Source organism: Anthonomus grandis, chromosome 5 (genome assembly GCF_022605725.1).
Source record: "Anthonomus grandis grandis chromosome 5, icAntGran1.3, whole genome shotgun sequence".
Taxonomy (NCBI): domain Eukaryota; kingdom Metazoa; phylum Arthropoda; class Insecta; order Coleoptera; family Curculionidae; genus Anthonomus; species Anthonomus grandis.
Window position 1 is genome coordinate 14,532,217 of NC_065550.1, and position 144,179 is coordinate 14,676,395.

General features: G+C 32.5%; 3 protein-coding genes and 1 long non-coding RNA gene across 10 annotated transcripts in view; 3 read left to right on the top strand and 1 right to left on the bottom strand.

Annotated features, from left to right (window-relative positions):
• Nucleotides 1-13,920: 13,920 nt before the first annotated feature.
• Nucleotides 13,921-24,239, top strand: LOC126736604 (ER membrane protein complex subunit 10). The gene is made up of 6 exons (XM_050441044.1): nt 13,921-14,181; nt 23,246-23,416; nt 23,477-23,569; nt 23,655-23,839; nt 23,897-23,993; nt 24,046-24,239. Exons 1-6 carry the CDS (start codon nt 14,128-14,130, stop codon nt 24,145-24,147), a joined length of 702 nt encoding a protein of 233 aa, XP_050297001.1. The 5' UTR covers nt 13,921-14,127; the 3' UTR covers nt 24,148-24,239.
• Nucleotides 24,240-38,825: 14,586 nt separating this feature from the next.
• Nucleotides 38,826-102,197, top strand: LOC126736589 (moesin/ezrin/radixin homolog 1-like). 4 transcript variants are annotated; one of them, XM_050441016.1, is made up of 8 exons: nt 38,826-38,963; nt 76,546-76,733; nt 83,890-84,155; nt 98,133-98,363; nt 98,413-98,811; nt 98,898-99,081; nt 99,140-99,400; nt 101,719-102,197. In XM_050441016.1, the coding sequence occupies exons 2-8, from the start codon at nt 76,554-76,556 to the stop codon at nt 101,878-101,880; spliced, it is 1,683 nt and encodes a 560-aa protein (XP_050296973.1). In that variant the 5' UTR covers nt 38,826-38,963; nt 76,546-76,553; the 3' UTR covers nt 101,881-102,197. The 4 variants fall into 4 exon arrangements, with proteins under 4 accessions (XP_050296973.1, XP_050296971.1, XP_050296972.1 ...); XM_050441014.1 differs by lacking the exon at nt 38,826-38,963 and adding an exon at nt 38,993-39,259; XM_050441015.1 differs by lacking the exon at nt 38,826-38,963 and adding an exon at nt 45,774-45,933.
• A 1,126-nt stretch (nt 102,198-103,323) lies between these two features.
• LOC126736613 (uncharacterized) lies at nt 103,324-104,340 on the top strand. The gene is made up of 3 exons (XR_007660704.1): nt 103,324-103,470; nt 103,550-103,680; nt 103,739-104,340. It is a non-coding gene; the product is annotated as an uncharacterized LOC126736613 (long non-coding RNA).
• Nucleotides 104,341-134,651: 30,311 nt separating this feature from the next.
• The window catches only part of LOC126736598 (odorant receptor 67c-like), a 25,141-nt gene continuing 15,613 nt past the window's right edge, over nt 134,652-144,179 (bottom strand). The window contains exons 2-6 of one of the 4 annotated variants that reach the window (XM_050441027.1): nt 136,984-137,562; nt 136,816-136,915; nt 136,661-136,762; nt 136,453-136,608; nt 134,652-134,771 (exon numbers count right to left, since the gene is read on the bottom strand). In XM_050441027.1, the coding sequence (XP_050296984.1) occupies nt 134,718-134,771; nt 136,453-136,608; nt 136,661-136,762; nt 136,816-136,915; nt 136,984-137,562 (991 nt within the window). In that variant the 3' untranslated portion in view covers nt 134,652-134,717. The remainder of the gene's footprint in view (nt 134,772-136,452; nt 136,609-136,660; nt 136,763-136,815; nt 136,916-136,983; nt 137,563-144,179) is intronic. The other 3 variants (XM_050441029.1, XM_050441028.1, XM_050441031.1) reach the window with 3 other exon arrangements.

The window sequence follows — 144,179 nt, forward strand, 5'->3', positions numbered from 1 at the left end:
TTTGTAAATGTATGTGAAGAATATGAAAATAGGCTTTATTATTGTCTTCAAATTAGTGGCAATCATTTTCAACATTTAATTTAATAATAATTAAAATTACGAAATAGTGTCTTTATTTATGGATTTCCTTGATAAACAGAGAGGAATTTTCTGAAAAATGACTTTCTATGGTATCATTAGAAAGCATTTCTCAAGAGCTTCAAGATGATATGTCACTCAACTCTCCTTTCTATTTATGATTGTCCAAGAGGTTGCAGATAAGGGTGAGATATGCTTGCTTTTTCCCCATTCGTTTTATAGCGCTTTTTTATTTAGTTTTTCGTTCCTAATACATGGCAATTTAAACTTTTTAAATTGTCATCCTGTATGTTAAAACTTGATTACTTAGTTGACATATCTCACATACAAAAATCTCATCCATTATTCTCAAAGACCAACACATAAAATTGATGAAAACACAAAGTCACGGTCTCCCAACACATCTAGATGCTACACGTGTTTCGCTCTAGCTAGAGCCACATCAGGCCTTAAATAAAGTATTAGCCAAAACAAAACTAAAAATTTAAATAAAAACACTTTTTACCCAATTTTCGTTAAAAGTTAGTCTTGAAAATCGTTTTACAAGTCGTGTTCGATTTTACTTTTAATATTGCCTATTTTAGGTATCCTAATGTAATAATAATTATATATACATAATTAATATTGTTAAATATTCAATTATTAGGTACTTTTTATATATAATTTTTGAAATATTTTTTTTTTAAAACAAGAAATATAATAAACTCTTCTTAGTCAACAATTCATACTTTTTTTGGGTCATACAAAATTAGCAGATTTCAAAAAAATAGTTATATTTAATATTGGACCTAAAAGTATATTTTATTGTCCAGCAAGAACCAGCGCGGAGGTGAGAGTTAAGTCTTACCAGGAATAGGAAGGGATAAGGAAATAGGGATATGGTTTATGAAATAAACAAAAATAAGGTATACATTATATGGGACTAGAAAAATAGGATAATAAATAAAAAGAAGAATTCTATCATCAACTGAAACCATATAATGGTTTTATATACAAAAATAAAACAAAACGTAACAATATTTGCCTTGGTAAAAACTTTGGTTAGTTGCTTATATTGCAGATAGCAGAATATGCTCTAAAAGTTTATAAAAAATAATATTTACATATTTACAAAATTATTCTATAAATAAAAAAAAACTCGACTCTAGCAAAACCATGTAATGGTTTTATATACAAAATATAACAAAAACGTTAAAATATTTTCCTCGTTAAAAACTTTGGTTAAGTAGCTTAAATGTAAATAGTATAAATAAGCTTTAAAATAATATATTATATACATGTACAAAAAATATTTTATAAATAAAAAACTCTGTTCTAGCCAAAACCATGTTATGGTTTAATATGCTGAATAGAACAAAAGAAAAACATATTTTCTTTTGAAAAACTTTGGTTATTATTGCTTTATATCACAAACAAATACTTAGTAGGAATAGGTTTTAAAACTCTAAAATAAAAATATAATATACATGTTTATGTCCAAGCGAATAAGATAATACTTTATTATGTACGTACAATGTACATACATATATGTATACATTATAGTCATTATACATCAATTTTTTTTGTTGTTTTTTTTTTAATTTTTTCTGTGGACTCTACTCTGGTTTGAAAATTAAGGGAATTCTTCGGTTTTTCATATTAGCAAAGAAGTCTATAACTTCGTCATAAAATTTGTCATTTTTGTCATTTATTTTATATACTCTTCTTCGATTGAAAGAAGAGATATATTACTTAGTCGCATTTGGTTCACGGAATTACGGCTATAACTTTTAATTCTTTTGAGTGCTGAAAAATATCTTTCTACAGATGCCGATGTTATGGGTATAGTCACAGCAATGTTAATAAATTTATACAGCTCTGGCATGCACTCATTTAAATTATTTTTAAACATAAAACTTAATAATTCAGATGGAGACTTAAAACTCTGAAACATCTAAGGGTCACTGTAGGTTACAATTAATTCATTTTTTAATTGAATGCGATCAAAAAACGGATACTGGTTTACTAAATTATCCAGTAATTTTTGGGGAAAATCTTTGGAGGAGGATGGAAATTTTTCAAACATTAATAGATCAAAGTAATTTAATTTACTAAGATCGCTGAATCTAACCCTAATTTGTTCAGTTATTGTGTCTATTATTTCAATATAGATTTGTCTATAATTTTGTCGCAAATCGGGTAAGTCAAAATTAGATTTTCGTTTTTTTACTGGCGGCTCAACATTAACATCAAGTTTTTCAAAAATGCTATTAAAATACTGCTCATCATTTCTAAACTTTTTCAAAAATTCAGTCAAATTATTTAATCGATTTTTTGAAAAATTAATGTCTGAAGATTTATTTTGAAGAATTGAGAAAACCACGTCAGTTTGCTCAAAAACTAGTTTAAATGTTTCAAGCAAAAAAGAAAATTTATGGTCTGTTAAAATATACTTGAAACCCTTTGCCTCCCTAATACTTTGGTCGTCATTTTTAAAATCCTCACTGGTTAGAATAAAATCAAAAACATCTATTAATTTTTCCTTATGTGTATGCACTGAAAACACAGATCTTGATGTAGAATTCCACCGTGTAGCAGCAAAAGTAGGCATTCGGCTACCGCAAATTTCATTTAGGATGTGACTTCTCTTGGTGGACTTGGAGAAAAAGGCAGAAAATCCTGACAAGTTGGAGAAAAAAATACGACAGTCTTTAATATTATTGCATGCCTTGCTTAAAACTAAGTTTACTGCATGGGCATGGCAATGCGTAAAAAGTGCATAGGGCGCTATCGATTTAATTTTAGCTTTCAAGCCATTTAAATGTCCCGCCATCACGTTTATGACTGTCGCCCCATCATATGTTTGCGCAATTAGCTTACGCCTGAAATCAAATTTGTCGCATTTATTAACCAGGAGATTAAATAAATCGTCTGCAGTCCGCCCAGATGAAACATCATGAAACCCCATAAACTGTTCTACTACCTTGCCGTCTTTGACATAACTAAAAACAATCGAAAGTTGGGAATTACAAGTAATATCCGTAGTCTCGTCTATTTCTTATGCAAAAAAAGGGACTGCTTGAATTTCTTGGAAAATATGCTCATCGACGACATGTGACAAACTTTCAATGATTTCATTTTGAATCGTTTTTGATGTGCCCGAAAAAATATTACCTTTTAAAAATTCGTCAAATTTTGAATCGTATTTACCCCACAACGTCAAAAGTTCTTTATAGTTGCCACGATTAATCGACTCTTCGGTCTCATCATGTCCGCGGAAAGCTAGTTCTTGTGAAGCTAAATAAAGAATAATGTTAACAAGCCGCTTTAAATTTGACCGGTTTTCACGTACTTGATTGTTAAAAGAAATAATGGCTTCTTTTTGAGCATTATCTAAAGCAGAAGCAATATTTTGCTTTCCAAAAAGCCTTAATTTACAAGACGAAGAAATGTGCTCCTTTGATTTTAAATGTCTTTCAATGGACCGAGGCAAATTTTTTAAATCAGAATATCCAGTTTTCGACCACGTAGAATATTCAGTTTGGACAGAAAATAACAGACAAGCCCAGCAAAAAAGCTTTTCTCTTTTAACCGATCCGGTCAACCAATCATATTTGCTGTACCAAGTCAAATTAAACCCGCGATTTTGTCGATTTTCTGCAGATCGCAATGAAATTAAATGGGGCTGAGGCCTGCCCAAAGTCTTAATACCATAATATTTGGCATCAAAGCTTAATAAACTAAAATTGTTTAATAGCAGCCAGTCTATTAAATCTTCAGCTTGTTTGATTTCATTTAATTTGTCCATCTTTCAGCAAACAAACATTAGAAATGATATGATGATTAATAAAAGAAGCCATTAAATAAAAATATCTTACCTTGCATCACTCAAATACACATAATAATAAATTATTAAACACGATAAATACCTTAAATTAAGTATAAAACACTAACATAGAGGGGAATCCGGCCGCACAATTAAATCGATGAATCGAAAAAATCAAAACTAATCAATAAAACCGTTAGCCAAAACCACCTACCTTGTCAAAATTCGCGGGCAAAAGACACGACAATCACCGAAATCAAAACGACTGAAAACTGCTGAAAATTCAAAACAAAACAAAAATCAAGTTAATCAGATGATCGGAGGCTAGCCTTCCTTGGCGCCTTATTTCTAAAACGGCGTTTGTCGGTGCCAAATCGAGTGCACGGCCCGTTGGATTTTGGCCGCTTGCCTCCCTTGCTACGTATGGCTTTTCTTATTTCGTAATGTATCGCGTTCTCGCACACGTTCTGTGTCGATGTGGATGAAGCCGGTTAGCTTTCTCTCTTTTCTTACAACTGTTTAAAAAAGGATGCGAGTCGCGGCGAATTAACAGTATGACGTATGGCTGGTTCGCGTTATATTGGTGTATTAGAAGTTGTAGAGTCGGTACTTATTATTTGGAAAAAAAAAAATTTTCTGTTTTTATTTTTGTTAAATATTTTTATTATTTCATTACAATTTGATGGGGAAGCTAAGCCTCCATTGCCTCCCCTGACGAGTTAAATTATTAACAATTAAATTTGGTTCGAAAGTAAAAACATCGTTCACTCACACGAGAACAGGACTCTCTTTTGCTTTTATAATTTCCATTTTCTCTAAAAGGTTCTCCAAGCTTCTTACCTTATTTCAGCATTTCAGTTCCTACCCCTGAAGAAAAGTTATGTGTAGAGGCCAGTAAATGGTTAGCAAATGCTGATTTGGTATCACTGACGTTGGTGCGACGCGTGATGACATGCGTGTTGAAATTTTTCTACCAGATTGGCCAATGTATACTACGTTGCAATCCCCGAACCCCTGAAGGAGTAAACTTCTGATTTTGAAAGAATGCTTGCCTTGTCAACTACACTGACCAATTAGTTCTTTAAATTATTGACCGTCTTAACAGCAATTTTGACAATTATAGATGTTAAGAATCTAGCTAAATTTAAGGAGATTGAACCAAAAAAGGACAGGGATCTAAAGAAACTGTTTGTATCCTTATTATGGACTATATTGTAGGTCAATTTATATTTTTTTAAAAATTTGTAATAATTTTTTTCTATTAAATAAAGGGGAAATCCGTTGTTAAGAGCAGTATGTTTAATAATATTAAGTTCTTTAGCGAAAGCTTATTTTTAAGAGAATTTGAAGAGTACTGAATAACATTATCGATAGTTTACGATTTATTTAAAAAAATTAGTTTACTATTGCATTTCTGAATTAGAAGGTCTAGAAAAGGCAAAGTACCATCTCTTTTTTCTTTGATGGTGAATGGAATGTTTGGATGTAAAGAATTTATAATATTATTCCTTAGTTTTGTATTTCATCTGGTGGAACCATGAAAATGCTAGGTTAACAGTTTACTGTGTGGACACTTTGTCAGGACATAAAGACCAGTTAAAACGAAAATTAAAGTGATTATAAAAATTGTGAAGAATGATGTTTCTCGATCAATCGTTTTCCCATCATTTGCTCTCGTTCTTCTGAATACTGGTCTGGCTTATGCTGAGCTATACTAAGGTCTTCTAGGACTGAGTTATTTAAGTTTATCGGTTTCAGATCTGAAATCTTTATTTTCAAAGGAATATTTTGACAGCATTTGTAAAGAACCATAACTTGGTGGATAAAATCCATTCATAAGTGACATTTTGATATATGATTCGTTTTGCTTGAATTTTTATAGCTTCTATAAAACCATTGCAGTGAGATTGAAGTTTCAAGAGCGAGTTGAATTGGATTATAGTAGTCTTTTCCTTTACTGGACTGGAAACTGTGATTAGCCAAAGCAAAAAAAAATTCTTTCAGGTTATGTCCTTGTGCCAAAAGTAGAGAAACAGGCAGGTTTTTGGGAGGTGGCTTTGGCTTGGAGCAGCTGCGCTTTACAAATGGCTTCGTTATCTATTAGATAAGGCAGAACATCGGAACAGATTTTTTGATGAATGGCTAGCGGTTTGGAGTTTTCCATATTTGACATTAAGATTTAGATATTATCAAAAACGGGGGTAGTATAAAGATGATATAAAGTAAAGATATAAAGTTTCTGGTCCAATCAGAGATCTTTAGGATTAAAACTACTCGTGTATCAGTTTAATACAAAGGCGTACCCAGGATTTCAGCTAGGGGAGGGCAGCTCATACTTGTTTCGAGAAGATGGTCGGTTGTATATTAAAACAAAAAATCATGAAAATTGACTTTTATTAATTAAGGTAAAATAAGAATTTTGCAGTCCCCCTCCACTTATTTATTAAACATTAAGTGATTTAAAATTCCGTACATGTTTCGGACACAGTGGTATCTATCATCAGGGGGTACTAAAAGGAAATAGTTCCGAACAAATGACAGACACAGAAAAAACTTAAAAAATTAATAATAGGTACACTTACAAAGGTTTAAAATTGGTATTAGACATACGCTTCAGGGTTTAATTCCATATTAAAAAATCGTCTATTTATTATTATTGTTTTTTTAATATTTATTTTATTTATTTTGTTATTTACATTCTGTTGTTGACAAGTACCGAACAATATGCTAAAAATATATATTCTAAACTCAAATGTAGGTGACATCTATAAGAGAAGTTCTAAAAGTACCATGTTACCTGACGGTGTGTTACTACAATTTTTTGGTGAAAGCAAGAGGAAAGCAGAAGGTTCATAGAGAACATACATAGATAGCGCGGTTAACATAATGATTCGTACGTTGTGAAGAAGGAAAGCAACGGATAAGTACTATATAAAAAGAAATTGTAAAGGGTAAGAACGATGTATTAAGAGACTATGAAGAGTTAAGATGCAGTGAGTTGAAAAAGTGAGTACAAGAATGATGTACTTGATCATTAACACAGTAATGGTGGTTGTTTTGTATAGCTTCTTCGTAGACCTCTTTTCCCCAGAAGCCGCAGATACTGGTTAAGTTAAGTAGGTATTCTGAAGGAAATTATAATATTTGGCAGAGATGAGGTTAAATTGTGTTCAAATGTATATTGCAATATATCCAAAAGATTTGAAGAATGAGGAATTGAAAATAACTTTAAAGCTTTAATCTATTTAAAAAAACATCTGCCTCAATATCAGCCTCCATCTTTATCGCATCAGTAAGCTTGTGTTGCTTGGCAGTTCTTTAGGAGATTATCGTCACATAATGTAAAAATATTACTAAAAAAACCAAAAACATTGTCATAATTAGAGATCATATTAAATCTACTATTTAAAGAATTTAGTACTTGATCAATTATTCTCAAAAAAAAATTAACTTTAAACGCGGTTTTGGGATTTTGAAGTGCTTTATCTCTATGTTCACAATTAAAAAACTTTGGTTTATATTTTCGTCTAGTAGTATTGATTCCGGGAAAATCTTGCTCCATCTCAAGATTAGCAATTATCCGCTTGAGCAATTATTGCCTCAAAGAAATTATCATTTCTATAATTTTTGAAATGATCGACTAAATTCTTTAAATAATTTTGACATACTTACAATGTCAATTGTTACATTTTGCATCATTTTGCTTACAATATTAATCTGAAATAAAACATCATACCAAATAATTACATTACAAATAAATTTAAATGTTTGGATATTTAATAATAAAGAACTTGCTTTATGCCTACTTTTTATGTTAAAAGTATCGTTATCCGCTATTTCTAGAAGACTCTTACAAATTTTAATGGCTTTATAGCATCTACCCTACGTGACCATTTAGTATCACTTAGATAAAACCTCTAAGTGATACTAAATGGTTTAATTACAGGTACATTTTTTAAAATAATATCCCATCTTTTTGTAGAGGAAGAGAAAAAAACGTAGCATTCTTGTACTATATTAAAATAGTTTACTGTTTCATTTGATACTTTAGCAGCATCATTTACTACTAAATTTAAGCTATGTGCAGCGCATAGCATAAAAAGCTCTAGGATTAACGTCCAGTATACGTCTTTGTAAGCCAATATGCTTTCCACGCATATTGGCGCCGTTATCATACCCTTGACCTCTCATGTCTTTAATATCCAAATTTAAATTTTGTAAAATTTCAACTACAAAATTAAATAGTCCATTTCCTGTAGAATCGAATATTGGGCTAAAAGCTAAAAAACTCTCTTGTATCTGAAATTTTTTACAATCTTGATGTAATACCACATAACGCAAAACAAAGCTTGTTTGTTCTGTCTGCCTTGTATCCGGGGTACAGTATATAATTATTGAATAATATTTGCAATTGCGTATCATATTTTTCTAATATTATTTTTTACTTTAGAAGATATTAATTCTACAATTTCCTTTTGAATTTGATAGCCTAAATAATAAGTTTTTTTAAAGAACTTTCCTGAGTATACATATAGAGTGCATATGAGTTATGCACTCTATATGTTCTCTCATCACAGGGTCAAATGAAGAAAGCATTGCGACAGCCTTAATAAAATTTCCGTTGTCAGGTTAAAAAGTATTTTAGAAGAACCCTGAAATGCTAGACATTGTCGGGACAAAAAATTTACGACTGCAAGAATTCTTTCTAGAAGATCATGCTAATGTTTTTATTCGCTTTTAAAAACCGGTAAATGATGATCGTTTACAGTAATAGATAATTAAAACATTTTTTTCAAACTCATCTATGTATTCATATGAAAATTATGAACAATTGATGTTTCATGTCTTTTTATAGCCAACGATAAGTGTTGCCAATCAGAAAAACCATTTGAATCAGAAAAAGTATTGATAGTTTTACTAAAAACTTTATAACAAAAGCAAAATATAGAATTTTTTGAAACTGAATAAATAAGGCCAAATTCTCTCTGTTGGTTCACCATTCTTCAGTTTTCTAGTACGTTTTTCAGTACATACTTGAAAATTTTCTCTTGTCTTGATTTGTAGGAAATTGATAATTGCGTCCTATCAAAGGAGGTCCTCGCTTAACCAACTTTCTGACTTCCTCGTTGTTAATGGTTCTAGGCCACATACCAGGATTCTCTGATAGAAGAATGGTACTTCACACTCAGCATCTCAGGGCCTATTTCAGTCAAGGCTTCGGTTTCATCTTCACTGTAGCCTCTATTGTTGAGTCGGTGGGTTTGACCGATTCTACGTTTTCACTGAGAGTTGATGTACTCGTAGATGGTTTCAGTGCAGGTGAAGCAGCGACTGCTTCAGAACACTGACTCTTCAAAGTTTCTGTTTCTGTATTGCAAACTGGAGTTTTCGCCAAGAAATCTTTTATTTTGCCAGTCATCTTTTTTTTGTTCTTGGGCTCTAACTTGTTTTTGCCTCCGAAATTTTGCGCCAGGAGGTCGTTTTCTCTTCTGTTGTTCCTAGAATTAAGCAAGTGGAGCTAATATAAGCTAATATTCTAGATCAATATAAAATGTATTAAGATGTACGAGGCTCAAAAAACATTTAAAAAAGAAACGTGGTGAGATCGTTGGATGATAGATTAATAAAATATTTTGACAGTTTTGGCACTACCGGCTACGCCGAAAAGAGATGTCGACTTCGGTAATTTGAATGAAACACCCTGTATATTTATTACCTTACATAAAATACCACGTAAAAGTCTAATTACTTGGATTTTTGTATATTTAATATCCTTTATTACCCTTAAAGATAGTTAAAAGCTATATTATTTGAAATAATCAAAATTAACACCGCAAGAGCCAATAAATCTTTTTTTTTATGGTAAACACAAGCACAAGAGGAAAGTCCTATGTCACTCTTGGAGTGGTGCTTGCGCGAAGATGTTTGTGGGCATTTATCTTGAATCGCTGTAGGTTGTATGCGTCGGGAAATATGTGAGGTGGAAGCCCGTTCCACAAAGAAGATGTTCTCCAGATGAATGAGTCCCGATACAGCGACGTCCTTGGGGTAGGCAGGTGGACTTAATGTTGATGAGCCGCAACTGCTAGACGCGTCCTTCTTGCCGGAACAGCCCTGGGTGAAATCAGGCCTGCCAGCTCAGAGGAGCACTTACCGTGATAATAATGGTAGAATAAACAGAGATCAGCCACCTTTCTCCTGTGCTCCAGACTCTTTGTCAGTTCTGGTTTGTCGATAAGACGAATAGCTCTCTTCTGTATAGAATCCAGCAGGTTTAAACTATGCTTGGGTGTAGAGCTTCAGACATGCGAGCAATACTCGAGGGAAGGGCGTATTTGAGCCTTATAAAGAGTCAGCAGCTGTTCTGGTGTATACAGTTTTTTCGTTTTGAAAAGCACTCCGAGTTTTTTGGAAGCCGCTCTGACGACCTCGGCAACGTGGTCATGCCAGGACACACTGTTGGTGACCTCGACTCCTAGAAGATGTAAAGATGATTTCATTGGCAATGTTTTCCCTGCCATAACCAGCTCCGGGCCACCAAGGTTAGTCTTCATCGTAAATACTGCAGCCTGCGTTTTTTTAGCGTTAAAATTGACCAAATTTTTATCGCCCCACTCCAAGATTGTTCTAATATCGTTGTTAGTTAAAGCTACTTGTTGCTGCCTAAGATTCTGAGAACTTGCGGCTGTCGTTGGTTTGGCGGACTTAAATGTGGAAATAAGTGTGCTATTGTCCGCAAAGCTGTAGATTGGATTGACAGTGGTTCCTAGCAAATCGTTGATATATATCAAGAAAAGGGTGGGGGATAGAATGCATCCTTGAGGGACTCCAGCGTTAATGTTAAATTTGTCGGAGAGGTATCCATCGACGGCTACTTGGATTGTTCGTTGTTCAAGAAAACTTTTGATCCAATTCAATAATGAGTTTTGTATGCCGATTGAGGAGAGCTTGGTTAGTAGTCCCTCATGCCACACTTTGTCAAATGCCTTGGAAATGTCAAGAGCGACTGAGCGGGACTTGTCGTGCTTCTCCATGGCCTCCGTCCACAAGTGTGTGACGTAGGCCAGAAGATCACCGGTGGATCTAAGCTTTCGGAAGCCGTATTGATGATCGCTGATCCAGATGATTCCAGATATCTTAACAGTTGTTGGTTGACTGCTTTCTCCATAATCTTCGATATTACTGGAACTAGTGCAATCGGGCGGTAATTGGAGGGCATCCTCTTCTTACCCTTTTTGGGTTCAGCTTGCACTCGAGCAGTTTTCCAGCTTGTTGGAAATTGGCCCTGCTTATACGATGCCGTGAAAAGTCTACATAAGGGAGGAGTCAATTCGTCTGCACAACGTTTTAGTATTAGGGCTGGAATTCCATCGGGTCCAGAAGCTTTGTTGGTGTCTACGCTTTTAAGAATTTTATTTATAATTCGTTGGGTAAACGAAATTTCTCCCATCGATGAATTCACCCTTGGCAAATATGGCGGTGTTTTGCCTTGCGAGTGCAGAGTAGAATTAGACGCGAAGAGTTTACCCAGTAAGTTGGCTTTTTCCCTTGCTGTTACCGCGATAGAACCATCATCTGCTGTTAAGCGTGGTAAGGCCGACTTAGCAAATCCTTGACTAACGGCTTTCGATACCGACCAGAAAGATCTTGTTCCATTTGGGCAGTTTAGCAGTTTGTTTTTGATCCTGTTGTTGTGACTCTCTTTGCATTCATCAATAATTCGCTTGCAGCTATTTCTGGAGGCTAAAAAGTTCCTCCGATTTTCTATGAAAGAATGTTGACGCCATTTGCGATATGCTGCGTTTTTAGTGTTTACTGCCTTTTTGCAATTCAGGTTGAACCATTGCTTGTACTGATACAGTGTACGAGTCAGGGTCTGAAGCCAAGACCAGATCTAGGAGACTCGCGAACTCGCCGTCTCGATCGGGGATTCTGGTAGGTTCCTCCACAAGCTGCGTAAGCCCGATTATGGTGGCAAATAGCTCAGCTTCTCGTCCTTCATCGTCGTTCTTGTTGCAGAAGCGCAGCCAGTTGATATTGTGAACGTTAAAATCACCCATGACGATGATTTCTGCGCTTGGGTAGTCAATTTGCAGATGGTTAATGCAATCAAGCAGGTTCAAAAAGAGCCATCTATATTGGGTGTCGCTTGGTGGTCTGTAGATATAGCAGATAAATTTCGTGACACCACTGGCTATTATTTTAAACCACATGACGTCGAAGTCCGCAGGTTCAAGCATTTCCTCCCGCTGGTAACTCAAATCGTTCTTGACAAATACTGCCAATCCAAAGTTTAGTCGAAATCGGATGTGTAGATCGTATCCAGGATAAATGAGGTGGACATTTGTTGTTGAAGGTTTCACCATTGTTTCTGTGAATGCCAGAATGTGAGACTTATTTGATTACAGGTGTTGGTGTACTGCATTAATATTGGTGTTTATGCCTCTGATGTTGCAGAAATTGATTTTTAGGCTTTTTGATCCGCCTGATGGATCCCCCCGACCAGCCTCCGCCCGGGTTCCGAATGGGAGGCAAGTTTACCTCCGGAAAGTTTTGGTCGTGAGGGCGCCATCATGCATTTACTTTTCTTCTTCATTTCCCCTTTGGAAATCGGACACATCGACATGGCGGCAAAACGTGAGTTCCATGGAACCACTTCACGCCGCCTAAGTCCTATGTGGTGGTATTGAACCGGGCGATGCAAATGGACAACATCTACCACCAAAACAACATCTACCACCAAAAATCTTAAGAGATTATCCTCGAGTTTTACGTAGGATCTAACTATTGTAATACTGTAAACTAATTGTAATATTGTAAACTAATTTTGGATTTTATTATTGGAATATGTTCAAATATAAAGATTATTTTTTGTATGATATAATATAATACTTACCATTATTTACCCTTAATTTAATTTCCAGACCAAACACATTAACAAAAAATATAAAACACTTTATCGAATGGAATATTTTCTTTCTACGACTTTAAAACACGTCTAATTTTCGCTTTTTTGTGTGAATACCAAGAACTAATTAGCGAACGCCTGTCATTGTTTTAATTTATACCCCGTGAACCTTACGAGTCCGAATTGGAAAAGTCAACCAAAATATGCAAGTCTGGATCAAGCCTGTTAATAAACGATTTTATTTAATACCACTCGATCTGTATAGTTGTTTATTGTTCGTTTTTAATCTTGCAATAGTTTTTTAAACTACTTCTACTCAACCGATTCTTACAAAACTTTTCGCACATAGTTTAGTAGGTTTCCGTGGAAATATTAAATTATCATATTTTATGATTAACCCCACAGTATCAACCGCTGAGCGAGGGTGAGAGCTGTCTTTAAATTTTTAAATTAGAAGGAGATCATGTGATTACTCGTTTTAAAGATCTTTTTAACCTGAATTTAATGTTGTAGTCGTAGACTAAAGTAAATTCTAGTCAAGCGAAAAACTCAGAACCAAAAAATAAAAAGTATAGGTACAAATATTTTTGAGATATCCTGACCTCTGAAACATTTAACAATTAAAAATAAAAATGTGGGGGCGCAAAATTAAATTAATTGTTAATTTTTCAAGAAGTTAGACTCTTTAGAAAGTCTCATAATGTATCCTAATAATTATTTTCACGTTTTTAGTGCATCAGATTTTATTTAAAGTAGTAGTTTAATTAATTTAAAAATAATTAATTTAATCTACTCTGTTTCGGAAGCATCAAATTCGAGTATTAAATTTTACTGCACTGCCATTTACACAGAAAAAATAGTCCTCATGACATCATTTGATCAAAGTATTAAATATTTGGTACACGCGTTGTAAACGTAGCTACAGTAAAATATACGCGCCGCAATGAATGGGATTATATATTTGAATTTAAATGTATGTGAAATCCGAAATTATATATTATTAAATCAATTAAATTCTATTTAATAGACTCGGAAATATTTAACTATATTTGACTAGTTGCGGTAATTTCGCTTATAGTGTAGACTAGCCCTCAGTTAACAGTAGTAGTAGTAGTAGTTGCCAGAACAGGAAGCCTCTAAACCGAAACCGAAAGAAATTTCAGTGAAGTGAAGAATCTTGAGCGATCTAACCTAAAAATGTTGTTTAATTTTAACCTAATTCTAATATTCACTAGATATTTAGAATAACATACATTTTATTAATATTGTAATTGAAGTATCTCTTACGGACGAAATTTCAAATTAGGCCTTTATCGCAACACAATAAAAAGCTGTAATGCTTTTAATAGTAGGCCTATTCTGTGTATTATTTCCTAGGCATATATTGTCGGTGAGTATAATTTCTTTATATATAACTTATTGTTATGAACACTTGCTGTAATATATTACCCTATTTGCTCATTTAGTAAATGCTTGTGCATATGAATTTCCTTAAGAAGCATTTCTAAATTAAAATTTAACAAGTCATCCCAATTTGTACAGTTCAAGACTGTCCACATGAGTGTGTTTTAGTTAGAATATGCTATAATGCCAGGTGTATGAGTTTTCTTTTGAGTTTACTACTTTTCTTAATGCATAATTTTTCTATATTGAACCTTGAACACATTGATACTAAACATACCTATTTATACCTCATCTATGATTTGAATTTATTTGATAAATATTGTTAGAAATTAAACGACAAAAACTCTTAGAGAAAGAAAGAAAGAAAATGTGCTATATTACGTAAGACAACAAAATCCTGTGTACACTCATCCTAAAAACTAAAAAATTCCAAATTCACTTTAAATTTCAAATTTCAAACAAACATAACATCTAAAACACTTTACCATAAAATTTACACACATTACCAAAATTAATCATAACAAAACAGATTGAGTACAACCATAATGTAATTTATAATAGCAATAAGGCTGTCTATAGAATATTTCACGCAAATAATATTAATCTAAATAGAATTTTAGAGTCTAATCATGCAAACAACTTTGGATGAGATTTGGCATCATTACTGTAAACCCATATTTTAAAATATTTCAAAAGTAGCATTTCATCAAAAAATGTGTCCACAATAAAACCAAGTAATCAACCTGGACTTCTAGAGACTGACTGTGATAGGGATTCTTTTTTATAGATAAATACACAGAAGATGAAGCTCACTCACATTCTATAAATAACATTGAAAATAAGCATGCGAAAAGTTTCAGTAGTTTTATTTTAAATATACAGTCTCTAAGAAATAAAATGGACGAGCTTCATCTTTTACTTGATTCATGTGATTTTCCTGATATTGTATTACTAACTGAGCACTGGTTAAAGCCTAACGAATGTTTCTTAATATCTGATTATATTCCTATATCAATTTTTTGTTGGCAACACTCCATACATGGAGGAACAGCTATTTTAGTTAAACAAACAATTGAAGCTTTTTTCTGTAAAATTAATAAGTATGATAGCTTTCTGTTGGAGAAGGTTTTTGAATTCTCCCTTTGTTTTTGTAAGCGATTTAATTTATATGTTCTTTGTGTTTATAGACCACCCATAGGAGATATTGGTATGTTCCTGGACAAACTTGATTCTCTATTATCCCAATTGTCTCTACACTCCATAGTTATATTGGCTGGTGACTTTAATATTAGAAAGAAAGAAAGAAGGAAAGATTCACCCACACATATAACATCCTCATCTGCAACTACTATTGATTATTTGTGTACAAATTTAAATGATGTGTCATGTAGAGTACTCTCATCTGGTAATTCTGACCATGAAGCCATTCTCGCTAGGATTCCATGCAACACTGTATTTCCTTCATCTCATTATATAGGAAGAATTTTCAGCAGTGCAAATTTTAATGCTTTTTCTTCTACTACAGCTTTGGTTAATTGGAATACAGTTGAAATGGCTCCTGACCCGTCTACTTTGTTATTTCATGTGCTATATGCTGCTATATGCTGTATAATACTGCTGTCTAAGCTCAATAATTATGGCTTCAGAGGTGTGGCATTGCAATGGCTGGAATCCTATCTGTCTAATCATAACCAAAGAGTTACAGTATCTGGATGTTTATCCGATTCCAGATCCCTTAAAACTGGAGTACCTCAGGGTTCACTGTTAGGACCACTATTATTTTTGCTCTATGTAAATGATTTGGGTTCATTAAAACTGCAGGGCAAAGTGGTTCAGTTTGCTGATGATACCACCATTTTATGGAATCATAGAGATTCTGATAATGTTAGAGCCCAGGTTTTTAAGGATCTTAAGATTTTATCGGAGTGGTATGCTGCAAACAGGCTTGTATTTAATGTGGGCAAAACCTTTATTATGGGTTTAAGTGTGACGTTTGGGGCCTTATGTTTAGTGAAAACTCCCCCTTGCAAAACAAAGAAAGCTGTAAGTTCCTTGGTATTACCATTGATGGTCGCCTTCGCTTCGAAGATCATATTCTAAATCTTGCATCAAAATTATCCTCTGGATGCTTTGCAGTAAGAATGGCGGGGCATGAGCTGGGAGGGGTAGTTAACAGCACATAGTAGTTAGTAGCACATTCAGTGTACTTTTCTCTTATTGAGCCCCATCTTCGTTATGGCTTTCCTTTTTGGGGTTTAAGCAACAAGGGATTATTAAACATAATTTTTGTGATTCAAAAAAAGGCAGTTAGATACCTATGTTCCACTGGGTTAAGAGATTCTTGTAAACCTCTCTTTATATCTCAAAAAATCCTAACTCTTTTTTCTCTTTTTATCTTGGAAACAGCTACTCTTATTCATAAATGTCCTAAACCTCCCTCTAACACTGGTCATATGACTCGCCAGGTTAACGATTTTCCCTTACCACTTCCTACATCCTCCCTCATCAAGAACTCACTTATATACCTTAGCAAAAAAATTTACAACCATGTTCCTCTCATGTATCAGATAAATTTTACAAGTTAAGAAATTCAAAAAGGAATTAAAATAACTTTTATTATCCAGGGCATATTATAGCCTTGACGATTTTTTTAATGATACCTTTTAACCTGTGCTCTGACATCATTTTAGTGTTTTAGTTTTGTTTCCTATTAAATAATTTAATTTACTTGCTCTAAATTCTGTTTTATTGACAGCTTTACTTATTTTTTAATGAAATTTATCATCTTAAGTTCAATAACATCTAAATACAATTATTTACTTGAGGTATAATATGTGTGAGATTGTATTTTCTAATTGATTTTTGCTATAAGTTTCATAATGCCCAATAAAATAAGTGACTCATTATGAATTTGTCACAACAATACAGATTTTGCTTAACTTAAGCCTACTAACACATCCCAGATGTACAGTATTGAGAGGAGAAAAAAAAAGTTATCATCTGTTGCAAAAACTTGGTGTATTGATTTTTAAACGAATGATGATCTTTAATGAATGATGAATTTTAAAGAAATAATTTGCATTGAGAAATTCCACTGCATGGTAGGCAAAGCAGATTGTTGTGCAATGAAAGGGAATATCAGAATTAGCCACATTTCTAAGGTTAAGGTTGTAATGTAATGTAATGTAAAGTGCCCCTTGCAGTTAAGTATTCTGTAAGATAAGATGGAGAGAGATAAGATGGAGAGTTGTGTTTTATAATTCGATATACAAACATAGCAAAGTGGAGGTCAACATGAAAATTGTATTTTAAATGTTTATTATTGTCATATAATGGAGTGATGTGGTTAAACTTACTACCTCCATATGCAAAACCCATACACATATTTTGAGTTAATTGTACTTTAGTTTTATACTCTTCTGTGAGGTAACTGTAGTAGACAGAGTTACAGTAGTTTAGCTGGGACAGGATTAAGGATTCCACCAAGAGGTATTTAATATGGTTAGGAAGAACATATTTAAAGGAATAAAAGCTGTTCAATTTTAAGTAAACAGAGCACAGCTTTTTCAAAATATGCTGCTGAAAATTCATTGCAACATCCATTACAAAGCCCAGATTTCTAGCATATTCAACAGATGGGATAATTACTCCTTTTATATGAATAGTTGTAAAATTGAACCTAATGAAATTAGACCAGGCAGAGATATTGTCCAGTTCAATATTGACACCAGCAAGTCCCCCGCAAGAATCTTCAGGATAATGATGATAGAAGCAGCATATAGGTAAGTCAGCAGTAAACAGGCAAAAAGTATAGGACCAAGACTGGATCCCTGAGGCACTCCATGCTGAAGATATTGAGTGTTAGATCAGGTCCACAACCTGCCTTCTATGGTTTGATATGATGAGAACCAGCCACAAGCTCGATAGAAAACTCAAAAAAGGGCAGCTTAGCAACCAGCATATCATGGTTAATAAGGTCAAATGCCTTACTATAATCTAAAAGTACCAGACAGGAGGCCTTTGATTCATCCATGTTTTTAGATATGTAACTAGTAACCCTATTAAGTGCTCTAAATCTAGACTGAATATCTGGTAGTATGTGCTGGGAGTGAACAAAGTTGTTCATCATGTTGGCAACTAGTCATTCAAGCATTTTGCCAAGGATCAAAAGGTCAAGAAACTAGTTGGTCGTAATTCGTCCAGACTACTGATATGTGTAGTCCTGGGCAGTGGCTTTACTAATGCTGTTTTCCACATAATAGGATATTCACCATTCTGTAAATAGTTATTGTAAAGTCATTATAACCTGAAAAATCAATGCTAAATGGAAACATATCATGACTAATCTCATCAATACCCATACATTTTGATTTAATCTATGAAAATGATTTATCAACATCATATTTTGTAATGATTGATAATTTGAAGGTATTATTCAATGAAAGCAATATAGTGTTGGACAAATAATATTGGACCAGCTCTGGGTCCACTGCGATGGCCCTATCACCTATGCTGGCAAAGTAATTGCCAATTTTGTGACATCTTTCAGGTTTTCAGGGATTTCAAATGAAGCCCTAGAATGAACATTACAACTATTAAACTTTGACCAAATCCTTTTAGAATTATTTTTAAGCTTATTCAATTGAAAAGTCAGGTAAGCCTTTTTTCATTTTTTATTGCAGTCCATGTTATTTTCTAAAAAAATGTGTATACACCTTAGCTATATCTCTAAATTTAATATTCAACAAGTCCATGTCATTGGGAATTTTCCCAAGCTTCTGAAATGTAAGCCATATAAGACCTGTTTAAATATAACCTGGAAATAAATCTTCTGTAGAAAATTATAGAGGAGTATGCATTCAAAGTGAATTACCTAAACTATTTGACTATCTCTTTACTCAAAAATTGACCAGTGATTTCCTTGGGATACTCAATGGGGAACAGCATTGGTTTATTAGCAATTATTATGGGCAGGTCTACTAATAGAAATCTTTTAATATTTACAAATTTTATTTTAACAAATATGGAGGCAGGTGGCCAAGTCGACTCGGTACATACTGATTTCTCCAAGGCCTTTGACAGAGTGGACCACAATCTTTTGGTGGCAAAGTTAAGGTTTTTGGGCGTCAGTGGTGGAGTGGCTGATTGGCTGCTTAGTTTTTTTTCTAATAGAACACAAAGGGTTAAAGATGGTAATTTTCTGTCTAAATGAAATGATATATCATCAGGCATGCCACAAGGGTCCCATTGTGGATCTCCCTTATTTAATTTATTTTTGTCAGATTTACCTAAATATATGAAAAAAACAGTTCAATACTTATGTTTGCAGATAATGTAAAGATTTTCAGGCCTGTAACAACAATTAAGCTTCTTCAAGAAGACATAAATTATTTTAATGCATGGTGTAAAATAAATCATATGGACCTCAATATAAACCAATGTTCTCAAATATCATTTTCCAAAGTAAAAGAACCAATATTTTTCAATTATTCCATTAATCAAATTAATGTGAAAGTTGTTAGTGAAATAAAATCCTTGTTGTTGCACTGGATAATAACCTGTCATTTAAAGGACATATGTCAAACATGATTTCTTGCTCTCTTAGGATGCTAGGTTTTCTAGTTAGATCTGCAAAGGACTTTTCGATTTTTACAATAAAAAAACTCTATTGTGTTCTTGTTCTGAGTATTCTTGAGTACTGTTCAAATATCTGGAACCCTAGTTATATAACTCATGTTAATGCGATAGAACGTGTCGAAAACAAGTTTCTAAGATTTATTGGTTATAAATGTGCTATAACAGAGATGAATATTGTTATGGAGAATTAAGAACATTACTCAATATTGACACTTTGGAAAGGAGAAGAATAATTCAAAATATTCATCCAATATTCTCAAAGAGACTTAAATATATGACCAAAGGGGGAGAAAGTAAAGTCTCACAAATTTTTTGACTTAACTTGATTTGTGAGACTTTGACTTTGAGTTTACTTTCTCTCCCTTTGGAGAAGAATAAACCTCGAGACAACTTTTTTGCATAAAATTATAAATGGAACAATTGATTGCTCTGATTTTTTAAATCTTATATGTCTAAATGTACCTAATAGAAGAAGCCAATACATAAATGTTTTTCATATTTCTTATCATTCAACAAATTATGGCAAAAATATTTCTATTTCCAGAATGTTAAGAAATGCAAATACTATGCAACAAACTATATTTTTTTAATAATTTAGAGGCTAGTTTTAAGAGGTCAGTAAAGCAGGTTGTAATGTGATATTTGTTTTATATAAATTATTTTGATATAAATTTTAATATTGTAGGTACTTTAAACTTTAGTAGTGGTTGTGTGATCTTTATCTGTTATTTTATTACCATATATGTATGTATGCTATAATTAGTCTATTTATTGTAAAATGGTAATGCCGTAAATAAATAAATAAGTAAGTAATGCTAAACATCAAAGTAGTAATTTTTATTATACGGAGCAAGTGAGTGCTTGTATCTATTGTAAGCTTTTTTCTTTAGTTTTATAATTTCTTTGATTGTGTCACTTATATATGGTTTAGGTCGTGTTCTAAGCTTTATAGTTTTTAAAGGCGCAAAGTAATCAAAGATTTCAATTAATTGCTTGTTCAGCATTTCAACGGAGTTGTCAGTAGAGCCTTGGGTCAATATTTGACCAAAATCAGAATTACTCATGAAAGCATTAAACAAACTTTTTATCCAAATGTCTAAAATTTCGCTTCACCGTAACAGCCAACCACAGATATTCAAATCAAAAAAAGTTGTGTCAACAGTTGTACAAGATAGGCCGTTAGCAATATAAGCACACAGTCCACCGGCACGCGACACGCGGTCTTTACAAAATAGCTGATAACCTGGTATACTTATTATACTCTCCGGGTAAATCTTGGGTAGCCGCGTTGTAGTTACTGCAAGTATGTGATATTTCTTGGCATCGACCAATTCTCTAAGATCACTAAAGGAAGGAAAAAGAGACCGAATATTAACATGAGGAATACTAAAATGCTGCGACTGAATTTCAGCTGGCATATGTCTTGATATCTTAAAATTTTTATTTTTTATGTTGCTAAGGACTTTGCGCTAAGGAAGTATGATTAACCGTAGAGATATTACCTGAGCATGGAATAATTGTGTTATTATGATCACTTAATAAACTTTGCGAGAAAACATCATTATCATCCAAAATGACATTAAGTGGCGCAGAAGACCGGATAGGTCTTCTGCAATCAATAGTTGCAATCTGAAAATTAGTGGCTATGATGTTAATAAAAGTTAAACGTTTTCTAGAGCTACAGTCATTCATTACCCTTTAATTTTACCATACAAACCAATTCACCCACAAAATTTGAGTTATTAAAATCAACATATGAGATTTGACCAGGAATAACCCTGTTTAGCCGAAAAGCATATATGTAGTCACAATAAGTCATTTAAACCTGCGCTAAAGACCATTTGAAGTACTAGGCAAACATTCTGTGATTTGAGTACATAGGGCGAGTATTTGAGTACAATAAATGATCCTATTCTTGAATCTATAAATAAATTGGTCACCTACCGTTACAATTTGTCTTTTTTTTTTGTTTTTCGGTTTTTTACTTCCGTGGTAGTGACGTACACTGAGATCGTAGTCCTCTTCACTCATTTCCATATATATACTCCTAGCATTCGACAAGTAATCAGTAGATGTAGTGGTGCCAAGCCAGTTTCTCTTGGAGATTCAGAGAGACAAGCCCTAGGAGTAGACTGTTTGTTTTTAAAACTGTATGTTTGCAAGTCCTGTGTTTCTTTGTTGGTAGTGTACCATGTTGCATAGACGTTGATATGTCGTTTTTAATAGGGCAACCTGGTTCAAGTATGAGTGGTTATCAACCTCCAGCAGGCGGATAGTTGACACCATATTTCTGTTCAACTCATTTAAATCAGCAAGTTCCTTTTTGATGTTCAGGATTATATCGGATTTTAATTTCCTGTTCCAAAAGATTTTGTCTTAAATCCAAGGCTTCTTGGGTTTTCTGTTTGAGTGACTCTACCAATTTCTTCTCATTCTCCTCTATTTCGTCTTCTATGTGAGTAGTCAATTGTCTCTGTCTTTGACATGCATCTTTCAAGTTTTTCATTTTTAGCGGTTTTGACTGAAAAAATAAATGCTAATAGAATATATACACATTTGTTATTTATTTTACATGTTTTATGTGGAGTTGCTGACGTTTAGTGGTTTTTTTTGCCAAAAAAAATGTAATCCTTTTTTAGTAATTCACTCATCGTACTTTGAAACTGTTTAGCTGACAAAAAATACATTTAGAATATACTTTTATCTCCGGTTATAATCAAAGTCTTTAAACTAATGGGTGATAGATATGATATTCTTATAGATGAAATTCTTTACATTTTTGGTGTATAAATAGAAATGTGCTATTATTACCTATTAAGGTACAATATTGTATATACAAAATCCTTAAATATATCCCAGAAGGCATTAATGAAATTTAAAAACAGACCGATCATAGAACAAAGGTAAAATGTATGAGTAAAACATTTCAAAAAGCAAAAATTGCACATTTTGCTTTTTAAAAATTTAAGTATAGAGAGTGTTCTAAACAAAGAAATAAATTTGACATAGAATAAACCGCAGTAAACAAGAAACCAGATAAGTATTATTAAGTTAAATATGTCGTTAAAATATTCTTTCACGCTATATTATCCTCTAGGCAATGGCAATCATTTGAATTTACATTTAAATTGCATGGCCAATGCTACAGAGAGGTTTGCACATATATGTATAACACATAACGATAGTGCTGTTGTTTCTCTAGGGCAAGAAAAACAATCTATTAGGTAGATAAAAACTATGAGGCACTGAAAAAATTCCAAACAAAGATACTATAAAGAAATTTAATTTAAAGCATATATCCACGCAAAACTTGTCATGATAAATCATTTAATCTTTTTATTTTAAACTAAACTCAACTTGTTTCTATTTTCATATTAACTAAAGCCATTCTAAATTTGTTTTACATATTATAGAGTAGTTTGGAACATGACGGCTCAGTATCCATTCGTCTACTTCATGCGTTAAATAGAGAATCAGAACCAATCTTTACTGATCGTGGGAATATTACCATACACAGCTTACGCGTAGGTCAGGCGATAGTAGATCAGAAACCACTTCCTGAGGAAGAAAAACTAAAAATTCAGGTATATTGTTTTATGATAATATTATGATACAATGAATTTATTAATTTTTTCTTTTGTCAGATTTTAGCTAGAAATAATGATTTTTACAGGATAAAGGCTATTGTTGTTGCAAATGATGGGTCAGAAAGGTCATTTATTTCCACTTCAAAAGCTGTAAGTATATTAGTAATTAGCAAGTTAATGGTTTCATAAAAATCTTCGTATCGTTATGACTTTAAATAAACTCTTTCTTTTCTAGTGTATGTTAGCAGAATCCGAATTAGATGACAAACTGATAGTCTCTTTAGACTATATGGGTAGAGTAGTTGGTATTACTTCTGTGATAGCTTCAAAAGCGGCTTGTGAGGGAGCTGATGTGCCACTTGAAAAGTTAAAGGAATTCACCACCACTGTTTATGTTCGGCATACTGAAGCTGGAGCAATGTGCGTTTTATCCTGTAGGGGATAAATATAGTAAATTTATATTTTCATATTTTTTAGACCGGACACCGCTTCTTTCGTACAAAAATTGGAAAGGGAAAAGGAAGCACAGGAAAAGGGAGAAGTCAAAGATAACAGATCATTTTTGGCCAAATATGTAAGATTTTGTTGAGAAAATTAAAACAAAATATGATTTAAAAACATTTTAGTGGATGTATATACTTCCGGTGGTAGTGGTGATGGTGATATCTTCAGCTACCAACCCAGAAGCCCAAGGTGGGGGTGGTGGTGGTGGTAGAGGAGGACAATAAATTATTTGGAGTGTATAAGTTAGAATAGAGGTAAAGATATGTGTAGATTCAATTATTGTTTAAATAAATTATGGATAATATAATAAAATAAAGGACAGTTATGTGGCTTAATTATTTAGCAAATTTAATTTCTTTATTATTAAAATAAAAGAGTACAACTAATTTTAATATTACTGTAGTAAGAATTAATTACAGAAAGCAATTTTTAAATAAGTGAAATTTGCAAACTAGTAGATTTTTTTTCTCTTGATTTAAAAGGTAAAACAGAAAAAACGATGAACATCGTGTTTTTCGTTTTTCAGAAAATGTGAAAAATGTACATTTGTTAAATAAATGTTCTATGTAATGTTACATAAATCAAAAGATAATAACTTTCTTATTTATTATATTTAGTTATTTTTATATTTCAAAGCCAACTTGCCTAAATTTGGTAAAATTATTATTATCTCTATAACTTTTTGTCATTTCTAGGTTTAGGCTATTAGTGTAAATAAACCTTATTATTAAGAACATTATTTTCTTTTTATTTATGTAAAAATATACAGGGAGTTCTATTTAACAAAAATACATTTTCTCGAAAACGCGATGTTCAATTAATGGTTAAAGTTCAGTTCAGAGATCTATTAGAATCCACAGAACACAAATATACATATAGAGTGGTGGTTGCATACAAACTGATACAAATTCTTCTGACAAGTCAGCTAGCGTCCTCTCGCTTGGCAATGGAAACTGTTGTAACTAACTTGACAGTTTGACGTCCCTAATTGGACCAATCAAAATGGTAGAAAGGCGTGGCCAAATTGAGGCGGGAAATCAAATTTCATTTAATCTGACAATCTTATCATTTAATCGTAATATCTAAAGCAAACGCCTAATCAAAAAGGTTACTTATAGAGAAAATAGTCTTTTTGATTAGGTGTTAGCATCAGATATTGATCTGAATAAAAATAAAACTTTTCAGCTTTATTTTACATACATATCTAAATGGGTTAATTTACTGCAATAAATTGACAATAGTGTACGACATATCACCAATTGGACAAATGAAAATAAAACAATGTTTTTCTTTAATACATTCATTATTTAATTTTCCTGAAAAAATTTCTTAAAATGATATACACAATATACAATAATTTATTATAACAGACATTATATAAATTAGAATTAATCTAAAAATGTTTTAAAGTATTTTGTTAACACTGAACTACCCTAATTTTAAACAGATTAGAAAAGGTTGTCAACAGTTTTGTGCTATTTTCTCATAATACATCTAAAGGCATTCCCGTTAGATTAATAATATTCTCATTTTATTTAAACATAGATTCAATAGAGGATGAATTATCCTTATTTAATATGTACTTGTATCAGTTTCCCAAAGAAAAATTAAACAGATTTTCAAATTTAATTAAAAATTCTATAGCAGAGTATTATCTAAAGAAACAATACAGAGTGTCCCGAAATTACATCGCAATATTTTACCAGCCGCATCAAAAATTGTTTTTCGAGTTCAATTGTTTTTTTTAATGTAATTGAATAGGTAAAAAAAAGGAACAATTAATTTATTACATAAAAAAAAAACATAAAAACACCAAACAAAAAAGCACAAATTACAACAAATGTTCAAAGTGGTTTCCATTTTGGTGAAGACACAATGCCTACGCGTTATTGCACGAGTAGCCCTTAAAACAAAAAATGGATTTATCTTTATTTCATTAACAGCCCAATTAATCCTTTGCATCAGGTGTTCACGGGTATTTATCTCTACGGCATATACCAACTCATTTAAATGTCCCCATAAATAATAATCTAACGAAGTTAGATCTGGAGATCGAGGAGGCCAATATAGGACCACCTCGACCAATCCAACGTTCAGGAAAATGGTTATTTATCCACTCACGCACAATTGAACCAAAATGAGCAGGCGATCCGTCTTGTTGAAAAATCATGTTTTGGCGTAAGATAAGAGAAACTTCTTCCAGAAGCTCCACAAGATTATTTTCCAGCATATGAAGATAATTCTCCGAAGTTAGCCGATTGGGTAATTCTATCGTGCCAATAAGTTGGTCCCCGATTAATCCCGCCCACAAATTTACCGAAAACCTTCTTTGAAAATTACTACGCCTTATGGCTCTTGGATTTTGATCTGCCCAAAAATGCATATTATGCATGTTAAATGAACCATTTCGTGTGAAAGTGGCTTCGTCCGTCCATAAAATGAAAGAAATTAAGTTTGGATTATTAATTACCCATTGACAAAATTGGATCCTCAACGGAAAATCGTCTGGCTCTAAATCTTGGACCCGCTGGTAATGAAACGGATCGTAACAATAAGTAATTTTTTTATTACTTACTATAGAGCGAGGGATATGTGTGGCTCTTGACACATTTCTTATACTTGCCCCCGGATTTTCCTCAAAAACATTTAAAACATTTTCTAAATTATAATCTTCTTGTGGTCTGCCTTGTCCACGAGCTCTTTGAAAACTTCCGTTATTGCATAAATTTCGGTGAGTGTTTATATAAACTTGACGATCTGGAACATGTCTTGAGGGAAATCTTCGGCGATACTCACGGACAGCCGCTAAAGAACTGCCATTACACAAACCATAAACAAAATGCATGTCAGCTAACTCTTGATTTGTAAATCTATCCATAATTTTTGAAAAATGAATCACAAAAAAGAACTAATTTACTTTGCCAAAGCAAATTTAAAAAATGTGAAATGTCAACAAAACGTTAAACAAAATTTAACAAATAAACTAATTCTCAACAAACACAGCCAACTATTATTTTACAAGATGTTATTTGTAGTTACTTTTTGAAATACCAATTCATGATTTATTAATAATTGATTTTTTCAAAAACGGAAGCTCCTATCGAAATTAGACAAGAGCACCTTTTTTATGTAAAAATGTTTGTTCTTTTCAATTCTAATACCAAAATTATCACGGAGTTGCTAGAAAAAAAGTTTTAACAATTTAAACTTTACCGACCACTTATTTTACACGACCCTGTCTGTATACATTTTGGCAAAAATGGTTGCAATATCAGTTTTTAATAAAACCAATAGTAAATGTTGAAAATTTCAAAAGATTACAACTAGGCGTTCCGGATATATTAACAAAAAACCATCTTTAACATGATTCATAAAACACCCTGTAACTTAAAAACGATGCACTTTTGAACCATACTGTATCTGGACTTTTTGTCTTATTTTTAGACAAAGATGCGGCTGGTAAAATATTGCGATGTAATTTCGGGACACCCTGTATATCCATCTACAAAACAAAATAAACTCTTTGAAAATTAAAACAACGTATTAGTATAAACATATATCACCTACATAATATTATATATATATATATATATATATATATATATATATATATATATATAGTTTTTTAGAGTATATATATATATGTATATATAGTATATGTATATATATATATATATATAGTATATGTATATATATATATATATTTGTTGATCTCTTATAATACTAACATCATATCTTCAAACTATAATATTAATAAAAACTTAATTGAAGGATAGATGTTTACATAAAATAAAAAAAAAACTCTTAAAAAAACACAAGTTGTAAGAAAAATATTAATTCTGATCCATTCCGGGTGCTCAGGTCCCTTAGTCTCTATACCTATGTCTTGTCTCGATGAACACAGGAAGTGGTATGATACGAGCATGAAATAAAATAAAAAAATAGGCAGTGCAAACCTATAAATCAATTTACTAAATGATTCATGTGAAAAAAAGACAAAATAAATGTTTAAATAAATATGTATTGTAGTGTAAAGCCAGCAGTATCAGCATTATTAAAATTTGTGGAGAGAACTGATCAGAAGAAATTCTATAGCTCAAAGTCTTAATAAAATTTACAATTTTTTAAATATTTTATTACTATGTTTCTCAGAACCATTTAAAATATAGACGCTCTTATATCAAAGAAATTTTCAGAAAAAATTTAATCAATTTTTAATTGTGGAATAGAAAATGAGAGGCCGGACATTTTGTAATATGTATTTATCATAATCAAGTTAAAAATTAAATACTTGAAGAGTGAAACGTCTTCATTGAAATCAACTGAATTTGATTTTATTAAAGACTAAAGATTGACAATACAAAAACATAATAGTAATAAATAAAATCAGATTTTCTTTGAAATTGCTTGCTGCAAATCAATTAAAATATTACTCCCAATATTGAAAGAGAAGTTTTTAGAAAAAAAGTCATGAATTTAAAATAACATCCTTAAAACAAATAGCAAACTCAACCCACGCTTCCATTCATTAAATTGAAATGAAAAACAAACTCAAATCACAGCTTAACTACTTTTGTAGTTAAGCTGTGCTCAAATAGTTTGACAATGACAAATGATGTTCTATCAGTCAATGTCAACAACTGTCTGTCAGCTGCCTGTCAATTTTGCCAAGCAAGATGGCCGAAAGACGATTCCGATTTTCACTATACAAGCTTCATATTCATACACGTGTTAGAATCTTTGATGTGTCGCAGATGCCGCACTAACTAGTCCGTGTGCCTATGTCGTATTTATTGTCGCATGATATACATGTTTAAATGGCAAAATTTTATATAATTTATCTATAAAATCATTTTAAATATACGTAAAACCCAATGTTTTATACAATTTTTTATTTTTCTATCGAAAATGTCCATTTTTAGAAAGAAAATAATATCACAAGAAAATAATAATAAAAAATTGACCGCGGACTAAAATCCAAGCATCTTACAAAATATTTTAAACACATCCAGCACTCACAGACTTGTCACCTCTTTTTAGGCAATATATTAAACAAAGATAAAACACCTGCATTCTGGCGATTCTTACTTTAGGCTGTGCAAGTGATTGTGTATCTCTCTCTATCCCACTGATTTTGAGAATTACGGGGCCGTATCCAAATAAATTTTTGGGCTGTTTTTGTATTACTTTCGACGTGTTTTTAAAGAGATCTTTAAGGATATGTCTGTGGCCTTTCAAATAGTTGGGAGGGGGGTCATGTGAGGTTATTATTATTTGATGGGTTTTGCCGGTTTTGCTTTTTACACGTTTATGAAAGTGGAGAATTTAGAATTTGTCCTGTATTCGTCTAAATTTTTTGCAGTTTTTAGTGTGAGGAAGTGTATTTTGAGTAACTGTTTCCTTCCTTTATGGAAGAAACTGCTAAAGAACAAAGGCAAAAAAACAGAATTTAGAAAATTGTATAACTCTTTGGGTCAGATTCAAAAGAGTGGTTAAATTTATAAAAGTATTTAGTATCCTCACTGTAGTTTTAGGATCCAGTATACTTAAAATGTAGTGTTTTGTATAAGATTTTTAGTTTTTAGTATAAGCATTTATTTTTGTTAATTTTCATCTAATCTCTCTTAATATGCACAATAACTAAATATGAGGCAAACAAATTAATAAATATTACATTCAGGATCTAAAGTGTGTTTTTTTATAAGTAAAACTTGTGTCTTTTATAGGCATTAGATATAGACAGCTAGATGATTTTTAATGTAAAAGTTTATTTTAAAAAATATACTTCCACTTTTCTGACTACATAATTACTTTTTATCAAAAGAAGTACAGTCAAAAGTGGTACTAAATATAGAGATGGGGGTTTTCACGAGTATATTATTATAATAATATATCATAATATGTATTAATTAAAAAAAAAACAATAATAAAAGACATTGAATATGGCAGCCAAAATCCCCATTAACAATCAATACCAAGTAAAAATAAATCTCAATACCCAAAAAAAGGAAATGTATAAAATTTGAAGACAAACCAAGACATTTTACCCTTTTGTGTCAAAAAGTAAATATTTAATGCCTTAATCCACAGAATAAATGGGCCTAAGTAATTCGTATCACCTATTCTCTCATCACTTGTTATAAACACCACCCCACTGATGGCGCTGAAAACTAAACATATTAAATTAACATTTTTGGTTAAACTCATTTTACGTACTTAAATCTTTTATTTAAATTAAATATTATCTTGCCATCAACTATCCTGAATTTCTAACTTGATAAAACTAAACCCAAAAATCCCGAATAATAAAGTTTTAAATACAAATAAATTTTAAGGCTGGACCTGTGCAACTTTTCACGCTTGAATGGCTGTGACTGAGGTCAGACGTCTAACAAAATAGTACGAGGGCGCATGTAGTCAAATTTTCTGAATCAAATGTATAAATTCTTAAAAAAATGCTTAAAACATTTATTTATTTAATGGAATGATAAATATAAAATATATTAAAAATAAATATCGCTTAGGATATTACTTTATGACTTTTTCCACATAAAATTTTCCGATTTAAACATGCATGTCATGTGACAATACAAGCAACACCGGCACACGGACTATTCGCGGCACATCAAAGATTCTAATAGCAAAGTATATAGATTTCAACAAATGTTAGACTGTGCTAATAGATCTCTGAACTGAACCACAGATGTAAATAGCTCCGCACGGAGTTACCGCGGAGCTATTTACATCTGTGACTGAACTATATTAGAATATTGCTCAACAGGATTGTGTGACTTTAGGTAAGGTAAAGTCACTCAGAATGCAGACCATTTGGTTATAAATGTGCTCAGCAGTTTAACCGAATAATTAAACTGTCTGAAACTGAAGACTAACAAAACTAAGAACTGAGTTCTATAGCTGCCTTGTGATGGCATTATAGACATGGGAACTGCTATTAAAAGTCCCCTAAGGTTTTCAGCATTACCTGCAGCGGTTATCCGCTGACAGCGGTATACATGTTAATAGGGGAATTATATTATCGTAGGAGGATGATGAATTCCATTTTAGGAGCAACTGCTTGGTCCTAAGACTATGGATATTTTAATAATAAATAGTTAAGCATTGTGGAGATTTCAACTCTGTAAAATGTTTTATTTTTTTCAATCTGGTAGCCTCTTGACCTATTTCATAGTAATATAATTCTCATGTGTGTTTTTTTAATTTGGGTCAAATAAAAAGTTATAATTTTTTATTTGACCTTAGGTAAATTAGGCTCAGAAATGTTAAAGAGCAATAGATTAGTGTCTCTGATCGTTCACTTTATTAAGCAGTCCAACATTAGAAGAGGACCTATTGTTATTTATGACCTATTGAATAAGAATGTGATGATGAAAAAGTGTTTATGACACGATTTGTAGTTTAAGAAGAGTTTATTTTTTGTTTTTAAAAGTTCGTATTTTTATCCGGATTTCTAAAAATATTTACATAGATAAATAGTGAAGAAGCTGATAATAGAGTAATCAGGAAAACGTCTTGAATAGTAAATATATTTGAAATAATTGCGGATTCAAAAATTAATCAATATTATATAAATATAAACATAGCTATTATTGTTACTTCGTCTGTCTGTGCTACCATAGTAAAATACAAAATATCTAAATATTGTAAGGTTACAATGATATTGTAAAAAATGGCCCTTTAAAGATTTTCACAAGGGCCAATTCTAAGAATATTATATCTCTTAGATTTCCCATAAGAGGTTTTATTTATATGAACTCTGTAAATATTTATAAGAACCAAGACTTTTTTAATAAATATATAATTTATATGTATGGTCAAACTGAGATCAAATGGTTGAAACGAATGGTAATAACCATATCTTCTTTTTCCTTCCAGAACGTGATAGACTTTCTAGCATATCTTTTAGTTATTTTATCGATTTCTGTTAATCATCTCAGCTGTTAATTCAAGTCACTGTTTTGGTTTTGATTTTCTCCTTTATTCTATTACTTCTACAAAGAATAAACGAAGCATGGAACCAAAGGAAATGATAATGAGCCATCTGCTGCCGATGTGGTTGGAATAATTGGTTATATCTGAGAGTTTGTTATGTTAGTTTCACTTTTAAAGATATTGATACTGAGAATGAATTATTTAGCTGATTTATAAAAATATTTTAATATATATATTTTTTTAAAACAAAGAAAGGCTGCCTCTGCAACTGTAGTCGCTCTTTAAGTTGGTCACAACGTAAATTGTTGTATTTATATATGTATATTTTATTCCTATATGTTATACTTATTATTAGGTTTGTGGCTTCTTGGTTTAAATTTTGTATAATGTAGAATTTCTTTTTTGTGAGAGGTTTAACTATACCAAGATCTACTTGAAAACTAAATAGATATATTTCTCACCATTTGGAATATTGCTTATCTTTGCAGAGCATGATAACAGTCAGACCTTGTATGCGTTAGTTGAGATAAATAGTCCTATAAAAACCTGTATAGTTTTCAGTCTATACAAAAAATATTAATAAAATTCTTCATATTCATTTTAAGCTGAAAAATGGTGGTCAGATAACCCAAGTAACAATTTAGGTTCTAAAAAGGTTATAAATAACTCCTAGAACCTGTTTAAGAAAAATTATTGATTATGCCATTAAGCACAAACAACGTTATTTATTAGCCCGCATAACCTCCTGTAGTAAAAAAAGGCCCAGCCCTAAAGAGGTTGTCGTTGCCAATAGGCCCTGGCCAATTTGAAACCAGATCGCATATCACAGAACCTATATAGCTAATAGAAATAACCTTTATCGAACCCGAAGATGCCTAAAAGTAACATGTGTAGAACCTGAAAGCTTTTACGCCTACCTGTTTACAACCCTTTAGCAAAGTCCTTTTAGACTTTTGGGTGGTTATATAGTTTGGCCTGTTCGCCGGCTTTTGGCCTTTCAGATACATATTGAAGTATTAAAATTTTGTCATTTAGTTTTAAATATGGTATTTCAGAGATGCCAAAGTATAAAAATCTGACCTTTTAGTTTTAAATATGATACAGCCAGGGTAAAAATAAGACAACGCCAAAATAAAAAGCAATGGCGACATTTTCAGTAAGTATGACTTTATTTTAGAAAAAAATATATTATACTGGAATAGATAACCGATTTTCATTGCGCACACCAGTTTCTTGAAAAAGTTGGGTATAATTTAACTGTAAAACACGCGCGCCTTTGATATCTTACAAATTAAACATTATTCAGTGCCAATAAAAAATTAATATATTTTTATTTCTGAGATGCTTTAGTGATAATATGTACTTAAATGCTCCAGTGTCTTTATATATTATCTAAATTGTTTACATATTACATTATTTTTGCCTGTATTTGAATAGCTTATAAAAATGGAAGAATTACATTTTTTCTTCAAAATGGACGCCTAGCAGGGTATGCTTTTAAGCTGCTATAATAACTTAAGTAAGTATCAAAAGCTATGTCGTAGGACAAAAGGCTTAAAAAAATGCCAGTGGGTTTTAAAAAAAGCTAAAACTAGCATCTTCCAGGACTTATAGGCCACTTTTAATAACCAATTAGCTGGCAAAGTCTGGGCGAATTTCAATAAATGGCTTTTAGGCATTTAGTAGGATCTATTGGCATTATTTATTACTACGCGGGATTTCTTGAGTCTTCTTTATTGCAATTCAGTTTGCGTTTGGTTTTGGTGGTTCCAGTTACTGTGAAAATAAAAGTGTGTTTTTTTATCGTTCAAATTGCATACAGGGCTGTATTTAGGTACATAAAAAGGTAAGTTCATGTTAGTTCATATAATAAAGATAGGCAAAGCGATTTTGATAAAGATAAATACAGATTTAGAAAAAGAGAGTTTAGAGGTTATGAGTACCAAATCATTTTTCTCTTAACACACCCATGCAATATTTCAATTCAAAGTATATTAGCACCACAAAAAATCCCAAATCCCAATCTTTTAAATCAAGTGCCCAATCTTTTAAATCTTGACTAAAATCAAATTTCTTAAAGTCATCAAGTTCATCATCTTCATTCCAATCCATCGATGAACTTGGTTGTTCTGAAGCCAGTTTTTCAGCCACTGGTACTGGCATCGTGAATATCTGATTCTAGAGGTGAGAGATATCTACCAAAATTGTCAATATTTTATTTGTCATATTTACTTGACCAGTTGTAATTCGTTGGAAATTTCGCTTCACTTTTCTTTTAAAATTACCACTTCTTACAATTTTGTGCCAAGACATCCCTGTATTCTAAGAATAAATGACGTAGGATTTAATAGTCGCGACCGTCCGCAAACTGTGTTTTATTGTGACTAGTTGGTTAAACCTTATCCTATAAAGTTATCTTATTATCCATATGACTTTTAGCAAGTCCTTTAGGTGTTAAAAAATGCTATATTTTCCGGAATAGGGCGTATAAAGTGCCAAATAGTTAGGCAATTGATTCAAGACCATATGGTTCTGAATAGGTAATTTTAATGCTAAAATCGTTCTACATTGGAATTTTGATTGCCAAATTAATGCTGAAATATAACCTCTCCAAAACCTTATTATCTCAAAACCATCAAGCCCTCGTTTATGGCCATAACAACGTTATTGTTGACACTTGACTAGAACTAATTAGATTTTTAATTTACCTAAGGTTCCTAGGAACCTATTAGCACAAAAGTTCCTATTAGCACAAAATTTAACCTAAATAGTTCCATCAAGCAAGCCAATGACTATTGCAGAACCTTGGTGCGGCTAAAAGGCAACTTTAAAAACCAACTGGTTGAGAAAATGTTACTTGGGAATTTAACCTTAAAATTGTGTAAGAAGTTTTACCATAGAAAGAAAATGTTACCATATTAGTTAAAGCTATTTAGTTTCCAATATATCAATCGTTATAATTCCAAGGCCTTTATAAAATGAAGATTATGCCTATAATACTTTTTTTAATCTTTGCTGGCTATTATATATAGACTGAAAGGAGGGATAGGATATGGTATGATTTTGCAAAAAAAAGTTATATGATGAATATACGAGGGCGGGTCAATAAGTTCGTGACTTTTTGAATTTCCCGCCCTTTAATGGAAATGGCAACTCGGCTCCTGTCAACAGAGAACTGTCAGTTAACGCCTGTCAAAATTTGAACAAGTTGCGTCATTTAGTTTGTGTTTGACAGCTGTTAATAGCAGACTACCACTCGTTTTGAGAAGAAAATGGAAAAAAGTGAAATGGCTCGGCGGAAAGAGATTTGACTCCAACGACGAAATCATCTCTCAAACAAATGCCTATTTTGATGACCTCGACAAATCATATTTTTCCGAAGGGATAAAAAAATTGGAGAAACGTTGGACTAAGTGTATAGAACTCAAAGGAGACTATGTTGAAAAATAAAATAACTTTTTATATAAAAACCTATCTTTTATCCAAAAAGTCACGGACTTATTGACCCGCCCTCGTACCATGAAATATTTTTTATACTTTTGGCTCTTTACCGGTCTGGTATTTCGGCTTTATTATCCTCAGCTATCTCTCTAATGGTAATAATTAAAGTTATTAATATTTTAATTTATTACCTAAAAAATATATATTTAATTTGCAATTTTTAAAGACCAAAGGTTTAAAAATGTGATATTCTAATAATAAAAAATGGAATTAAAAAACATTAGGTTAATCATAATTTTTATGCTTAGCTGCATGAAAATGATTTGACAATGAGGTAGGGCAAAGTCAGAATTAGACATTTTCCTAGTTGCTAATTAATTATTGAACTTGCTATTTATTATTGAACTATTTCATTAGTACCAAGTGTTATATTGTGTGTGCTATTTAAAATCGTTATCCACCGGCCATCTTTTGATAATTTATGAACTCAATCACATATCAATAGGCTTCGTGGCTTTACTTATTTATCCAAAATGACCGATTCATTATTAACAAGTGTCATATATGCGATTCAGGGTAAATAAAAGATATGTAAGTATTTTCATTTTTACAGATTTTAATTTTTTTAGCAATTGAGTGCATTAATACATTGCCCACGTGTCCCCTTAAAACTAAGTTTAAATAGTCTATTTTAACTAAGTTCAACCAGTTTATTTTAAGTATTAAACTATTTCACAGTTTAGATAGTTTCAAACATTTATCGTGTTATAGGATTTAAAAACAAGATAGCTAGATTAACTACTTTTGTTTAATTGGATGCAATGCGCATGAATAGCATGTGAAATATGATCAACCAGATAAATTTACCGGTGATGATTTTATACGATGATGATTTTACCTATTAATTATGATTGAAGATGAAGTTAAAGTAATTTAATTTTGACACTCTAGACTATACAGCTATCTTCAAAATTCAAATACATAATCGTGATAATCACTGTATTACTAAGCAAAGTAAGTCAAACAATGTGCTGGGCTTATCTTTATTTGTTGGCCTTTTTAGTGCAACTATTGATTTGATCTTGCAAATGGTTTTTAATATTTGATATTTTAAAGATGCAATGTGCAATTTTATTTAATATATGCTACGAAATTTTAAAGTCAAACTCCTGAAAAATCTTGTCAACAAATCTAGAAATCTAATATTTTGTCAGTTTATAATATCAATGCCAATACCCAACTTTCCCCTATCAGCTAATTCTCAAACATTTAAAAAACTTTCAATCACAAATTCACTTAGGATTTTCAATAATATTTCCGGTAACCCACATCAATCAAACAAAAACCAACCCAACACAATTATTTCTCTCACAATACGAAGGGATGGACAATATTTTTTCAGTGCTCTTTTCAAAACGGTGCAAATTTGTAGCATTCTATAAACTTGAATGGCTGGAGTTTCAATGCGGGCTAAATATACAGTATCGGACAAAATTAAAGCAACTTTTGAAATATTTGCATAAATTGTTTATATTGAATTCCCTACAAAATATTTTATTAAAGTGTGTTTGCCAGACAAGAATATTGTTTGTTTGCTGTACAGTTTTTTTTTGCGTTTCAAAGTCGAGCTAAAAAAGAATCATAAAAACAATCTGCGAAAAAATTAGAGCAACCTAAAAACAAACTGGTTTTAGTATTGTATATGAGATGTGCAGTTGTGAGGTTTTTATTTGAAATATGCCGCGTGATGTCCATTATTCCATTGAAACTAAAACCGTTGATTGAAAAGGGAACTCTTCAATCAACGCTAAAACAAAAAATGATTGATTTATCTAGGAAAAAGCAAGTATGGATATTAACTACATTTGGGGTTCGAAAGACGTTGTATCAAAAACTATTAAAAATGACCGAATCCGAGATAGGGTAATTTGATGGTGATTGATTTGATGGATTGCTGCCTTATGCGGAATGGGAAATGCCCCTAAAATACATTCCAATATGACAACGACCCAAAACATACCGCTAAAATTGTAAAAGAGTGGTTTACTAAGTAAAAAATTAATATTTTAAAGTGGCAACCGCAATCGCCAAACCTAAATCCTATAGAAAATTTATGGGAAATAGTGGAAAAACGTGTTCGTCGATCACAAATACATAACGCGGATCATTTATTCGAAGAAGTCCGTTTAGAGTGGAATTCCATAGATGACGTAATAAACAATGTGGTAGCTTCAATGCCTAAAAAGATGCGATGAAGTTATTAGGAACAATGGGTACTGGATAAAATATTGATTTTTGTAGTTCTTTGTACAGTTTAATTTAGAAAAAATATTAAGTTATTCTAATTTTGTCCAATACTTACATTCCATTCTAACAACATGGAATATAAAAAACTCGCAGATGGAATATGGAATATAAAAATTCGCAGAGAAAAAACGATAAATATATCTAACCCTTTACTTTCTAATATAATATCGTAGAATATCCCTTTAAAATCATAAACTTATATTTACTAATTCAATTCTCCTGATTAACTTCTATCAAAAATTGTTGTCAAAATTAACTCAAAATTAAAGGAGACAAATTGATGAACTGTAAAAAAAACATTTTTGATATTAATTTTTCATTTAATGTAGGCACGAAAAAATATTACAGCTCAATATAAAAGTAATTAAGTAGGGTTCGTTTAATTCGTATGCACAGGGCACCTAAAGAAGATGACCATTAGTAGTGTCTCGAAAACTGTTAGATACAAGATCGATTAAATTGATGCAAAGTTGCGTGATGAAATGCTTATTAAAATATCGTTCAAAAATAAAAAAAACGATTATTTCGTAGAGCAAAATAAATGACTTTTTTATGGCTACTTGGAAACGTCGTACTTATCATCCGTTTTGAATCACCATCATCTAGGATAAAAAAGTTACCTTTAAATAACGTAAGAAAAATTAAACTGACTTTGAATTTTTGATTTTTTTACTAAAATCTTCGGATTTTTCAAAATTTTTGAACGGCATTTTAATAAACATAAAATTAGGCAACTTTTAGTCATATATATTGTATTATTCTAATTTTAACCCTCGAATTTATAAAAATAATATTTTTTTTATTCATAGAAAAGTTATTAAACATTGTCTTAAATAAAATCAAATATCTTAAATAAAAAGTAAACTTAGTCTTCGGTTTCACTTAAAAATGCAACATCGTTTTGCTAGCTTTAGATAAGATTAGTGAATCAAATCATGAAATCTCAATGAAGACAAAATATAAGCCCTAAATTGGTCATGCCATGAGACTTCTTACATATAGACTCATAAAGCCTCATTATAAGATTTAAAAAAACTCATCTTGTCGCCAGAATACTTATTTCTGTTACGCAACGTACGCAAGTGGGTAGCTTCCGGTGTGATGCATCCAATTAGAGAATTAAAAAAACCATACTACTAATGCTAAATGCTAGCAACGTTCAGTCAACCATCCATATTTAACAATACCCCACACCATTATGTTAAACGGCTAAAGGTAAATAGAATGTGTTGTCTTTTCATGGCTGCGATAAAAACCGGTAAAAAATAGTCAACGCAAGCAACGATACCAGAATGTAATGCATACCTGTACATGCACGTAATTGTAAACTATCTGTGCCAAGGTAGGGATCAAACTGCATTTAATTGCATCCAAGTTGTGTTTACGTATATGTTTGCCCAATTCTTTTAGATATATTATCTCGATGCAAAGTGTTGTATATTGCAATAAAATTTACGGTTGTTAAACAAGTTTTCTATATTATGTAGGTGATAGTAATAACCCTGGTATGTTTGTTATTTCAAATTGGTGGTTTTTGAAGAAATCACTTATTTTGATGGTTTGTTGATATTTAGACATATTGCTGTGTTTTAGTGAAAGTAAAGTGCAAAAAAATGGAATCTAACTGTTATGACTTAGGTAAGTTTGAAATTCCGATAAATAAATATGAAACTTGTCTGTAGGTGCTCATTTATTTGGTAATATAGCAACAATTTGAAAATTATTTATTAAGATTTTTTGCACTATTTACAGGTAATAGAAAAAAATAGGTTTCCAAAATATTAGTGAAATGGTACTTTTTATAAAATATATAATTCTGTGTATTAAATACTGTGTTAAAAGTTACTATTACACAAATAGAAAAAATACACAAATATAATGTTTACGTAAAACTTAACAAACCTTTGATGAACATCCTGAATTACCGAGTTCTTTGTATTTAGGGTATAAATTATGACAGTAACTTAAATATTTCTGAAACTTAGCACTGTTGCCTATTCTATATTAACATCTGTATGCATAGACTCCGTCAAACCGCGTCCTCCATGTCCTTTGCTGAAAAAGCTATCTGAAGAGTGAGAGTTAGAGGCAATATCGAAGTGAAATTAGGTAACATATCATTTACATCACCGTGAGTAATATAAATCTTTAATAAATAACTATATTTTTGTCCTCGAACTAATACTCATTAAATTCTATTTTGATTTAAAAAATTAAAAAAAGGTAGGTTCTTATGAAATCTTGGTAACATCCATCTGAAAGATGGAACAAATCCTTTGTAGATTCAAGAAATTCCAAGCTTCGTCTTTGAGTAGTTCGGACCTAGAACTTTGGCTTTAATAAGAAGCATTGTCGTCTCGTCTACCGCTTAGTTGCAACTTAGTTGAAAATAATGTTCATAAGATCATAAGAGATAATATCTCCTATGGAATACAAGTTCAATAAAGCTATTAAGATATTATTTTGTACTATACTATTTATTACTTGAACATATTAAAACGTTAATTCACAAAATATTAAAATATATGAACTTTCAAAGATGTAAACGCTATTGGATATTCCTCTTAGGCCAATCGTCAGCACCAGGATTACCTTGAGCAATTGACAGCTAGCAATTGACAGACTTTTTCAGGACTGCACTTTTCCTACAATAATAAAAAAAGTCCATATAACATTTTAATAAACAAATTAGAGATCTCTTGGAAACTAGTTCGAAGATTAAATTTTACTTGACAAGTAGAATTTACCTTATTGGTGTTAAATAGGTATATCTTATTTTAAGCGCAAAAAAAAATCTTTCAAGCAAAAAAAAACACTCTTATTCCAAAAAACCACTTCTTAAAAATTTGGAATGGCAATACCGCAAGCAGAAGCAGATGTCATTTTGCGAAATTTCATCTTGTCAAACGACTTTATGTTTACATTCGGTCTTTGTGAAGTTCTGCGTTTTTTTTTTTTTAATTTTTGGTTAAAAAAGGAAAAAGGGCGTATTTGAGTGTTTTTGTCAATTGTTAGATAGTAAAAACTTGTGCCGCACCAAGGTAAAAGGCGATTCAAGCAGATCTTTTCACACAAGTAAATAACGATACTGTCATAATATTATATCAAGGAAGAAACGGCATCATAAACGTAGAATAATACAACTTATTAAGAAAAATTATAAAATATTTAATCTTCATAAAAATGTTTTTTATTAGAAGTATGTATGTGTTACCTTTATTATTCTATTAAAGTACGTTCAAAAAACGTATAAAGAGTTTATAAACGGTAATATTGTTTATAATTAAAGCATAATCTACTCGTATTATTATTAAATATTTATTATGTAAATATTTTTTGACGAGGTCACTGGTAAGGATTTCTTGTGTCGGTGGAATCAACAATGCGATCGAGCGGCGTTGCCATGTTGTTGGCTTTTTCTCAAATATACGTAATCTGCATTCATTTTACTTTGTATATTGACTTCTTTATAAAGTCCATGTTTGGCGCCAAATAAAAAAAGGAGGAGCACGCATCATCAGAAATACCGTAGTCTGTACAGAAAGAAAATTAAAGCAGCAAAATTTAATTATTATAGGGATCGCTTAAATATGTCATCAAATAGACAAAGAGAGTGTTGGTCGATTATTAATGATTTTAGACATTGCCATAGAAAAGTATTTGAACCGGAGTTAAGACCTGACATTTTAAACGACTATTATTGTAATATACCTAATATCTTGCTCAAGGACATTCGTAGTACCATTGATCCCTTACGCTATCTTCAACAAGTGTCGGTTGAGCATTCATTTTTCTTTCATCCTGTCGATCTTACCGAAGTAAAAAATGAAATCAAATGCCTAAAAAACCATAAATCATCTGGATCTGATGGGATATCTTCAAGGCTGTTACTCTTTTTGCCTGATTCAGCCTTAAATGCTTTAGTTTCTGCCATAAACAATTCTTTACATAATGGCATTTTTCCTTCATGTTTAAAAGAGGCAGTGGTTATCCCTCTTCATAAGGGTGGAGATTTGGATCAGCCTTGTAATTTCCGCCCCATTTCTATTTTGTCTACCCTCTCTAAGATAGTTGAAAAACTTGCAAAAAGCAGAATTTTGTCCTTTTTACATCACAATGGCATTTTGTCTGCAAATCAGTTTGGATTTCAAGCCGGTAAAGGGACTCATGATGCTGTTTTTAGCTTTTTGGAGAGTGTCTATGTGTCCTTGAATTCTGGAGAGTCATCGGCGGCAGTGTTGTGTGATCTATCCAAAGCATTTGACTGTGTGGATCATGGAATACTGTTATCTAAGCTCGATAAATATGGTTTTAGGCGCGTAGCGTTGCGATGGCTTGAGTCCTATCTATGAATTGAATTCTGGAGAGTCATCGGCGGCAGTGTTGTGTGATCTATCCAAAGCATTTGACTGTGTGGATCATGGAATACTGTTATCTAAGCTCGATAAATATGGTTTTAGGGGCGTAGCGTTGCGATGGCTTGAGTCCTATCTATCAAATCGTACTCAGAAGGTTACAGTGTCTGGGCGTTTGTCTGCTTCTAGATCTCTAAAATGCGGCGTTCCCCAGGGTTCAGTGTTGGGACCACTGTTATTTTTACTGTATGTGGATGACTTGAGTTCACTGAAACTGCAGGGCAAGGTGGTTCAGTTTGCTGATGATACGACCATACTATGGAGCCATAAAAATTCTGATTATATTAAGACTTGTATCCTTGAAGACCTTCGGATTTTATCAGGGTGGTGTGCTTCTAACAGGCTCGTGTTTAATGTAAGAAAGACGTCTATTATGGGGTTTAAGTGCGATGTTCAGGGTCTGATGTTTGACGAAAATTCCCTCTTGCAGAATAAAGAGTGCTGCAAGTTCCTAGGAATTACCATCATTCATTACATCTTCATTACATCTTCTGGATGTTTTGCAGTAAGAATGGCAAAACAAGAGCTGGGAGGGGTGGTTGCTCGTTCAGTGTACTTTTCACTTATTGAATCTCATATTCGGTATGGCTTGCCTTTTTGGGGTTTAACCAATAAGGGGCTACTTAACATTGTCTTTGTTATTTAAAAAGAAGCTGTTAGATACCTGTGTTCTGCTAAGTTAAGAGATTCTTGCAAACCCCTTTTCATTTCTGAAAAAATCCTAACTCTTTTTTCACTCTTTATCTTAGAAACAGCTGCTCTTATTCACAAAATTCCCAAACTACCCTCTGACACTGGCCATTTGACTCGTCGTGTAAATGATGTTCCCCTACCTATTTCTACGTCTTCCCTTACCAAAAACTCATTAATTTACATAAGTAAAAAAATTTACAATCATGTTCCTCTCTGTGTTAGACATATATCGGATGTTAAGAAATTTAAAAGAGAATTAAATACGCTTTTATTGGCTAAGGCATATTATAACCTGGATGAGTTTTTTAATGATAGGTTTTAACCTTGGACATGTTGGAAAGTTTTTTTTTCCTTTTTTCTTCTCTAGTTTTTCAACAAGTTTACCTTTATTTAGTAATTGATTGTTTTATTTAGTTATCTTTAATTCAAGTATGTTCAAAAAGTTTTGTCTTCTTGTGTTTAATTTTGTTCATTGTTTTGTCAATTTTTGAAATTGTATTTTTGTTTTGTTTTTTTAGCTTTTAGGATGCTTGTACACAAGATTATTCTTACGTAATATAGCACATTTTCTTTCTTTCTTTAATCTTTGCACAACAAAGCGAAAATCCGGTCACGGGCTCAATCACGTTGAGTCCCCAGCAGCGTTTCCCCCGTACCGCGTTCCACCACCCCATCGCGCTAATCGGCTCAAATCATCTGTGATCGGCACCACCGTTGGCGTTCTACGTCCATCCATTGAGGAAATATTGATTAGAGTTGCCTCGGAATAGTTTTATTTTGGAGCATCGATTTTATTATGTACCGAAATAATTAGGTAGATATATTTAAAAAAAATATATTTCAAATAATAAAATATAGATTATTGTATGTTGTGTGAGGATAAGAAAGTTTTTAAGAGCGGGGGGAGTCCCCAGAGTTCTCCCTCACGAGCCGCCACTATCTGCTTCACAAACATTTTTTGACGTTCTTTAATTTTTTTACCTTTAGGCCCCTGTACATTCTGATTAGATATCCATAAGGAAAGGCTTCATTTATACAAAATTTCACTAAAATAAAAAATTAATTAGATTTAGAATTATTATATTTTAATTATTAGAAATGGGTTTGGAAATTTGAAATAATTTGCTCTACAGTATATTTTAATACGCTTTTTGTTAAGTCAATTGGATGTAGGGTCAAATAAAACTCAAGTTTTAAGTTTTGATATTGCCGACGTTTTGGACATTTTTGTGGATAACAGGTTTTTACTTTTTATGTACCTACAAAATAATATTGTTTTTAAAGTGTGTAAACTCCTTTATGTTTTTTTTTTAATTGTAAATTTGTTTTTCCTTCGTTTCCCTTTCTGTAGTAATAGTGTTCGTGCTCCAAAACAAAGCCGTTAGATACCCATGTTTATATAAATATTTCATCTTCAAATTAACCAAGGATTTGATGGTTAAAGGTTGTCTACATACTTTATTAACACCCTGTATCTTTATAACGATGGAGAACGAAGCATATTACACGGCCGTTATATTCACTATAAGAGAAATATTCGAGAAAAAGTGGTAGAGAAGTAGTTCTGTATATTGTAAATTTAAAAACATATACAGGGTATCCCGGAAAATGTGGAAAATCTGTCGGATTCAAGTAGAATATAAAAAAATAGTCCTTAAAACACATTTGTCTTGTTTATTTTACCAGGAGCAGATTAGGTTCTAAATTATAATACTTAAATTTTAGTACCCTCTATGATAAATGCTCTGAAATAATAAATATGGATAGCTTGAACCTTAAACTAAAAAAATGCACTCCTATTCATTATAGACAAAATGTTTTGCCATTTTGAACAAAAAAAATAATTAAAGAATCACTGTTTTTTTTTTAAATTAAAAAGAACCATGATAAGTTCTTTTTTTCAGCTATGCGACAATTATTGAAACAACAATGAAGTTCCATTTTACGTTGTTTAATCTGAAAGAGTACATCATGTTTTTAAAAATGCAGTGTGGTTCTTGAAAGACACCTTAACCGAATTGTTTAAAAAAATGTAATTTTACGTTTTTCTTGAAAAAATAAAACAGCCTAAAAAATGAATGTAATAAATAAAGAAGCTAATAATTAGAAACAATTAATTAAAAACTTCATAAATAGGTTCAACTTGCCCTCCGTGACGTCTGATACATTTGCGGGTTTTGAGGACTCCGTTTTAAGAGGTGAAGTACTTCAAAAGTTATTCAAGAAAACCGGCGGCGTTTTTAAGGGGTCGTATCTACGTAGGGAAGGCCTATAGGACGTTTTTTTACAGGACAGTTCCATATTATTTTTTTATTTTGTACCTTAATCCGAGAGATTTCCATCATTTTCCGGGACACTCTGTAGATTATAAATTAATGTTAGAAATCTATGAGCAGGCCTCCCTTCCTTCTTTTGACGGGGTGTCGCTGGTGGTACTTATTCTTAAATGCTTTTAATATTAAGTATCTTTTATAATTAGTAATTTTTATATCTTTATTCTACTCGCAGTATTTGTCTACAAAATTTACAGCTTTTTTTGATAATAAAGACTATATGATTTATTTGGGACGTTTGTGGAACTTGAAATTTCATTTTGTATGAATTAGACATGTTTCGTAAAAGATGCTTTAAAAAACAAAATTTTTTCAACATACTTAAAAATAAAGTTCTTTGTATTTTGACATTTTTAATCACTTTTCTTTTCATTAACTTTGCTGATTCAACTTTTAGCATTAACAATAACAAAAATTAAGAATAAAAACGTATTTACTTCAAACATCTGCTATATATAATCTGTTTTTGAAAAAATGTATTGAGAAGCACAAATATAACTAAAAATTTGTTTTTTAATAGATTTTTACCGCTATGACACCATAACAAATTTTAAGCAAAAATAAAACATTAATTAGCGCTAACTGCCAATATATGCGTGGGTTTAGTCTGGTTATACATCTCCAACGGAAATCCTCGAATTTCGGTGATAGTGTAGGCACCTAAGTAAGCATCATGAGCTCATGTGTTAATAATTAAAAAACACATTCTGTACTTATGCGTCATATTATTGTATGAGTGGTGCAATTCCCCATAATAATAATATTGTTATATGTGCTGCATTGGATATCACTTATTTTAGTCATTTAGTTGAACTGAGGTGGTTTTGCAATAGTTTATATTTATTGTTTTCGATATTCGCCTGTTATCAAGGTAAGTGAGCGTCCTTTTCAATAATTTGTCTCTAAAAGCTATTATATGTGCATAATTACTTGTTGTGTTTATATATTTTAAACATCTATAGTATTCAGTTTGTCGAGTAAAAATTACCTGTTATGGCTGAATTAAATATTGTAGGAAAAAGGAAATGTAGGATTAAATTAAATAATACAGGATGCATACATTTAAAACAAAATTCTATAAATTTAATAACCTTTAGATATTTTTATGAAATTTAGTATACCCCATTTTTTATTGTTCTCGTTTTTATTATAACTTGAGAACTAAGTTATAACAGTGACAAAAAATATTTATTCTGCCCAATGGCGCGCCAGCAAATACTGAATCATCGGGTATACGAAAATTATTGATAATATAATGTGAAGTCGCATATATGCCGTCAGCTTTAAAAATGTTTCTCCAACTACTACTAGTAAGAGCAGTTTCTTAGTTTCGAAATAAAAATATTGATATTATATACTAATCGTAGTGTTAATGTTGGTTTAAAAAATAAAAATGATAGATTTTTCTATACTGAAATGTATACAGTGAAGACGCACAAGTTGTAATAAATTCATTTAAAATTCAGGGGTTTGTTCAAAAAAAAAACGCTTGGACACGTTAATTTTTATTTAACGTATTACAAAAAATTTTAGTAAAGTATTAGGGGAGACCGGGGACAATTGAAACAATTTCCAAATATTTATTTTTTTCTCTTAGAGAAAATCATATTTACAGCTAAAAAATTTTTTTCAAGGACATTTATTAATTCCTTGTATATTTTAAATCAGGTTATTTTACTTATTATATAATGCCTGTAAGATATTAAAGGAAACATATAGCCTTGTATATTGTTTCAATTGTCCCGGAGACGGGGACAGTTTAAACATACCAGGGACAGTTGAAACACCATTAAGAATAAACAAAATATTTATTTTAATACTGAAATAACATTCAATTTAGAAATACGAAAAAAATAAATAAATATTGACACATATAATTTTTACACTTAAATAAAACCGAATTTTTTATTCAAACGTTTTAAACAACATAATAATTATCCTAATGCTGAAATATAGTTAGCAAAGTAGAATATTTATTCTGACATGCAGTTATGACAGATATACAAATCTTCTTGACGAGTGCATTCTACATGTGACTTGGTGGCAATCAATGCATTGCACCCATTTTTCCCCTGAACGGCTATTTCTATACGATTCCAAACATACTAGACAATAATAGTCTTCATTGTCACTGCTGCTATCGTCCTGACTATTCTGTTGACGAGTTTTTTTGGACACTGGTGTTTTTGATGTATTTTTTGGATCACCAATTTTTTTTTCACTTTCTTCTTGTTTTTTTGCTTCATATTCTTGTGGAATATCATCTTTTTCTGGTGCTTTTTTTTCAGCTATAAATGGTGGATTTTCTACTTTTGCGTTTCCCTGTAGTTTTCTAAGGAAGAGCTTTTGGTAACGGCCTTATTAGCTCAGGTGAAAACACATCCAAAGAGAGGTTAGAGGCTGACTGGACACTTTTAGATGCAACTGGAGGCGGGGTGCTTAGTGGCTCTAACGAAACAGCTCCGCTCGTTGACGCTCTTGGAAAGTTATAATTTACTAATTTTGGAAAAGAATCAGTGCTGCTTAAATCTTTATTCTCTTTTGAACCTACTGCCTGGACTTCTTGGGGGATATTTAACTGGAAATTTTCGGGAGCAGGTCTGTCAGTTACATATGATGGAGCAAAATCTAAAGCCGTAAAAATATCTCGATTAAACGGCCATATACCAGTACACTGGAATCCAGCAACAATATTAGATTGTGTTAAAACCATAGAGACTCTGTTTAACGATGCTGGGGATGTCATAAGTTATCATCGTTTTGCCTGGGTTGTTTCTCATCCAAGAATCGCAAGTTGAATTTACAGCTTTTTTAAATGGACCATAAATCGATCGATCCAAAGGTTGTAGTGTGTGTAGTTTATGTGAACAGTGTGGGGGAAATGAGAGGACAACAATGCCATTTTCTTTGCAAAAGTCCAAGCATGGTATGCTTATATGAGATTGATGGTTATCTATTAAAAGCAAAACTTTATTTTTAATTGAACTGTTGGTATGCTTTTGAAAGTATCTTAAGTATAGCAAGAATTCATCGTCTTGCATCCATCCACTAGCATTTACTACTCCAATGCACCCAGATGGACCGTCACGAACGAAATGATCCTGATATCTTAATCTTGGACAGATTGGTGGGATACTATTTCCAATTTCATTTACCGCTATTGCCACTGTAACCAAAGTGCCACGTTCTCCTGATGTAAGTGCCCCTACCTGTTTGCGTCCCTTTTTTGCTACGATTTTAGCAGATTTTTGTACCGTCGTAACACCGGTTTCGTCTATATTATAAATGTCCTTCGCTTGGAATTTATTTATCTGTCTATTACCGTGGCAAGATTGTCAAAGAAAAGTTGTACATTTGTTGAGTTAAAACTGGTCGCTCTTAAAAGGCTTGTAGCCTGGGGACAACAGATTGATAGTTCAGGATTACGTTTCATAAACCCGGAAAACCAATCTTCTCTTGCCAATGAGTTTTTAGTCCATGTATTCGGCATATTCAATGAATATTTTACGGCTATTTGGTAGGCCAGTTTACGTATTTCTTCTGACGATATACCGTAAAATATTTGAGATGCCTTCATTATGTATTTAACAATGGATTTTTCCTGCTCAACGTTAAATACTCGTTGTACGCACCTATATCCCATTGTTATAGTTTCAGTGGACCCTTGTTCAATAGATGCTTTCTTTTTCTTAATAAATCTGCCTAATGTAACATGATTTAGTTCAAACAAATCTGCCGCAGACCTTACGGATGCTCCATTTTTAATAACCTCCCTATACGCATTTTCGTAAACCAAGTTGGATTTTGTACCTCTATTTGTTTTCCTGACCCTTTCACGTGGCATTCTATAACAAAATAATAGCCCTCAGAAAGTTTGTTATAATCAGTTAATTAATTTACGCAAAAATAATACCAAAAGCCTTCTATAAATTATGTTTCAACCGTCCCCGTCAAATTATTTACATCTTGTTTCAATTATCCCCTTCAGATTTTTTTTGGCAAAATATTATTTTTCTTCAAACTCTTTAATTAAAACTAACAAGTTTAGGCTGCTAAACCTAAAACATAATATCAAAAACATAAAAAAATTGATTAAAAACAAAAAAGTGGTGTACTTACACTTAAATTTCTTGTTTCCACACTTTTTAGATGAAACGTAAAAATTACTTTGTTGACTTAAAATAAGAGAGCCGAGCGCAAACACACCCACTTTGCTCAACTGCTAGTTTCACACTGTCGAGCAGAAATGTGGAATTAGTCAAACGTTGTGAGGCTGCGTACACGAGTTTTTACCTTCGCGTCTAAAAAAAATGGCGACTGTTTCAACCGTCCCCTGTTTCAATTGTCCCCGGTCTTCCCTACAAAAATTTGAATATCGACTTGCTTACTGTCAGGAAGTTAATGGTTAAACATTTATTTTAATTTTTGTGTTTTGTTTTTTTCTATAAACTGTTCCAAAAATTCATGGTTATTTATAAAAAAGGTAATCGCAAATTTCTTAATAAATATTGAGGTTAGGCATAGGACATTGTATACACAATATACTTAGAATTCTGTGCAGATTTCAAAAATGGAATAAAAAATAGGTATTCCTATTTAAGAAATTGTAGTTGATGGTCATTGCTTATTTTTGATTTACCCTGTATACATGAATTCATTATCAAAAAAATCGTAAATCGACAAAAAATAAAAATCGACGTGTCCGAGCGTTTATTTTTCGAACATACCCTGAATTTTAAATGAATTTGTTCCAACTTGCGCGTTCTCACTGCATAATAAGCGACTGCCGACTACAAACAAATTTATTTAAGAATGAAGTTTGGTTCTATTATCTGTAAATATATTATGTTTATTATGGGTATTTGTTATGTGGAAATTGGGCACAAATCTGTGAAAAAGTCACTGTCAATGGGAATAACACAGAATACAAACGTATAGCGAAGTGGTGGTTGCATACAAACTGATAGAAATTCTTCTGACAAATCAGCTAGCGTCCTCTCGCTTGGCAACGGAAACTGTTGTAACTAACTTAACAGATTGACGTGCCTTATTGAACCAATCAAAATGGTAGAAAGGCGTGGCCAAATTAAGGCGGAAAATAAAATTTCATTTAATCTAACAATCTTATCATTTAATCGTTTATTTTACATATCTAAACGAGTTAATTTACTGCAATAATCTACGACAGTGTACGACATATCACCAATTGGACAAATGGAAATAAAACAATGTTTTTCTTTAATACATTTATTATTAAATTTTCCTGAAAAAAAATTACTCAAAATGATATACATAATATACAATAATTTATTATAAGAGATATTATATAAATTAGAATTAATCTAAAAATGTTTAAAAGTATTTTGTTACCACTAAACTACCCTAGTTTTAAACAAATTAGAAAAGGTTGTCAAAATTTTTGTGCTATTTTCTCATCATACATCTAAATTCTAAAGGCAATCCCATTAGGTTAATAATATCCTCATTTTATTAACACATAGATTCAATAGAGGATGAATTATTATTTTACCTTATTTAATATGTACTTGTATCTGTTTCCAAAAAAAAAATTAAACAGATTTTAAAATTATTTCAATTATAATTTAAATATTAATTTTTAAAATTAATTAAAAATTCTATAGCAGAGTATTATTGAAAGAAACAAAATATCCATCTACAAAACACAATAAACTCTTTGAAAATGTAAACAACTTTTTAGTATAAACATATATTACTTACATAGTATATATTTGTTGGTCTCTTATAATTCATAACAACACAACAACATATTTTGGAACTATCATATTAATAAAAACGCTTAAAAGAACACAAGTTGTAACAAAAACATTAATTCTGATCCATTCCGGGTGCTCAGGTCTCTTAGTCTCTATACCTATGTCTCGTCTCAGTGAACACAGGAAGTGATATAGAGATGATACGAGCATGAATTAAAATAAAAAAATAGGCAGTGCAAACCTTATGAATCAATTTACTAAATGATTCATGAGAAAAAAAAGACAAAATAAATGTTTAAGTAAATATGTATTGTAGTGTAAAGCCAGCAGTATCAGCATTATTAAAATTTGTGGAGAGAACTGGCCAGAAGAAATTCTATAGCTCTCCACCAGAAGAAATTCTAAGTCTTAATAACATTTACATTGCATCTCGCTCTCCATGTTTTTCTTGTAATGGGAACTGAAGGAAATTAAAAATCTTTTATTACTATGTTTCTCAGAACCATTTAAAATATATATTCTCTTACATCAAGGAAATTATTGTCAGGAAAATTTTAAATCAATTTTTAATTGTTGAAGAGAAAATGAGAGGCCAGACATTTTGTAATATGTATTTATAATAATCAAGTTAAAAATTAAATACTTGAAAAGTGAAAATTCTTTATTGAAATCAACTGAATTTGATTTTATTAAAGACTTATTTTTATTAATAGTAATAAATAAAATAAGATTTTCTCACCAGAAACCTGGAATTGCTTGCTGCAAATCAAGTAAAACATTACTTCCAATATTGAAAGAGAACTAAAAAAAAAAGTCATGAATTTAAAATAACATCCTTAAAACAAATAGCAAATTCGACCCACGCTCTCATTCATTGGAATGAAAAACAAACTCAAAATGTGTCAAATGATATGACAATGACAAATGATGTTCTATCAGTCAATGTCAACAACTGCCTGTCAGCTCCCAAGTCAATTTTGCCAAGCAAGATGGGCGATATACGATTCCGATTTTCACCATACAAGCTTCATACATGTGCTTGCCAATGCACAACAATTATTGTCATGACTGAGTAAGCTTACAGCATAAGCGATGTCTGGGAGAGTCATGACTACCAAATACATCAGACTACCAATCAATTCTCGATATGTTAAACTTGAATTACAGGACTCGCCTTCAACATTACTGATATATTACCATTATTTAAAGAAGTAGAATATACATCTGTCCGTCAGGTCTGGATAACGCCTCTGCTACAGTTCCGGGTACATCAGAACTATCTGCACTGCTTGTCCAGCTGCCTGCACACATATATGAGACATAATCATCAAATGATTTACGGGCTCTTTCTGTCCTTCTTGATAATCCATCTGCAACCTCTTCAAAAACTGGAACATAATCACTGCCAGAGTTTTTCGTCTCTCGAGTGGTATCTTCACATATACAGGGTTACTGGTAGTTCGATACATTCCTTTGGAGATGTGATAGGGGAGGGGGTAAGAAGTAAATTGAACCCTAATATGTATTATGCAAAAGTTGATAGTTTTCGACATATTTAATTTTTTCTGTTTTTCTTAAAAATGTAGACCTTAGTGGTTTAAAAGGCAGTTTCCAGAAAATCCGCTGTATATTTTTTTAACTTTTTAGGCAAAATACATGCTCAACACAATAGTGTTACGTTTGTAATGGCAAAAGTCCCGCAAATAGTTGTAACCATAGGTAAATTCTCGATGCAAAGTGTAATTTTTTTTTCTTAAATAAAATACTACACTTTCTAGTGGATATTTTTTGAAAAAAAATTATGCTACATTCTTCAAAATTTACGTAAAACTTTCTTATTATCTAAGCTAACTCATAGGCTATAAATGCTACCAAAAATTTTAACAGAATTTTGTATTTTTATTATTAATAGTAAGAACGCACTTGAAAAATGCCAAGTGGTATTTACTTCTATGGTATTTAAGTACTATAGCAACAATTTGTTTTTTTAATTTTATTGTTAAAAATTTGATGTGTAGATAGTCTGACAGCAATAATTGTTGTGGAAAGTAGTTAAATTACGAGTTTCGAGTTTATTTTTCTCGTGTTTTCAAAGAAGGTATTCTATTGGTTTCTGCGCTATGGCTACGTTTACTAACGCTGAATATGCAGATATTATGTTTGTTTATGGGTTTTGCAATGGTAATGCCGCGAAGTCTCGCCGAGAATACCAACGTCGCTTTCCGAACCGCCGCATTCCAAATGTCCGTGTTTTCGCTTCGACCTACCGAGCTATCGCTGAAACTGGATCCGTAAAACCAAGAAGAGGTGACGCTGGCGCTCCTCGCGTATATCGAGCAGAAGATGAGGAGGAAATATTAAGACATTTTGAAGACGATCCAACCACATCCACTAATGCCGTAGCGCAGCAAACAGCATCATCGCAATGGAAAGTTTGGTCCACGATTCGGCAAATGGGAAGCCATCCTTACCATTATACGCCTGTCCAAGGATTGGAAGAAGGGGACCCGATAAGAAGGGCAGAATTCTGCAGATTTATTATAAATTCTGATGCAGACAATAGAACTTTTTTAACCGACATTTTGTGGACGGACGAGTCAAAGTTTAGTCATGAGGGCATTACAAATTTTCATAACCTTCATTTTTGGGCCGAAGAAAATCCCCGTTTAACAAGAGAAACCAGTTTTCAAAGAAAGTTTTTTGTAAATGTGTGGATGGGACTTATTGGCCGGGATGTAATAGGACTACATTTTTTCCTAGACCATTTAAACGGGGATATTTATAAAAATTTTTTACGACATGACCTACAAGATCTTTTTGACGATATTCCTCTCGCCGTTAGAGGACAAATGATATTTCAACATGACGGCTGTCCAGCTCATTTTCGGCGGTCAGTTCGGCAGTTCCTGGATGAACGTTTCCCGAATCGTTGGATTGGTAGGTCAGGTCCAATAGCTTGGCCAGCACGAAGCCCTGACTTAACCCCGCTTGATTATAACATATGGGGTCAAATGAAAGCACTGGTTTATGCAACCCCAATAATTACCCGGGAAGACCTTATCCAAAGAATAACCAACGCTGCCCAGCAGATCAGGAATACCATAACAACTAGAACAACAAAGACTGAAATGAGAAGGCGCTGCCGAGCCTGTATTCGCAATAGAGGCTCTCATTTTGAACAAGATTTGTGAAGGTAAATACTGATAAATGCGTTACTTTACAATTTATAATAAAAATACAAAACCATGTCACCTAACTTTTAAGCATTTGTATCCTGTGAGCTAGCTTAGGTAATAAGGAAGTTTTAAGGAAATTTTGAAGAATGTAGCATAATTTTTTTTCAAAAAATATCCACTAGAAAGTGTAGTATTTTATTTAAGAAAAAAAATTACACTTTGCATCGAGAATTTACCTATGGTTACAACTATATGCGGGACTTTTGCCATTACAAACGTAACACTATTGTGTTGAGCATGTATTTTGCCTAAAAAGTTAAAAAAATATACAGCGGATTTTCTGGAAACTGCCTTTTAAACCACTAAGGTCTACATTTTGAAGAAAAACAGAAAAAATTAAATATGTCGAAAACTATCAACTTTTGCATAATACATATTAGGGTTCAATTTACTTCTTACCCCCTCCCCTATCACATCTCCAAAGGAATGTATCGAATTACCAGTAACCCTGTAGAAATACCAGAAAGCTCCTCAATAAGTTCACCCGTTGGCTTTGGTATTAATGAGCCATCAGCAATAATCCGCACTGAATAAGTAATCTCTGCTGCACTGATATTTTCACCTTCCCATGTAACATTTTCCATAATGTAAATTTTTTCATTTCTACCAGTGATGATTTTTCTAGTGCATGGGTTAAAACCACTATACCTTTTTGTTGTTTCACAATAACCTACAAGTAGATGCTTTACTGATCTGTGATCCCATTTGGTCCTTATTGCCTTGAGAACATAAACCATTACTTTACTACGATAAACTCGTAAATGATTAATATTTCGTTTTTTATCATGCCAAATTTCATAAGGAGTTTTTGTAATACCTGCATATACAGAACGATTTTTGAGGTAACAAGCTGTACTACAATTACAAACCTCAGCCCACAAAACCTTGCTATCATCTCCATCAAACATAAGACACTTGGCTCTTTCAACAATGATTCTGTTGAATCGTCCATCTAAACCATTTTGTTAAGGGGTATGAAGATTTGAGGTTTGATGAATGATACCTACTTTCTATAGAAATTGGGAAAACTCCTTGCTCATATATTCACCACCATTGTCTGATCTCAGTATTTTTATTCTTTCATTCTAGTTTTAGATGGTTCGCCACCAGATGTTTAAACTCTTTAAATTTGTCAAACATTTCATCCTTAGCCCTTAGAAAGTATATGAAACACATCAGGCTATAATCATCAATGAATGCTACAAAGTATCTAGCGCCCAGTAGTGATTGGTCCATTTAAGTCACTGTGGATGATTTGTAGAACACTGTCTGCACGACTGGCCCATTGTCCTTGACAGCAAACTATACAATTTGATATATTTGCCGGATCTTTTTAATCAAAATACCATCAACTAATCTACTAGTTTGATTAAGATTAGCATTATTGATATGGCCTAATCTGCGATGCCAGATTTCACAACTTACCATAAAAACTGAACCTAAACTTTTATGAATATCTAGCTTATATAGGTTATTGCTTAAAGTAGCAGTTGCCACTAAATTACCACAGGAATTAAAAATATTTTTGTTTATGTTTACATTATTATTGGAACTTGAACCACTCATAAGATAACCTCCAGCTGACAACTTTTCTTTGAAAGTAGAAATACTAGCGCCATCTTTTGCTGGCCTCCTGTAATTATGCTTGTTTCCTTTCCTGGCACCACTATCTCCTTCACCACTTAGGCTGCAGTTACCTGTTTGCATGTCTAGCAATTTTGTTATTATATGTAATTTGTGGTGATGTTTATTCCTGATTATGTTCCACTGCCATAATCATGGCACCATATTTCTCAGGAAGGCCTGCTAAGAAAAATGAACCTATCCATTCCTCATTAATCTTGAAACCTGTCCTTCTTAACTTCTGTGACGTCTCAACTACCTGATTGATGTAGGACTCCATGGAATCATGATTTTGCAATCTTGCTGAAATTAACGTCCGCAATAGACCGATTTTCAGTTTTTGCATAAATCCATTATCATCATATACAGATCGTGTAATCGTGAGATACGTATTACCCAAAATAATGGCAACACCGCTTGGTTGCGGCTTGCAGGCGGCGAAATTTTCGTTTTTATTTTTTGAACCGGGAGTCAGCAGACCTCACTTTGCTGTGTCACTGCACGTTGCATTAATAATTTTTGAGTGTTATTTTCGTGTTTTTCTCACTATGGCTGTTTATACCCCTTCCTAAAGAGTTCAACTAATTAAATGGTTTTATGAAGGCAATTCGGCAGTACAATGTAGAGAGTTGTTTTCAGTGACATTTGAGAATAGACCGATTCCTTGTGCAAAAACGGTTTTAAATGTGGTTACAAATTTTGAGACATCTTCTTGTCTTCAAGATGGTAAAAAATGCCACACAAAACGTCAAGAACCACCTGTTGAAGTGGTCCAGGATATAAAACGGCGAGAAGAAATGGTTTGCAGTACCCTAGAACTTGATTCGACACGGTCCACTAGAAGTGTTGGAGAGGAACAGGGAATGAGCAATAAAACTCTTGCTCGTATGGGGAAAAAAAATGGGTACAAATGTTTCAAGTATTCAAAAACCTATTTCCTGAAGACCAGTGACGAAGAATGGAATTTTGTGAAACCATGATGGAAAAGGCAAATGAAAACGAATATTTTTTAAAAAATATTTTGCTTTCTGATGAATCTTCTTTTCCATTAGGTACATGGAAACACAATCCTTCCATTGTTCGTTATTGGTCTCAGGAAAACGAGCAAAGAAGTTTTCAGTTTCGTACCCAGTATCCTCAGAAATTGAATGTTTGGGCAGGTATTTTGGGCGACAATGTTATAGGGCCATTTTTTATTGATGGCACTTTAAACGCCGAAAAGTACCTTGTGTTACTGTAAAACCAAGTTCTTCCTGCCATTCAAATCCTACCTGATGTAGACCTGGGATCGGTTTATTTTCAGCAAGATGGCTGTCCTGCTCATAACGCGGCTACGGTAAAAGAATTTTTAACAAATACTTATCCTAACCGCCTTATTAGTGGGACTGGCGATATTAAATGGCCTCCTAGACCTCCAAATTTGTCTCCAAATGACTTTTATCTGTGGGGTTACCTTAAGCAGACCATTTCCAAGCAGGAATTTAGTAGGCCAACAAATTAAGAGGAGTTGCGAAATAAAATTGTCGAAGGTGCCAATTAGCTTTTAAGATAGGTTAAGTTTTTGTTTAGCGAAAGGAGGCGGTCTATTTGAGTCTTTTATTTAAAAAATGATATGTTGTTAAGTTTGTTTATTAGAGTTTTATTTCTGATTTTTTATTATATTTTTATCAGAGTTGATATTTTATTTTTTTTAGAATAACGCTTTAATTTTCATTATGCAAAACACAGCATATTAAACATTTTAAGATTACAATTCTATGCGGGTTTTACACATTGTCATATCTGTAAAACCCGCATTAGAATAAATATTTTAAAAATGCCTCGATTTTCGCGTAATATTTTGGGACATTTTGTAGCCAAACGACGCAGCTCCTATGAAAGTCAGATGTTTACTAATCCAGCATAGAGAAATGAATATTAAATACTTTTAATTACTCTATGTAATCCAGTCCTCGGACCGGCCGGGGCGGTGCTCTGTCGCAGAAACTCGTACACGCGCGACGTTGCAAAATTTCGCCTCTATGCGGTTTCCTATAAGTAACGAACGAAAACACGATCTGTACATATGTTTTTTAAGCTTGTCCACACTTGGGACGTTTTCGTGTTCTTTGAATGAGTATAAAGAGCTGGATCAACTGTTAGGACTACTTTGGCTTTTGCTTTTGCAATCAATGTGATATCCTCTTCGCTACTGTCGATGTATTTCGTAAATCCTTCAAGAACAATCCTTCAAGCCAAGAATGTGTCTCGACTGCAAACGACCATTCATCGAAATTTTCCCGTCTAACAAGTTTTAGTACACTGTTTAGATAGTTCACGGCCATTTTCGATTACGATAAGATGCATGTACACGTTCTACGATGACACAAACTGTTGTTTTATCAAACCCGACTTACTGAACACTACAATAAACAGATTCTCTATGCCAAAACGACCTGGGCCTATAACCTGATGTTTTATTATGAAGAAATTTGGCACAAATCTGTGAAAAACTCACTGTCGAGGGGAATAAGGAAATAAAACAACAGTGTCGTTTACACGTCGTCACCCATCCAATAATCTTCCTAAAAAATACATGGTGCCACTAGGCTGCTACAAAGTGAATTTCTGATACAATACTAACATGAAGCATTTATTTTTTAGTAAAAAAATATTGTACCATTAAAAAAATTAACTTTTTTTGAAATTCACCTTTTGACACATGCTGTACATATTCCATAGTTGAAACAAAACATTATAAGATAATATCTTACAAAATACTTATCCTGCTTACAACAGTATCTCAATTAAAATATATTTCATATTTAACTTATTTTAAGTTAATATTATGAATATTAGAAGATTATTTTAAAATTGAGTGATACCTAATAGATAAATTTAAATTTGATCAATTTGTGAGAAGGATCGCTTCCTTAGAAAAGATGTTAAAGCGCAGTTTTTTTTTAAGGAGAATTCTTGTTAGGGCTGATAATGAGAGAATAAATGACAAAAACTTTTAAGATATTAGAATTACTGACTTCACCGAATTATGTATAACTTATCTGATAATAACTTGAAACAAATTTAAATACTAATGATACTCATTAACTTAAATTATTCATTCATTCAAAAATATAATAACTTTGTAAAATACAGGTATTTGTATTTTCCATCTTTTTAAATGTTTTGTGATATTCTAAAACTGATAAAGCTTGACGTTTCAAAAAGAATTTATTGTAGAGTAGAAAGAATTTGGAAATGTTATTGCAGATAAATAATAACTCTTATTTAATTTTTTTGTTGGGAAAGAAAATGGGCGACAACTAACAACATGCTGAGTTTCAATTTTTGGCAAGTTTGTGATACATGAAAAGGCATTAAGGTTTAACATTACTTAATTTATAAGTACATGGGTAGGCAATTGAACATCGTTTCTCTTTCTAAAGTATATTTTTAAAAACAGTATTTTGAGATATTTCACATGATAAAGAAATTCGTTTAAATTAACTTTAGTATTTAAGATTTTCAAAAAAATACAATTTTCTCCACACTTGATCCACGCTTTTCTCCAGAGAACTACGTTAAGGAGTATAAAAGCCCTTAAAAACTTTAACGCCTGGTTGGCTTCTGAAATGATTCCTCTTTGATAACCAGGTAGAAAATCTGTTCAGTAGTCTCTTTATCAGTTATCTTGACCGCTTCTCTGACTCCGCGGTTAGACTGACGCGTCTCTTCCGAACATTCTGCGGAAAACCTCGGCTACTGAATGACTCAAGCTTTACCCCGTGATGTATCTTTTCTATCCTATAAAGTATATCATTGATGATTTTCAGAACTTTGTATAGCCCATTCCAGAAAGCCTGAAGTTTCAGTGACAGACCCTTTAGTCTCTTAGAGTCATAGAACTAAACCGTATCATCCTTGTTGTTCCTCTGCTCTTTGACATTGTCATCATATGCATCTTAAATGTAAATGCAATTAATGACTTCCATTTTTTTACATAGCTCACTGACGTCGCCTTCTCCGGCAACATCAGTTTTTAAAGGGCAACCAAACTTCAGATCACTTGGGAGACAGGGTTCTTTTCTCATCACTATTCGCGTATTACTTTTTCCAAGGTCTTTGTTATTTAAATATGTCCTCCTAATACAGCGGCATGGAAATTCGTTCAACATTTTTTTTTCCGCTGCGAGTCCATTTTCCAAAATCAGAGAGTCTCACTGTGCCAATATAACTTGACGTTGGGCGAGTATTTGGCCACTTCTTCCTAAGCTGGCTTCTTGTTATTATTCGTCTTCCTTTACCCAGTTTAAGACGGATTATAGACTTTTATCCTTCTCTTAATTTTTTATAATATTCCCGTCTTGCTGACGATGGCGGTTTTAACAAATAAACATCTTTCTCCTCTGCCCGCTGCAGTCAATTGCCCGCTGCAGCTGACAATGCTTGCAGTCCTTTGTACGAATTTGCAGCGGCACCTGGGCGGTATTTACTGAATACTGGTCGATGATTGCCCCTTTGCATCGACCTTTTTTAGTTTTTCTTTATTGTCGAGAGTGCAATTATTAACGCCTTCTGAAGAGTGTCTTCTCATGTGACTTGCTTTGCCACATTTCCAGCATTCCAGCTTCCGGTCCTAGCGGCTACATTCTTCAAAACCTTCCTAATGATCCGCTTTACCGATTCTTCAAAGTCGCCCTCGCTGGTATCTGTTGCTGGATACGACCCTGGCCTTTGTTCATGGTTTTGGCAGCTTCGAATTCAGGGACCCGGGTTCAGTACATCAACTAGCATATATAGCATATATTTTTACATGAATGTACTAGTAGTAAGGTTTGCTACATTTTACCATCGCGGAGTTCATCCGGAAATGCTTGAAGTTCCAAACGTAACATGATCATTCTCTGTTATATGGATATGCTAGCTGATTGATCATGATGACTGATTTTTTGCATACGTGCACACTAAACACGACAACTTAAGACTAGTAATAATATTTATTTCGTACTTTTTATTTCGATTCAAAAGTCGCACCAATATTCAGACTTGAACTGGTCTCTTAGCCGCAAGCGCAGCAGGACGATTCTGAATCCCGGAGAACAGCTCGTATATTCGCGGCTGTTAAGATCGGCACACTACGTAAACCAGTTAACTCCAGCATTCAAACGCACCTTCAATATTAATTGTTATAATTTTAACAAGTATATACTAATTGGAAGTGCTCTTGCTTCCAGGAAATGTTATTAGTTAAATGACTGTCTGAGTTCACATACTTCACTTCATATTACTTAAGATTTTTTAAGATTTAAAATTTACCGGAGATAAAATACCTTTTCTCTTTTTTTCTGACAGAAGTTTTAATTTTACTAAGTCAACTTAATGCTTTATCATCAATTTTAAAGCTTCAAGCTATTTCTATTTTGTCGTGATCCAAATCCTATAAAAAGTTCTTTTGATGCTATTTATACAATAAAATCTTGCTAGCAAACAAAGAAGCAAGTTTTCTATGGGACATTCAATCTTGCGCCAATATTCCGAACTTCAGCGCGCTGAAATGACAACTGATTCCCAGTGGTGACGCGGCTCCTTATATACTCGGCTGATCATAATTCCCGAAGATTAGCGAATGTATATTTAATAATTTCGCAGAGCATAGAGCATAATTTTGGAACCTTTGAGACGTCGTGTAGTGTGCCACTTGTCTCATTCCGAAAAACGTTGCGTTACTTAGCGTGGTTTTAGTAATGGGACATTTCATATTTAAAATTAAAACGCCTTTTCTGCTAAAACTGAATGTTAATACTTAAATTTGCAGGTAAAAGACATTTAAAATTTCTTTACTACACCAAGTTTAATATCAGTTTTAATTCAAACTTAAGGAATAAGTTCGGTTTTCAAAATATCCGTTCAATATTTCTCCCATTATTGCCTAAAGGCTGAAATATACAGGGTCAAAAATCAACGATAAGCCGAAAACGTGCAATAGATCAGGTGCTCAGGGATTTAAAAGAAAAAATATATCTTGAGTAGTTTTAAAATTATAGGCATTCATAGAAAACCAAAGATATTGACAACCCGTGTTCATCTTTTTAGTACTGTGATTACAAATTTTTGAATTTCTTAATATTTTTTTTAATGTAATCCCTTCGATAAATTACAAAACTAAATTCAAACACAACTGTTTACATCATTTTAAACAATCATTTTAAAACTTTAACTAACTGACTGTCCTAAAAAAGAAAATTACTTCACTGTTTGGCAAGTGATTTCAAAAGTTGGCGTATCTAATCTAGATTTTAAAAGTAAGATACTCTGTTGATTATTGCTAAGATAATAATTGTACAGTCAAAATAAATAAATGAAAAAAAAATCAAAGTGAATGAAATAAAACTTTATTAGATCCACAACAAACGCTCAAATTGTCGGCCCTCATTTCTAATACACATTCTACATCTTTTTAGAAAAGATCGTGTTATTAATCGGGCGAATCTTTCACTGTTGATCTCTTCAGCGGCTGCCTGGGTTGTTGAAGACTTTATCTTTTATTTCACATCTTCTAGTAAGTCTAGTAAATGATTTTTCAAGAAATCTAGGTGTAAACTTCTGCGTTCAAATTTTCCTCCCATTCCTGTCCACGTTTACTTTAAACTGCAATTGTGACCGGTCCTCTCGGTGTAAATGGGGATTTTCCACATGCCACTCATGTATGTTGTGGATCTTAAAAGTCGATTTATCGAACTATAGAATTCTTTCCAAGAATCGCGGATCTTCTCAATGCCTCTATCTCTTCTCTTTGCAACATTGTTTGACAAAATTCAAGTCTTGCCGGGTAGTCTCGAGGTAATAAACTTTATACTCGTTGTACGTGGTACGGATATAATTAGTTTTTTTTTCAATATTCGATGTGCCGAACTTTTAGACATATCTGTTTTTGTTTCTATTCCACGTACTGAGGTACTCGCATCTTGTGCAACTTCTTGTAAGACTTCGGCCCCGTAGGGTAAGCGCGGTCTGTCTGCACCACTCATTTGATTTGGGAATCGGCCCTCTAGAAGTAATCTATATGCACATTTAGAAATACTCTGTAATCTGGATAACGCTCTTCATTTGGCATCATCATTTGGCATGGGCTCTGCATTTGGCAACATTAGTATTGCATTGACATTCTCCATCAATGAGATGCATGTTAAAATATTTCCGCACAGCATAATGATCTGGCATAGCTTCGTTTACTAACTAAACAATCACACAGTTATCGGTAGTCTAGAAAAGAGCCAAAATCCAAGTCAAGCCAGAAATCAAGTCAAATTAACGATAAAATCCAAAAAAGTAAAAAATAAATAAAACACGATATCAACATGAATACGGAAAGGTACTGTAGTAGTACCTTTCCGTAGTATACTAAGTAGCAAAGGTCTTAATTAATGACCTAAGTTGCGTCACTACCTGTCTTACTCAGCCTGTAGGGGTATTTCTGAACAGGGATACTCGTACAGGTAGATAGAGCTTGGCGCCTTCACCCAATTTAAATAAATTATTTAAATTTATCTACTTTACGGGAAATAATAATTAATAAAAAGTGAGAAATTAAAATTAAGAAAAAGTAGACACTAATCCAGTTCAAAATGTCGTATCAGAATTGATTTAAATAAAGTTTTATTTCATTTATTTTGACTGTACAATTATTAACTTAGCTTAGAGTAGCCCCTATGTACTTTGACAATGTACGAAAAAAAACACTCCTATTGAACCAATGATAATCTAGCAAGTATCTTATCATTTTGAAATCTAGTTTAGATCACTTGCCAAACGGTATAATTTTCTTTTACAGGACTCTTTTAGTTAAAGCTGGGAAATGATGGTCAAAAGACACAATTTTCAACACAAGTATAGTTGATTTTGTAAGACTTATTTATACCCTTATTCAAACCGACTATGGTTCCATATTTAAAGAATTATTTATTGTTTAGCACCGATAAAGCACTCAAATGCCCTCAGTCAACAATAAAATATCGCATGTATGGCATTATCGATATTTTATCAATACTCGGTATAACAATGCAAGCAAAAAAATCATAACAGGTAAATATTTTCAGCTATACGATTTTATCAGTTCTACGTTGTCACTAAAGATAAGAAATTGGATCTCGAATAACACGGGAATGAAACACACAGTGGGTGCTAGTTAGACGGTGTTAAACAGTGCTTGGTTTGAATTAGGTTGTGATATAGGCAGTTATTTGGTTAGTAACTAACTTTTTTTAATCTAGAAAACATTTTAGTGAAATCGTTTTTATGATGGCATAAAAAAATTGTGCGTCATAAGTATTTGTCTGTTAGAAGGTCGACTGTGTGTGTATCTACGTGTAATAGGTACATACATAGGCATTTGTTTTGTAATATGAAGTTAACGTACAAAGCAAATAAAAAAAAATTAACATTTGCTAAATGCTATGATAAAATTTGAGCCTTGAAAATAATCTTATAAAATCCATAAGAAATCGCTTAATATTTCCCAATTAAAGCATGCTTTATTTTATTAAAAAATCAATAGTGGTTCTATAGAATGCAAACGTCCTTAGTAACTGCAAAATATAAACCGTCAGACAGTTATGTGGTTTTGTTTGCGATTTTCATTCAATCAATAATACTCCATGATTTTGCCGGTTAAAATGAAAATAAAAAATGCAAAGTTCCAGATCCATAGTTTAGCACACATAGATCTAATAAGTTGGAATAGAAATATTTCGTTTAGAAAACATAAAAAGTAATTAAATGTATTCTGAAGCTACTGGCCGCCAAGATTCTATAGATAGACTATTAAAATCTTTAATTGTGTAGGTGAAATGTTTCGAAAAGAATTATTTTGTGTTTTGTTTGTCTTATTATAGTAACGAGCTTATTAGTTTACTTTAATGCTTTTGAAGGATGCACATATTTCTGTTATTTATTAAACCATGTAATATTAGGTTTACGTGTCTTGCTTCTGTTTTAATTGTAAATTGTCAATACATGCTTTTCACTGTGTCTCTCTGAGAGGACCAGAAATCCTTATCCTAATGCTCCAATACCTTAAATGATATATTTGGACCCAAACATAAATCACTAATATTGTGTGTGATTTTTTTTCTCAAAGTAGGTCCTTAACCTATCTTTATGTTATTTTGTTAATTTATAAATTATTTTTGTTGTATTATTATGGTTATTTTCCAACTATATATAAAGCATTTTTAAGACAATATGATGTAAATGGTAAATTTTGAATGTAGTATAAAAAACGTGAATTGGATGTAAAAGATTTTTAATAAGGAAGATTTTCTTAAAAGGAGTCTTTTCTCCACAAAATAAAATAACAATCTTGTTTCAAGAATGATGCATTTCGATGAGGTGACTCATCATCATCGGAATCAACACTTACTTTTGCTGATTATAAACAATCAAACATGGATGATGAGTTATCTCATCATAATGCACGACTTTTGAAACAAGTTTGGATTTATATTTTACGGAGAAAATACTTTCTTTTGAGAAAGTATCTTTCTTATTCATTTACTCCACATCAGCAGAACTCGATTTGATTTGAAGGATATATCTTGACCATAATTTTTGCGGCTAGCGAAGATATGTTGACAGATTTTATTCTTTTAATTTTTTTATGTGAACGGGTTTTTTGATATATTTACTTCATCAATATTTCTTATGAAAGCATATGCAAAAGAAACACATTATTGCAAAATCGTGACAATGCAAATGTACGGGTAATAATGGTCTCGTAATAATGTTCCTTTGCATCTATTTTGCACACACGAAACTTAAACGAGCCGTTCAACAGTATGATTTGAAAGTTTACACCGAAATAATTCTTTATATTTATTATTTAAAATTTATATTAGTAAGAGTTATATATCATGCATTCTTTTTATATATTTCACCTTTTTGTATATATATTTTTTATATTCAATAATAATATTAATTTATTGACAGAGCTTTCTACATTATTACAAAGTTCATAAAACTTTATTTTATGGGATAATTTAAATGAAAATAGTAATATGTTTCCATGACTAATTAATCAGAATCCTAAATACAATTTATAAGTAAATGATAAACAATATAAAGTAAAGTAAAGAACCACGTAACTGCTTACAGGGCCGTTTCTAGGGTATCTGCGGCCCGGGTGCGAAAAAAATTTTGCCGCCCCTCCTTTATCCCACCGAATCCGGCCTTTGATAAACATTTGTAAATAAATAACTTGAAATAATTTACGTTAAAAAAAACAACATTTTAGAAACATAAACACTTAATTTTATAATAAATCATAACTTTATTTACAATTTATTTGTAATGTTATGTATTTACAAATAAGTTGTAATTAAATACATACATACATATTATTAACATACGCAACATGCACTTTATAATATGTATATGTATACATAAAGGGACAGGTAGCTAACATATCCAATGATTATACAAAGTTTGCTTTTCTCGCTTTTTTTAATGCAAATGTTTTAAGAATGTTAGACACATCTATATTTTCTGCAATTTCTAATTATTGATAAGTCAGAAAGCCTCTCATGACCCATCGTGGATCGTAAATAATTTTTTATTATTTTGAGTTTAGAAAAGCTTCTTTCTCCACTAGTTACTGTGACAGGTAATGTTAAGAAAATTCTAATGGAAATTACTAAATTGGGAAAAACATAGATGAGGTTATTTACAAATAGGTAGGTAAGAACATTTAAGGCATTCATTTCAGGGGAAATATAGGGTGCAACATTATCAATTTCATCAGATAAATCTTGAGCTAAAATATTTTTTTAATTTTTTGATGGATGATATAAAATTTTCTCAAGAGCTTCACATTTTTCAAACCTAATTGATTTTTCTGTTTGGAGAAAGCTATGTAGGTTGTTAAGAAAATTAAACAACGTATCATGTTGCTTAATTTGCTCGAATCTTTCTTCCAATTTTAATAATGTAGTATCTAATATAACAAAATAAAAATTAATTTTACCTGATCAACTGGATTTTTAGGGGCCTCGTCTACACACTCATAGTCAAATAAACGCTTTTTTGTTCGGGGTCTAACAATATTAATCGGAGGAAATGAAGGGTCGCAATCAATATCTTCGGCAACTTTTTTGGCCTCCTCTAAAATATCAGTTAAACCTTCATCTAATACTAGATATATATGTTTTAATCTGTTTTAAGATTAAAATAATATTAGGTAGGGCAACATCGGATTCCTACATCACTTTACTTGCAATATTAATTTTTGTTAACACATTATAACATATAATAATGGAACAAATAAATTTAAACGACTTAATTTTTTTTAAGAGTAATGAATTAGCCATAGTTTTGGTATCCGAGTCCCTGTTATTATCAGAGTAAAGTGCAAATAAAGCGTCATATATTTTTCCTAAATTATGTCTAAGAACTTTCAGAGCATCTATTCTGCTTTCCCATCTAGTACTAGAAAGAGGTTTTAGTGTTAACGTTGGGATTTCATCTTTTAAAACTTGCCAACGTTTAGTTGATGCAGAGAAAAAAACGTACAGAAACGTATTCCTGTACAATAGCGTCATTAACAACTAAATTTAAGCTATGGGCTGCACAAGGCACGTAAAAAGCTCTAGGGTTCAATTCAATAATTTTTTTTTGTAAACCATTATTGCGACCCTTCATATTCGCTCCATTATCTTATCCGTGACCCCTTAAAGCGCCTAAACAAATGTTGTGACTTTCCAAAAAATCCAATAAAACATTAGTTAAGCCTTGTCCTGTCGAATCTGATATTGAAATGAATCCCAAAAAATGCTCTCTAATTTCGATTTGCTTTGATGTATTATTTAATAAAACAAACCTTATTACAATAGTTAGTTGGTCTTGATGACTCACGTCAGGAGTCGTATCTAAAATAATTGAAAAATATTTACTAGCATTTAACATAGATATAATGTCATGTCTTATTTGCTCTCCCAGAAGGAAAATTAATTCATTTTGAATATGAACACCTAAATAATGAGGCATATTTGATGGAGTTCTTTTAATCCTGTTAATGTGATCGCATATTGTTTCATTAAAATTGGCAATTGTTTCGATTAATTTTAAAAAGTTTCCGTTTTGTTACCCGTATATCTTGTTATTTTCACCTCTAAAACTCAAATTTTGACCGGCTAAAAACTTGACAACATAAATTATAATTTTCAAAACAGAAACCCATCTATCTTTTTCCATGTTTATTAATTTCCCGTTTAGTGAAGCAGTTGTCGTTTTAGAAGAAATTGATTGTTTTAAATCAAGCCAAGATTTTGTATTACAAATATGCCCCTTTGAATTTTCATGTCTTTCTATAAGTTGACTTAAATGTCTCCAATCGTTATAACCCTCAACCAAACCACTACCACTAGAAAAAGTTTTAAATATTTTGCAAGGAAAATAATATACACAATCTTTTGATTTAGAATATACTAGCCAAACCCTCGGAATTATTTCTCCATTACACATTTTTTTATAATAAATAGATGAGAATCCTCTTGTCTTTATTTAAAGGAAACGTCATATCAGCCTCCGTTAGTTGCGTAGGCCCTAACTCTATTAAAGTTAATTTAATTTTATCCAATAAAACATTTGGCCAATAGCCAGGATCCTTATAGACATGAATATTTCCAAAGCTTACTTCAGATCCTTGTTCTGCTAATAAAACATCACCTTCCACTATAGTTTTGGTATTCGATGAGTTCTCCTTCTCTTCTCCGCTATTGACCATTATACATATAGTCTCCGTCACATTTTCATCTCGGGCTTGGGAACTTGATGGTTTGTCATGTGATCTTGTTGGGATTAAAAACGCTTGGAGTGAACTGCAAGCCTTTTTAGTTAATTCTTCTTTTTCACGCTTTCGTTTTCTGTACTGTGCTCCAGAAAGTTTTTTTCGATTATCAGACATCTATAATAAAACAAATCCAAAATTAAAATAAATCCAAGTTATCCTATATTTTGCCTGAATGAATAAAGAGATATATTTTTAACGTTTCAAATTAAAAAAAAAATAAATATTAAGATTAAATGCTACTTTTTTATTAAGCAAATAACTAATATTTGAAAGGTGAGTAGCCCAACGGAATTAGTGGATGAGTGCGACTACTAGCTATTCATAACGCATATAATTTTTTAATTTTTTCCTCAAGTTCACAATTAATTATTTTTTTTTTAGTTGTTATATTATTTGACTCTAAATAAGTCAACATTACTTTTTAAAATAAAATTAATTGTGCTAACAAACATTTTAAAAATCTCAAGAGTAAAAAAATTGGGAGATTTCTAATAGGAGTAATAGGTATCTAAAAAAAGGAAAAAAACTCCTTAAATTTCAGGAAAAATAAAAAAATATTATGCATTATAAATAGGCAGTAGGTTTAATCATCCACCATTTCCGTTTGGCTACCCATTTTCCAAACATCCTATATATTTCAAAAATATAAAAACGATATTTAAATTTTATATGACAGCTCAAAAAAAATTTAATCAAATTAACGTATGTGTAGAGTTACTTACCTTTTTAATTTTTACTGTCTGTTTTACCACAATATTAAACAAAAAGCTTTTAATAACGTTGCGATTGACACGACTACAGGGTACACGCTTAAAATGAAACAAGTGCACGCACTGCACGCATTTATATGCCTTGACCAGAGACAAGTATTTTCCTGAAAAATCTTCGTCGCGACATATTTTTTCCAACTCGTTGCGACCTGAAGCGGACTGCGGACTGAAGCGTATATCTAGGTATACCTATTAAATTTGAATCGGAAATATAACTAATAATATTTAGAATGTTATAAAGTAACTTTAATACATTAATTAATAATTAATAATATTTACATATGTTTAATATGTTAAAATAATATGTGTATAATAGTTTTTGAAACAAATTATTAAATTTTAAAAATATTTATTAAAAAAATATTTATTTAGTTCTCTGAACTGCCGCCCGGGTGCCCCGCACCCCCTGCACCCCCGGGTCGGAACGGCCCTGACTGCTTATGAAAAGTATAAACATGTTTTCTAATTTTCAAAGGTTCCTTCAACGCAAACTAATTAAACGAGTTCTGGATTCCATACTCATTATTTCCGCTTTTACCCTAAAACTGATAGATATATTGAATTGAATTTTCTACATTTTTTATTGCACTTTCATGTTATTTTTTGATTATTTTATAAAAATGATATTGTTTCATTTTCTATAGAAAAACTGAAAAACATTTTTTTTAAATATTGATATCTAGCAAGGACCGATGAAATCAATATTACGTAGAAAACTACACACAGCGATAACATACAAGTTTATCACATTTGTTTGAGAAAAACCAAAATTATTAATGTTAATCAGTGACCTAGGTCTTCTGATCTATATATATATATAAGACCTATGAGTTACTTATTATATTGGGTATTACGTCACTTATAGCAAAAACCTAACCTAACCTACCTAACTTTGTTATTATTGTAGGATATTGAAAAGAAGAAACGAGCTCAGAGATTAATAGATTGAACCTCAGCTCCTAGGTATATAAAAAATCTATTATACCTCAAGTAAATTATCGTATTTAAAACTTATATTGAACTTAAATGAAATTAAGTATATCGAACGGTATCGTTACAGATTTAAGTTCATATTTCTTTTAAATACGTGAATAAGTCTATTTTCTTCTTCTTTTCAATTGTTGAGCGTGTGAGATAAAAATTTCTAAATTGATTTTTGCTATAAGTGACGTAATACCAAATATAATAAGTAACTCATTATGAATTCGTCACAACAATACAGATTTTCCTTATAAGACCTATATTTAACTAAAGGTTGTAGTACACTCAAAGATATACCGTTGACGCCTACTATGATAAATTAATTAGACCATTAAGCCCCGTTGTCCAAAGGTAAGGCCCAACGTTTTTAAGAAGTGATAAAGAGAACAGGGTGGGCTTGAAAACATTTCTAAATAAAATTACTAATTAATTAAAGAATAGTATTTTATTAGAAAAGGTTAATAAATATAAAAATACATTTATATAATATTATTTTAATAATATTGTTTATTTTCTTCTCCAAGGTGAGGCAAATCTTACCTTTTTTCCCATTAATCGTACCTACTTAATATTTTGTAATGCAAACCAGATTCGATATGAGATTAAGTACCGAGTTTCGAGCTTGCAAGTTTGATAACTCCGTTGATTGAAGAGGCGATCCCTTTTCAATCAACGATAACTCTCCCATTTTTTTGGGTTTTATGCCAATAGTAGTTTGGTGTGAAATCTAATTTGAAATAAATCTTACATTGCATTTTGATCTTACATTTATTTATATCGTTTTTGTTATTTTGTATTCACCCTCAAGCCAATCTAACTCGTATACGTATTAATCCACACTATTTTTTATACAATTTTTTTTTAAATTGTTGTTTGAAAAAATCCCAAAACAGAATTTATGGAGAAAATCCTAAATGAAGCGTAAAATCATTTTTACGGATCCGTTTCAAGATATCCGTGGCCGAAGGCGAGTGCCGTCTTGATTAATATTATCAAATGTATTGGAATTTCCCGGAGATATAATGTTTTGGTTATTTTATTAAGGGGTTTATAAAAAGGTTTAAGGTTTTATTATAAAGCTGACTTTTTTATTATTTACAATTTTCGTATTAAAATGTGTCGTTCATACATTTTATTTTAAGTTTAAACGTCTTTCTAAAGACGAAGTCAAATCTAAAATATCGATGATACTTTTTTAGCGGAAGGCAACCAGGAACCCAAAAAAAAGCTATTAAGGAATTAAATAATAGAAGAAAATAATCAATTATGTGTGCTCAGTTCAAGAACTTCCAATTTCGAAAAAAAAATAAAACATTTACATTAATCAACTACTTATGTGAAACAACTTATCCGATTGTATTTAAATTAAACTGAAAGACTAAAGCGGAATTAAGTCACGTAAACGAAAACCCTTGGTGTTTCTTGGATTAGGATTGTTAGTTTGGTTGTACTATCTGTGTAAAGCACAGGTACTACTTAATCATATTCCTTAATAAAATCGGCAGTTGCCCTAAAATAAATAATAATCCACAGTGATACACAGTGAGCCCATAATCGGACTTATCCCTATATAATTTTCAAATTTTGATGAAAAATTATGTTCATAATGTTGACATTTACACTAGCTCAACTACAATAAAAAAACAGATAATTAATACAGAATAAATACCTGTAGTTATAAAATCTTTTACAAGCTTTTGGTCTACTGAACTTTTCTCATTAGTGTTGCCTGTAGAAAAATAAACAAAATCTTATTACTGTGTCTATATTTATAGCTTAAATCGTGATTACAAAGAAAATTGATTGTTTGATTGGTTCTCAATAGCCTCTTTGGGCCTTTCATGATATTAGTAAAAAAAAATCTAACGGCTATGAAATACAGTAGAATAAATCTTACATCGTCAATTTGTAACACTAAATTATGAACTTTTCAAAAAATGCGATAATAGCATTTAAAGATATGCCGAATATGCGCCACAAATGAAAAAGTGTAGCCATTATAATATTAATGCAATGTCACTATTATCGACTGGCAGGGTAATTTTTTTAATTTCGACATCAAAATGAAATGAATAGAATCAGCGCTTTGGTAAAAATGATCTCCCGCTCAGATGCAAGAATCCAACCTGCTCTTCATCGATTCCCGAACCCTTTCGAAAACACCAGAATCGTTTCTGATTGCATTACATCCAGCAGTTATCCTATTTCTTAAATCTTCTACTGGAGTATTAGTATAAACTAATGACTTTAGGTGTCCGGGGATCGAGCAGGCCATATGACAGGTCCACCTTGATCAATCCAGCGATCTCCGTGTGCTACTGTTAAAAACTGTCGAGCCAAAATGTAAAATGCGCTAGTGCACCATCCTGCATAAACCACATTACATTCCTTGTAGCCAAAGGTACATCCTCCACAAACTGAGAAAGTGTTTGTTTCAAAAAGTTGCGGTTTACCTTGTCAGTGTGTTTTCCGGGAAGAAATACCGGTCCAATTAGGAATTCAACTATAATTCCCACCCAAACGTTTAACGATAACTGATGTTAAAAGCGATCTTAAAGCACCTTATGTGGATTTTCTTCTGCCCAAACATGGTTATTGTGAGAATTCCTTATTGATTTTCTGTAGAAACTGGCTTCATCGGTAAAAATAATAAGAGTTAGTAGTAAAGGGATTTCACCCAATGTGCGCAAAATCCATTCACAGAATGCAATACGAGGGAGAAAATCTGCAGGAAGAAGTGCTTGAACGCATTATATGTGGTATGAGTACAACAAATATTCTCTAGGAATCTTCCAAATTGTTACTTACATTTCAAGTATTTGCAATTTTTCGAGTAGAGGTACCTGGATCTTCTTCTACCATGACCAGCACATTCTCTTCTAGTTCTACCATTCTTACTGTAATTGGCCTTCCTGGTCTTCCACTTCGCTTTAATGCTCCTGTTTGACAAAGTCGTTAATGTATACTTTGGAAGTGTTTTTTTATTAGGCACATTACGATTAGGAAATCGCTCACGATACAATCGACTAGCTTCTAATGAACTGCCATCAGCAAGTCCATAAATGTCATGCATGTCGGCCATCTTGGCGTTCGTATAGCCATTCATGATAGACGACTTCACTAGCAAGACTTTGAAGTATTTAACACTGAAACTACACATTTAAATTGTTCTAAAATTTCTACTCACAAGTTTTTTCAATATATCTTTTAATGCGTGTAGAGATTTTCTTACCAGATTGGCCAATATATGCTGTGTTACAATTCCCACACTTTAAGGACTAAACTTATTTAGAAAACATACTTGCCTTGTCCACTACAGTAACTAATTGACCCTTTAAATTTTTGACGGTCTTAAAAGCAATTTTTAAAATATAGAGATTTCAAGAATGTTGCCAAATTTAGGGAGATTGAACCAAAAAAGGACATGAATCTAAAGGAATTTTCTGTGTCCTTCTTATGAACTATATTGTAGATCAATTTTTATTTATTTAAAAATTTGTAATATAATTTATCTATTAAGTGAAGGGGAAATCCGTTGTTAAAAGCAATATGCTTTATAATATTTGGTTTTTTTGGAAATGCTTCTTTTGACAGAGGGATATTAAACAGTCTATAGAGTCATAACTGAAGGTCTAGCCTGGGAAAATGTATTCCTATATAACAGATTATAGCTTACATGGATAATGATACCCATAAAATATTCATTCCCCGGCTATGTAACCCTGACCCTTAACTAGATACTGCACACTTTTAATTAATTTTTCCATTGTTTTTAATACATTTTTTTTGCTAGGAAAACTCTGATAAGCCTAACTAGTTTTTAAGGACTTGAAATTTATAGCTTTTGTTTCATAAATTATAAATATTACTAATCTTAATTTCTTTATATAATTAAATAAAGATTAAAAATCTTCGACCCCTAGGCTATGATTAAATAAAAGCATCTATAAAACAATTTAAAATTGAAAATAAATTATCTTGCCAAATATTTTACGTTAGTCCTAGAATAATAAAACAGCTTATGTATTAATCAATGATAATTATTTTTAAAAATGACGTTAATAAATTTAGACAGGCATGTTTATTTCGAGTTTCTTAAATACATTGTTTAATTTGTAATTATCTGATAACGGCAGCTTATATTATATAGGGATTAATTTTTAAAATTGGCTTCAGGGACAACTAAAAAAAGCGATATAATATTGAATATCTGCAGATATATAGATACTTTGACGAATATATTAGGTAGAAAACGCCCTTGCTAAAGTTTAAGTTAAAACATAATCAGTTACTAAATTATTAATAATTTCTTCAGTTTGCTCCTAAGATAGAAAACTAAAAAATTAATCATGTGACTATTCATTTGATGAGTTTCATGTATGCATAATAAGTCTTATTTAATAGGTTTTAAGCACTTTTCTATCTTTATGGGCCACTTTTTAGGTAATTCCCTATTAACTAAATTGATATCATTTAAAACGGAACAAGTTATTATAAAAAAGGCTTATTTATTTTGCTCTAGGACTTCAAATAATATCAGAATGCCTATTTTTGAGATCCCAATGGTCCTTTGAATTTAGAACAACCGGTACATTTAAATAATCAAATTGTCAACACTTTGCATGCCTAAATGGAAGTAAAATTAAAATACGATTTCGCAGTATGGTCAACTTCTAAATAATTGAGCCTTAAGCTTTTCAGCGAAGAGTATAATCATTCAAAACAATTTTAGACAAAGTTCGTCATACTTAAGAAAAATAACTTCCGGTATTTTGATATTGATACTTGAGTAAGCTAGTTATTATGATAAAGGTAAAGTTAAAGGCAAACAAGATTCTAAACTAAAACAAATTTTAACAACACGGGAAAAATCTGTAATTTACTTTATCTAAAATACTTTATTTAAAATACATCTTACAGTAATTCTTAATGTTTGGCAATAAATGTGTTTCGATAGATGCTCTAGATCTTGGAGGTAATTTTTTAATTAAATGAAGTTTGGGTGTAATAAATCATGAAAGGAAGGATTAATAGAATTAAATGATAATTTTGGAGACTAAGTAAATTCTTAGTAACTGTACGATATAATCTAATATAATCATTTTAAAAGGCTGAGTTTTAAAGTTATTTCTATTAAACTCAATTCTCAGACCGTTATAGCCTTTATATCAATAGATTTTAATTGATTCTTCTTAATTATTTTAATAAATATTTAATTATATATCTCTGTCATGGGTTATTAAAAGATATTTGGTTATTAAAATCATTTAAGGGAATAGCAAATGAATGAGAAATTATGAAAAATCGTTTTATTCGCTATAAGATTGATTTTTCTTGACTAGGAAATACCTTGCAAAGCTTCTTCAGTAGTCCATGCAGTTCGCATTTTCGGCTCTAGCAGTTTTTTTAACTGTCTTGGAGTAAAAAACTTGCACTACTTTTAATCTTGGTTAATTCATAGAGCAAGTTCCAAATTTGTGTTTGTTCTAAAAACAAAACTTGGAACTTAACGGATTTAAAATTATGTGTTTAAAATCTTAGTTAATTTATGTATACACATATTATAGTTGATTGAAGAATCTATACCCTAATATAGAGCTCAAATTTTGGCAGGCTTTTTGTAAAACGCAAATAGTAATATTTTTATATGAGTATACAAAATTGCAATACGTTTTTTATTGAAATAAGTTTTTAGTAATAAATACTTACTTAACCAATAAAAAAAAATAGAAACCTTGGATACCCAATTAAATGTGAAGTTTTCTTTATATGAATTTTTGCTATTACACTTGGTTCTGTACTCGGTAGTGCAGATTTAAAATGTCTTAGATGTCTTGATGAAGATTGAAAAACATGTGTATGATACATATAAAAATTTTCTATTGGCTTTTTAAATATTTTCAAATATTGATACGCAAAATCAAAACAATTGCAGCAAAAGGAATTTTTTTTTTCAGATTCGATTTCGAGATTTTGATTTTCTAAATGATTACCCTATCATCTTTCTTCCATGTGTCTAATATAAATTAAATTAAAAATGTTAATCTATTTTAACCTTCTCATAATTTTGAAATTTGTCTTTAAAATCTTCGATTATACTATTGCAAAATTCTTTCATTTGCTCTTCAACCCCCTTTCTTATCTTTTTATTTTACTCTGTAGTGGATGATTGGCACTAAAAAACTAAAAACGCAAAACACAATAAGATTAGATACAATAATTAAGACTTCAGAGGTTTTTTTACTCGTAACTATATACTTAAGGTCAAAGCTCTCTCTATCGTAGACTGAAAAATTCCTAAGCAGCATTTTTTTCCAGAATAGAAAATGAAAGTTGTTGTACGCACACCACATCATGAATCGGAACTTGAAGCCGTGCCCAAAACCTCTTTACGAGAAATATTCCACACTATGGGCAAATCACTGGGTATACAGGAAACCTGGTGGTTTGGGCTGATGTATAAAGGTCCAGATAATGAAGATGTATGGGTCGATAAGTCAAAAAAGGTAATAATATACAACATTCTAGTACTAAAAACAGAAAGAAAAAGATTGAAAGATTAAAATTTTGCAATTTTGTTCAGTAAAATAGGTATTATGTGATTTTTTTTCGGTTACTCTTACCTAGGAACTAGGAAAAAGTTGTAATGTGATCTGTGTAGGTGTATGTCTATAGGCCTGATGTTGCTCCGATAGGAGCGAAACACGTTTAGCTTTAAAAAAAATATATATATATATATATATGTTTAATGAGACCCTGACTTGGAGTTGTGATAGGACATGTGAATCCTAGATTTTCTGTAAATATTTGTTGCAGATTTTGATAATTTTTAACCCTTAAAAAAAATTAAATATTATATGTAATTGTTAAAATAATTATGTAATTTTGTAAACGTCGTCAAACCTTAATATCTGCCACTCGAAGACATTACTTACTTTTCGGTTAGCGATTTCTGCATTGGTATTAACCATATACAGTGCTTTCATTTCAAAACGATCCAACCTTAATACCTTTCTTAAAAAAAAAAAAAAAAAAAAAAAAAAAACACGTCAAATTAGATATACAGGGGGACGTTTAATTATGCATTTACTGAAGTTCTGTCAATCACCTCCTCACCTCCCTTAAATGGGATATGTTCCCATTTGACATATCCCATTTAATATGTCAAATGGGAACCCCCATCGTGTGATAATGATAATCATAGTAAGGAGCGTAAAATTCTCTCTTCAACGGTACCAAAAATGAAATCGGTAAATGTGTAAGCAAATAGTTAGCGAAAATGTCTAAAAATAATGAATATTTTATTTACGCCAAACTTTGGTATTTTAAATGAATACTTTTAGTGTGGTACCTACATCATTTAAAAATTCTTACATTTTTTATAATAGATCATCAAAAAAAAATACAAGCAATTTAGAAGTTAAAATGTGTGGTAACAAACAGTACATTTAGTTCAAGCAAATTATTTATTTTTTTAAGTAAAGAATGTGTACCGTTATTTGCGAGAAAAAAGAGTGTCTTCAAATTTTTTGCAAAAATCTTTACAGTCTTATTATTATTATTAACTTTGTATGTGTATTTATTTCACTTATATTTTTTGCGAAACCTACCTAATAGGTACAAAAAAACACTGCAATACCTTACATTTTTAAGGCGTTTAAAAAGCAGGCGATTTATTATTGTTAAAACTGTCAGTTTGACGCGGCAATTTTTCAATTTTAGTTAAAACAGTGAGTTAATAAAATGGTGTATATACGCTAGCCGAAAGAATAGAAATAATTTTCCTTTATGGAGCTCAAGATCGGTGTGCTCGCAGAACCGCGAGAGCATTTAATGAAAGGTATCAAGATAAAAACGTGAGCCATAAATACGTATTAGAATTGATACAAAAATTTGAAGAGACGGGATCGATTTGCAATAAGAAAAAATATGAAAATAGAGTTGTCGATGAAGCATGCCAAGTTGAAGTACTAGGACAATTTGCTATGGATCCAACTTTGTCTATACCAAAAGCCGCAAAACTAACAAATATTTCCACTGGTTCCATACATAAATTTAAAAAAAAAAGTTCTTTCCTAATAATATTCATATTCTTCATGAACTCAAAGAAGATGATTTTGATAGGAGAATTCAATTTTGTGAAGTGATGTGCCAGCGAATTGACGATGATCCCCATTTATTGAAGAACATTTGCTTCAGTGACGAATCGACCTTTTTTTTAAATGGCCTGGTGAACAGACATAACTGTAGATACTGGGATAATGAAAATCCGCATGTTTTTCGGGAAGGCCATACCCAATATCCCCAAAAAATTTATGTTTGGGCAGGAATTTATGGGAATGAAATAATCGGGCCATTTTTTTTGGAAGAAAATTTGACTGGCGAAATTTATTTAAACCTTTTAGAAAATGCAATATACCCTTCCATCATCCAATCTATGGAAAATCAAGTACATCAACATGGTGCTATATTATTGAATGAAAATAATATACATTTTCAGCAGGATGGAGCTCCCGCGCACTCCACTTTGGTATTTCGAGAGTGGCTTGATGAAAATTTATGAGAAAAGTAGATTGGCAGACGTGGTGTAATCGAATGGCCTGCGCGGTCTCCGGACCTAACCCCACTAGACTTTGTTCTTTGGGGCTACTTAAAAAGCAAAGTTTATAAAACCCCCCACCTGAGAGTATTGAGAATTTAAAAAATAGAATATTTCAAGAATGCAGAGAAATTAGCGGGCAGACCCTTGCCAATGTTCGTAAGGAGTTTGAAAATACGTTTTTTTATTGTCTTGCTAATAACGGCGCGCATTTTGAACATTTAATAAAATAAATTTGTTAAACTAATTAAATTTGTTTTTTACCCTACCGATTTACACTTTAATTGCTTTTTGGTCAATTAATTTTATTTTTTTTTACAACCATTGATAGCATAATGAATGTCCTTTAAAATAATGTATCACACCATGGGGTAGCCATTTGACATACCAAAGTATGGCGTAAATAAAATATTCATTATTTCTAGATATTTTCGCTAACTATTTGCTTACACATTTACCGATTTCATTTTTTTTGGTACCGTTGAATAGAGAATTTTACGCTCCTTACTATGATGTATCACACGAAGGGGGTTCCCATTTGACATATTAAAGTGAGGTTAGCTGGAGGTGGGGAGGTGATTGACAGAACTTCAGTAAATGCATAATTAAACGCCCCCCTGTATATCTAATTTGACGTGTTTTTTTTTTTTTTTAAGAAAGTTATTAAGGGTGGATTGTTTTGAAATGAAAGCACTGTATATGATATGTTTTTCGACATAACATAAATATAAAATGCCTTTCTTGATGTTAATTTAATTTTTCAATAAGGCAATAAATTATTTTTTTTTTTGGAATTTTCTATATAACGTCTATTTGTAATAATTGAAATATGTTTTATTTCGAATGAAACACCCTGTATATTAATATTACATTACATTATTACATTATTAATATTACATTACATATATTACATTATATTAATATAACACATTAGCTGTTGCGTTACTAAAAAAATAATTTTTGCTTATATTTGGGAAATGTACATCTCATTTTTCCATCAAACATTGCGTAAATATACATCATTGTAACTTCGTAGCTTTAACACAAAAAATAATAATAGTATCGCGTTAAGTTTGAACGTTCTAAAAACAATCTATTTTTAAGTATTATGTAATAAAACATTATAATATATTAAGAGCTTTTGAAAATTGACCGAGTCCTTAACCCAGAAAATTTTCTGATAATCTAAAAAAAAGATAATGTACGCGGGTTTTTCGTTTAGTAGATTATAGACGTGGTAAAATTTTTATTGTGTTTAATAAGTGATAAATAGTTGACACATAACATTGTTTTCCAGTTAATATACTATGGCAAAATAAACAAAATGAATCAGAACTCGTTCAGTAATGTTTATTTTTATCCTAATGTAACTAGATATAATAAAATGTATATAGGATTTTTAAATATGATTTTAGAATGCTTTCTGGATGGGTCCTTCAAAAGCTGAATTTAATTATATAATTTCTTAATTATGCTGTATAGCAAAACTCAACTTATCTAGGTTTATGGTTTTTATTTCGTATTTCGGCATTAAAAAAATAGATACTCAGGAACAAATAATTTTTACTTACATTTAAGTACTAGAATCAGCATAAATAACAACCAATATAAAATACAACGCTTAATAAACATGCATAATATTTTTAGTCGTCATATTTATGTATATTTTAGGATAATTAATAACTATTATGTAATGAATTTGAATCTTTTTCCTGAATAATATGACTTATTTCTTTATGAAAAAGTAGACGAATAATATCCAAAGAAGCCAATGAAAACCATTTTTCAAAATCTCCTTCCTTATCTTGAATATTGGGAAAATGAGATTAATGATTTTTAAAGGCCAAAGATCGCGGGATAAATTTCGAAAAACTATTAAAAATGTAGCTGCAAAATGAATAAGATCTTAAAGAGGTAGGTTAGGTTAGGTTTGTTGAGTGGTGCACTTTGTGTCCCTCCACTGCGACCTTAGGTCTATTGTGGCTCACTTCTAGGTGCTTATACTTCCCCAATCAAGTCCGCCCTCTTTAAGAGTTCGATAACTTGACTGGGACAAGTATTCTTAATGTCTTAGGTCCTAACTAAGGCGTTGCCAAAGATGTCCTTCCTCATTCTCTATAGTGCCGGACATCTGCATAGGATGTGCTCTGCAGTTTCATCTTTCTCCATTGACTTCCGCCAAACCAATCCAATTCATGTAGTGACGCAGTCTGCAGTGGGCGGTATACATTCCCACTAAGGCTTTTAGGTGCTTCCTGTTGAGTTCCCTTATGGTATCTGTTACCTTCCTTGTTACGTCCGATATGAAAGCCTTTGCATGGTTGTGTTATGGGAATCCCTCCTAGTAACGCTTTACTTTGTTGTGCAGCAGGTTTGAGTTATGTGTTTTGCCGTATTGTAGGCAATGCCTAATCATAGTTCTGGACCTGTAAGGTTGGATTCTGTTCCTTTTTTGGCTAGCTTGTCAGCTGCCTTATTTTCTGTAAGCCCAGCATGTCACGGAATTCATGTTAGGGTAATTTCGTTCCCTTCCTCAAGCAGTATGAGGTCGTTTTTGCTGCTCCATAATGCTCTAGATGTGCAGGTAAGCGATTCTAGCGCTTCTTCTCGAGGAAAGTTGTCTTCCTGCATCGCCTGGGAAGTATGCAGATGATTGCCTCTGCACCACCCGGGAGGAAGACGTGGGCTGCTATGGTGTCTCTGTCGCAGAGATCTAAGAGAGTAAAATGGTTATTGTTATTCCCGATAAGCACATCCTAACACTTTGCCAAGGGGTGGTTCGATTATTTTAATAGTGGTTACCACTCCACAGACTCAGGACAATATAGCCCTAGGCTTCAAATTGGCTTATAGTACTTTAAAGCGTTATGCAGCCAACTTTTTTTTTATTAAACGGTTCCTCTGTTACTGGCTTGGGCTCTTTAGGGGTCCCGTTTTGCCCGGTGTGTATTTGCTCTCTGCTGAGGGCAACTGCTGCTGCCTCATGGCATTTTTTCTAGGTTGAAACTCCCCTTCCCTGTCCAGAGACTGTCCAGAGATTTGAGCTGAGACCGTAATAGGCGTCTTATTGCTCAGGTCTTCAGCTCTTTGCTCTCGCTTGGTCTCCATACGAAACCGCAGCTGACCGAAGCCAAAAATAGTCTGAAGTCCATTGACCTTAGCGTCTCCATACATGAGTCGTCGACAGCAAAGGTCCAGACAAGGACAAGGGCAGTCTCATAGTCCTTACCTTTGGCCCTACGCTTAACTAGGCATTTGCGTTTTGTCAGGTTAAGCCTTTCAGAGGGTTGTCGGAACACCTCTGTGACATTCCCCAGAGGCGCCACGCTAACCCCTCCTCTAGACTCCCGGCGTTGTGAACCTTTATTGCAGATTTCATGACGCCCTCTGCAGCACCTTCGGGTACCGGTAGTGGTGCGAATGGCAATTCATCCGTCACCCGCGAAGATTCCTTTAAAAAAAGGATCGTGACTATTACACGATACGTTTCTCTATAAAAAGTTCCACGAGAATCTAGCGACAGTTAGTCGATTGTGACTTAGTCCCGTATGCCACTCAAGGCTTGAATACTACGGATATTTGCTCGGTTTTCCGTAGGCATCGTTCGAGACACCTGATTTAAGGGCTCAGGTACCATGCAGACCTCGGCACGACCACTTTGTCTTAATCCCAATACTCCAGAAGCCCCACCCTGAGAGACGAAGATACCACAGTGTTCGAGAAGGAAAAAAAAGGTCAGATTGACCGATAGCGAATAGCAGAAAGTAGAAAAGAGTCTACAGTCTCAGAGTTTAGTTTCAACAGGGTTACCGCGCGAAGGATGCTTGCATGGCTCGCATATCTCCAATCCTTGCCAGGGGTACTCCGCAGTCTTGACAGACCGGTGTGTAATACGTCGCTGGATGGCCAGGAGACCCGCTCAAATGCCGTTCAGTATTACCCCGATGGGCACTGCGTAAGCCCTCTCAACCCTATGTTAGTTTTTATGTTTAGGGTTTATTTAAGATACAATTAATGAATTTTGACATAACCAGATTTTCTGAGGTTATGGTGATTCTAGGTAATGTTAAATTAGGTTGTCAATTGTTATCGTTGCTATAGAGCTGATTTGTCTATAACTCGTAGTTAGGGTTAATTTAAGATACAATTTGAGAATTTTTTATCTAATTTTGATTTTAAAGTTGCATATAGTATAACTATTTTGGGTTTTAGACTTATTTTTTAAACTAAAGGTAAGAATTGCGAGATTAATATTAAGGTGACTTAATAAGTTCAGGGTGCGTTTAATCCGTTTGGAGCAACATGGATGTTCTGACGATATACATTTTTTAGTGATTTATATTAGACTCATAATTATCTTACATCTTATTCATTTTATAGCCAAATTTGAGGTTATATAATAATATCAAATAGCCTAATATTTGAGATTAGGAGCGAGATTTTGGAAAACGGTATTTACTGGCTTCTTTGGATACCTATTATTTGGCTACTTTTTTGTAAAAAAAACTCATATCATCTATTTTTTTTAGAATTTTGGTCATGGTGTCAAAACTAGCCTTTTGCCGGAGAAACATTCATTTAAAGTAACTATATTTTGGTTGATTATTATTGCCCCAAGAATGCTTTTTTCAACGATATCAGCTTTGTTAAAATTGGTCAAGCCGTATTAAAGCAGGTTATTGCAAAAACAATTGAACGCCCACCATCATCTTAATTTGTAAAATAACTGATTTTTTTTACAAAAATTATTGATAAACTGGTTCTCTTTAAAAATGTGAAAAAAAGTTTTAGTTATTATGCGAAATTTAAAGAAAATGCAATTTTAAAATTTAAGATTGTAGTTACGCCCTCTGCTGGTCACTTTTAGAACTGGAAAATATTTTCCATCAATTCTTCATGGTCGATTTACCCAATAGTATTTTTTATCCCTAAGTCATACGACGAACGGTTCCCGAGATATGGCCGAGTAACAGTCTTAATGGCTCCTAATCCGGTATATTTTATCTAAAAAAAAAAATTAGATAATAAAAACTTTATGATTGTCTCAAAAATTATTATTTTAGAGTCTGAAGGACCTTCAAAAGAACCTCGCCTTCAATTACGCAGTGAAATATTATCCCGAAGACGTTACAGAAGAATTAATTGAAAGCATCACCATCGAATACTTTTTCTTGCAAGTTAAAGCACTTATTTTGAAGGATGAAATATACTGTCCTGCTGATACGTGTGTCCTCTTAGCTTCTTATGCTCTTCAAGTCAGGCATGGGGACTACCTTAAAGACCAGGTCAATGAAGATGTTTTTAAGAAGCAAAAGTTATTACCAGAAAGGTAAGTAATTATTCTTGTAACATTGTGTAACTTAAAAAACTCTACTGGAAATCTTTTCACATTTGTGTCTATTACAATCTATTCAAGTCTATATTTATCTTCGTTTCAATAAACGCTTATTTGAGATTTTAACACTTTGGTTATAAATTTATTCATCACAATGTTAGCCAGTACTGGGATAGCTGGATTTCTCATCGCTGAGCCAACCTAATGGCTAAACTTACCATTAAATTGGAAATAACTAGTTTCAAATAAAGTTTCGACTATTTCACGGAATAATTCACGTGGCAAGATAGCATCGGCAGAGATATAACGCGATCTAGATTTAATAATATCAATTACAAATTTCTTTGGTATATTGTTAAACAAAGAAACTACGTCTAAAGAAACAAGAATATAACCCTCTGGAAGAGAAGCACTATGTATAAAGTTTACGAAATCGACAGAGTTTAAGATAGTGAACTGAAAAGTGGATCTTAGCCTGTCGAGCACAAAATGTCCTTTAATAATCCTTTAATATCTTTTAACTTTATTTAATAATTACGTCTTCAATTCACCATGGAGTTAGAACAGAACAATAAAATATTGTTTTTAAATATTATGCTCATTCATAACTGTACTGCTTTAATTTCTATCAAGAAGTATAACAAACCCACTGGTTCTGGGAGGGTAATTAACTATCTGTGTCCTAATGCCACAGTCCACAAGTCTGCAATAGTCAGTTGGCCAAATCACCAGGCTAAATTCCCTGGGTTCCAGTAGCCTTACATTAACTGGTAGGTCATTAAAGAAATGTATACAAAAATAGTCAGTGCCCCTTCGAGTTCCTGACAACCTGCGAAAATCAGGGATTGTGTTATTGCGATTACGGGTTAAATGATCATGCAAATTACTATGCAATAAAAACTGTGATATTTTCTGCTTGATATAGACTAGACGTGTAAAAATGTATAAATATAGAAAAGTTAAAAATTTAAATATTACAAAGTATTGCTGACAACACTCACGATAACCCTGCCAGGATTCTCACACACCGTCTCTGCAAACTAAAAATCCTTTTTGACATGAGGTCTATGACCCCAATTTAATATTCCATAAGACATCTGGGCAGAAAAAAAAAACCGTGATACGCCGCCAAAATAATGTTAGTTGTAGCATCAGCAAAAAAAATAAGTTCGGAATCATTCTCAAAATTCGACAGATCATAAATATAAATTAAAAACAAGAGAGGTCTTAATACTGAGCCTTGTGGCACGTGCTTTTTTTTCTGTTGGGGTTCGTCTATTATGCCCGAATACATCTCAGCCTAAAGGTTCATTGTGTTCACCCCGATATACATCTATACTACCCAGTCTAGCACCTCGCTGCCTTGTACCAGCCGGTACAGGTCTTTGGCTGCTGTGGTACCTAATGCATCTGGGTCCAGTGTGTCTCAAATATTTTTTGGTTTTTGCGGCCCAAGGCCTCGCAATTGCAAACTATATGTCGGACTGTTTCTGGTTCTTTTTCGCACAATTGGCAATTATTATACACTCCAATATACACTCCAATTCTGTTCAGGTGATCTTTAACGGTCATGTGACCTGTTCTAATACCTATAAGTGTTCTGAGTTTATTCCTCCCAAATGTAAGGAGGTCTCTAGTCTTTTTCGACTATTTTAAAGTTCATAAACATGTTTTCTCTCTTCAGCTGTCTCATTTCTGTCCAGTGAGCTTGATGTTTTCTTTTCACCCAGTCCCTGATGTCACTGCGGAGTGTGCTTCTTAGCACTCCCAGTGCAGGTTCTGGTCCGATGTAAGGTGCTGTAGAGTCTTTTCTTGCAAGTTCATCGGATTTTTTATTTTCTGGAATACCTGTATGTCTTGAAGCCCATATAAGCCTCTCTGAACCTTACAGACGGAAGGCTTTATACTCCAGGATTTCGGCTAGTTCCCTGAAGGCTTCGTAAAAGATGGTTCCATTCATCTCTTCGGCACGGATCGCGTGACACCTTGAGGTTGGACCGAAAATGTTGGAGTGCCATTCGGTTACGTCCAGTGCAGTGTCCCAGAGTACACTGCCCTGGCTTGTCGTAGCAGGGGTGCCAACGTAGGCAAACACTCGAAGATGGGCACTCCGTGCTTTATAATTTTCTTTGATTTATTATTGCTGAAGTATACAAATTGAGAATGGTCTGAAAGATAGGAATTTATTAAGTTTATACTTATGGTGGTAAAGTTATAGTATTTTAGTTTTTTAATTAATTTTGAATGAGAAACAGAGTTAACAGCTTTTGTAAGATCGTAGAAAGAGGCATATATGTCCAAACCCTCCTCCAGCCCTTCAACAACATGATCTTATGAGTTATTAATGCCAGTGTTGTGGACTTCTTGTTGCGGAAACCATATTGACCTGCATGAAATAAACTGTTCTGTTCAAAGTAAAGATTTATTTGATCTTTCAAAATTGACTCAAAAATCTTAGAGAAAATCGGCAAAGAGAAATAGGATGGTAATTAGTAACATCATCAATTGAGCCTTTGTTCTTAAATATGGGTACAACCTTAGCATTCCTTAGAGAAGATGGAAAAACCCCAGCCAAAATGCAATGATTTATAAGTGAATACAATGAAATTTTAGTGAGTGGAGAGACTAGAATATGTTTAAGGCTCCTTAAATCGGCTCTTGCTATCATTTAGCTTAGATATCTTATCCCTAACCTGATTGAAAATTGTAAGATGAAAATTAAAACTGTCTAGTTCAGGCACATTTAAATAGTCTCTAAAACTTCTGTTGGTTACTGGTAAATCCTTTACAATCTCATCAGAAATGCTATTGAAAAAATGTATTAAAGGTTTGTGCATTAAGAATATTGCTATATATTTGGTACCTTATTTTAGATTAAATTTAATATATATATTTTTTTAATTTACAAGATTTTAACTAACTTTATTTCTAATGCTTTTAATAGTTAATAATATTTTTTTAAAGTTTACCCTACAGAACACATTATCCAATCTAGATGAAGCAGTATAATACTAAAATACTTAATCACTGCAGTCAACAGCTAAATGTTTAATTTAATAAGTTGAATTAGACTTGACAATATTCCACATAGTCTTTTTTTGTTTAAGAAATGTCATGTTTACAATTGTTTTAATGCTGTGATAATAAACTTTTGGGAATTCCTTTGCTTATTCACATCCATTAAAGTGTGGAGCATTTCTCTTTCCTATCTCAGCCTATTGTTAAACCAGTTAACTCACACATGTGAGTTAGCTGGTGAGTGCTTTGCACTACTGGATAATCAAGATTTGAGTAAGAAAAAACGCTCAACTGAGTCTGCAATGACATTCACAGACAATGAAATGATCTTCAACATTCCTACTAGAGTAATTTATAAACTGCCAGTCCACCCTTGAACTACATTATAGAGATGATGTTATAGGACCAGAAGTCATAGGACTATAACTAATTCTGGCATTAGCCTTCAATTTGGAATTTACCTTTTAAAACTATATACTATATATTTATGACAGACAAACTCCCGCAACCTCACAGTTAATTTCCTTAGAGAATTGTAATACACCCATGACAGATCATGATTAAAAGAGCTGATATGTGTCGATTTGCTCTTCACTTTCTTACAGATAATATCCTTTGTACACCTGTGTTGACTTTCTAGATAATCCAGAACTGCCATTCTGTATTTTCAGACAATCCCATAAGGAAAATTCAGTAGAATTTTTGTACCACTTCAAGAATATTACTGTTCTTATTTACACCCTGGATTGATTTGGGTCTATTCGCAGAGTAAATTGTTGTGCTAAGTTTGGGGGTTTTCCTATTTGAGATAGTTTTTCACTCATATTCTGGACCGCCACAGGCATCCTTTGGAGCTGGATGTTCCAGAGAATTGAAACAGCTCAAGCTGAGCTTTATCTCGTTCTGGGTCGTCAGAGGAATCACAATTACAAAAACACACCGGTCAAACTCAAACTTTTTATTCGTACAACCAAAATTAAAAACTTTTAGCGCATCACCCTCGCTCATCAGGGTCTCGATGCCGAGTGACCTCGTCACCGCGGCATGTACAATTAACCGCCAGCGCCACCATCTCTCCGGCGTTGCCGAACATGTTTTTATTTCGCTGAACCGTATCATGACCCCCCAATTAAATCTAATTCATATGAACAGATTTAATTCTATCAGACGTTTTAACGAAAGCAACTTAAAACTAACATTGATTACAAAATTTCACGTACAAATAACCTTACAACTAATAGGAAAATATTTATTACAAACTAATTGGTTAAGCCTTCTACATCTTTATAACGCTTGAGGTTAATAATATTCTGACATGAATGTTCCCTACCCATAGAATCACCAATGACATACGAGTTAGGACCGTTGTGCTTCAAAACATAAAAGGGGCCGGTAAACAAAAGGAAGAATTTTTTAATGGTTCGATCGTCGGCAGAAGACTGGGCATGAGATCTAACCAACACCTTATCACCAATTTGAAAAACCGTAGGATTTAATTTTTTATTAACCTTCTCCACGCGACGTTCAGCTCGGGTGCGCAACCTCTCGCGAACAAGTATTACTACACTTTCCAAATCTAACCCCATATTATCTTCACGTGGAAATGATATAAATTTTTCTATAGGCCGCTGCGGAGTTTCTCCAAATTGCAGAAACATCGGTGTAAACCCTGTAACTTCACTAACCGCAGAGTTTAAACAGCCTTCAATGAATTCGAGAAGACATGCCCACTTAGTATGTTTATCAAAACAATAAGAACGCAGTAGTCGGCCAATTTCTCTATTATATCGCTCCGTCATATTTCCCTCGGGAAAATAAACGGAGGTATGTTTAACCCGGATACTTTCTTCGGCTAATTTATTCCTCCATAAATTCCCGGTGAACTGGGTCCCGTTATCACTTAAAATGCACTTTGGTTTCTGAACTTTTGGTATATAGTCCAGTAACACTCTATTTATGATAGCCTTAGCAGTAGCACGTTTTAAGGCATACAACTTAACGAATTTTGAGAAAGCGTCTACCAAAACCAGTAGTTGAGTTACCCCACCTCGCGACACTGGTAATGGACCTATTAAATCAGTACATACCAAGTCACCTGGATTCTCTACAATGACGGTATGTAATTCACCCCTACTTAGCTTAGAACATTTTGCCTTTTGACAAAGGTCACAAGTAGATACAATTTGACCGATATGCCGTTGCATTTTCGGCCAGTAAAAAATTTCTTTCATTTGAGCGTATGTTTTCATTCGCCCGAAATGCCCGTTTCCGATATGATGTGCTAAAATCAGATCTCTAACTTGATTCTTAGGAACACATAATTTGTACCCCGGATTCAGATGGTCTCCCCTCTTAAAAAGCAAACCCTTATATTCTCGAAACCATGAAAAGATCCGATACTCTTTCTCTGAAAAAATTCGCGGATCTCTATTAAGCTGCTCTAAAAAGTTAATTTTTTGTCGTATCCAAACCTCCTCTAATTGATCAGCCCGCAGAGATTTTAAATTTTGTTTTAAATTATCGTAAGATTCTGATAAACCTATCAGCATAATGTGTAGGTTCGAAGATTTTTCTGGGGTCAAGAATAAACTTTTATTAGGGGGATTTCTTGATAAAATATCGGCAACCTTATTTTCAACCCCCGGACAATGTTCTACTTTAAAATCAAATTCTTGTATAAGAAGTGTCCATCTAGTCAACCTAGCCGATTTTAATTTACACGTCATTAAGAAACATAGCGATTTATGATCGGTTATTACCGTTAATGCCTGCCCTAATAAAAGGGTACGCCACTGCCTAAGGCAATGCACCAATGCTAGCAATTCCTTTTCCGTTGTAGTATACCGTATCTGACTTCCTTTAAGAGTGGTAGAGGTATAACTTATAACTTCCCTTTCTTCTTCCAAAGATTTCTGAAAAAGGTAACCCCCCACAGCATAATTCGAACTATCACATTGTACAAAAAATCTTTTTTTAAAATCAGGATGTACCACCAAGGTAGCCCTGAGAAACCGGTCCTTAATGGTCTTAAAGGCTTCTTTTTCTTCCTCTTCCCAAGACCATCTCTCATTTTTTTTTAATAGTTTCAATAATGGTAATGTCAAATCCGAGTATTTGCAGCAAAACCTTTGCTCGTAATTAATTAACCCTAAAAATCCCCGAAGCTCCCGAATGTTGCGTGGTGCAGGAAAATTTTTAATGGCCTGTATGCGTTCCGGATCTATTTCTATCCCCTTACTCGAGATTATATGCCCAAGGAACTTAACCTTCTCGCTAAGAAATTGACACTTCCTTAGTTTGACCGTAACACCTTCTGATTGAAAATAAGTAAAAAGTCGCTCCAAATGACTGAAATGATCACTTATATTTTCCGAAAATACGAATAGGTCGTCTACATAAATTACTGTAAAATCCCGCGTATCCGATGGTAAAACATTTTTTAAACACCGTATCAAACTAGCCATCGAAGTTGACAACCCAAAAGGAAGTCTCTTAAAAGTATAAGAGTCATTTTCATAAATGAAACCTATGTATTTTCTATGCTCCGGTTTAATTTCAATTTGCCAGTACGCGGATGTTAGGTCAATGGTACTTATTACCATGCCTGTCTTAAAATGAAAAAATAATTCATTTGGATTAGGCGGATTTATAAAATCCGGCTCCATACGGCTGTTTAACATACGAGCATCTAAACATATGCGTATGCTACCGTCTTTCTTTCGAACCGTCACTAATGGCGAAATATAATTTGTTTTCTCTCTTGAAATAATACCCCACTGAAGCATTTCGTCAATCTGAGACTTAACTTCGTCCCGATATGCAAATGGAATAGGATACGTAGCACAATGAAAAGGACTATCATTGGTCATTATTATTTCGTGTTGGTAAGATCTTATATGTCCCGGACATTCTGAAAATATAGACTCAAAGCGGCGTAAAAGATCAAACAAGTGAATTTTATCTAATTCGGATGCATTAATAATATCGACGGCCGCGCGAATATCACTTTCATTATATTTGTGTTTATAAGCACTAATATTACCCGGCTGTATCACCGAAACAGCCCCTGCGTTAGTACATAAATTAAGACAACGCTCCTCTAAAGAGCTTGTCATATGTTGACTATACCTTACTACATACTCGTTCTCATTTACGTAAAAAGCAATTATTGATTTATTAAAGTCAATATTAGCCTTAAATTCCAAGAGCCAATCGAACCCAAATAATATATCTCGATTCAATCCCGGTACTACCAAACATTTAACATCTAGGTAAACTTTCGCATCAGGGATATATAAATTAATAAGCCCTTGCGTTCTAACCCTTTGTTGTTTTCCGCCAATCGCAACCGTAATAGCCACATTCGTAACCGGTAAAACTGACATTCTAGACTCATTCGCAATGGATTTAAAAAAATCCTCAGAGATAGCAGTAATTTCGCTGCCACTGTCTATTAAAACTTCAACGCCTTTTTCTCCGACCACAGCCTTGATAACCGGCGATTTAATTGATGGTTTACAGGCCTCAAATTCACCCTCATTCTCGCTTTCCGACTCGCTAAAAAAATCGAAATCTTCGTTAAAACGCGTCATTTCCATAGCTCTCATATTTTGCCTATCGACCCGCGCATCATTTCTGTCGACCGGCTCCGACGTTTGCCCATTAGCGCTCGAACCCTGTGTTCGCCGCCAAGTATTATTGTTTGGCCCCGTGTTGCCACGATTCCCCGGTCCGCTATTATCTGAAGTTTGGGTCGGTCCCATTACACGATCCCCGCGAGTCTGGACACTTCGTCTATTAACATTAACAGCGTTACCCTCTGTTGGGTAAGCGTATGTTGCGTCGATGTCTCGCAGGTACTCATCGACCTCATCGAACGTCCTCAGCCCCCTGGTTACAATACCCCGCTGAACGTCAGGCGGAAAATGCCTGCTCAAAAACGTTATTAATTTAGATTCGGGAATTGGTGACGATAAGAAACCCGCCTGGTTAAAAAGATTCGAAAAGTAGTCCGCGCGATTGCCAGATTCAAATCTCCCGTAGCTTATTTCCAAAAATAAATCTCTCTGTTTGTCCACCCCCCAAAATCTGTTTAAAAACGCCACCTCAAAATCCTGAAAATTATGAAAACTACTTTCTTTTATAGCTGCCCAATCAGCTGCTGTGCCTTTTAAACACGGCAATACCAAGCCCAATCTATGTCTATCTGGCACGCCGGCCTCGTCAAAAATTTTATAAACCTTATTTAAAAAGGCTTTAGGGTTCATTTTTCCCGCAGGAGAAAAATATAAATTATTACCCCCCAATTCCTTAAAATTTAAAATATAGGATCTATCCCCCAAACAAGCATTTTGCCTATTTATTGTTAAGCCCTCTTGAACTATCGCTCCGGCAACCGGTAAACTTACACTCGCGGTCTCATTTTTCTCCCCACTATTTTGATTTTGCTTGATGGATAGATCGGTTACAGCCTGTTTTAACATACTCATTTCAGACATTAATTTATTTAGCACCATATTGAAATCATTAGGCTGAGTCATGTTTTCGTGTGCGGTAACACTATTTGTTTGCGAACCCTCCGCATTATCATTATCCGAATCATAAACAAAGTCCGACATTTGATTCCTATTTTTACTTTTTCTTTTAGGTGGCATTTTAGCTTCCTTTTTTTTTTACAAAGTAAGACCACCAACAAACAAAAACTGTCTACACTATTAAAGTTACTCGACAAAATACTACCAAACTACTAACTCTACCTTATCAAACTTAAACATTAATCTAGAATAAGGGTAGATTTCTACAAAAAACCAACTTTGTGATAAATATTAAACACTCCGAATATTCATTAAAGTATTCTAAAGCACAAAAAAAATATAGTTCCGTGAGGATTCTATTATTTTAATAACCTTTATTTTAATAGAAACTAGGTAGATCCTCGTAAAATAGTCTATTGTCCCTGAAGACATCCAAACATGTTGAACTGTACCAAAACGTAGACAACGTACCACATGCGATTAACTAAACACCCATAAGACGTGTTTTTCGTCGGCTGACAGCAAATTATTTAATGATCCGCCTAGCAACAGCACGTCAAGAAATTGGAAAGAGCTTACCGGTTATTAAGCAATTGGTAACTGTAAACCTCAGGCCTCTAGTTGGGTGCCAATGAAACAGCTCAAGCTGAGCTTTATCTCGTTCTGGGTCGTCAGAGGAATCACAATTACAAAAACACACCGGTCAAACTCAAACTTTTTATTCGTACAACCAAAATTAAAAACTTTTAGCGCATCACCCTCGCTCATCAGGGTCTCGATGCCGAGTGACCTCGTCACCGCGGCATGTACAATTAACCGCCAGCGCCACCATCTCTCCGGCGTTGCCGAACATGTTTTTATTTCGCTGAACCGTATCAGAATCTACAGAAATAGCCTCTTTATCCTTTTTATTTTGGTTTTCCTTTCTTACTCCTCTAATCCATGTGCTTAGCCACTTCTGACACTATATCAGAATTACTCGTCGACGTACGCCGCGGACAGGATGGTGTTTTCCGTTGAATTTGCGCGTTTTCATTCTTTTTCGTTGCGGAATTGGCTTGTAGGTTCGGCATTAGCGATCACTGAAATAATCTCCGACGTACGTAATCTTTGACGTATACGCATACGGAGTCTGGTTTCCGACGTTGCCGATAGAACTCCTTAAAGTTTGGATAGTTAATGAAATGATCGCACTTTGTACCCTGTCATTATGTCCTTCCAAGGCTTTTTCTATTTTTTCAAGCTTCTACCTCATCGATTGATAGTTGAATTCCAAAGACACATATTTTTCAGACATATCTGATCTCTTTCCTGATACATCTTTCAGATTTCCAAAAGATCTTTAACATCTTGAACTTTGAGGTGAGTACTGCAAATGCTGTACTTAGCATTTATGGATTGTTGCAAACATGCTGGATGAAATAACTTAAGACACTTTTTGCACTTTACACCAGAAACTACTTTCTTGTCACAGTGAAAACAAATAATTTGCACTTTTTTACTCAGCGAACATCCTCGTTTGCCGTTGATGTTGAAACCGTTGATGATAAGAGTTAAGATATTGGATAGGGAAGTAAACTTTTTAAATCGAAATGTCTCCGAAATGTTATTTATTTATATTAACATCACAGTAAATTGTAGAACACCCAAAACCTTAGTGTCCAATATAATCAGTTACTGTACAGTGTGTCCCATTTTGGGTACTTTTGCGGGATATCTCCGTTATTTGTAGAGATAGAGAGTTGCAGTTTTCGCGACACTGTGCTACTTTTTCGTATAACTAGAGATGCTTTTAACAACATTTTCATAGCCCTTTTATTTCTTAAGATACACGGCATTTTTGAAATTTTTGCATTTTGGGACTCCCGTCGTGTCTCCGTTATTTTTAAAGTTTTTGTAACAGTAAAAACTCATTCTTATAGACGTTTTTCCCTAGAATATAGTGGTATAGATATATATTTTTTTGAATAATAGTTTTTGAGTTATAACCCAAACTTATGTTTTTTTAAATGGAACACCTTATAAATTTATAGTTCATAAAATTGGCCATTTTTTTAACTTTTCAAAAATATATAATAGTATGGACTTATATGTTATCAAAAATACGCAAATAACCATTTTCTAAATTAAATGCATAATTTAATAGTAGGCCATGAATAACAATAATAGACAAATAAAAAGTTACAAATTAATAACGACGAATGGGAAATTGCATCATTCTTATTTTTTTGTAATAAAAGAACATAAAAAACAAATATATAAATTTAATAAACACTTTAAAGATAACAATCATATAACAAAACAACAATGTAACAAAACAACATTTTTACAAGAGATATTCAAAATGACCACCATCTTCTCTGATACAAAATTGGCACATCTTTGTAATCCTTTAAATAGCATTCAAAATAATAATTTGTCTTCTTCTCAGATTTTGAAATGCTAAATGAATTGCGTCTTGAAGTTCTATTAGATTATTGCATTGTTTTTTATACAGGTCTTGATCTTGTATAATGTATATTATGAAAAGGTTTAATAAACGAATAAAAGCAAGGAATAATGGACAACTGCTGAAAAGCTAAATTTAACTAGTGCTAAAAAGTAATTATTTGATTTATCTGATAATTATGCAATGGATTGTCTGTTTATAGCTTCTTTCAAAGCTACACAAATGTCTTATAGTACTTTCTTATAGCTAATAGATTTTACAAGAATAATAATTTTACACAATATACTTAATAACTTTCCCTTTTTAAACTTTACAGCACTGCATAAAGTAATTTGCCTTATAAAATTTAACGCATACATACAAAAATATGTATAAAAAACAGAAAGTATAGGTATACTAACAAAACGTACAGAAAACAAAGGTAAGACCACAAAGTCACGGTCTCATCCAATCCATATAATTTTTTAAAAAGTTACACGTGTTTCGCTCCTATCGGAGCATCATCAGGCCTAAAAAATACATTAAGATATTTTTCACAAGAAGAACGCTTATAAAACTCATTACCTGGACCTACACAGATCATATCATCACAGGCGCGCGTCTAACCCATAGGCCACCAAGTAACATGATCAAACATGGGGAACAATCCGAACTATACTAATAAGTGTGAATATAAGTAAACAATCTTAACAATAAAAACTAAAAATATCTAAAATCGAAAAGGAAAAGACTTTTTAGGAGAGGTTGTTATAAATGAGGTGAGGTTCAAACGTGAAAATATCGTTCACACACATAAGGACAGGGCTCTTCTTAGCTTTAGTTATTTCCATTTTTTCTAACGAGTCCAGTTTTTTGCCTTTTGAGCACTCATGCAAAATATCCGCTACCTGAGTTAAAGAAAAACCATGTGAGGAGGCCAATAAATGACTTGCAAACGCCGATTTAGTTTCGATCATGTCAGTATCTTTATACCTGTCCACCAAACTTGTATGTTCCTTTATTCTGGTGGAAATTTTTCGCCCCGATTACCCTATGTAAATGGCATTACAGTCATTACATCTTAATAAATATACCCTTGATTTTGAAAAGAAATCTGCCTTATCTTTTGTACTAACTAGCTGACTTTTTAAACTGTTTGTAGTTTTAAAAGGAATTGTAAGATTTGTAGACTTGAAAAACTTTGCAAGCTAAAAAGAAATATTACCAAAAAATTACATTGATCTAAAAAGGTGACTATTTTCATTATTAAGATGGATTAAGTTGTAAGTAAGTTTGTATTTATTATAGAATTTAGAATAAAGGCGATTAATTATATCAAGTGGAAAACCATTATTAAAAGCAATATGTTTAATTATATTAAGTTCATCAAGGAAAGCTTTTCTAGAAAGGGGGATGTTGAAAAGGCGATAGAAAAGGGGAAAAGGGAATAAAAAGACGCAAATTTGTAGAAATAAGGGGAGTTTGAGGAGTATTGGATGACATTGTCCGTAGTGGTGGGTTTGCGGTAGATCTCAAATTCAAGTTTGTTGGTATTTTTTGAAATAAGCAGATCAAGAAAAGGTAACTTTCCATCTTTTCTTCTTCAATGGTAAACGAGATATTTGCGTGAAGAGAGTTTATAGAAATGAGGAAATCCGCCAATTCTAGATCATTTCCATTCCATACCACAAAAATATCATCCACGTATCTCCTATATACAGTGAGAAAAGCACCAAACATCCCATTGACAATCCTTTTCTCCAAATGGTGCATAAAAATCTCACTGAGAAGAGGAGAGAGGCAAGACCCCATTGCTAGTCCAGTAACTTGTCTAAAAAACCTGTTGTTAAAAACGAAAAAAATCTGATCAAGTACTAGCTTGAGGAGTGTTAAAAGATCATCAACAATAAATCTGTCAAGCGGTGACTTAAGCAAAAGGAACCTGACTAGATCAAGGCAATCACCAGGTGGAATGTTTGGAAATAAGTTCTTAACGTCCAGAGAAATTAGTTTTGAACCCTCTGGTATGCAGATATTTTTTAAAAAACCACACACAACACTTTTTTTCACACGCTACACGTGTTGTGTAGCTTTTAAAAAAATTATATGGATTGGATGAGACCGTGACTTTGTGTTCTTACCTTTGTTTTGTTTTCGTTTGGTCTCTTAGAGAAAAATGGATGATACGTTTCAATACGTACAGGTCATAATTGCATACATACAGTAAATCAGATATAGATTTACTTCATTTTGATATAAAATCAGTGTCTCAATACACACTGCATAGAGTCATCATCATGATTTACAAATAATAAACCACATAACATAATTTATTAAAGTATTCTAAATACTAGTGTTATCAAATTTACAATAGCGAAGGAATCCTTTTTACCATTGGCGGATAAGAATATTTTTAATAAATTTTTCTTCAGGTTTAAGTAATATTCGCATTTTTGATGGCAAACTAATTTTGATCGTTCATAATTTCATAGCTTACAATAATTTCAAATTTTTTTCTGGCGCAAGAGCTTTTTAATCATTCTTGATCACTTGTTGATTTTATAAATGCTTTAAAATAAATGTGAGAGATGATCACTATACATTTTTTTAAACTTATTTTGTTTTTGGAGCTGAAAGGCTACTAAAAAATTATCCTCTTAAATTTCTTTCAGTAAAGTAAACATTTGAATTATTTTATAAATAATAACCTTTAGAAAACTCTTTTTATAAAATAGAATGACTAAAAAGGCCAAATTATTTATGTAAAAATGTATATATGCATTAAAATAATCGCTTCTGAACCTATATTAGCTTTATTTGCTCTATATTTTTAAATTGTAAAGCGTGTGAGTTACATCACTTCGTTGTTCCAATTATTTGCACTTCCGCATTTAAACAAAACTTCTCTGGTAAAGTAAAACCTTAAGCGTAAATAAATTTAGTATTTATTTACTATTGATAATAATAATATTGTAATAATAAAATTTTTAGGGTAATAAAACAACACAATATGCCTCTCTCAGAATGGGAAACTAGCATAACAAATATGTGGTTAAAACACAGGGGATTAGATAAAGAAGACGCCATGTTGGAGTACCTTAAACTAGTACAGAACTTGGAGATGTATGGAGTTTCTTATTTTAATATCAGAAACGTTAAAGGAACTGAACTGCTACTTGGCGTAACCGCACTAGGTCTTAATATTTATAAAGTTGATGATAGGTACGTTAATTAAACTTATGAGAGTATGAATACTGTAACCAGTTTTTAGGTTAAATCCTACAATTTCGTTCCCATGGTCTGAAATAAAAAATCTCAAATACAAAGGCACCAAGTTTGTCATCAGACCAAACGATAAGTCTGCTAAGAATTTTGTAATTATAACCACCAATGAAAAAGTTAGTAAACAAATTCTCAACCTGGGAATTGGAAATCATGAATTGTACGTAAGGAGAAGGAAGCCTGATACACCAGAAATAACAAGGATGAAGGAAAAGGCAAATGAAGTAAGAAAAACAAAACTAAGTATAAGACAAAAGTATAACTCGGAAAGACTGGCGAGAGAAGAAGCTGAAAAGCGTGAAACTATGTATAAACAGCAACTTGAAGATATGAGAGTTGAAATGGAAAGGAAACAAGCAAGTTTATTGGAAGCTGAGAAGACTATTAGGTAAAACAAGATTAAAAATTGAAATGATCTTAAAATTCCTACATATTGTTGTATATATAAAATTAATACACTATTTATATTTTTAGGAAATTACAAGAGCAGCTAGAGGATCTAAAACGTTCAAAAGAAGAATTGGAAGCGCAGCGTGTGGAATTGCAGGAAATGATGGAAAGATTGGAACGAAGCAAAACCATGGAAGCTGAAGAAAAGTTGAAACTAGAAGAAGAAATAAGAGCTAAGCATGAAGAAGTACAAAGGATTCAGGACGAAGTAAGTCTTTTTAAATAATTAATCATTTAACTAATGCATGCCATATTTTCCGATGCAGGTTGCTAGAAAAGATGAAGAAACACGTCGACTACAAGAAGCAATTGAGGAGGCTCAAAGAAAGGAGGAGGAGGCCAGACTAAGACAGGAAGAGGAAGAGAGAAGGCGTCATGAGGAAGAATTAAGGCGTGAAGAGGAACGTCGCCAGAGGGAATTAGAAGAAGCAAATAGAACTGAAAAGGAATTAGAGTCATTACCAGATGCTGATAATACTTTACCTGATGTAAAACCAATTAATGATCAGTTAAAAGAACAGCTAAAGGTTAGTATTTTTAGGAACACTAGGACTAGGATTTTTAGTGTTTTGACTATAATAAAAGTAATGAACAGCAGTTTCAACTTAAAACTGCCTCTAGGAAAAATAATGACATTATATTGTAATAATGTTAATATTTTTCGTATATTAGAATTTCAGAAGAACTTTCGACGGAAGTAGAATTGTAGACTAACGTGTTGGCGAATTTTCTTTTGATAATATTGGATTATGTCGACGCAAATTCCTTTAAAAAATTAATATGTTTACATTTTCACTTTTACTTCTCCTCCCATAATATACGATTATTCCTTTTTGATTCCTTTTTACTTATCAAAATGGCTGATTTATTTTTGGAGCTTTCAACCTAGCCATACATAGCGACGGATGTCCTGCAGTTCATTAGTGGATACCGTGGAAGAGGTATAAGACTGTCGTCTTATAAATACGACTATTATCTAAATAAATATACTAAAACTATGTCCATGGCAAATTGATAAATATTTACAGTTATTAATTAAGATTCTGATTTATAATAACCGAAACTGGGAAATCTTATTAGCAAATCTTTAAAAAAATCTAATTATAAACCTCACCAAAAAGTATTCATTGTATCTACAAGAACTAAACCGAGGTTTTACAAAAATTGCTGTTCAATTTATTTATTTAATTATTTAAGGAAATCTTAAATCAATTTATTAATTTTATGGTCTTTAAGTAATAACTAGTTAGGATTCACCTAGAAAATTTTGATATATATTTACTTTTATGTGAAGAAGCAAAATTGAATTTTTCTGTTTGAATGTGTTTATTTTTACTGAGGGCTTTTAATTTCAATTCTTTTTCTTTTTCAATTCAACATCTTGTGAATGCTTTAATATTGAAGGTTATAGTACATACTATAATCGAGGGGATTTTAATAGAAATAATGCGGTCTTAATCCTATTTAAAAATGTGCTAAATCCCGTTGCTAATCACTATAAGTTAGATAACTCAAAAATAATGATAAGCAGAAAAACTTTTACTATATTAAAACAAAACTATGGAATAATTATACTGTATAGATCTCCAAACTCAAATATTAATTTATTATTTGAGGATTTACGTTTTTTGATGACAAATTCCAAAATAATATAGAAATCTTCACAGCAGATATAAATATTGACTTGCAGGGCGTAAATAGCAGTACAGTAAATGAATATCTCTGTCGCATGTCAAATTAAGGTTTTTTACCCTATATTAAACTAACAACTGGATGTGACGCAGATTCCTGCTTAGACCCTTTTTTATTAACACCAGCATAACAAAATAAATACATTTTTACATATTACATACTTGTATCACAGATCACTATCCAATGGATCCTAAGGTCACTATATCGGAACCCATCACTTTCCATCAAAATTCTCTTTTAACAAATAAACAAGGTAAATATATAAGAGAGATAGGTATATAATATTATAGGGATGAAGCAGCAGCACTCGATGAGTGAAACTGGACGGCAATCGATAGTCGACCTGGTACATTTTAAAAGACAGGATTGCGTATCTTCCCAAATATTCAATCAACGCGACTATCTTGACCTCTACATATAAAGTATATTACAACACTAGGAGTAATTTCTTGAACAAATGATAAAGGATTAGTGATATAACTTATACCAAAAATTGTCGTCAAAAATTTATGATTTTTTAATAAAGCCATCCATCCTTGGAGCTCGCAGCGGCTACAGACATTTTTCTTCTTTTTTTTTAACCATAAATTAAACCACCTTTATTGATATTTATTAAAATTAAAATAAAAATTAAACACGATTGAGTTTTTAACACTGAGACTTCGTATTTTTATTTTAATTATCTCTATTAATAGTGACATGGAATAAGGGTAAAAAATACTGGATTTGTGTTAATTGCTACTCCAATTCCCGTCTAACCTTTTACAGAAAAATAGCCTAATTATTTTTTGTTAAATTCCTTAAATTTAACCAAAGGCGGTTGGAGCTTATTGTTTAATAATATTGAGGTCGCGTAGTATGGTTGTATCATTATCGACGTCACCAAAGGCAAATATATAGAGTCGAAACAGATCTCAGGCATTGTCAGTCAAGTTGAATCACTTTATATTAATTGACTTGAGAAAACTTGCTTACTTACCACTTTTTTCAACATTTACGAACAAACCTATCCTGTTTTAACAATTTGGGCCATAAACATTCTTGCAAGGCCAAAAGTATGTTATAAAAGTACAAATATCAAACAAATTATATACTGGCATTTTAATAGTATTAGAAATATTCATAAAATGTTCTTAATTTGTTTAATTTTCAGACTTTGCAAGAGCAATTGAATGCTACAAAAACTAACGACGAAAGCGAATTGGACAGGATCCACCGAATTAATCTCCTAGAGGGCAGGGACAAATACAAAACTTTACGAGACATTCGCAAGGGAAACACTAGCAGAAGAGTGGAAATGTTTGAAAACATGTAAAATATATTACAGTTGTATTTAAAGCTCATACAAACTCTTTAAATGTAACATGTATTTAATTTGATTAATTATTTGCGTTGCTTGAATATACATGGATGCGTATATTTCAAAATTGGGATTTTCATGCATGAAATATCGCGAGTAAATACTTCCGATTTAATTAAAAACATTCCAGAACTGCCATTTTTATTTGTTTAATAAATATTTCACCCGTTTTATGGATATTTCTAACGTTATTATTGTTTTATAATTTTTTAAGCGTTAAAATGTTAATGCCTAATTTATTAGAAATGTTAATAAATATTTAAATCTAGTAATCTGCTGTTTATATATAATACGCTGTAGAAGAAAGAATAAAAAAAGAATACTAATGTTTAAAAATTATACTTTTCTGGAGTAACTGATCTATGTCAAGGAGAGACGAAAAAGTTCTTTTTCGCTAAATATTTAAATAGCTCAAAGTTGCTGTTGAGATCCATCTTAAGTATTTAGCCAAGATTCATAGTCACGTCTAAAAAGTCACAAATCATTTTACTTGCGGTTCCACTAATTACAATAACATCATGCTTCTCAATTCCTGACAACACCGCAAGGCAAACAATGATTTCCTTCTGTGGGCCTATAAAGCCGATCTACGCTCGCATTCGCGAAATCAGAAGAGGAAATTAAGAGGAGAGCGCCGATATCCATATATAAATTTTTCTTTTTCTTGTACCATGCATAATATGAATGTAATAACATTTACCATTAAACACTTAAGCCAGAGCAGGCCTAAACATATTTTCATGGTCCTTCGAATTAAATTATCGTCATTTAAACAGTCAGGAAGATATCGGGACATTTTAGACATTTATTCAGAGAATGGTACTATGCAAGTCGTTCGAGTAGTGACTAGCAGATAAGTGTATCGGTCTCCTCGTCTCAATCTATTCCCTTAGATCTACCCTATGTTTATATTTTACATAAGTCATTTAACAGCTTACATACTTTACTTTATTTTAAAAGTCATTTTGTCATCAGAGATTGTTATTTTGACAAACTGTCAGTTTTTACAATTTAAGGTAATTTTAATCTAATTTTTTATTACTAATAGCCCAGTCAAGATGGCAAATGAAGATTTAGAGCTATATTAAATAGGTTAAAAAATACTAGAGACTCTTGCTAAACACAGACAACTGTCTGTCTGGTTTCGCGGAATTCATTTTGGATTTCGCCCTAAGAAAATCGAGGAGTTACGGTCTATATGGAAAAGATCGATAAGACTTACAATGATTTTGATGAAGTTTTTATCGATTTGGAAGTCTTGGATATAGTTAATATAAAGGTTAAGAATAACGGGAGAGAGAGACGGACATTTGAATCTAATTTTTTTGAGTCTGGTAATAAACTTAGGTTAGGTTAATTTCACAGTCACATATGATCAGCTGCAACAAATGCATTGCCCTCGACAGAGGAATTTCCTACTTACAGTTATTTTGTCATCTATTTCTAATAAGTGTCAGTTTCAGAAACCTTAGAAAATCAAGACCAATAAGTTCAACCAACAAGGCATTTACCTAGTCATTCAAATCAATAGAAAAGAGGAGAGAGGTATGATAAGATCTTGCTACTTTAGCAAAAAAAGTTATTACATTAATACTTGAAGCGACTTTTTAAAATTATCTTCCAGAGGCTTCAAGCAGCATAAATTGCTTCCTTATTTCTCTACGATAGGGTTTTGCATTACGACCTGACAGTTAGTCAAATTCAGCCCAATCCAGACCGCGAGGTATCCAGGATTCGACGACGACCACGGGGCAAGTGCGTGACGACATCCCAGTATTTTAAAATCCAAGTAATAATAGTTGCGCGTTTTCAGGTTATACGACAGACAGAGAAGAGCCGCTATCGATATTCAAAGGGCGCCGCGTCAAACATTGCTTTCCACAGTTATTGTTTACACTGAATCTGCAGGGCAAGGTCAAATTTTTCAGGCAATGTGTAGTTTAGATTCCGCTAGCGTGAGTAATCTTATTACTAGTTTGGCAAGACGGTTAAGCATTAATTTAAAAAAGCCACAAACATCAGTATGAGACAATGGTTTTTAGGTGGTTATGCCATTATTATTCGTAGGAAAATCAGGGCAACAATAAACTCTACTTAAAATTAGTCGACATTAGATTTTCTGATAATTGATAGAATTAGGGAAAAAAATTCTGCGCTTGTTCTTTAATTTAACAGATTGCAAACCACCAGCAAACCTCATTCTAACCAATCCAGCAGCCATCTTTTACGACCTTTTATGCACTAACGAAGTTAGGTCCAGATTGATGCGATTTTGAGTCATTCTTAAAATGTAATCTGAAAGTAAAATTTAACTGCCTGCGAGAAATTTGATGTACAAATTCAATTAGAACGTTTTTGGAAGATACAGAAATGCCAAACGCCATCTAACATTTATTTCAAAGAAGAATATTTTGTTAAAAATACTGAGTGTGATAATAAAGGTTGAGTTGATGTTGACATTAAGTTACTCATCCGTGATAACCTTGTAGATATAGGCGATTCCTATGATATGGCATTAAAGGCCGGTATTATAATGTCTGGCTGACCACCGGTTGAGTTTCAACTAGACGTCAAACGTATTATAAACGTCAATCGAAGGTCGAAATGTCGGTTGAGTCACCATTTGAAATTATGAACCGACAGTTAAGTGAAGTGTTTTACAAATAACCTATAGCTTTTTGTTTATTTCGGTGCAAGGCAAGAGATAGAGAAATTAAAAATTCTTATTTATTTTTCTATAAAGAAAATTGTTAAAATTAATTTTGCTTGTATGTATAAATGTCATCTTCATCTTCACCCGAAAAAAGTAAATTTCTTTGGGGATCTAGCAGTGACGAGGACGAATTATCTAGTAGTAGTGATGAAAACCAAAATCAAGCTGTAAGAGCCCGACGAACCTTTAGAGTACGTCTGGATCATTTCACCCGGTGAAGTGACGAAGAATTTAAAATAAGGTTTCGGCTGAGCAATGAGACTGTGGCAGAATTACAGCTAAAACGTCGGGAATCAATAGCACCAAATAATTGGGGATTTTGTGGGTATTTATAAATCTACTCCTAGCCATATTGTACATAAAGTAATCCATATGATTTGTTTGTTAGCACCTGAATACATAAACATGCCTGATACACAACCAGAAATTGATCATGTGAAAAGTTCATTTTACCGAATTGCAAAATTTCCTCGTGTAATATGAGCAATTGATTGCACTCATATCAAAATTATTTCACCATGTACCTTAACTTTTATTTACAGTATTTTTATTGATTGAATAATTACATTTAGAGGTGGGCTAAATGCAGAGTATTTCCGCAATAGAAAAGGATATTTCTCTTTAAATGTACAAGTAGTTGGTGATTCTGAGTTGTACATTAGAGATATTGTTGCCCGGTGGCCTGGCTCAACACACGATCAAACATTTCTTAACTACAGTATGATCAAAGCACGGTTAGGTAGTAATGAATTTCATAAATCAATAATCTTGGAAGACTCCGGATATGTAGTAAACAAATATTTAATCACGGCTATCCTAAATCCTATTACTGAAGCGGAGCAACTGTTTAATTCCCAAATAAAAAGTAGAAATTCCATTGAAAGACTTTTTCGAGTTTTAAAGAGGAGGTTTCCTATACTTTCTCTCGGGATAAGGCTGTCTCTGAAGCATGCTAAATCAATTATTATAGCATTTGCGGTACTTACACAACATATCCCGTAATATGAACCAAATGGAACCAATTGATGATCCATTGATTCAAATCCATGAACCAAGTGAACCTGAGGCAGAGGTTAGAAACGGATAAGCAGAATTTCAAAATTATAGAGAGGAATGTATTTTATACTTTTTAAATTTATTAGAACAAAATGGTAACTAAAGAAAATGTATATTATTAGTATTACTAAATGACATAAATCAAATATATTTTTATAATAAGTTATTTATTTTCTCAAATGTTTTTTAACTAATTCTATTTCTAATTTTGTGTTAGACAAAACAAAATTACATAATTTCTCCTTGAGTAGTTCCTCATGCACTGCCTTCCTTTCCTGGGACTCTTTATTTCTTATTGCTTCTGCCTCCATTACTTTTTTCTTTAATAATAAATGTTCCTTTTTTAGGTTATTTTATTCATTCTCTGATATGTCTATTTGATGTGTCTTTTCTTTTTTTATTGGCTTTTAGAGATTTGTGTTTTTTTGACTTAAGGCTGTTTGAAGTATAGTCGGACCAAACTAGAAGATATAGGTAGTTCATTAAAAAAATATAAATTTTTTTTGGTTTTACGACATTTTCTACCAGATTCTTTTTTTGTTTCTGCTATGACACTACTGTCCTGCTGCAGAGGTATATTGGCTAATGCTTTAAACCCCTGTGATGTGCTCGGCACTGAATCATTTAAAAATTCCAATTCAATATTCTCCACAGAATTCAGGTCAAGATCAAATGATACTGGAACATCTTGTATAATAATATAATGTAAAAATCAAACTACCATAGAATACCTTTTTTATACCAATGTCTAAAACTACATCACTATGACCTTAAAATGCATCTAAGCCCTTAACCGACAAACCTATAATGCTAATGATTTTTTCATACAGCAATTTTAATATAGCCTTAATTTCTGTTTCTTGAGTACCACCAGTCTTCATAAGACTTTGCCTTCTTCGACTTACATACTTCTTAGTTACGAACATCTTTTTTTAAATTATCAAATTGGCACCTTAGTTGCTCTTATGCATTATATAATTCAGTAATTTTTTCCCAAGCAGAAACCTAAAATTAATATAAATAATTATTCCAATCGACCAATCCTTTATATTAAAAATTATGTTTACCTTTTGACTCCAGGTTACAGCATCAGTTATCTTACTTTCTATATCCTTAAACTTAATTACCAAATCTATTAAAAAATGGCAGCCCGGATCGATAGAAACGATTCTTGTTCCTTTAACTCTCATATTAATTTAAATTTACTTATAAACCATCTAAATATTTTATATCAATAAAATCGAAAATACCCACGAAATACTCGTCATATTTTTCAATATCAAAAATAAACTACATCATCATATTTTTCAATTTTTTCATATTTTTCATATTTTTCAATATCAAAAATAAACTACTGCGTAAATTATTGCATAAATCTGGCAACCCTTTACAAAAAAAGTACAACCGAAGATTAGCCAACGTAAGCCTAAAATCCGTTTATAATACGGAATAGTTCTGAACCGCCAGTTAGATTTCTACCATTGGTTGGCCAAGCGGGGGTTGACGTTTATTTTTATATTACCAGCCCTAAAACGGTTCTATTCTCTTTCAGTTAAAAGAACTTTATAGCCTGTCCAAGCGTTAGTCTGGTAATAACCAACGGTTACTGTCAAAAATGTCAAGTGATGTCACGGTTAAGGTTATCGCGTAGATGGGATGTTTTAATATTGTGGTCGAAAACCCACTTGTTGTTTTACTTTTAGTAGTTTTTGTTTGTTCATATAATCCGTTTTCGAATTTTTTTATTTGTCAGCTGTCACCCGCTATAACTTTCCTTCTAAGCAGGGTTACTGGCGGTTAAACTGATGACGTCATTTGACGTCTCTCGGTAAATACCAAATGTCGCTTGTATGAAGCGGTATTTACTTTTGGTTTTAACCACCCCTCGCTTGGAGAAGCTATTAGTCTGACTTTATGTCAGAGTACATGGGTCACATTTTTCTTATTACTCACCACACCACGGTGTATTAAAGCAGTTAAGTTCAACAAAACAAAATTTTTGAAGTTTTGACGCTAATGCAAAAAGTAGTTTCGAGTAAGCTTCAAACGATGTTTTAAAGGTAGGGCCGGTGATACAACATGATCTATTTTTAATTTTGACACGTTTTGGTACATATAATCATGTGGTACCAGCGGATATTGCAAAAATATTTAGATGCGTATCAGTTGGTAAGGTCAAAGAGATTTACAGCGTATTCTTTGGCGCTCTGACCCTTGTTCGTGATTTTTGACCATTAGATGCTTGTTTCAAGTCGGTATCGAAAGAGAGGAAAGGTTCCCGGTATCGTCGTCAGCAATTAAAAGAGATATTTATTGTGATAATTTTTTGTCAGGTTGTGCAAGTGACAGTTATATCAAGTTGAGGATGAAAGTTTCTGACCTTTTAGAAAGAGGCATGTTTCTACTAAGTAAGCGGGCATCTAACGAGCAACGTATTGATGTATTATTAGTGATAGAGAATTAAAAACTCATTTTTTGGAATACCTAAAAAATCGGATTTATTTAGTTTTTCCATACAATTTGGAATATCTAACCTTTAAGCACTATTTTATTTTCCCCTAGAAAGTAGATACAAGCCTATTCTAGGTACAAGAATTCAGTAAAAGGGGATTTAAATTAGTATTAAGAAATTATCATTCTTTTATTGTTTAATACAAATATTTTATTTATTTTTTTTCTAGTTTTTTTCTTTTGAAATAATTGATATGTCCCAAGGTCATAAATTAAATTCGTATTCGGTTAAGTATAAGAAGAATTAGATGGTGAAATATATGTTAGATGAGAATATACCATGAAACCCGATACCAAGGCTAACCCACATGTTTACCGTCTCAACCAGATCCGAAGGCGTTTCCAGGAATAAGCAAACGTAGCACCTTTTATGCTTAGCTGTTGTTTGTTTAAAAAGACTGTGGAAAGAATCTTATCATATTGTTTTCATGATAGTCAGCATTTTCTGTTTATATAAAAAGCCATTGCTTGTTAGCTCTAAGATCATTATTATTAAGTATTTAGTATAAGATAAACCTATGTCGGTTTTTATTTTTGGATTAAAATATTTTTTTAAAAAGTTATTTTTGAAATTTACAATCTAACATTGGCGCAGTCGGAACGAATAGTTATACGCCGCGAAAACAGGTTAATCCAAATTCGCGAGTGACATTAGCTACAGTAAGAACCACTAGCACCCTAAGGTAATCCAGCGTCCTCACTCAGCAACAAGGGTACGGAAGGAACACCTGGTGAAGCCCCTGGTATCCAACAAGCAGAGAACAAGACAATGGTTAAGAAGATTCTTTTGTAAGTAAAAGCATTGAATCATTCGTTTATATTTTTGTTTTTGTGTATTTTAATATTTTATACACATTTTATTTTACTATTTTTATACTGTTCGATTTTCTAATTTCGTCTTTCGAAAAAAGTATTTAAAATATTATAATGTCTACCACAAACGAAACTGAATAAACTGAACAACATAATCGACAAGCGAATACGTCAGCTTACGATATTCACCTTGAAACTTATAAACTATCTGAAATTTTTTCCCTAATTCCTGAATTTGATGGTGATGCAATATTTTTAGGCTCATTTTTACATGCGTGCAATTGTGCTTACAACATGGCAGTCGGTGAAGAACGCGATCTTTTAGTTATTCACATAAAAAATAAATTAAAAGGAAAAGCCGCACAACTTGTCAATTCTAGAAATTTATTATGATATTTAGAAGTTAAGCAATTATTAAGTTTACATTTTGGTGATAGTCGGGACCTCTCTTCTTTAAACCAAGATTTGCAGAGATTAAAACAATTACCAAATGAATCCCCGTTAATATTCTTTAACAGGCTTCAAACTCTTAACTCTAAAATGCACTCTGCCGTGCAAAAACAAAATTTAACCGCACCTCAAAAAATAGCGCAAACGAATTTAATAGACTCGATGGCTCTAAACACACTATTAACCGGTTTAGACCCACGCATCACATAGTACGCGCAAGTAATCCCAACAATTTACTTGAAGCTCAAGCTAGAATTAGGCGAGAATTGCAATTGTCCTATTTTGAAAACCAAAAACAAAATAGACCCATACAACCACATCCATCATCCAGACCAAATACTACCTTAAGACGCCCGCAAAATCCTAGTATAAAATGTTTTAAATGCGGAAGAATTGGCCATACTTCAATTAAATGTAGAGTACAGTCAAGCCCCAGACCTAATAATTTTGGAAACCCAGCACCAAATTTAAATAGTAACCCAAATAATTTTCAAAGGGCATACTCACAAAATCAACCTTCATTTCAAAACCCTTCTAACCCCCAACCACGACCAAATTTTGGACAAAGTAGCCAAAACCAGTATCGTCCCAGTGTCATTCAAAGAAACCCAAGCTATCAAAGAACCTATCATATGAACCTTGATGACGGTTCACAATATAACTATTTTGACGAAAATAACTATTTTGATGAGAATAGTTATTCTGATAACTACCTCAAGCAGTACAACTATTATTCCGATAATAGTCAAACCTATTATTACGATCAAAATATCGAAGATTTTTCTAACCAAATTGACTATAATTTATTTGAACAGCCAATAGGAAATCAACACGAACCTAATAATAACTTGGCAACACAACAAAATCCTTTAGTAACGTCAAATCGAAATTTTCCATTAATATCGAACCAAAACCACCGACCAGGTCTGAAACAAACAGACCAGACAATGTCGCAAATTGCAACACAAATCCAAACGTTGCGGATCAACGAACCGAAATAAAATCCCGAACAAAGCTTTCTTTAAATAATTTACACACCGTAAGCTCAAAAAACCTTTACTACATTTACGATGCTTCCAAAACATATAAATTACTCATAGATACAGGCGCGGGAATTTCAGTTTTTAAGGATCATGTTGCAGACTGTTTTAAGCAACGCTTTGCGGAAAATATTGTCGTACAAGGTATTACTGATCAAAAAATATTGATCCAAGAATCCACCTTGATTCCTTTTAATGTAGATAATCCTTGTAAAGTTTATATTTGTAACTTAGATATCGAATTCGATGGTATTTTAGGACTCGATTTTCTACAATATTATGAATGTGTTATCGACTTAAAATCAAAAATACTTAAGACAAATTTTAAAAATATTCCGATGTATAAATTTACACCAGAAGATGAAAAACCTGTAGTAAAGTCAAACTTAGCTAAAGACTCTTCTTGCCTACCTCAAATTCTAACCCCAACAGTTGATACCGAAACTAATCAGCATTTTCAAAATAACGCAATAAAAAATAAAAATTTAATATCAATAGAACCCCGTACTGAAAAAGTCTTTAAACTAAAATGTAATTTAAAAAACACCGATGTAATTTTATTATGTAGGTCAAGAAAAAGAAAAAGTTAAAGTCCCAAATGCTATTATTCACGTAAACGAACAAGGCGAATTTTTAACAACCATTATTAACCCTAACGCAATTGATAAAATAATCGATTTCTCAAATTTGTCTTTTGAACCTCTACCTGATCTACAATCGATAAATTATTTTAATTATTATGAGTCAGCCGAACCTGTTGATAGCCGGCAACTAATAAAAGAACAATTGAGAATTGACCACCTTAACAAAGAAGAACGTGAGGAAATTACTAAACTTTGTTTAAAATTTTCCGATATTTTCTATATCGAAGGTGATCAACTTACGTTTACCAACAAAATTAAACACTCGATTGATACTAATAACGCCAAACCCATTTACACAAAATCATATAGATATCCTCATATTTATAAAGAGGAAGTTAAAAGACAAATTTCTAAAATGCTCGACGAAAATATTATAAGACCATCCGTATCTCCCTGGTCAGCCCCGGTTTGGGTAGTCCCTAAAAAACTTGACGCTTCAGGCAAGCAAAAGTGGCGAGTAGTTATCGACTATCGTAAACTAAACGAAGTTACGGTTAACGATAAATACCCATTACCTAATATCTCAGACCTCCTCGACCAACTTGGTAAATGCCAATATTTCACTACTTTAGACCTAGCGTCAGGGTTCCATTAAATAGAGATAGACCCGAAAGATATTTCTAAAACCGCGTTTTCCGTAGAAAATGGGCACTACGAATTCGTTCGAATGCCATTTGGCCTGAAAAACGCTCCATCAACTTTTCAGAGGGTTATGGATAATATTCTTATGGGAATTTTAAACGAAAGATGCCTCGTCTACATGGACGACATTATAATCTATTCTCCTACTATCCACGAGCACATTAACCGCCTACAAGAAGTCTTTAAACGCCTAAGAAAATCCAATCTAAAAATACAACCAGATAAGTGCGAATTTTTACGCAAAGAAGTAGCCTATCTCGGACATTTAATAACAGAAAACGGTGTAAAACCTAATCCGGCAAAAGTCGAATGTATTTTAAATTTTCCAGAACCAAAAAATCAAAAAGACATAAAATCTTTCCTCGGATTAGCAGGTTATTACAGACGGTTTATTTCAAATTTCGCTAAAATATCAAAGCCCCTAACCACCCTTCTTCAAAAAGATACCCCTTTTATTTTCAGTGAAGAATGTCAAGAATCTTTTAATACGTTAAAAACTGCATTAACCACTGACCCACTTTTAATTTATCCGAATTTTGAGGAACCGTTTATCTTAACTACTGACGCAAGTGCTTATGCAATCGGAGCCGTTTTATCTCAAGGACCGATCGGAAAGATATGCCCATCACTTACGCATCGAGAACCTTATGCGCCGCGGAAACTAAGTACTCCACTATAAAACGTGAGTTATTAGCTATAGTTTGGGCCGTAAAACATTTTCGACCATACTTATTCAGCAGACAATTCACTCTTGTTACTCACCATCGTCCAATTACATGGTTATGGTCCATTCAAGATCCCGGAAGCAGGTTAACGCGTTGGCGCCTCAAACTCGAGGAATATTCATTTAAACTCGAATTTAAACCCGGTAAATATAATAAAAATGCTGACCCACTTTCTCGAATTAAAATAAATCACCTTAAGGAATGCGTAGATTTCCATAAAAAAGTTAACATTTTTGCGTTAGAAGAAGACACTGTTATCCCTGAACCGAGCCCTCAACCCTCATTTACCGAAGAAGACGATCGAAACATAACCGAGGAATACAATCGATTTGTTGATAATTATAAAACTAGATCTTTAATCGATTATTCTAAAATAGAGGTTACAAATGACCAACTACTAGATAAATCAAATAAAAATATCGTTTCATTCTTTAGGCAAAACAAAATGGAAGATTTACATTTTAAAATTATTGACGACATTCTTGAAGAATATTTAGATTTCAAAGAATTAAAGATTAATGTTGCTAATAGTAAATCAGTTAAAAACTGGAAGTATTTAATAATCCCTTTACCATTTGACAATAACTCTTGTAGCCAACACTTGTTTTATTGTTTATTTAAATATCAAGACTTATTTGAATTAAATGAAGTTTATTGTATTGAAAATAATTTAGATCTACCTTCTTTAGAAATGATGTCATTTATTTTTTCCGACAAAGAAATCAAATTAAAAATTTGTCAAAATATTGTAACCACACCTGATGAAGACCAAATACCTATTATCATAGAACAATACCACCTTGGCAAAAACAATTTACACCGCGGAATTAACGAAACTTGTCGAAGAATTAGACAAAAATACAATTGGTGCGGTATAAATAACATCGAAGATTTTATAAAAAAGTGCGAAATTTTCCAAAAGGTCAAAATTGTTAGAAAAAACCTAAGTAGACGGAAACCCCCCGAACACCATTCGAAAGAATAAACATTGACATTTTTGAATACCCAACTCGTAACTCTGGCCGAACATCCTGAACACCAACCTTTCTCGATTTTACCTTATGCTGTTATTTGTTACAATAACACTAAAAACAGAACACACGGTTTTACTCCGTATGAGCTTGTATTTGGCCATACATCAAATAGACCCCCAGAAACACTTTACAATCAAGAAAGCACTTATTTCAAAATACATCCGCGATCTAAATAATAGAATGAGCTATTTTTATAAAGTTGCTAGGCAAAGAGCAGAACATGCTAAAGAAAAGTCAAAAGAAAGATTTGATCAACGTATATCGGAAAAACAACCCGAATTCTCCGTTGGTGATAAGGTTTACGTCCGAGAATCACAAATAAAATCCAAATCAGAAAACAAATTTAACGGTCCGTATATCATAACTGAAATCCTTTTAAATTCAGCCAATTTATTAAACCCCGAAACGAATAAAACAACCAAAGTTAATTTCGATAGAATGAAACCATATTTCGAATAGGTTTTATCTCCCTATCATTTCCTTGCAGATTACTGGGATTGACTTCGATCGCCAGCAGCCAATACCAAATAACGCCCATTAACAATACAGTTGGACTCTTTTTCAATGAAGAAATTAACATTAAAATTTCAAACGACAAATGGACACTTTTAGTATATCAAGATTTACTTCCCTTTAAACAAGCAATTGAGCATAATGATAACATCCTGAACGGTTTATTAGACAGCCTGTCAATCGAAAAATCTAATCGAATGATGGCAACTTTTGTTGAAATACAAACTCACCCTAGTCTTCTTAAGCAAATTTCGAAATACGTAAACGTTAAATATCAAGAATTAATCATCGGTACTAAAGATATTAATTTAAGAGAAAAACGAGGAATATTCGACGGTATCGGAACTGTTTGGAAAGGAATAACTGGAAACTTAGATGCATCAGATGGACAATATTTTAATGACTGTATTGAGAAAATCAATAGTAATGAGGCAAATATCGAACGGCTTATGCAACAACAAATTTCAGTTACAACTTCTGTTATAAAGAGTTTTAATTCTACCATACAAAAACTTAAAATCAATGAAGAAACCTTTAATCAGAATATTTGCGAAATAGAAACTTTAATTGTTTCACTTTCAGATGATCTAGCTTTTTATCGTGCACAATTTAAAATCCTAGACTTATGTGAATCGCTAATGGAAAGCTATACATTCATTAAGGACACTATAAATGACGCATTAAATCCAGTCATCTTTGCACGCTTAAAGATATTACATGGCTCTATAATAAAACCATCAGATTTAGAGGATTCACTTGGGGAAATCTCTCACTGTCTACAAAAATACAACTTACCTTTGCCAATTTCAACTTCAACTATTGCTCAATACTTAGATTTAATCGAATTAAATGCTTATCAATCTGATATAAAAATAGTATTTGTTTTAAGAATACCTCTTGTTGAACCCTCAGTATATACCCTGTATCGCCTTTATCCAATCCCGATCTTAGATAATCGAACAGGTATTTATCACACAATATCAACTACAAATAATTATATTGCGCGTGATTATGATTCATTGTCTTTCACTACATTTCAAAACTTGGACCATTGTAAAAATATCGACAGGGCAACGAAAATCTGTACTAATGTACTTCCGTACCCCATCGACAGTGATGCGATCTGTGAAGCACAACTCCTTAGGCAACATACAAAACTGCCTAAAACCTGTAGACCTTCCATTTTCTATGCAGAGGGCTACCATGTGCAGCTTATCCGTCAAAGCTCATGGCTAGTCACAACATCAAGTCCAGTTCCAATCACCATTAAGTGTCAAAACAAAGGTATAGTCTCAGAAATTCTCACGGACAATACCGTAGTCATCCTTGGAACTACCTGTGGTGCGTTTGTTGGAAGTACGAGGATCCAAGCTTCACTTGAACGAGAAACAAATGAGACTTCGTCGAAGCCAAACTCATCTCCAATATTGACTCCATACTCTTGCTGTGATCAATTGCCAGAGAAAACGAAAATGCCGAAACTGAAACCATTACGCATCAGTGAACTAAATGTTGATGACCTGAAGATTGCCGAACATAATCTCAATCAGTATTCCGAACAGCTTGACAAACTAATCAATCAACCCTTCATCGAAAAACACATGAATTGGTTCACCATTACAACAATTGTATCCATAGTTCTGCTCATAGTTCTTTACATTACTTGCAAGTGCCGAAGACGTCGAACTCCAACCATTGGTATAGTGACGAATAGTTCAAACAACGATGACTTCCCACCATTCCAACCTAAGCCCAGAATACGGACATTTAGAGAGCAGCTTTCGAGGATGGTCCCAAGAAGACGTCCTAGTATCCACCTAGGAGACCAAGAAGAAGCAATGGAACTCAACGCCAATAAGAGTTCTGCTTAAAAGTTGCTGTTTAGACACCACCAACTTTTCTTTTAAAAGGGGAGCTGTTAGATGAGAATATACCATGAAACCCGATACCAAGGCCAACCCACATGTTTACCGTCTCAACCAGATCCGTAGGCGTTTCCAGGAATAAGCAAACGTAGCACCTTTTATGCTTAGCTGTTGTTTGTTTAAAAAGACTGTGGAAAAAATCATATTGTTCTCATGATAGTCAGCATTTTCTGTTTATATAAAAAGCCATTACTTGTTAGCTCTAAGATCATTATTATTAAGTATTTAGTATAAGATAAACCTATGACGGTTTTTATTTTTGTAATTTTGAAATAAAAAGTTTTTTTTAAAAGTTATTTTTGAAATCTACAATCTAACATATATGATTCGTGTGACTTTAATATACTTTAATATATTTTTGCATATATGACTGATTCAATTTGTGTATACTTGATACGTTTACGCAATACCAACGACGTGCAGTTATTTTCGTTTTTGTGTGTTATTTGTCAATTACTTCATATATTGTACGGGCAATTCAAATTTTGGCTAACTATAGTGCCTAAATATTTAATCATGGACACAGGTCTCGAGATCTGGGTCAACTTAATTAATTAAATTAATATATAGTCCATTGGCATTTGCTATAGTGAAGGAATATAATAATCTACAAAATTTGAAGTTAATTTAGAGACATGGAAATAAAAGTGCCGATCATGGAAATATAGGTATTTAATTCCCTCTACCAAAGTGCACGTACTCTTCTACAGCAATGTTCTGCTTTACAACGATTTTTTCGTCGCGCATAGTATCAATCTATCCACTTATTCCCAAAATTATCATATTTGTGGTCAGGGCCGGATTAGAATTTTAATATTTACTTGTATTGCAAAATATTAAGTAGTTAGGATTAATAGCAAAAAATGAAAATATGTGTGTTTAATTATACCTGAATTTAGTCCGAATTAAAACTTGTGATGTTAGATATCTATAAGTATTATATCTACCTTTACCTCTGTAAGTAAAGTCCAGTTCAGAGATCAATTAGAATCTTTGATGTGCCGTGAATAGTCCGTGTGCCGGTGTTGCTTGTATTGTCACATGGCATGCATGTTTAAATTGCAAAATTTTACGTGGAAAGAGTCATAAAGTAATATTCTAAGCGATATTTAGTCATTCCATTCAATAAAGAAATGCTTTAAACATATTTTTTTAATGTATACATTTGGTTCGTAAAATTTGACTTCAGACGCCCACGTACTATTTTGTTAGACGTCTGACCTCAGTCCCAGCCCCTCAAGCGTGAAAAGTTGCACAGGTCCGGCCTTAAAATTTATTTGTAATTAAAATTTTATTATTCGGGATTTTTGGGTTTAGTTTTATAAAGCTAGAAATTGAGGATAGTTGATAACAAGATTATATTTAATTTAAAGATAAGATTTAAGTACGTAAAATCAGTTTAACCAAAAATTTTAATTTAATAAGTTTAGTTTTTAGCGCCATCAGTGGGGTGTTTATAATAAGTGATGAGAGAATAGGTGGTACAAATTACTTAGGCCCATTTATTCTGTGGATTAAGGCATTAAAGATTTACGTTTTGACACAAAAGGGTAAAATGTTTTGGTTTGTCTTCAAATTTTATATATTTCGTTTTTTGGGATTTATTTTTATTTGGTGGTTATTATTAACGGGGATTTTGGCTGCATTATTCAATGTCCTTTATTATTGTTTTTATTTTTAATTTTATACATATTATGATAACAACTTAATCATAAAAACCCCATCTCTATATTTAGTACCAACATCTTTTGAGAAAAAGTTAATTATATAGTCAGAAAAGTGGAAGTATATTTTTTAAAATAAACGTTTACATTAAACATCACCTAGCTGCCTATATCTTATGCGTGTAAAAGGCACAAGTTTTACTTATAAAAAAAACACACTTTGCATCCTGAATGTAATATTTATTAATTTGTTTGCCTCATATTTAGTTGTTGTGCATAATTCTAACTTCATCTGGCACTGAATCATATGGATACCAAAACAGATTTAAAAAGTGTTCATGAGTAGCAGAAATAATTTTTAAATTTTATTAATAATAATAAATATTTACAATATTTTTTTTTAAACCATTACAACTCAGATGTAAAATAGACTTTTTTCTTCCAGTGAATTATGAAAGAAGTAGTCTTGCCTTTCTGGGACAGAACAAGTGTGGCAGTAACTTTAAGAACAAATAATTAAACTGGTTTTATACTGTGTCTGTAAGACAAATCATGGATAAAAAATTGTAAAAAACAAAATTTTAAACTTTATTAATAATAATAAATATTTACAATATTTTTTTTTAAACCATTACAACTCAGATGTAAAATAGCCTTTTTTCTTCCAGTGAATTATGAAAGAAGTAGTCTTGCCTTTCTGGGACAGAACAAGTGTGGCAGTAACTGTAAGAAAAAATAAGTAAACTGGTTTTATACTATCTCTGTAAGGCAAATCATGAATAAAAATTTTAAAAAACAAAATTTTAAACATGTTTTCTTAATAAAAACAGTGTTTTTCTTACCATAGCAAAAAATTTTTTTTTTCTCAGAGAATGGAGGAAGAGGCAGACTTTATTGTGTCGCAGAAAGACAACAGGGGCAGTAAGCTGTAAAAATCAAAATTTTAAACTTGTTTAGTTAATAAAAATATGGTTTTCTTACTGTGGCAAAAAAGTGACTTTTTCTCAGAGAATGGAGGAAGAAGCAGTCTTTGTTGTGCTGCTGAAGCAAAATACGTCAGTAAGCTGAAAAAAACAAAACTTTAAACTTGTTTAAATTAATAAAAATATAGTTTTCTTAGTATGGCAAAAAGGGACTTTTTTCCCAGAGAATGGAAATCATACATCAATCATAAATGTATCATACCATGTTTCGTCAAAATAATATATGGATCTTTCTTCCTCCCAAAATTTTTTAATTTTATCCCAATATTCTATACATCACCTGACAATTTCATTACAGCAGCTCTTTTGTTAACCATCTTAAACTTAAATTCAAGTTTTATCAGGTATCTCCGCAAGGTGATAATGAGAAATGTTTGTCCCTTGCCAACAAGATGTCCTTAACCATCTCTATCGTCAGAACCTCATTGTTTTTGTATTTAGAATACTTTACTTTACTTTACTATGTGAGTTTAATTAATGTCCAGATCACTCTTATTGTTTTCATCACAAATGTTATTATCTTTCTTGTGCACCCACGGTCTCCATAAGCCCGCACAAACACTTTCCTCTTCATTTGCCAAATTTTCCTGCCTATTTTCCCAGGGTCGAAACATTTTAAGGTCTACAAATCCACAAACACAACACAATCACTTGCACAGCATGAAGTAGGAATCGCCAGAACGCAAGTGTTTTATCTTTGTTTAATAGACTGGCTAAAAAGAGGTGAGAAATCTGTGAGTGCTGGAAGTGTTTAAAATATTTTGTAAGATGCTTGGATTTTAGTCCGGGGTCAATTTTTTCATATTATTTTCTTTTATTAAGCAAGTGGTTTAAGCAAGTTATTTTTTTGTGGCATTATACCGCAAAAAATGTAGTGACCACCGGCAGGTTCAGTGGGCCATCTTGTAGTAAGTAACAGCTTAATTTTCAAGCCGACTATGTTCCCTTTATCACTTCTTAAAACACGTTGGACCATGTACAATAAAGCTTAATGATTTAGTTGATTTATAGTAGTAGGAGTCAACGATATATTTTTGAGTGAAATATACTTGCATACTCTCACCGAGTATCTGGGCGAGACATTTAGCAAGCCGAACTAGCGAGAACGAGTGTCTCCACTCTCGATACTTCAGTACGATTTTAAGATGAATTAAGTAGAACTTGTAGAGATTACTACGAAAATGCTGAGTTGGTGCAGTCATTTGACAGCAATGACCTTTATTATAAACATTTAGATTTTTTGAGATATTGAGGTATTTTATTCTTAGCATTGATGAAAAAAAATTATTGAAAGTGTCTGTTAAAAAATAGCTATTTTATTCCATAAATTTTTCTCGTATTATTTTTTTTAACACGCTTATAGTAGGTCGGGCTGTATCTATGTATGTATGTAACTGAATCTTTGAGTTTAATTTAGAGATTGAGCTTAAAGAGAACTGGTTTCTAAAAGTCTGATCAACTTGAAACATTGCACAAGTATCAAGGGTCTATCTATAGTTGCAGGCACGGCGCAGCTATTTACATCTGTGGGCGAAGCGACCTGAGCAAGCGACCGTAGAAGAATGATAAATCAATTCTTTCGACCTGTGCAGTTGTGCTTTGCGGAGCGAGTGTACCGCTTATCGAATGCCTGCGTAGTTATTAGTACAGTTTATTGTTGAGAGGGTGCGTCTGTTTTCGGTGTTTATTAAGTTTTTTGTGGAAATATATGGATAGAATGTCAGGGCGAAAGAATAATGAAGTAATAGAAGTTTATTAAAATATATAAATCTGAACTTTGTTTATGGCGAGTAAAAAGTAGGGAATATTATGATCGCGATAAGAGAAATGCAGCATACAAAAAATTGGTGACAAAGTTAAAGGAGTTGGAGCCCGATACAACAAACTCGGTAGTGAAAAATATTTAACAATTTGAGAAGTAACGTACATAAAGAGAAGAAGAAACATGATATGTCAAAGTAGTCTGGAGCATCAACAAACAATGACAAAGTAAGTAATCAATTAAATAATAATACTAGAAGTTATTGAATAGCTTTCGAATGGTACATATTTTTTCACTATCCAGGCCGGTGCACATAAGTTCCCCATCATAATTCTCCTGATATGTACTATTTGGATGCACATAAGTGGTTGGTTGTTGTTGAATCAAGAAATTATGTAAGACACACGTTGCCATCACTACTTTTGATATGTATGTTATTAGTGCTGCATGTACAAAACAAAATCTGTTGTCGATTTTGAGCATTTAGGTCCAATAATATAGATATTTGTTCCAGGAGATGATCGAGAAACCAGCCTCAACACCTTGTGTGAATGAAAGAACATTAACCACCAAGAAAAACGAGATTAGTCCAAGACAAGCAAGGTCAAATGAAAATGGACGCTGTAATGGCTTCCACGAACGCGGGCAACTTGCTGCGTCAAGGCCTGATCTGTCAAAGAAAAGAAGAAATGAGGAACTGTCGAATGATGTTTAAATGTCGGTACGTGATCATTTCAAGAAGCCCCATCTACAAAAAGCCTCGCCTACAAGAAGTGTTTAATGGTTGGTACACAGTCAACAGTGGCAAGTTCTACGAACCAGACAAGTTTTGAAGATGCCTATTTTGGGCACTTTGATGCTAGTATGTAATTTTTTCGTTGAAGGCATTAAATAAAAAACTTTATGTTAAGGAAAAAGTAATTTAATTTATATTTATTTGTTATTGTACATACCTGAAGATAGTCCTTTTGTTTCAGGCTTTATAAATAGCTTCACATGTCTCTAGAATTATCTCATCAAGAGTTTGGGGCAAAATAATAGTGGAATCCTTTGGACATTCGTATGACCGGCCAGTTGCAAGAAATCTTAGGATAGCTATTAATCTTTGATGGGCGGAAATTGCAACTCTCACCACTGTATTGTTCTTTTGTAACAAAGTAGTTACCATTGACAGTAATTTTTGGTCGACCTCACTCATTCGCAAATAATTACGGTAATCCATTAATTCGTTAATTCTTGTATTAATTTTGTGTGTGTGTAGTTATTCCTGTTCAAAAGCCACTCTTTACGCTAGCTTTTGCGTTTTTTTCTTTGTTTTTAAAAGCATTTAGTCGCCACTACTACACCTACCAAAGCGATCGCATCGTTTTTTTGATTCGTCGTCATCTCGAACTGAACTAAATCCCTCTGATTTTACCGTACCGTGTATGTTTAAAATTCAAATTCAAAAAGCGCTTTATTGTTATAAACCTATAAGTTGTTGACAAAGCTGTAAAAAAGAGAAAACAGTGGAGATATTTATAAAACAAAATGAGGAAACATTACAGGTAAAGGTTGTAAAACTTATAAAATATATGTATGAAAACACAGTCAGTGAATACCAATAATAAAAATAACATATAAAAAAACAATATGACTAAAAGTGTCTGGCGTAAAATTCATCCAATGAGTAAAAAGCTTCACTTTGTAATAATGTCTTTAATTTTTTCCTAAATTTAAGGTCACATTCAGTATTCCTCAAATTAAGACCTTACCGTCTCAGATGGAGAATTAGGCTCATGTTTGTATTTCTTATAAACAATACAAGCTGTTGCCATTATAAATAAGGAGGGCAAGGTTAGGATGGAATGCCTCAGGAAAAGATCTTGGCAAGAAGTGCGAAAAGGGACACGGCACATATAGCGAATTGCTTTCTTCTGCATAACAAATAACAAATACAGATACTGGGAACAAACTCCCCAGAACACAATTCCATACCTAAGATGGGATTTAATGAGAGCATGGTAATCATTTTTAGCTACAGCAAGGTTAAGGGAATTAGCAATTACTCTAATAGCATAAAAGTTAGATGACATTTTTTTTGCAAGTAAGAGATGTGGTTTTTAAATTTTAAAAGCTTATCGATCGTCACGCTCAAAAATTTGCTTGCGGCAAATGGACTGATTGAATTATTATGCAAAGTAACTGCGTGTAGATTTATCTGCCTTTAGGTGTGTGTGCTAAAGGATAGAATTTTAGTTTAGGAGATGTTAAGAGGTAATTTCTTAGCATTACACCAGAGCTTAACAAGAGTTAGATCCCTGTCAATGGCAGCTCTCATTCTTTCAGGATCGGTATCATGCCAAAGTATAGTGGTATCGTCGGCAAAACGTGTAAACTTTCCAGAAACAGGGACCAATTGACGTATAACAAGAACAAAATGGAGCCGAGGACAGAGCCCTGGGGAACACCAGTATCAATGAGTAGCCTACCAGACTTAGTGTCACCAAAGAGCACTCTCTAAGTTCTACCCGAAAGATTGGACCGAAACCAGTTAAGAGCAACTCCTGAAACCATAGATCTCGAGTTCGGATAAGTCACGGAAAACCACTGCAAAAGCACCAGAATTCAACCCCAAGTAGAGGCTATCCAAAAGGTTGAAAATAACATCGCCCGTTCCGACTCTCTCCCGAAAACCAAACTGATAGACGCTAAGAAGTCCATGCCTTTTAAAAAAGTCCATCACACGAGTTTTAACCAGTCTCTCAATTAGTCTGCCAAGAGTGGGAAGCAGAGCTATTGGCTTAAAATGTGATAGACTGTTGTGGTCATCTCCCTTCTACTATGGAATCACCAAAGCATCTTTAAGAGAATAAGGAAAAAATAAAGATGAAAAAGAAATATTGATTACTTCAGAAAGTGCAGAAATTGAGATTTGTGGCAATGCAGCAAGTACTCTCACCGAAACTCCATCCTATCCACCAGAATTCTTGCTCTTTATCTCATTTGTTGGATGAGATAAAGAGTGTTGGATGATTGTTCAATTCTTTTAGAGTAATAGAAGTTTTTTGCCAAATTAATAGAGTTTCGGTAAATCCTGTGGTGCTTATTAACATAAGACCAAAAATGTGCATTATCAATTGCAAATTTTCTAATGTAAGGCAATGATCTGAGATTTTTAGCCGAAGTTAGCAGTCCTTTAGTGTACCAGGGTTTTCTTGTTTTTTTTAATTTCTTTTTTTTTTCTTAAGTCTGCTGCATTTTAAAGTTCTTTAAATTTATGAAAGTTTTTTCTAGTGCACAATCTTCCTACCCTATCTGTAACCACAGAATTATTGGTGTCTTGCGAAAAGGAGCACAACACAGCATAGTGGTCGGACAGCTCAGGATTTACCATATTACAAATAACCTTTGTATTACCATAAGTTGAGCAAACATAGTCTAAAAGTGTTTCTGACTAAGCTGTCGCACGGGTAGGCCGATTCACGTGCATAGTGAGATTAGAAGATTTAAAAGTTTCACTCAACGCTAAGTTAGTCTCAGAAGAACCAGAGTCCAGAAAATCCACATTTAGGTCACCCGTGAGAACTATTGAGGCGTTGATTGATATTTCACTCAAAATACATATACCCTAAAATTTGAAGAAGGAGACCGGTAGAAGCTTAGGATATACAAGTTAATTTTCTTGCAGTATACAATGGAAAATTCACAAACCTTTTCATGCAAAAAATAATTAAACTTATTAACATTAACAAAACGAAAGTCATTATACAATTCATTTCTGCACATTATCAGTGTTCCACCATGATTATACAGGCGAGAAAAGATGGACACCAAAATGTAGCCCTCCATGGAAAAGGTTCATTTGACTTGAGCCAGTGGTTAAAATAACAATATCAGGATTATTCTTTTCAACCAAAAACAAACTCAACTCATCCACCTTATGTCTGACCGATTGTATATTTAGAAGGGCTAAAGTAAACCATCTTTCAATTGACCCTGGCATAAAAAAATCCTCTCAGTCACTCCATCTTTATTCGAGTCCGAACTAAAGTAAGGTAAAGTTTGTAAAACAATTTTTGAGGCTTGGAAGAGTGTAGATAAATACAATGCTAAGAGGTTACATATTGATCTAGATGATAGTCGATGTGATAATCCCACATAATTGTTAGTGATTACAGATAGTTGTGTAGCCTGGTTGTTAGCACTCACAAGCTCTTCCATCAGGGATATTCTTGAAACACAGTTTGATACAGGTATAGGATTTGTTGTCAGATTAGTTGGATTTAATTGTTGAGTCCTAAATTTGAAAATCTCTTCTTTAAGAACATCCTTGTTGTCGGATTCCAATATATAAATTGTAGAAATCATAGACCTAGTTGTATCAGTTAAATCACATATCTTTTGCTGCAGATTGTTGATATCCTTTGATTAGTTGAAAAGTTTTTCTTCCAGTGTTGCTCTTTAGCCCTCCAAATCAATTAACTTCTGTTTAACTTCAGTTACTGCTTCTGTTCTTTCTTCTAAAGAAGTAATCAACTTTTTTTCTGCTTCTATTGACCCCCTCAAACTCTGCAGTTACATATCTCTGTTTTTTGCATAAAGACTTCAGTCTAGATACTTTTAATTTAAGCTGTTCATCAGAATTATGCAGTTCAATAATTTTCTCCTCTTTTTCAACCGGAATTTGTTCATACTGATCAACTTTTAATTTGAGTTCAGATCTAGAATCAAAAGTTTTCCGCTTTAATAATTCCAGTTTCCTAAAGACCACATCTAATTTATTATCAGTGTCAATGTCAGAGATAAGGCATTTTTTGAGCACATTATTTTCTGTTCTCCTAGCTTTAAATGCGATTTAAAGTCCCTTTTCAAGCAACACTGATGCAAGAGACTATTACATCCAACACAAATAAAATAATTCTAGTGCTTTTTTGCACAGCATTAAAAGGTGAATTTATCCATAATATTATTGGCTTTGTATCCTGTCAACTATATACAGCTCATAAAAAATTTTGGAGAATGACCCAAAACACAAATCAAACAAAGCGAAATAAATGAGAAAAGTCTCGTAACCAAGAATGACCCACGTAAATCCAAAATATCAGTAATGAAACAACAAATAATAACAAATATGCGTTCTGCTTATCCAGCGATAAGAATTCACTTCATTGATTTGGATAACAATGGCCCCTTTTGGTATACGAGTTTAATATAACATTTTCGAGTTTTCACTTTATACTGAATTTAGAAATTTTTTTCTTACGACAATTAAAAACTATATACTTTATAAATTGATACCGGACACATAAATATTAAAAATTTATTTCCGAGTTAAAAAAACAATGGACACAACGGAGATCATACAAAACACGTTTTAGTTCTAACTACTTACGAACAGACATGTAAATGTAACAAAAAATGGAAACGATGTTTTTCCGTAAAAAATATAATTTTATTAAAAAAAAACAAAGTTGAAAAACAAAACGAATGACTTTACTCTGCGGCGGTACAATCAATTCTAAAAACTATATTAGCTTTAATTTACAAATATACCAAAACTGCTGCATATAACAATTTTAAGAGCGCGAGATAAATATTTTTAGAACTGTGATCCGGCTTCGCTGGTGGTCGCACGTAACATATGTATATCGAAGTACTGTTTTATAATACACACTTAATATTTTTTGTCGAACTTCCGCCCCTTAATTTCCGATCAAGACTCTGAAGGCATTTGATTTATAATAATTAAAACCAGTGAGCGTCATTTAAATAATTTTATCATTTTTAATACGTTAAATAAATTCAAAATAGTCCAAAATAATCAAATTAAATCATAAAAATAGAATAAACACCTTGTAAAACAACTGGGCGCTTGGGCGACTCCAAAGTAGAGATGGTGACGTGTAGACCTGAAATAATAAAAGTAACCTGAGCACACTTATTCCCGTAAAATTAATTAATAATAAAATAAAATTAATTAAAATATTAAGCAAAACTCATTAATATGAATAATATGAATTAATATGTCTTAAACTTGCTCAGTGATTTTACTTTTACGATAACCATTTAATTCATGTTCACCAACATTTAACCACTTAACTTAAATATCCCAAAATTCATTATTCACCAATTTATTATTTTTATCCGATTGTTAAATGTCCCAGTAACGACAACGTACTGATATTGAATGATATATAATCGTTCAATATGCCAAAACGTGAGCACTACATTACTCACAAACCGTAGCCAAAATGCTACCAAAAACATTATCATAAAACATGAGATTGAGACAGCAATCTCCGATCTAGACCACTTGACGATAACACACTTTGTACTGAGGGATGCAATGGACACCAAAACGCGAGGGTCCTCTCCAAATACAAAGCCTTGTTAAATACAACGAGCTGTGCAATGGTCCCAGGCCAGCTCAGTATCTTAACAAGAAACAGTAAACAATCGTCACAGCAACACAAGCAAGACAAACAACAATCGCTCATTAAAATATTTCATTAATCACATTTTTAATTAAAAAGGTAAAATATCGGCGTAATCAATAAGATATAAATAAGCATACTCTGTAATACTCACCCTTTCTTGTAGTAAAACACTACATTAAACCAACACAGCTTATTTCACGTCGCAACACCCTTTATTGTTTTTATTAAATAACTTCACTCTTTAGTGACCAAAACTCAAATAAATTTTATAAACCAAATATTTATCTCAGACTCTTTTGTCGAAACCCATAAAAATAATTCCCGAGGGGAAACGCTGTGTAGTAGTGTAAACCGTATTTGGTTACTTACGGTACCGCTGAGCTAGCTTTAGTTTTGTAAATATCCTGGACCTCTTTTCGGTCAGACTGATAAATTTCATCTTAATGACTAAAAAAAATATTTCAATTCTTTAGAAAATAAACAGGGTCTTACAGATTATATTTTTTCAGCGCACTATTTTTTTATTCCCTCATTTCTATTCAAATTTAGTAATAATACCTATTTTAATTTTTAGTGGGAGCATTGATTATCAAACACATTTACAAAAACTAAATAATCTATATTTCTGAGATACTTTTTTGATAAGTTTCGCGAAACTGTCAAATAAGCTGGGTGGGCTAGAAGTTTTCGTGAGCCTGATTTACTAACAGAAGCTATTCAAAATTGTATAAGCAGTTCTGGACTCTTATCAGTAGTCAGATTTATGATATGAGATATGAGAAAAATAATTTTGTAAGTCATACTTATTCAAAATCGTAATACTACCTTCTCGTTTGCTATTACATCGCTTATTCATTCAATAAAAGCAACTCTTTAAAAACATTTAATATTAAATAAGTTATATCGACCATACTGTTTACATGAATATTTATTCTTATAATAAATTTTTCGATATCTATAAGCAATATTTTTAGAGCAGTGACATTGATTTAGCAAGTGTAAGAAATAAGATTTGGATTTATTCGATGTTTTACACTTTGCCTTGCAATAATAATATAAGTTTTCATACAAATCTATATTATATTATCATTTCCTTATATCAGTTAAGTAAATTCAATTATGTCGCCTAGATTTCTTATAAAATAAATATTTTCTTTTAACTCAAAAAAGTTTTTCCGAAACATCCGAATAGGTATCAAATACGCATTAAAGGAATAAAGGAAAGAGATCCTGCTCGAAACTTCTTGGGAACTTTTGATCTTTGATATCAAGTTTCCTCTTGTATAAGCACGGAAAATTTGATACCGCTAACTTTTCCAATAAATAGCTCATTTGATCTAGTTTTATCTTTCAGTTTTCGTATTTTATTATCGCTGTATATTTTGTTTGGAAGAAATTTGCTTTGTCGCAATGGCTGGTCATCAAACAGCGCTATTAAATTTTTTTTTCTGTGTCCTTATAGAAACACTTATTGAAATAGCTTTATACTTTTCTTTTATATTGAGTTCCACTTAACGTTCATATATTTCTGCCGATATTGGTATTAATATTTTACCAATACTATATTAATATTAATTATAATTCGCTCGGCCCACCTTTTGACAGTTATAATAATGTCATATATATAACATTAACACATTATATATAAGTGTCATTGTTTGTGAAATAGTAATATTAATTACAAGGATGCAACGTGCAGAGCCTATCAGAGGTACACTTCTGACAAACAGCGTCAAGGTGGCTGTTTTCCGAACCATTTATCGTTAAATTTTACGGACAAGTAATTTTTTTTCTCCTGGATTTTACCTAAAATTCTTCCAAAGTAACTCTGCCCATATAAAATACACTCACCGTTGAGATTAAATCTGTCTCTTGGCCATTTGATCTTTTAAATAAATTGTGTCGTAGTGACATTATTTCTACAATTTCCGTATATTGTTGCATTGAATATATTTTCTGATCATTAAATTTACAGTTTTTTCTAGCAAAAATAATAAACAAATTTAAAGTTTTTTTCTTATTTTAAACGTTGGTATAATATAGTTTTAAACGTTTTAAATCAGTGGTGAGTTTGATGAGTGAGTTTCTGGTGGTGATTTTTTGCAGATATTTGTATTTAACAACATGTAGTTTATTCTTACTTACGTATGGTATGACTTGCCCATATATTTCTGCCAACTCTAAAAATGCAGATGTACACGTTAAAATGATGCGGTTTTCGCGACAGTGTGCTATTTTTTTTGTAAAGCTAAAGATGCCATTAAAAATTTTTATAGCCCATTTAGTTTAAAAGATAGGGAGAATTTTTGAAAATGTTGCATTTTGAGACATTCTGTTATTTTTCAATGCATAAAAAAGATAAAGTATTTTTGTTACATATTTACTATTTTTGACTTATAAACCAATCTTATGTTTTTTTAGGAAGTGGCTGTGTTGTTCGAAGGATAATACAAATTAATCAAACCAAATGTTTTTAAAGCAATTTATTTTTAAAAGCTTAGCAGAGCGCTTTCGGCATATGAGCCATCAGTGCTAACTGAAACACCCAAATATAACACCCATCTCATTTTCAGTTAGCACTGATGATGGCTCAGACGCAAAAAGCGCTCTGCTAAGCTTTTAAAAATAAATTGCTTTGGATACATCTGGTTTCATTAATTTGTATTATGTTTTTTTTGCAGTTGCAATACTCTGTATATTTATAAACAATAATTACCATTAAATTTGTCTTTTTTTCACCGTTTTAAAAATACATTTTAAAATGAACTTTTTCTTATAAACACGCAAATAAATGACAATTTTCTAAAATTAAATCTATAGTTTTGTAGTAGGTTATCAATAAAAATAATAAATAATTGAGAGTTACATATTATTAACAAATAATTGAATACCTTTCAGATAGTTTTCTTTTTATAACAGTAAGTTTCTAACAACAATTATGATGCTTTAAGCATCACATATTATCGTTAAATCTCTTCTTGCATAAGGAACTATTGTTTGGCCCTACATAGAGGAAGCAAAAATCACAACGCCTCGCATAACTAAGCGTCGCAGGATCTATTCCGTTTTTTGACTAAATTGTGCAAATATACCACAAATGAAAATATCCTTGTATATCATCAGAAATACCGTAGTCTGTACAGAAAGACAATTAAAGCAGCAAAATCTAATTATTATAGGGATCGCTTAAATATGTCATCAAATAGGCAAAGAGAGTGTTGGTCGATTATTAATGATTTTAGACATTGCCATAGAAAAGTATCTGAACCGGAGTTCACATTTTAAACGACTATTATTGTGATATACCTAATATCTTGCTCAAGGGCATTCGTAGTAACATTGATCCCTTATACTATCTTCAACAAGTGTCGGTTGAGCATTGATTTTTCTTTCATCCTGTTGATCTTACCGAAGTAAAAAATGAAATCAAACACCTAAAAAACCATAAATCATCTGGAGCTGATGGGATATCTTCGAGATTGTTACTCTTTTTGCCTGATTCAGCCTTAAATGCTTTAGTTTCTGCCATAAACAATTCTTTACATATTGGCATTTTTCCTTCATCTTTAAAAGAGCCAGTGGTTATCCCTCTTCATAAGGGTGGAGATTTGGATCAGCCTTGTAATTTCCGTCCCATTTCTATTTTGTCTAGCCTCTCTAAGATAGTTGAAAAACTCTGCAAAAAGCAGAATTTTGTCCTTTTTACATCATAATGGCATTTTGTCTGCAAATCAGTTTGGATTTCAAGCCGGTAAAGGGACTCATGATGCTGTTTTTAGCTTTTTGGAGAGCGTCTATGTGTCCTTGAATTCTGGAGAATCATCGGCGGCAGTGTTTTGTGATCTATCCAAAGCATTTGACTGTGTGGATCATGGAATACCTTCAGATTTTATCAGGGTGGTGTGCTTCCAACAGGCTCGTGTTTAATGTAAAAAAGACGTCTATTATGGGGTTTAAGTGCGATGTTCAGGGTCTGATGTTTGACCAAAATTCCCTCTTGCAGAATAAAGAGTGCTGCTAGTTCCTAGGAATTACCATTGATGGTCGCCTTCGGTTTGAAGATCATATTTTACATTTAGGTGGGAAATTATCTTCTGGATATTTTGCAGTAAGAATGGCAAAACAAGAGCTGGGAGGGGTGGTTGCACGTTTAGTGTACTTTTCACTTATTGAATCTCATATTCGGTATGGCTGCCTTTTTGGGGTTTCACCAATAAAGGGCTACTTAACATTGTCTTTGTTATTCAAAAAAAGCAGTTAGATACTTGTGTTCTGATAAGTTAAGAGATTCTTGCAAACCCCTCTTCATTTCTGAAAAAATCCTAACTCTTTTTTCACTCTTTATCTTAGAAACAGCTGCTCTTATTCACAAAATTCCCAAACTACCCTCTGACACTGGCCATTTGACTCGTCGTGTAAATAATGTTCCTCTACCTATTCCTACGTCTTCCCTTACCAAAAATTCATTAATTTACATAAGTAAAAAAATTTACAATCATGTTCCTCTATGTGTTAGACATATATCGGATGTTAAGAAATTTAAAAGAGAATTAAAGACGCTTTTATTGGCTAAGGCATATTATAACCTCGATGACTTTTTTAATGATAGGTTTTAACCTTGGACATGTTGGAAAGTTTTTTTTTCTCTACTTTTGTCAACAAGTTTACCTTTATTTAGTAATTGATTGTTTTATTTAGTTATCTTTAATTCAAGTATGTTCAAAAAGTTTTGTCTTCTTGTTCTCTCTCTTCTTAGTCTTTTGTTTTATTTTGTTCATTGTTTTGTCAATTTTTGAAATTGTATTTTTGTTTTGTTTTTTTAGCTTGTAGGATGCTTGTACACAAGATTATTCTTACGTAATATAGCACATTTTCTTTCTTTCTTTCTTTCTTTCTTTCTTTCTTTCTTTCTTTCTTTCTTTCTTTCTTTCTTTCTTTCTTTCTTTCTTTCTTTCTTTCTTTCTTTCTTTCTTTCTTTCTTTCTTTCTTTCTTTTTTTCTTTCTTTCTTTCTTTCTATTCGAACGGCTTTAACTAGAGCTCTGGAGACTGTTGGAACTTATTTAGACACCTATTTTGACCTATTTGAACAAGTAATAAAATTTGAGATTAAAAAGGTCCTTGGTGATTAACGAGCTAGTGAGGCTGGTCATGGCAAAATCTCGTCGCAGACCATACAGGAATACCTTTTTTTTCTGATGATGTGGCTCACACAACAATCTATTTTAGGGTCTTTGTGACTGGTATGGTAGAAAGAGAAAAATATAACGACTATAATAGTTCTGCAAGAGTAAACAAGAGGACATCTCATCAAAGAAGGTACAGTGCAGACATCCGTAGAGGGTCCCGAAATATCTGCCGGAGCAACATTTTTAAAAGTTTTTGATAAGTCTTTTTTTAAGGTTATGCATAAAAAATATTTAAATATTGTCCTTAAATATTTATTACATACTTAAAAACGTCCTGTACTATATTAAGTGAAACTACAGAGATACCAATAGAAATTTGTCTCAAATTTATCTCGTTATATTTGTGATGAAACTCTTTAGAAGATAAAAGTTTTTTGGGATCTTTTGAATTTTTAAAAGGTTTTTTTATTAATTTGTAACTACATTTTAAAAATAAAGGTAAACATTTTTGGGAGTATATATTTTTTATTCATATTTTCTAATATTTTTTATTTATATAATGACTTTTATTTTCATTTGAGCTTGTTAAATTACAAGATCCGAATTTAAAATAAATTGTATATACAGATCGTGTTATCGTGAGCTACGTATTACCCAAAATAATGGCAACACCGCTTGGTTGCGGCTTGCAGGCGGCGGAATTTTTCGTTTTTATTTTTTGAACCGGGAGTCAGCATATCTCACTTTGGTGTGTTACTGCACGTTGCATTAACAATTTTTGAGCGTTAGTTTCGTGTTTTTTTCACTATGGCTGATTATACCCCTTGCGAAAGAGTTCAACTAATTAAATGGTTTTATGGAGGCAATTCGGCAGTACAATGTAGAGATTTGTTTTCAGTGACATTTGAGAATAGACCGATTCCTTGTGCAAAAACGGTTTTAAATGTGGTTACAAATTTTGAGACATCTTTTTGTCTTCAAGATTGTAAAAAATGCCACACAAAACGTTGACCTGTTGAAGTGGTCCAGGATATAGAACGGCGGGAAGAAATGGTTTGCAGTACCCTAGAACTTGATTCGACACGGTCCACTAGAAGTGTTGAAGAGGAACTGGGAATGAGCAATAAAACTGTTGCTCGTATCTGAAAAAATATGGGTATAAATGTTTCAAGTATTCAAAAACTCAGGCAATATTTCCTGAAGACCAGTGGCGAAGAATGGAATTTTGTGAAACCATGATGGAAAAGGCAAATGAAAACTAATATTTTTTAAAAAATATTTTGTTTTCTGATGAATCTTCTTTTCCATTACATGTCAAACACAATCCTTCCATTGTTCGTTATTGGTCTCAGGAAAACGAGCACAGAAGTTTTCAGTTTCGTACCCAGTATTCTCAGAAATTTAATGTTTAGGTAGGTATTTTGGGCGACAATGTTATAGGGCGATTAAGTACCTTGAGTTGCTGCAAAACCAAGTTCTTCCTACCATTCAAATCCTACCTGATGTAGACCTGGGATCGGTTTATTTTCAGCAAGATGGCTGTCCTGCTCATAACGCGGCTAGGGTAAAATAATTTTTAACAAATACTTTTCCTAACCGCCTTATTAGTGGGACTGGCGATATTAAATGGCCTCCTAGATCTCCAGATTTGTTTCCAAATTACTTTTATCTGTGGGGTTACCTTAAGCAGACCATATACAAGCATAAATTTAGTAGGCCAACAAATTTAGAGGAGTTGCGAAATAAAATTGTCGAAGGTGCCAATTCCATTTTACCTGAAACTCTTTTGGAGGTGCAAAATAGCTTTTACGATAGGTTAAGTTTTTGTTTAGAGAAAGGAGGCGGTTTATTTGAGTCTTTTATTTAAAAAATGATATGTTGTTAAGTTTGTTTATTAGAGTTTTATTTCTGGTTTTTTATTATATTTTTATCAGCGTTGATATTTTATTTGTTTATTAGAATAACGCTTTAATTTTCATTATGCAAAACACAGCATATTAAACATTTTAAGATTACAATTCTATGCGGGTTTTACAGATTGTCATCTCTGTAAAACCCGCATTAAAATCAATATTTTAAAATGCCTGAATTTTCGCGTAATATTTTGGGACATTTTGTCGCCAAACGACGCAGCTCCCACGAAAGTCAAATGTTTACTAATCCCGTCACAGAACACAAATATAGAATCCCGTCCTCGGACCGGCCGGGGCGGTGCTCTGTCGCAGGCACTCGTACACGCGCGACGTTGCAAAATTTCGCCTCTATGCGGTTTCCTATAAGTAACGAACGAAAACACGATCTGTATAAGCAAAACATTGATTTTTTCTTCATTTCTGATTCAACTTAAGTATTGATTCAATATTTATTATTTAAGGCGTATTAAATTTGTTCTTGTTCTTGTTAAGATCTTGTTTTTTCCCTTTTCCTTCCCTTAGCTTTCTTTTGTACCTTATGGCCTTTTATTAGACCTTTTTGTTTTCAATATTACACTTTCAGGAGCTTCGTTAAGTCTTTTTGTACTTCGTTCATTATTTGCTTCACACTTATGTACTGTGTATTGTACTTTTTACTAATATTTTATGTACCATATAGATATTCAATTTTTAAATCGAAGCATATTAAATTAAAGAGAAATAATAAATAAAAAAGAAAATTGTAATGATGATGCGAAGATTTATTCTATTTCATTTAATTCTATAAGCATCGTAAATTTAAAAAGTAGTAGGTCTAATGCAGAAAAATTGTGTGATTATAATTTTTTCAGAATTGTTTTATTCCTCCTGATGGTACATAAGAGTAGCATACGAATATGCAGCTTTTAGCGTCTAAAAAATAACCATTTATTTATAGGTATCTATAATAAATCTCTATATTTGCATATATAGAGCATCCGGACAGTCAACGATAATACTGAAGGGACTGATGGAGCAACTCATAAGAACCCAGAAAAAAAATTACCAGTAAAAGTAAAAAATCTATGGTTTTTGAGATATTGGCACTTTAGTAAAAGTCACCAAAATTCTTACTCTTGGATCAGATTTTCGATCAGATTTTTGTCACGCCCTAAAAATATAAATTTTTTAGAATTTTTTTTTAGCTTTGCACACTGAATAGCCATTTTACTGATCAAAGACAAACATTAAACTAAACAGCCAACACATTTAATAGGACATCTATTCTATGAAGAGAGTGAAAGAAAAATCTAATCTACCTTATGAAAATAACAAAACAAATTTATAATTATCTTATGTTTAAAAAATATTTTTATTTATCTATAATGTCTATCTAATATCTTTTAATAAATGACCTTTTGATCCACCTTGCATTCCTGGCAGCGTTAAGATCTTGGGCTGCGTCATTAAATTGCTGCCATAATTCAGCAATAGTATTTATGCAACTTTAATGCTTTTCTTTTATGCAACCCCAGTAATAAAAAATCGAGGGGGTTTAGGTCTGGAGGCCATAAAAATGGACCAAGCCGGCCGTAAAATTGGACCAATTTCTGGTAATTCGAATGGGCCAATTAAACGTCCTTTCAAGATACCGGTCCAGAAGTTTACTCCAAATCAGTACAGCGATCTTTCTTCTCGAATAGAGTGGGGATTTTCCAACGCATAAGTGTGCAAATTGCGCATATTCTTAAATCCATTTTTTTTGAATGTGCTCTCATCCGACCACAGCATAATATCTAAAAAATACGGATCCTCTTAATTTTTTTGCAACATTCTGCGGCAAAATAATAGGCGTGATTCGAGGCTTTGCACCCGTTGAACATGATATGGGTGATATTGAAATCGCCTAGTGATGTCGTTTACTACCGATTTCAGTATTCCTGTTCTTCTTTTGATTGCCCGCACTGTAGTAGTGGGATTATTTTCAATTCCTTCTAAAACTTGGTCAATATAATCAATACGAGGTCTTCCCTCTCGAACACGCGCATGAAGCACTCTGGCTTCGTAATATATGCAATGAACATTAATAAATACACGGTAGTCAGGATATCGGGCCAAATTTGGATACCTTTCCTGATAAAGATTAAATACTGCTAGAACATTTCTTCTGCATTCACCATAAATGAGATGCATACTCTTGGTCGGTATACGGCAAGGGCATTATTAGGATACAAGCAATAAAGTAGTTAGTTTATATATATTTACGGAATACTGTAAAAAAACTAAATTATAAGAATGTCTGTTGTTTATTGCAATGGTGATACGAATTACCTTCGCTCTTGATTTTTTTATTTTTAAGTTAAAGATTTTAAACAACTTAAAAATTTGTTTTGGTTTATCTCTCACTCTATCACAATAACAGTAAAGCGTAGGCGTTGCAATCGAAAATCTGATCCAAGAGTAGAATTTTGGTAACTTCCATTAAAGTACCAATATCTCGAAAACCATCGATTTTTTACTAAGGTCATTTTATGTTTTTCTGGGTGCTTATGAGTTGCTCCATCAGCCCCTTCAGTATTATCGTTGACTTTCTGGACATCCTGTATATACTCACCGATACAATTGTATTGGTAGTCATTGGCCCAAAAGGTCCATTATCCATAGTGAGTGGTTTTTGAGCTCTCATCATTAATATTTTCAACATAACCTTAACGTTTTTGTTTTCATTGTACCACAAAGAATTATAGGCAGCGTCAGCTATAGCAAGACTCTAAAAAAAAACTTTTAATAGTTGAATAGGTATTAAATAAATAAAATATAACTCCTTCTTTAACTTCGTTGCACATCCATCCAAGGAAAAATACTTCCGATGTTAACATGAACGAATAGAAAATTGGAAAAGCCAGTGTGGAAATATCCCTAATCTAAAAATTTATTATAGATTTATCCTAAACATGTAAATATTGTAAACACTTACAGACATAATTTGAATCAAAACAGCAGCGAGTTTAATGGAGTTTAATATAAAACTCATTAGTAAAACATATTTTGTTGCGCTCTTAAGAGCAGTTATAAATCTATATAAAAGAAATCGGTTTAAAAGAATTATATGTTCTATATACCAACACGAATAAATATTAAATACCTAATTAAATCTTGATGGTTTTTGATAATACCCTTTAAAGCCTTTTCCGGATTATAGTTTTTCAAATGTAAATTTTTCAAATCGATTGAGAGCAATTTGAGCTGCAGAACAGCATAAACAGTCAATCCAAAGAATGTGGTCTGAATAACTGCATTTAAAACTACACTTTCTACCGCAGTGAATATATTAAAAAATATAATGAAAATGTAGTATTTTCTTCTATTGATAGGCAGATAAAGCTCGTGCATAAACGACACGTTATTATGTTCCCAGAATACAGGACCAGTAGTTGCAAGATCGATAAATGAAACAAAAATAAATGCCATTAAAGTAAATATAGAGGAACCAATAATCCAAAGATTCATATAATTATTTAGTTTTATCATTTTCTTATATAATATGGTTGTTTCACCATCAGAGCAAGCGTTTAATATCCTTTCAGTGGCAGTCACTTCTAGGCACATATTTGGAATTTTATTTCTTAAATATATCAAACCTTTCCAAACCATAAGGACGAGGGTAACTGTGACGGAGATGCATTTGCTAATCCGTTCAAAGGGTTCTCTGTGAATAATTAATCTAAAAATAATGAAAATTGAGATAATAACTTTTATAGAAATTATTGCGGTATTAATGTTAGTTTTAAGGTTATTCTATTTAATAAATTTGAAAAGATATAAAAGAAAATCTAAGAGCAGTGATAAAATAAATTATACATTTCATACTACATAATTATACATATCATAAAATGTATAATTTATTTTATCACTGCTCTTAGATTTTCTTCTATATCTTTTCAAATTATTATATATATTTTAATTTTATTGTATTATTTATTATTATATATTTATATTATGTATATTTATTTTTCCGCTATGCTGTACACCATTGTTAAAAATAAGAAGTGCCGTTTTTTGTATAAACTGAACCGAAAGTCAACTGTTCTTAAAATAATATTAGTAGTACAAGCTACTTTTAAAGTAAATTCTCTGGTAATAAAAAGCGAATAGTTACAAACAACGCTTTTTTTTGGCAAAAAAAAAAGATAGCAAACAAACCAATACCAAATACCTACAGGCTTAACATGAACTATAGACCACATACCCTATATAAATGATTAATGTTGCACTTTTTATTTCAGCTGAAGTTTGCATTTCAGTTTTACTTTTATTGTTTTCATAACGCTGTTCGTTTTTAAGATCACTTAAAGTTATATGTATTTTCAAATTTCATATTTTTAATAAAAGTTTTTTTTTAAATGGAGTGCAATCGGTTTTTAATTGGCACAGTCGGTAGGAATGTCAAAGATGAATCGTATATTGTTTCTTTTGTCTCTATAACTTATGGGCAATTCGGACAATCGATCGAGAGTAGTTCGAGAGAATATGGACTTCTCGCAAAGACTATAAGTTAAGAGTATACTGATTCGGTTAAACGCGAGTTATGTGCATAAAATATTTATATAAATAAAATACGTGATACTGCTTATGCTGCAAAATGGATGCTTAGATGTGCTATAATAGGGATTGAATTATAGCACATCTAAGCATCCATTTTGCAGCATAAGCAGTAGAGTTGTCTCTCTATCGATTTTCCTTGAGTTTTGGTGTATTTTATTATCTTAAGCACTATACAACTATAAGAACTCGATGCTGTCTTTCCATTGATATATCTATTGGTAATCATTGAGATCAATTGCCTAAGAAGCATAGAAAGAAGAAAGAAACTCCCTGGGGTAAAACTCTGGCAACCCTCCAATTTAGAAGAAGCCATTGAACCCTAAGATTTCAAGTACCTTTCCTGCAACCAGTAGACTGATACAGAAAAAGTTTAGGAAACTTTATGAAAAATCTTTGAAAAGATGCTGGAATGGTTTTTCATAACTTTTTTCATGTAAGTAATCACAAAAATTGCCATTTTTATTTACATGTCTGTTAATCCTCAAAATTTCTTTAAAAGCGTCTTAATTTCCAATAGAAAGAATAGAAAGACTAGGCTTAAAAGCAAAGAACTCTAAAAACACTTCACTTACACTCTCAGAGAAATTAGAATCTTATAAAAGTAATAGTAATTTAAGATTAAGCGATTTATTTTCTGAATTAAACTATTGACTCTTCTCGCTCTCGCAGAGAAACTGGAGAAAATTCTAGTAATTTATCTTCTATTAAAGAAGAACAAGTAAATATTGAACATTTTCCATTAGGTAGTTATATTACTGTTAACAATATGGACGTATGCGTTCTTTTGCAAATATTTTACCAACTGTCTCTGGAAATCCAGAACATTTAGAATCATTAATTTTTTCTATTATTGAATTTCGTGATCTCTATTATGACGGAGAGGAAATTCAGAAAAAGTATGTGTTAAGCATTATACGATCTAAGTTAGTAGATAATTCCCGAGATTTCTTGATGAATAGACCTAAATAGCAATACCCTAACTATCCCTGTAAATCTTGAAAGCGGAGATGCTATTCTACCCTCTTTTCAAATTAACCATCAACTGATAATTCCGGATAGCTTAATAACGGTTAAAAATAGATTCTGTAGAATTCCAAATCCACTTCCCAGCACCTACACACATATATCCTTTAATATTCAGAACCAGTTACACTTAAATCATTTAAACGATTTAGAAATTCGCAAAATAGTGCCCTTATGCCAAGAGTTTAAAGATGTAATGTACTCTAAAGATTCTGACTTAACTTTTACCTGCCAAACATTACATTCGTAGAACAAATGATCGCCCTATATATACAAGATCTTTTCACCACCCACCATCCATGTTACCAGAATTACAAAAACAAATTCAAAAACTTTTGGATAATAAAATAATTAGGCCGTCTATTTTTCCTTACTCTGCTCCTGTCTGGATTGTTCCAAAAAAGGCCGAAACTTCCGGTAAACAAAAATTTCGAATGGTAATAGATTACCGAAAATTAAATGAAGCCACTATCGAAAATGAGTATCCGTTGCCCAGAATTGAGGAAATTTTAGGTAATCTAGGTAAACGTACTTATTTTACCACCCTTGTCCTTGTCCTCAAGGCTTTAACCAAATTGAAATAAGCCTCGATTCCATAAAAAAAACAGCCTTCACAGTAAACAATGGACATTTTGAATATCTAAGAATGCCTCGGTTTGAAAAAACGCTCCTGCCTATCTATCATATCAGAAAAATCTTCAAAAAAATCCGAGAAGTTAATCTCAAAGTTCAGCTCGACAAATCAGAATTTTTGTCAAAAGAAGTTGCTTTTTAGGTCACATTATAACCCCTGAAGGCATAAAGCCAAATCCTTTCAAAATCTAGGCTGTTGAACGATATGCCAAAATCATAACATTTTCAATAACAAAATGCCTGAGAAAAAGTTATGAAAAACTCATTGGCATCAAAAAGCATTCATCAAATGTAAGGAATTGATTACCAACTCTATTGTTCTTGCATAATCTGATTTTACTAAAAGCTTCAAACTCACCACTGACGCCTCCAATATAGCCCTTGGTAGCGTACTTTCAGGCAAGACGCAAATTGAGACGCGTATAGCGCGTGTGCCGCGACGCAGCACAGCACGTATTTTTGTAGCCTGGTGAATATTATGAAACAGCGCATATTGGTGCGCTACGTGCAGCGGTTGGCTGTGTTAATAGGAGTTTATTTGCAAGTCTTTATATTTACAATGGGTTCGGAAGAGCAGCTAATAGAGCTAGTCAGAAAACACAGAGAACTTTATGATACAAAACATCCGAACTACATGAAAACCAAATTAAAGACTAGGATTTGGGGTGAAGTTGCAAATGAGTTAAAGTTTAAAGACGATAAGTAACAATATTTATATAAATAAAAGAGTAACTAATATAGTACATAGTTTTAGTAATTTCCACTCATAACCGTTTGGTATTGCCATGGAACACTTCCCCAATTATTGAAATATTCTGTGAATTTTGCTTTCACTGTAAAAGCATGTGCCGAATTTCTCGTCTGACTACCATGTAGTGGAACTAACTGATTCGCTGGCCATTTTTCAATGTCCTCTAACTCCCCATTAAGTGTTGATCCGGTCATCCTTAAGTAATTATGCAGCACCCAAGCTGCCTTTGTAATATCTCTCACCGTATCAACTTTATTTTCGAAAGGTCTCCTAGATACACGTCATCGCGAAGCTAATATACCAAAAGAGCACTCCACGGTTTGTCGAACTCTAGTCGACAGTCGAGCATTAAAAACTTGCTTTTCATAATTCCCCGTTACGTGTCTTCTTGGATACGGCCTCTTAAGGTTTTCTGACAAAGGGAAAGCTTCATCTCCCACAAAAACATATGGCATCGGATCAGCAATGTTTGGCAGCATTGTAGGCGCGGGAAGTGATAAAGAATATTTCATGATTCTTTTAGAATGAAGAAAAATTAAGAGATTAAGGAAAAAACGAATTCCCAAGATCAACCCTCTACAAGTAGATCCCCTACCGAATGATGGATTCTATATTGAGAATATAGCACCTACAATGGTCCTAAACTATTACCATCATACTTATGTATATTTTAATTTAACTAACATTAGGTTTACTTTAGCACAATTAACTTCTAATCTTTATATATTTAATCATTTTACAAATAGATATAATAATACCATAAAATCGCTTTTCCTACAGACAAATAAGGAATTAAATAACACATATGATTCTTATGAGAAACTAAGTTCATTTAACTCCTTATCTCGCAAAAAACGCGGATTAGTAAACTTTCTTGGAAGCTACATTAAATTCTTTACCGGTAATTTAGACAATGTTGACTTAGAGAATATAAACACATGCAAGTTTTCAAAAGTAATCAAATTAATTCGATGCATAAGATTATTGAACTAAGTTCATTCGCCGGTCATATAACTGTTAGATTCCAGGAAAATGTAAATATAATAAATGAAAACTAAGAAAATTAAAGCTAACGTAATTATTTTAAACGACACCATTCATTAGACTTTTAGTAGAAATGCATAATCAAATTTTACAAATTAAAAATGTGCACTCTTACCTACAAAAATTATTGCGCACGTTAACTTTTGCCCATTTAGAAAGTCTAGAGCTCAAAATTTTGAATACTAAAGAAATATGGAAATATTTAGAAATTCAATATCCAAAAAATCTTTTATGGCCCATTAGGCATATAACAAAACTTACATTAATCTGTAAAACCGAATTAATTTTATCTGATAAGATGGCAGTTTTAATGATTAAGATCCCTATTTTTGAAATAAAAACTTGTAACCTACAAATTGTATACACCATTCCTTCATCAAATAAAATGAAACAATTTTAGCTGGTCTAAGCAAATTTGACTGTAACAACTTATGGTTCATAAGATGTTTAGAGATAAATACTAAATGGATATGTATCGATCCCATTATTAATGGTTGTACAAACTGTACATTTGCAAAGATAAACAATAGGTATTAGGTTCATATATTAACTTATAATAAGACTCTACTATTTTGTACAAAAACCCCTGAATATTTTTGAAAATTGTTTTTAGTTTGTAAAATACAATTTAATAGGGTGCTCACACATACAAAGTCAATGCAATGTAATTATTGGTAAACATAAATATTTCTTACAATCAAATAATCTTACTATTAAAACAGCTGAAATTCAAAAATCTTTAATAAATCCAAATCTTTCCCTGAACTTACAGCTTAAGCATTTAATGTACCCTGAAAAAATCCAAGAAGATTTTAGAGCATCATATATAAGGATTTTCTTTCGGCAAAAAGCCATGTAATTAGTACTTCTGTATTATTCCTTATACTTGTAACAGTTATTATAGATGTTATTTATTTGTGGCATAGGAAACATTCAGCGATTCCCTTAAAGACCCTACAGGACATCATCAACGAGGACGTTGAAGAATCTTAAGGGAGAAGGAGTTATGTGCATCAACCCATCCCTATTATAGCACATCTAAGCATCCATTTTGCAGCATAAGCAGTATCAGCGTATTTTATTTTATTCTTTCTTAGGAGGTTTTCATATAATTGTAAAATTAATTATAATCGTACAGTCCTAACGCAATGTACTATAGTTTTTAAGCTTATTTTTAAATAAAACTTTTTTAAAAGGCATTCTGCTGGTTTGAGTTTACAATTTGCGAATTTAACTGGATAGTGTCAATTGGATGAAATCGCCACCCGAAGTCTTTTCTTCTCATGGAACCATTGTTTTATAAATGTCCGATGTTGACGAATTAGGTGATTCATTAGGCAATTTATTAATCGAACCTTCAACTTGCTCTGATTCCGCTTTTTAAAATTTGGAAGTATTAAATTTTAGTGAAGAAAACTTAAAATTTAATTTAGATATTTCTTTCTTAAAGAAAAACCTTTCAAAAGTAAAGGAAACCCAAAACTTTCAATATACCTAATTTAGATTTAAAAAGTAAAATGGTACAATTTTAACCTGAATATCTAAACTGTGTACCACAATTCGATGGAAGTCTATCAGAATCAAATAGATATCTTGCTATATGCAAATCAATAACTGATTATTTCTATGATATAGTCAATCCAGCTAATTTTTAGAATATTTACATTCCTAATTCACTTATTGGTAAACTTACTGGAAATGCTCGATTAGTAGTTAATGCATAGAAGGTCTCAACTTAAAAAATTAAATTTAGGACGAATTAAAAAATACTTTCTAAAGTTTCTAAGAAATTTTGCGGATAGACGCGACAAAACCTGTTAAATAGAGATATTGTCATGCTTCGACAGCAATCTATCGTTCATCGAATATCTCTCTAATGCTAACAGCTATTGTATAATTGATATCCTGTATATACAATGGAATCAAGCACCTGGGAGGTTACAGGAACAGGTAATAAGTGCTTAAATATTATACTTTTATATTTTTTATGTATCAGTGAACCTGTCTGGAGCTTAGACAAGGAAAGGACGAATTCAAGATAAATAGACAACTTGCATTACATAAATGGGATAAATGCAAAGTAAGCCTGTTTTGATATATTCTTATTTAAATTTGATGAAATTTTTCATCGCAGTTGGATGATAGTCTTTTATGCAGTTTTTTTATGTGATATTGAATTTTTAGTATAAATCAATATGTAACCGCAAGAATTTACTTACATCTAAGCAAGCCCAGCTTATACTTAAAGACATAATGTTTCACATTATTGTAGTATCATCAGCAAA

What these genes read in the sequence shown, in the direction of transcription:
- LOC126736604 (XM_050441044.1), top strand. Translation starts at nt 14,128, where the DNA reads ATGCTTTTAATAGTAGGCCTATTCTGTGTATTATTTCCTAGGCATATA. An exon ending in TTATTTCCACTTCAAAAGCT is followed by an intron (nt 23,570 to 23,654) that starts GTAAGTATATTA and finishes TTTCTTTTCTAG; the next exon opens with TGTATGTTAGCAGAATCCGA. An exon ending in GATCATTTTTGGCCAAATAT is followed by an intron (nt 23,994 to 24,045) that starts GTAAGATTTTGT and finishes AAAACATTTTAG; the next exon opens with TGGATGTATATACTTCCGGT.
- LOC126736589 (XM_050441016.1), top strand. Translation starts at nt 76,554, where the DNA reads ATGAAAGTTGTTGTACGCACACCACATCATGAATCGGAACTTGAAGCC. An exon ending in ATTTATAAAGTTGATGATAG is followed by an intron (nt 98,364 to 98,412) that starts GTACGTTAATTA and finishes ACCAGTTTTTAG; the next exon opens with GTTAAATCCTACAATTTCGT. An exon ending in AGTTAAAAGAACAGCTAAAG is followed by an intron (nt 99,401 to 101,718) that starts GTTAGTATTTTT and finishes TTTAATTTTCAG; the next exon opens with ACTTTGCAAGAGCAATTGAA.